Source organism: Juglans regia, chromosome 5, assembly GCF_001411555.2.
Source record: "Juglans regia cultivar Chandler chromosome 5, Walnut 2.0, whole genome shotgun sequence".
Classification (NCBI taxonomy): domain Eukaryota; kingdom Viridiplantae; phylum Streptophyta; class Magnoliopsida; order Fagales; family Juglandaceae; genus Juglans; species Juglans regia.
Genome location: NC_049905.1, coordinates 5,547,501 through 5,689,265, shown reverse-complemented (window position 1 = coordinate 5,689,265; position 141,765 = coordinate 5,547,501). Strand labels below are relative to the sequence as shown.

Here is a 141,765-nt window from a genome sequence, read left to right as displayed (position 1 = left end):
CTGCAAGCCCCCACTCAATAGACCATAGTGTTGTTTCAATAGCTGTTCCACAACAATAAAGAATTTTTCATTGTTAATAAAATTGTGTATCTGGTACAAGTAATCCATGCAAAATGAAAATCTGAAGAAATGAAATATTTAAAGGAAAAATCTTCAAGATAAACTACGTCAATCAATAGAAGTCTTATAACATACACTCTCATTTGATCAATATATAATTTATCATTTTTACTCGTCTATCTTAATGCTTAAATATTCTCGAGCTTCCTCTAGAATAACTTTTTTCTCAAAATTAGGGTGTGAAATTCATGATCAAGGATTCAAGCTCAAGATTTGTTCACCCAAATCACCTAACCTCCATGGTAAGGTGTCATGAGGTGCCACCAACCTCAAGCTGGTGAGTGATGATTGGTGGGGTTCAACCAATTACTTGGGTGTCTCAATCCATACCTACTCCCAAGACTACTAAAGTACCTAATTCACTTTAGCCCACAGATTGAGGACCTAATCCTCTATACATAATGTATTTTTGGACCTAAACTTATTTTATAATGGAAGAGTTAAGAGAAAGGTGGCAGCCTGGCAGGCGTATTTGGTGGGCTGAGGTGTCCATAAAGTCGGCCAGAACTTTGACATAGGATATTTTTTTTTTATCATAGGATATATTTTAAAGTATTTAATTATCTAAAAAGTAAAAAATCTATAGATTCAAGGGAAAACGACAATTCAATTAATTCAGCCCTCGTCATGTTCAGTTTGGAAAAGATCGTACAGAATAGATAATTATGTAAGTATCGCGTATTTTAAAAAAAAAAAAAAGTGAGAATTTATCATTAAAAAAATATTTTTTTTTTATCTATATCTCAAATTGAACTACTTTTTAAAATAAAATATGCTAAAGTAGGAGCTCATACTTTCTTGAATCCAAATCATAGACTTTTAAGTTAATTTATTTTTCCAGCTGGATTCAGCATTAATAGCATGAGACTTGCGAGAACATGCAATTATATAGAGAAAGAGATGGTAAATTGGTAAATTAGGCATTCTAATATGGGTTAAAAATGGACAGATAAAAGAACAGAACTTACCAGCAACGTTAATGTTCTCAACAATGTAAAGCACGTTGTCTTCATTAATTTCCCCTTTCTTCTCAGCATCCAGAATATGGTCCATAGCACATTTCAATCCTTCGTTGTCCGTTGCCTTTGTGCTCGACAGTTTCCTGCCACACAGTTCAATTACCATATTAATTTCTTTATATTAATCCTTCTATTTTAAAAATATCTATTTACAAATCCACTTGCTACATCAAAACATCAACGTATCCTGCCGTAGATTTAATAATTTTTTATCTACGGCTAGTCGTAATGAGAATAACTCTTAAAAATCTTATTAAACTAGCCAAATAAATATCTTGACTACAGGTTGACGTATTTTTTATTTTATTGATCACTTAACATATATATATATATATATAGATAGTATCGACATAGGCACGAATGAGAACATCATATGTGGTATAGATATTGACTTCGATGATTACAAAGAATCCAGGTCACCTGATAATACGACAAGTATATATAACTGATGATTAATGGTAATTATAAGTTTTAAATACACAAGTTCTATCTTTTAACGTGGAGCCCACTCTATTTTAGCTTCCATAAATCATGAACAAAGCTTGTTTATTTACTCATGATAAATACGATCGAACTAAACTTCGTTGATACAAGAGCTATGTTAATAGACAAGTAATCGTTAACTCATTAGTTTATTAAAAAGCTTCGAAATTTATGCAAATTAATCGATTTTTTTTTTTTTTTTTGAAATCCATATATTTTCCTGGAAAAAATAAGACTAACGAGACGTAAAAGATAAAAAAAAATGAAAAGAAAAGGAATATTAGAGTAATTAATGAGTGAACTTACTTCCTCTCGTCGATGAAATAATCCTTGAAAAGCTGCAACCTCCTCTCCTTGACTTCCTTGCAGATCTTGAGGTAGCCTCTCAAGAAAGGTCTCAAAATGGGAATGAAGTCGCCATAGTTGTATTCAAAGCTCTGGGCCAATCTACTCCTCTCTCCGTTCAAAGCCCTGAGTTTCACGAACAAAGGGTCGTCCACGCTCTCGAACCGTCTGTGGAACATGATCCTGTACATGTTGTTGTACATCATCAGCTGCAACCGCCTCCTTATGACGATCCCAGTCGTCGAAGCTTCTGGAGTCTTCTTCAACTCCTCCACCACGCCCGCCGCCTCGTCTTCCCACCCGAACCTGTGCTGCTGGACCACCTTGTTGGTGAAGAAAGGGACGGTCATGATCCTCCGCATCTTCCTCCAATGCTCGCCGTAAACCGTGAACACCATGTCCTGGCCCTTCCCGGTGAATATGTCGAACACCACGTTCCGGGTCCTGGACCCGAACTCCACCCCCTGTGTGTGCAGGACCTCTTTGGCCAGGTCCGGTGACGACACCACCACTAGGTTACGCTGGCCCATCCGGAGCAAGAATATGTCCCCGAATTTCTTGGCCATGTCGGTGAGGTTCCTATGGTTCAAGTCATCGCCGACTTGGAGCCAGTTTCCGAAAACCGGCACCGGTATGGGACCCGGAGGCAGCTTAAAACGCTTCCCACGGAGTTTAGAAATGGTTATAGCCACAACCGCGGCTACAAACAGGGCTAACAGGGTCTTCTCCAAGAGGAGGATATCCATTTTCGTGATGAAGAAAGAAGAGAAGGTAGAGGGCAGATAGCAGGAGTGTTGGGGTGGAGATGGTGCTGAGGCTGAGGTGTAGGTGGTTGAAGGGTGTGATTTATAAGAACGCGAGGCTAGCAGCTCTTCTATGGAACAGATTTTAAATTTCTGGTGAGCATGTGCGAGAAGGGGAGTGGACAAGGGATTATTGGAGTTAACGGCGTGAGTCAGATGTAACGTCGGCTCGAAACTGGTATAACTACAAACGCAGAAGGCACTTTGCGTAGTAGGTGAGTGTAGGTTGGTGAGCTGAGAAGATGTCGAATGCGACCTGGCTCTCCATACATACCATATTCAGATCAATAATTTTATTTGATTTCGTCATTCCATCACAAAAGATCTACGAGTATAATTTAAAAGGAAAATGATTAACCCATCATATTTTGTACAACATATTGTACAATAATATATTAAATGAGAAATATTTTTATAAAATTATATTATTTTTATAAGATATTTTATAAAAATACTCTTTATTTAACACATTGTTATACAATATGTTGTATAAAATATTGTGAGTATATCATTATTCATAATAGTGAGTTAATAGTAGAGAGAATTATGTGAAATCTATCTAAATGAGTTTAAAATGTGGTTAAATGTTAAGATGAGTTTAATACTTTTTATGAAAAGTTTAAAAAAATTATGGGTCCCACTTATAAAGATGTGTTAAGTTAAAAAAAAAGTTATGAGTCATACGTTTTGAGTTGAAATGAGTTTAGTAATTTGAAAGTTAGGTGTTTAGATGTTAGACTCAGCTTAAAATTAGACTGAGCTCAATTGAGTCTTGCAATCAAACACAGTTAAGTGTTTCATCTCATCTCATTTTATCATATCATTATAATATTTTCAAATTCTCATATAAAATATAATAAACAACTCAACTTTTTAAATTTTAAAATAATAATAATATTAAAAATAATATTTTATTCAACGTTTATCTTAACTCATCTCATATCAACTCATTATCTGACAAAATCCCATAAAAAATTAAAACTCAGTACGAATGAAAATGAAATTTTTTTCATATAAATTTTACTTTTAAAATGTTTTAAATGATTATCATTTAAAATGTGTGAAGTCATGAATAAATACAATTAAAACTATAAGAAGTAAATTAATTTTGGTCAGATATCATTTTTACTTCATTACTGAAAGGTAGCTAGATCGATATAGATACATCCAACTCCAAAAAAGCCGAGCCAATCGATCGTTTAATTTCAGTTCAGCTAGCCAAACCAATTCAATGCATGCAATTAAACACCCCCCCGATCATGAGGAAGAAAAGTTCAAAATCCCATTACTTTATTAATTACTGAAAATACATCCTCTTCTTTCCACGACAGTCGAACCAATCGTTAGTTGATCTGCTCAGCCAAACCAACCAAACTTCGTATGTATAGTAGCAAACTCTCGACGTCGAGAAAAATTCAGACCGATTGATGTTGACAATTCCTATAGTCGTGTCTGTACGTACTCAAACAATATTCATGATGGGTACTGATCAGTTTAGTTAATTAAACGTACAAATATATCATATGATTTGAATAAATTTAAAATAGCCAAGTTTCGTCTAAATTTTTATAAAAAAATAAATTTCACTTAAAAAAATATAAAAAAACATATTCTATTAGTGAGATTTCATCTTTTTATAAATAACTTATACGAGATTTATCTATTTAAGATTTGTATTTAATATTGAGCAATGCTACTCATCATCCCAACTTCTATCATCCTTCCATCATCTTATGATGTGTCATTAGATGATTGGAGATTATTTATTATATTTCACTTATAAACTTATCATTTAATACTACATTATGAGATGATGGGAGGATGATGAAAGTTAAGTTGATGAATAGATTTTTTCATAATATTAATAGGAAAATGATATCCCAAGTGATGAAGTTTCCATAGAGGGTGGAAAACCAGGCAAGCCCTTGCTATTTTCATCCCATCTCCTGCTAAAATAAACCCTAATTCTTCAGATTTTTGAACTTCCAAGTGATGGATCAAAGATTCTCTATCCAAGTTCTGATCGTACGTATAATATACCCAAGCTCAAATACCCACAAAGCCGTCTCTTTTGTTGTTTCTTTCTTTCTTGACGTGCAAGTTTCCTTTCCAAGATCAGTATACTAATTTCCAGTCAAACATGCTAACTTGTGGTACTGGTCAACTTGCTTGCTAGATCTACGTGCGAGCACTAGCTAGCCACTAATTAAATGCCCCTTATCGTATAGGTAACGTTCCTTGCTTAAATTTTACTTCTTTATTGGTTTTTCAGTTTGAGAAATGAAAACTACTCCTTGATAATGATAGATATATACGTAGTATCTAAATATTTTTGTTACAAAAATATTTTATAAAAATAAATTGATGTTGTTTAATATTATATGTTAGATTATAAAATTATTTTAATTATAAAATATTAAATCTAATATATTATATAAAGTTACGTCAATTTTTCAATTCTTTTTAATCAATTTTTTTTAAAGTCGTATCACTTTTGATTTTATCATTAGTTTGTATGTTATATGTAACAACGATAGAATCGTCCTTATATAATGATTGTTGCGTTTGATGCAATCTTGTTATTACTTGTCCACATATATAAAAAAGAATGATTTATACAAAACTCTAGATAGATAAAGTCTTGTACGAACTCTTGAATCCATATTTTTATAAAAGATTTACTTTAAATTTATTTATTTAAAACTTATAAATAGCATTAATCTATATATAATGACTCATTAATGTTACCTTTTTTATGCAACTTGGCCACGAGGGGCACACTGCCACCTAAGCATCCTGCAGGATTTTTATTATTATTATTTTTCCCGTCTCAAGTATTTCAAGATTTCTACTCTAATTTCTAAATTAAAGAGAGTAAGAGTAGGTTTGGAAGGTGAGATGAGAATTTTATGTTTTGTTTTAAAGTTTAAAATATTAAGTTTTAATATTATTATTATTTTGAGATTTGAAAAATGTGTATTGAGATTTGAAAAAATTGAATTGTTTATTATATTTTATATGGAGATTTGAAAAAAGTGTAATGATAAGATGAGATGAGATAAGAATTTTGTATTTTGTTTTATGCCCCAAACCTGCCCTAAGCGTTTATGATGATGAACAAAATGAAAGAATTAAAGAAAAAAGAAAATCATAGATGAAGGTACGCACTCCATTCGATCCGTACTATATATATATATATGTATGTATATATATATAAATCCTCCTAATATGACGAGCATGTGGAGGCGCAAAAGTCTTCGTCGAGATTGATAAAGATTCTTTTAAAGAGAAATAGATGTATAAAATTGTTATTTATGTAAATTTATATATATATATATATATATATATATTATAAAACTCAATTTATATATTTATCTCTCGTTGTTTAAATTCAAACAAAATTCCTTTCCACCTCTAAAGATCGAACAAATATATATTTTTTTTTTTCCTCGCAAGATCACGGCACTCCAACTAGCTAATTCATAGGATGCTTTGACTATTTTTCTTTAAGTTTTGTGTATTCTTTTTTAAAATAATAAGTATATATAAAATTTATATAAAAAAATTATTCTTTTAATAGTAAATCGTACCTTTTTTTAAAAAGAAGTGCATGAGATTTAGATTTTATTTGATTTTACAAACTATCTCATCTCAACATCCAAACGCCATTCAAATATAAATATTTTTTAATTTTAAATTCAAATTTTTTCATCTAATCATTACAACTTTTCGAAATTTCTAAACAAAAAAATAATAATTCAACTGTTTCAAATACCAAAATAAAAATAATATTAAAAATTTATATTCTAAAAATATTTTTTAATTTTATAATATATTTATTCAACTTTTTTTTTCTCATTTTCTAAAATCTCATAAAGCATCTTAAATCAAACAATTTCACTACTAGTTACAAACTATCTTACAACTATTAACATATATTTCTTATCTCATTTTTTTTTCCTATTTCTCATCTCATTTGCGTAACTAAACAAGGTCTTACATATTCTAAAATTATATCTAATTTATATAAATAATATTAAATAAATTTTTGAATAATGTTAAATGCAGTCATAGAGTATGCAAGTGTTCTACAATTTTTTTGAAAAAAAATATGATTCACTATTAAAAAAATAATTTTTATTATGTAGATCTCATATTTACTCACTTATTTCAAAACAATTACGCAGTATTTGTGCATTTCACGATTACAAATATCATTTTTTAAATTTGTTTTATCACTAGATATTGTAGTACCTATTTTCAAATAAGTAATAATATACACTACACTTTCATTTTATTTTTATTTTACTAAATAAGAAGTGGTATTTTATTATTATTAGATAATAAAAAAGTATTTAATAAAAAAATATTAAATAATAATAAATATGTCATAAGATAAATAAAAAAAAATAGTAAGGTGATGTATAGGGTTTTTATTTTCAAAGTACCTGACCAGGACAACATAAACATAAAAATAAAAGTCAACTTTCACGAATGTGCTGGAGTAATTAACGCGTCTAATGATTCTAAAATCCGCAGTCGTAATATTTTTTAATAGATAATATTTAAAAATAAAAAGATTGCATCATGAAAAAAAAAAAATTAGAGAAAAGTCAAATCTAGATATTCTCAAATTCTGCAGGAAGGCTTGAGCTTTATAAAGGAATGGGTAGCTTAGCTTCAGCTCGCCGGCTGAAATGCCGTTATGTCTGACGGCGTCGTTAGAGTCTTCTGGAGTTAGCTCTCTCACATGCTACCTACCCCCCAATAATCCTAACATCAGTCGTCCTACGTGTTGGTTCCACCTTACACACTTGGACCTTATATATTAATTTTCCTAATAATTTTAATGGGCCCCACACTAAATATTAAAAAAATTGAATTTTAAAATTAGGCACTATTTTTTTTTTTAAAAAAATAATATTTGTAATTATAGTATATAAATATGCCACATTTCTTTTAAAAACAAATGAGATTAATTATTAAAAAAATAATTTCAAATGAAGTGTGTAGGACAAAGTCTATAAATTATAAGATTGTATCTAATATTATTATTATTTTTTAGATGCATATATAATAAATATTGCATTTGGTGAATAAATAAATATTATTTTTCATCCTCAAATTTATTATTTCTTAAGTGTAATGGGATGTATTTTAAGTGATTATTTACTTAAATAATTGATATATGAAACCACTTAATGTGTGTTGCATCAACAAAAAATTATAAATATTGCATTCGGTAAATAAATAAATAATATTTTTCATCTTCAATTTTATTATTTCTTAAGCTTAATGTGATATATTTTAAGTGATTATTTACTCAAGTGATTATTTCTGATAATGTGTGTTGCATCAACAAATTTGATTGAAAATTATAAAATATAGAATGAACACTACCATTATTTTTCAATTTTATATTTTACGTCCTAATCATTAAAATCGACCCATTATACTATTCAATTATCATTTTCCTTATGCATGATGGCATTATTAGTTAGTCTTACTTTTAAGATATAAAAAAAAAATTAACGTGACACAAACTTATTGCCAAATCTTAATTGGAATATTATTATTTGATGATCAAAACTAGTTATAGAGTACAAAATCCAATAGACCCTCTAAAGTGAAATCTTAAATAAGGGGAACCATGTCGTCCAAAATCCATGTCGTCACTAAAATGTCTGAACTTTTTGCCATTGAAAATTTCGTTCTAATTTATTATTTTAATTATCTCACACCTCATATTTTATAAAAAATAATCACATATTTTATAAAAAAAAGGCTTTCATATCCTATAAAAAAAATTATAAATATAAAGTGTGAGAATAAATACTAATTGATACAGAGTAAATCTACTGAAATAAGATAATTTCTGAAAAAAATTTGAGAAGTACTATAAATACAAAGAGATTTTACAAAAATAAACTCTGACGCTAACATCACTTCATATGATCTATTAAATCCACTTTATAAGAAAAATGATTTTAAAATCTGACGAACCACGTCAAACCATGTTAATTTAGAAGATTATTTTTATGTAATCTTTTTGTGATTAAAATATTTCTAAAAATAATAACAATAATAATCATGAGACGTAAAAGATGGTTTCGTTTGGTTATACAGATGAAATAAAATAAAAATTAAAAGTTTAATAAAATATTGTTAGAATATTTTTTTTAATATTTTTTTATTTTATAATTTGAAAAAATTAAATTATTTATTATCTTTTATATAAAAATTTAATAAAATTATAAATATTATATAAGATAAGATGATTTGATTTTTGTAATTAAGGATATGGATAAAATGGAAAGGGGAAGACGGGTTCAAAAGGCTAACCTTACCTACTACCATGAAAAGGGACGTGGAACAAATGGCACCACCACTTACCTACCTTCCCTCAAACAAAACCACCACAAATAGCCTGATTTTTAACGTTAAAGCTACCTCCACCGCCCCCCAACTTTTTTCGTCCACATTTATCCACGTCACCTTTGTGCCAGTTGTTCCCTTCTATTTATGGATTTCCAATAGAGTAATGCTACGGGATCCGAAGATTTGTTCCGAAAAAATTGTCTCAAACGTTATATTTTATTATTATTATTTATATATTTTTTTAATCATTATAAATATTTTTTAAAAAAATAAAAAATTTATAATATCATTAAAAAACACTTTTTATTTCCAATATGTTTTGTTTTCATTCCAGATTTCTTTTTCTATATTGGACATTAAATAAACCTTAATTAAAACAATTATTTGGGATTATATCAATTTATTTGAAATAACACGTTATTTTTTAAATTGAGTAATGATAGGTACAAGTTTTAAATAAATAAGTACCACATAAACTATTTGTAAAAATGTAGATCCCATTAAAAAAATATTTTTTTTTATATTTTTTTATGATGATGTCTGCTTTTTTACAAAAAAATTGCTCTAAATTTATCTGTTTGAAATTTATACAAATCACTTTTCTTTTAAATTATCAATCATTTTGTACTCTTGATAATTAATTATTATTAACTATTAAAATATTAATAATCAATATTTCCCACTAAAATAGAATATCCTTTGTTTGGTTATTTTTTACGATAAGGAATAGGGGTGATTTAGGTCCGGTTCGTTTCGGTCTTGGGCAATTTTGTAGATCGGATCACACCTATTCGGTCCAGGAATTTTCCACCCTGGACCAAACCGAGTAAGGTATAGGACCGGTTCGGTCCATTTCGGTCCGGTCCGGTCTGGTCCGGTCCAGGGTTGGTCCATCCAGTCTAGACATGCTTAAAATTGGTCATTCAGCCCATGTAAATTTGATTTTTTTTTTCAAATTTGATTTTAGCTAAAACTACTAAAAAAAACTTGATCTTGAAAAAAAAACAAAAACTAATCTATCTAAAAAACTAAATAATAATAATAATACAAAAGTTATTACAAATTACAATCCAAAACTTAACAACTTAACAACTTAAGTAGTTAACATATAATGGGTAAAACTAGTTAGTAATATTCTAGCCAATTTTTAAAGAGGAGTGACGTTCATATCTGCTTAAGTACTAGAGCTCAAGTTCCCACTTCCCATGTAAGAAATTCCATTTATGCAATAAAGCAAAAGTTACCAAGAACCCAAAATGAAAAATACCAAAAACCAAAAATCTTATGACTTGTCAAATTGTCAGTACCCAAAACTTACAAATCATATATCTTATGGCAAATAAACAAGATTTTTCATATTAAAGTTGCATTATGAAAAACCAAATCCTCAACACCACACTTGGGAGTGAAAAAGGAATAGACAATAAATATCCAGCTAACATAAACACTTCACATGGAACACAATCCCCACATGCATCCCACTAAACAAATATAGACAGATTAATAAATCATAACCCACATAAAGAGATTATCAGAGCCTAGCTTACCAACAATCTTCTCACCCCTTTAGTCTTTAATCATTGGGTGTAAGGCCAGTAGGCATTGAATTTGACCCCTCCACAGAATCAACAAAGTTCGGGTCCCTAACAAGTTCTATCCATAAAAATTTAAAACAAAACAAGTTAAATAAAGTTACATAACATAGAAGATAAGACAAAATAAATTACAAAAGATATCAAAGATAATTTTATTACATACCCATATCCAGCTGCTTCTTAAATTCCTCCACATCATTCATTAAAGTCCTAAGGCTTATTGGAGTAGAAGAAGAACAAAGTCAATTTTGTGCACATATGAGACCCTCAACACTCATTGGATTTAAACTATTTCGAAAAGGGTCAAGTACACGACCTGCAGTGCTAAATGTAAATTCAGGGGCCATAGTAGATACCGGTATTGCAAGTATATCACGTGCAACCTTTGAAAGTACGCGATATCTAATTGAATTCACCTTCCGCCAAATTAGAAGGCCAAAACTATCATCTTCATCCTCACATCTTTCAGCTAAATAGTTATCAAGCTCTGATTTACTTTCCAAACTATCTTCTGACTGCAACTGTTGCTTAAATTCAGCCATCATTTTTGCCTTTCTACTAGCCACCTTGTTAGCTGAAGGAGCTACATCTTCATGTTGGGAACTTGTGCACTGAGGAGAATGTCATTCTTCATTTTCCTTGTATGCCTCATATATGCGGATAAATGCATTTTTCACCTTTCAACTGAAATCAATTTTTTTTGCATGATTATGTGCATACATTTTTTCCAACCCAAAATCAAGGTATCACATCTTGCAGCAAGGATCAAGAAGAACACCAACATAGAGCAACATATTCTCATTTTCCAAGTTCTCTCAATACTTGTCAAACTTTCTCATCATATTTATGGTCATTAAGCCCACCACGGGGTTTCGTTCTTTACACTCCATGTTAATGGCATCTTTAATAATAATAAACTCCGAGGAAAAAATATGACAAGTTATATATTCACCCCTTGAGAATTTTAAAGTTGCATCATAAAATAATGTAAGGAACCTCACAAACAACTATACCTTCGCTCAATCGGATGCATTGGAAGGCCTTAACTTCTTTGACTTTCTCATATTCACCACATGGTCTACATTTTCATCATCGATATTATCGTCATCATCATTATCATCTCTAATACTACTAAGGAAGCACAAATCTTCTTCCTTCAACCGATCAAAAACCCTTTTAAATTTTGAAACTCTCTCCAACATAAGATAGACATAGTCGGTACATCTAGGCAAACTTAGTTTTTAGATTGAATATCTTCCAACCCCACACATTTATGAAATGTACTCCACATTTGAAGGGAGGATTTAATATACTTCACAACACCACTCACATTCACAATAAACTCATCATATTCTTTTAACCCCTCACGAACGATTAATTTCAAAATGTGGGCACAACATCAAACATGCAAGAATTCATGTTCCAAGATCGTGTCTCTCCTATACTTTATTTTTTTTTTCAAATAAAAAACAGCTACATTATTAGAACTTGTATTATTAAGTGTGAGTACAAGTGTTTTTGGTCGCCCCTAATCATGCAAATACATCTCTATGCCCGTACCAAGGGTATCACCCTTATGATTTTCAACCAAACAAAAGGAAATAATCATCTTGTGTAACTTCCAGTCATCATCAATAAAATGTGCTGTAAAACACATATAAATTAGGTTTTACATGGATGTCCATGTATCCGTGGTGAGAGAAATTCGCTACTCTCGAAAAGCATTTCTTAATTTTTATTTTTCTTTTAAAAACAAATTAAAACAATCCTTAGCAACCATCATACGGGATGGAATCCCTATCCACTTAGGGCAAACCACAAGCATAAACTTCCTAAAACCCTCCCCTTCAACATGCCTAAAGGGCAACTCATTAAGAATAATCATCTCTACTAAGATTTGTCGGCAAGCCTCAATACTAAATGCAATAGGCACAAGTCCCCCACTACCATTACCACTTCCTCCCTCCACCTTCCAACCTAGAGTTATCTGAGATTTATCCGTCTTCTTAAATTGACATTTTTTACATTAGTGCTCAATGTGATACTTCATGTTATTCGTACATTGGTCTTCGTATCACATACATACGAAGCACCACAATAATTATATGCAGCCCTAGGTTTACTTGGATCACCTTTTGAAATTTTTGTAAAGGGATCCCAAACAAACGATCTAACTCTACTTCTTTGTAACCCACCAACTGATTGATCACTTACATTGGATATGGGTGGGGGTGGGGGTGGGGGTGGGGGTGGATGCATGTTTGGTGTTGACTCTTGCACATCATTTGTAAAAGACTCCATCTATAAAAAGAAGTCAAGACAAACAAGACAAAAGGAGAAAAGAATTAAAAAACAAACATTAAAATACAGTGTTAAAGCCTTGTAAAAGAAAATAAGTATATTACATTATTAGTATATATATGTGTGTGTATATATATGTACAAGACTTTTTCCACCAAGAAATGATGTTTTTTTTTTTTTCCAAATTAGTCCAACTCTCGAATTTTAAGTTTTTGGATTATTCGTGAGTATAGTACTACACCATAAACTATAGAATCATTTACAATATATAATTACTTATCTAATTTAAACATTTGGACACGAATCCTAGTTAGATTAATTTAAGGGATCCCATAGTTATAAAATTAATTAATAAATTCACAGATGGAAATGGAATGCATGACACATTGAAAATTACAAACTTCCATTGTGCTTCGAATAAAATACAACTACTTCAAGTCTTCAACCAACAAAAACAGTAACCATGCAACAAAGTCACAAACCCCACTCCAACAAAATCACAATATCAACCATAAAACAAGTCATAAAACCATAATTTGCTTCCATAATGCTGGACATTACTTTTAAAAGCATTGTTGGTTGAAAACAATATTAGCTTGGTGCATGTAAAAGCATGCGCACACACACACTCACAATCACAGTAACACGTGCACTATCATGTTCAAACAAAAAATGAAGAAATCTCCATGTTCAACGTCACATCGTCAACTATCATGTTCAAACAAAAAATTAAGAAATCTCCATCAAAATCAAGAAGTCTCTGTTTTTCTCTGTAACTATACAACCAAAATACACTGGGCCACATCCCAATTCCAAAATACATCAGAAACCAGTAAGTTAGTAGCCACTAACCACAAACTGAGTCACTGACAATCGGCAATAAAAACCAAAATCAACACTCAAGCAACACCATCAAAATTGAAAATAAAAACCAAAGAGAGAGAGAGAGTACCAAAATATGCGACGGAGGGAGGCGTCTGAGGGGCTGGAGGAGGGGGATGTGACGGAGAGGGGCTAGGGTTTCCCACTTCGCAAAATCTCCTTTCGGGGGAGAGGGGGCAAACTGGGGAAGTGAGGGGGGGACCAAAGGTCCAAAACTAATGTTGAAACGGCACCGTTTGGATTGAAATTAGACTCAAACGCCGTTTCACGCAACTCAGTTTCAAAATTCTTCCCCTCTTGGACTTAAACGGCACCGTTTAGGTCCTGTTTTATACTAAACTGCGCCGTTTTGGCTTCTTAGGCCTTGGTTTCTTAGTTCTTAGTGTTTATTATCGTATTATTATTTTATACTAAATTTGCTTTATACTAAATAACTAATAACTATAGATTATATCAATATTAATAGTAATACTAATACATTAATAATTTAATACAATAATATTAGTAATACTAATTTAATACTATAGACTTATACATTAATATTAATAATACATGAATAATACTCATGATTCATACTAATACATTAATATTAATAATACTAATTTAATACTATAGACTTATACATTAATATTAATAATACATTAATAATTTAATACTATAGACTTATAGTGATTAGTTATTATGAATCATGATTAATATAAGTTATAACTATATAATAGATTAATAGTATTAGTATTAGACTATTATTATATATATATTTTTAATACCATATTAGAGTCTAGAAGTAGAGTCTAGACTATTAATATAATACTTGTATTAGTATAAATATTAGTAATTTAGTATTACACTATTAATCTATTACTATAAAATTATAAATATTACTATTAGTAAAAAAATATAAATATTAGTATTAATTAATAATTACTTAATGGTGAGTCACTGAGTCACATACTAATCCTATATATTATATTATTATAGTATTACTGTTACGACTGCAGTTTGCATATAGACTTATAGTGTGTGTATAATATATATATTATAATGATATAGTGATACTATTACTAATACTATATACTATATAATAATACTATAGACTTATAGTGATTAGTTATTATGCATCATGATTAATATAACTTATAACTATATAATAGACTAATGGTATTAATGTCAGACTATTAGTAATATAGTATAGCTATATGTTAGTAATATACTAATATTAGTTATAGTGATTTAGTATAAATTATAACTATATTAGTATAACTATAACTATTAACTACAGTCTTAGTCTATATTAGACTATTAGTATTTTATTTTAATACCATATTAGAGTCTAGAAGTAGAGTCTAAACTATTAATATAATATTTGTATTAGTATATATATTAGTATTACTATAAAATTATAAATATTACTATTAGTATAAAATTATAAATATTAGTATTAGTTAATTACTTAATAGTGAGTTAGTGATAGGATTAGGTTAATTGGTCAAATGAAATTATATACTTAATATATATAAATTATATATGAAATATATATTTTTTAATTCGGTCCGGTCCGGTTCGGAAAAACCACTGGACCATGGACCGGACCGAAATCATTCGGTCGTACGAAATTCAGACCGGACCGGACTGAAACCACTCTCGGTTCGGTCAGGTCTGGATCGAATTGGCTGGTCCGGTCAAATTTTTCGGTCCGAACCGCCTGATTCTCACCCCTAATAAGGAATAACCATTTTATGGAAATAAATATTCTTCAACATGAGGAATAGCTATTACTTCCACATATAAAATGAATGATTATTCTAAAGGAAAAGTATTATAATTACAAAGAGAATATACAAAAATAAACTTAAAAATTAATATATCTTTATATAATACGTAACACGTTAGGTTTATTTTATAATAGAAGTAATTTTACAATCTAACATAACATATCAAACCACGTCAGTTTATAAATTTAATTTTATCGAATCTTATCTTTATAATTAAATCATTTTTTATTATAAAGAGTTTGTATAGAACTTTTAAAAACCGATTTTATTATTATTTTTAATAGAACTTTGCTATTCATCACACTACACTTTTTTTTTTTTTATATATATATTTTGGTTTTATTCCTCCTAAATTAATTGAGTTATTTTACTCGTTATTCATACACCATATATTTGCTAAAGAAAAAAACATAAATTAAAAAATCATGTGTGGCATATGATACAGAGATGATGAGTTTAATTTTTCTTGAATAATAATAGGATTACTATCATATTACTATCTATTTACTATTCTTTTGTATTTATTTTTTTTTAATTTTTTATTTTACGTAATGATTAAGGAAGTAAATATTAATAAAGTAATATATTTTTTAATTTTTTTTAGTAATTAAGGATGTACAAAAAATATTTAAAAAATAAAAAAAAACAATAAAAAAAACTTGAAAATGGGAAATAACCTTATCACTACCCATTTTTCTTTGGGTCGAAGTTACCGAGACACTGTGCTGACTGCCTGCACAGGGCCAGGGGCCAACCCAAACTGAGGTCTGGAAATAATATAATGATTTTGCTCCTCAATCTTGTAGCTGTGGATTATAAAAACATAAAACAAACAAATATTAGAGTTATAAAAGAATTATAAAAAAAAAAAATTACTTAGGTGCCCAAGTAAAGCAAAAATAAGAAAAAATCCCAAAAATATTTAGGCATGCTGTGTTCTTGACTTTGCAGTAACAGCCTAAAAAGATTTAGGAAAAAAAAAAAAACTATTGATTTTCCTTTTAATATCTTTGGACTTTTCTATTATTTCTTTACTTGCTTAATTCTTATATTTAATTTTAATTATTATTCCATAATTGGTACAACTCATTTTGTTGTAGTCTTGGTAATTAATATTTTGATTATCATATAATAACTAAAAAAGATTTCTTTAACATTATTTTTGAGTTATGAAGATTATGTTAAATTTTTAGATATTATGTAATTGGTCATCTAATCATAATTAAAATCGAGCAATGTTACGTATAGTCACCATTTGGGGATTATAATGCAAGACTAGCTAATTTTATTTTTAAAATTATAAAAATATCCCTCTTAAAATGATGTATTTTTTCATTTAATAAAAGACATGCACATATCGTCTCTAAATAGAGACTGCAAATAAAATTTCTCATTAAAATTCATACTCGGAGTTGTGATTGTGGATATGAGGTTGTCTGGATATATTTTAGATGCACCATATGAGTTAAATAAAAAAAATTTAAATTTTTTTATTATTACTTAAATAGTAACGATAAATTCAGTCTTTAGATATGCAACTCTCATACATTACCTTTGAAAAATGGTAGACATATCCTTTTTCAAAAGGAATGCAAGAAACTTCCACACACTATAAATACAAATACCATTTCTCTTACTTAAATATTAACAATATATTTGAATAATGACTACAATGTTCATCATCTGAACTTCATGTCCCTTTTCAATGGGACATCCTTTCCCTGTCCATGAAGGTGAAACCTATCTTTTGATTCCATGTAGCAACCAAGGCAGGGAGCTATCTTTCTCATTGCATATGCATTCACTGTCCATGATAGTTGCATATGCATTCATTTCCATCTCCTCTATTTTAAATTGACCGGTAGCGGTGCAGAATATCATTGACCATTTTTTCTAATTAATAAATGTTATTTGTATATGAATTTTATTATTCTAATCATACTAATTTAAATGAAATTCTAAGTGGCTTTTATTTAATTAATTAATATCGGAAACTACTTAAAATGTAACGCTTCAATTGCGCGACTTTGAGATGATAAATATATTATATAGTAATATTACCTTTTTAAAATCTTTTAACGGAATTCGTTTGCTGGATCAGAAAAAAGAAGTAGTTAGCCTGTTTTGGGCCACATAATTGGGCCTTTGCTTAAAGCCAGTTAAGACCAAAACGAATCTGAAGTCCGTCATGGCCCAAGTTCAGAGACAAAAGTTCAAATCGGTATATCTCTGTATTGTTGCTGAGACGTAACTCTCGTGGACATATCCTCACTACCGTAACCTGAAGTCTTCACTCTACCGTCCCCCTCTCCCTCTCTCTGAGAAACCTTCCGTACAGGCAGAGAAGAACGATGTCGTATGTGCCTCCGCACCTCAGGAACTCGGGCTCGACCCCCAGTACCACTGGAACTTCGTCTCTTACCCTAGACGCTGACCGGAGCAAGCTCTCCAAGTCCTCCACTGATTTTCGTCAAAGCTCACGTTCTCTCCGTCTCGCCGTGCCCGAACCCGTTTTCCCTCACTGGAATCCCTCCGAACGTGTTCTACGCATGCAGCCGGAACAGGTTCTCTGTTTTTCTTGCTTCATTTTCCCCGACCTTTTTGGAATTTGGTGCTTCTTCCGTAGGTTTTATAGTGAATTGCTGTTTCTGAGTCTATCTTTTAGCTGGAAACGCTTCGAATCGGCGTTAATTTGTTTAGTGTTTCCCTTTGTAATTCGTTTGGTTTTTTTTTTTTTCAGCAACACTTTTGGCACTTTTTTGGTTGAAGTATAGACAATGTGCATGTTATCAATGTACTTTATCATTCTAAAGCGTCGAACTTTAGGTTCATCATTATTAAATATCATATGTCTAATGGCTTCGGAATATAATTGATAAACTGTTCGAAATTTCTTATATTCAACTGATTCGTATTTATTTGTATGAATAAATGTATTTTTTCCATTTTTGTGCGGGACATTGCAAGTACTACAAGGATACTTCTTTCTAATCTTTCTTGGTTTTTGAAATGTTCACAAATGGCTCAAGTTGATTGCTGAAACTGTTTTTATTGCATATACAGGTCGAAAACGTCCGTTTGCGGCTCAACGTTGATGTTACTGTCACTTCGGACTCCTCTCCCGCTCCTGCACCCGTTGAGTCTTTTACGGATATGGTAATATTTGTGTTTTATATCTCATTTCAACCGGTCTAGTTTGTGCACGTGGAGTTTAAGAAATTATGTGTTTCTATTTTTTCAGTGTTTGGATCCTAGCATTATGAAGGATATAGCATTTCATGAATACACCACGCCTACTTCGATCCAGGCTCAGGCCATGCCAGTCGCTCTCAGTGGAAGGGATTTGTTGGGTTGTGCTGAAACAGGAAGTGGCAAAACAGCTGCATTTGCCATTCCGATGATACAGGTCTTAGGTCATGATATTTGATATGCTCATATGATAAATTCCTCATTTATTTTTTGGTCAGGGATTTGGACATTTAGCCTGCTAAGTAGTTGTCTTCTACTTCATGCCTTGTTTTGCAGTTCATTTTTTTAATGATTTTTCAATTTAATGCAGCATTGCCTGGCTCAATCTCCGGTTCGCCGTGGTGATGGACCTTTAGCATTGGTACTGGCTCCTACTAGAGAGCTTGCCCAGCAAATAGAAAAAGAGGTGAGATCGCTGTTCTACTACAGAAGATTGATGACAAGGATAAATCTCTGATTATTCCTCCTCTGAGTTTTGCCATTGCTTTTTTTTTTTTTTTTTTGTTCTTAGGTGCATGTCACTCTTCGTTTTTATCTCTGCTTAAGTAAACCCCTAAGGGTTGGCTCAAGTGGTAAGGGCCTTGGTCTTAGTGGTATGATCCTTATAGGTCTAAGGTTTGAATTCTCTTGGGTGCTACCAATTTCTAGGGGTATTCAGATTGGAGGAATGTTTTCTTGAATTACTCAAGGTGCATTTGCGGGAAACTCCTTGTCAAGAGTTTGTGCACTGCAGAATTAGTCGGGACTTTGTTCTATGACACCCGGTACCAATAAAAAAAAAAAATCTTTGCTCAAGTAGTCCATAGAAATTTGAGGATTATTGGAGAATTTCTGGGAATTTTAAATTATTTAATGACAAAGGAACTTTGGATGATAATGCACACTAGTTGGTTGAGTAAAACTTTCCAGATGATTCGTCATGTTTCTAATTATTTCCAAGCATATACGGCACAATTGCACCATATTTAATTTACTCTGTTTCTTTGTTTTGAGCCCACTTTATATTATAGAATAAGAACTGTTTGTACCAATTATTTATATTGTCCAGCATCAAACGTGGGATTATCTTTTTCTATATATCAGCGTCAGTGCTACTTTTGAGATTTCTTATTTGATGCTGGAATGCTTTGAGCACACTTTCTACTCCTGCCTTTGTTTGTAGTGTCAATGTGTAATCCTGTTGAGCTTCCTTTAATATGATTCTTTACAGGTTAAAGCTTTTAGTAGATCTCTTGACTCACTCAAAACTGCAATAGTTGTGGGAGGAACACACATTAAAGAGCAGGTGACTAACTTTTGCAAAATAATTGTGCTTTCTTCTCTTTACATTCCTAGCTTTTGTGAGTGACCGGAGATTGTTTTTTTGGTGTGTGTTATTGTTCTCAACTCATCTAGTTCCAATAAAAATAAATAAATCAGAACATTTAATGCTTTTGTGTTGGCTAACCATTTTTCTCCTTGTGACCTTGTTCAATGGTAGAATGTATCTCTTAACTTTATCCATTTGCTCATTAGATCTGTTTCTTTATGTTCTCCTATATGATCATTGGAAAGTATAGGCTGCATATAGCTTACTTTGAATTTTTGTTGGGTTGGCTGTGTTCCTGGAACAGAGGTCTGAGCTAAAGGCAGGAGTGGATATTGTGGTTGCTACTCCTGGAAGGTTTATTGATCATTTACAGCAAGGGAACACTTCCATCTCTAGAGTTTCATTTGTGGTTTTGGATGAAGCTGATAGAATGCTTGATATGGGGTTTGAGCCACAAATTAGAGAGGTATGTAGTGCCTTAGTTCATTGCAAATGCTCTTTTTTTTTTTTTAATCCCAAATATTCACAAAATATTGCCAAAGAAGACATTTTTACTCCATGTTGTTACTGTTTCAGGTGATGTGTAACCTTCCAGAAAAACATCAAACTCTGCTGTTTAGTGCAACCATGCCTACAGAGATTGAAGCATTAGCGCAGGTTAGGTCCCCTACTAGTTTTCTACTATTATTGCAGGCATTATGCCTATGATCAGACCCTACTCAGTCACCACTTCAAAACATAAATATGAATGGCATGTTGAAATGATGCTGGTTGAATTTGTATTTTTCCATATCATAGGTCCCAATTTCAATTCTTAAACTTACTCTGGGAACAATAGTTTCTTTTGTACCTAGTTGGCTTTGTTTTTTGTTTGCTTTTCTTGTTTCTACGAGGAACTTTCACACAATAAACCCTTATTTTACCCAATGACAGGAGTACTTAACTAACCCTGTTCAAGTGAAGGTTGGAAAAGTAAGTAGCCCAACAGCAAATGTATCTCAAAAATTGGAGAAGGTTCCTGATAGTGAGAAGGTATGATTATGTGGATGCATCAGCCAAAATGTCTTTTTTACCTTTGATGTTCCTTTTTCTTTTGCAATATTTTGGCTGAAAGGGCTCCTATTTTTTTTTTCTTTTTTCTTTTTTTGAAAAAGAAGGGGGAGGGGGGGGGGGGGTTTCGAAGCTCATGCTCCCTGATAGAAATTTGTCTGAATGGAGATTTCAAGAATAAGTTAAGAGTTGAGATATATAGATATATAGAAGAAAGTGTTGCTAACAATTTTGTTTCTGGGTTTTGTGTAGGGGTGGCAATATGTGACACGACCCGTTAACCCAACACGAACACGACACGATAAAAGCGGGTTAGGGTTTAGCCTTAACGGGTTCGGGTCAAAACGGGTTGACCCGTTATGACACGATTGCTTAACGGGTCACTAACGGGTCAACCCGTTATGACCCGTTAAGAAAATTAAATTTACCTTTATACCCTTAGACCTAAAGGGCAAGGAGGATGCTCTACTTTCTTCTTCAAATTCTAAATTTGTTTAGATCTGTATTTTAAATTTTTTATTATATTTGGGATTGTAATATTAATATTATATGTTTTGTTTATTATATTTGATAATGAATATTATTATAAATTGTGTAGATCATATTTGTTTGGATTGTAATTTTAGACTTGTAGTTAGTTTTTTATTTTTTATAGATATTATTTATATTTAAATATTTATATAAAATCAATTAAGTCAAACGGGTCGTGTCGTGTCGTATCGTATATATTCAACCCATTAACGTAAGCGGGTTGAAACGGAACTGATCGTGTCGTGTCATATCGTGTCAATTTATTTATTATTCATTAACGGGTCATGTCGTGTCAACCCGTTATCTTACCGTGTCGTGTTCGGGTTTGAAATTTTAACACGAAATCCTTAACGGGTCATGTTCGTGTTGACCCGTTAAGTGTAATGTACATGCCTTGACACGACACGAACACGACCCGTTAACACGATTTGACACCCCTAGTTTTGTTGTGGGCAGAGGTGGAATGTCTCTGTTCTGCTTGATTTTACTTTCAACAAGTATATTTTGCATTACTCGCATTACTCTCTTATGTTTGCATCCTTGTTTTCAAACGCATCTGATACTTTCTAGGTAGAGTTTCTTGCTTGACATAATGTGATGACAAAAGTATAATATGTTGTAGATTGATAGGCTTCTAGATTTGCTTGTAGAGGAGGCAACACAAGCTGAAAGATCCGGTCATCCGCTTCCTTTAACTATTGTATTTGTGGAAAGGAAGGTATGCTGAGTTTTTTTTTAACTTTATTTATGTCATTGTTAATGTCATCTTTTTTTTTTTTGATAAGTAAAAATATTGTATATATCAAAAGGAGAAACCAAGTACACTGAATGTATACAAGAAAACACATTGCCCAAAATGATCCAACAAGCCCCTAATGACCCAAAAAGCCCATAAAAAAACCAACCCAAAGTACGTCAGACCCGACCCCAATCCTAGTTTGCTGTAGAACTAAAACTCTACCCGAACACCAACCCCAACACCTTGATACCTATCTTCACAATACCCTCCCTTTAGACTTCCTTCTAATTGAACTACCACCCTTAGCATCGTAGTTGATTGTCAAAAAGAGACGCTGTAACTTCCTGCTTTTCTTGAAGCTTGATTTGGTTTCAAGTGTGCGGCTTGCCTCGATCGTAATAATTAGTTTGTTAAATTTGTCTTCACATCCTCCATGTGAAATTCTCACGAACTGCTGAATCTCGTTAACTTTAGGCAGAATCCAATCCGCTATTGGAGGAAGAGAGACCAGGGGAGCCACAATGTCCCCATCAACCTGCACTCCCGACTCTAGACAATCCTCTACACAAGGCACCAACGCCAAGCCCATTGGTTCTCCAGTAACTCCATTGGTTCTCTCCAATGGTATCGAGGTCCCCATTGGAGATTCTGGGGTGTGACAACAAGTCCCTTCACTTCTGGGATGATAGTGGATCCTACATCTCCTTCAGACCTCTGCAGTACACCTTTTTCCTTCAACTCTAACGAAGGAGCCATAGTTTCTTCTGGGACCAAGGGTGTAATACCGACTATCGATCTATCCTATGTAACACGAGGCAAATGACCTTCCATTACTGATGTCTCTATGCCAATACCCGATGTAGACCCCACTTCAAATAACCCAGATTTCCTTTTGACCTGCCATACTCTCCTGGATCTGGTTATAGGGACAGGGCCGAATCCGATCTTCCGTTTTCCTTTTTCTAAATTTAAAGGATTCGGGCCTATCATATTTCTTACCACCCTGTTGCCTCCAGCTGAAAGCCGATCTATTTTCGTAGACATGAAAGTTATCTCTGTCTTCAACTCGACAAGTTGGGTTTCTATCTCCTTTAGAGATTTGTGCATCTTGAGAAGCTGGTCTTGAGGTGTGATTGGCAGACCCCCCACACTCTGAACCCTCGAAGCATGTCCCGTTTTTAGAGTTGCCGCATAGGATTGCCTCGCCACCAAGGATGTACTCGGGTCTTTCTCCAAGTTCTCCCTCCCTACCACACCACCTTGTCCTTCCAAGCCGTCACTCCCTCTCTTACCGAAGGAAAAATGACGCAGCACCTCCCCCATCCTTCTCCAACCACTGCCCCCCTCTTCAGGAATGAAAATAAAATTCCTCCTCCCCCCACCACCATACTCCTCCACCACCATATAATGTCCACGAGCATTCGAGCAGCGATGTGATGTGAAACTACGTCGACCTTCCCGGACAGTGGAGAAAAAATCTTGTTTCTTATCCTTAGTACACGCTTTTATGGCCTTGGTCAGCCACTGCACTGTTGTCGAACCCAGAACCAACTTAGATATCACCCTTCGACTCCTTTCACTAATGACCAACATGCTTCCCTCCTTTACCAATGTAAAGGATTTAGATTCTATGGCCAACTCCATAAAAGAACCCATACTGACCCACTCCCCTTCTTCAACAACCATTTATCATCTCAGAGATGAATCTAAATCCTTTGGGAGCTACAAGCACTGCGAAGTTGTGGACTCCAGGTCGTGCTCACTGCAAGCACTGCAGAGTTGCTGCAAATCGTCCTCACAGAAGACGCCGGAGCACTCGCCGAAGCCTTCAGGAGGATCGCCAGAGTACTCTGAGAGGCAAAACAGTGATATCTAAGACGCCGGAGGTTGAACCGACGCCGGATGGCCCTCAGCGAAGTCGCCGAGGTCCATCGGCTTTATCTGTGCCGACGGTACAGTGGGTCTCACCAGCAAAGGGTGGGTGGCGGCAGATCTGGTTCCTTAGGGTTTTCGCGCTTTGTAGTGTTTTCTCTCTCCTCTGGACCAACGCCGGACGGCCCTCAGGTAAGTCGCCCAGGCCCGTCGGCTTTGTTTGTGACGACGGTGAGAGGTCACTCGCCGGCAAGGGTGGCGCCGGCGTCCTTAGGGTTTTTACGTCTGAGAGAGTTTTTATGTCAAACGGGCCTTTTTAATAGTGTTAATGTCATCTTTTAGCATAAGTTACAGTATTTTGCTTTGATGTAGTTGCTTGTAGTTTTCTAGAGCAGACAATACTGCTCTTTTGATGACACGCATTTGTGTGCATTTTGCCTGCACCACTGATTTGTAGACATATTGAGAAGATTCACACATTTATATCTTGACAAGACTATGCTCAAGCCATGCATGTGCCAACTTTTGATTGTCAATTTTGAAAATAACTAGTGTGAGTTCATATCTACTTTCTGGAGCTTGTACCTTGCATTCATGTACTGAATAACCCTTTTATGTGGGTATGTACTGAATAACTTGAAAGAGTTCAAACTGGTACTTATGAAATGTCTAATCCAAATGATCTCCAACGTAGAAAGACTTATTTGAAGTTTGAGTTTGCATATGGCTATTCACCTTTAAAATTTCTTTAAGAGATGAAATATTTCTCACTTATAAAAAAAAAGGAAAGATGAAATATTCGTCTCATTGTTTTGCAAATTGATTTTGTAAGGAAGAAGCTTTGTTATTTAAGTTTGGTTCTCCATGTAGACAAGGTGTGATGAAGTTGCTGAAGCTTTGGTAGTGCAAGGCTTACATGCAGTTGCGCTTCATGGTGGTCGCAGTCAGAGTGAAAGAGAGGCTGCTCTACGTGATTTTAGGAATGGCTCTACAAAAATATTGGTAATTTTTACTGCTGGCTTGGGATAATTTCAATGGAAAGTTCAAATAGTTTTTTTTTTTTTTTTAACACTTTACAATATCGGGAAACTTCTAGGCTGCATTTGATCTCCCATCAAATTTTTATGGTTCATTCTGCTTCAAGATATGTTGAAATGAGATGGTTTTAAATCATAGTTGTATGCTGTACATCATATGAATTGGAATCATTAGAGGATATGAAATCTAATAGATTAGGTATTTTTTCCACTTTAAGTGGGAGTTGGGGGCGGAGTTATAGTTTGAACATGGGACCTATATTTGTAATTTTTTTTTTTTATAAGTAACTTGATACCCTTGTAAATTACCGCTTATCTCAAAAGTTTAAGAAATTGTGAGTAAAACTTAAATATTAGTTTAACAACATCCTTCACTGGACCACTACAACTATGCTTCCTCATGATAATGTACTTGTATCTTTGTATGCTATGCAGAGTATGATTCTACCATTTAGTTTTTTTTGGATGAGTTAATATATATACCTATGATGTTTATGAATCTTGAAAAACTGGTATTTATAATTAGTAAATTCAAACAGCTAGAATTACTTGATGTTGTTGGTTCTTTGCACGTACTCTCGATGATTTCTTTACTTACCAAATAAAAAGTATAATAATCTTCCGTTATCAGTTTTTCTGGGAAGAGAATGACCATTGTTGTTAGCATCTTTGATATATGTCATAAGGTGTGAACTGCTCCAAGAATTGTGTAAAGTAGATGAGTGAACCAACCATCTATGTCGCGCGATCTTCTTGTCCCCTTCCTTTATATGTCCCACTTTTTACTTGAATACATTTAAGGCCTTCCACATCTTAAATCATTCTTTTATCTGTTGAACTCCTTGAGTTGTCTGTAGGTTGCTACCGATGTTGCATCTCGTGGTTTGGATGTCACAGGAGTTTCTCATGTTATAAATTTGGATCTTCCCAAGGTAATTTTAGGTGCAATTGAAAGTTCTTGATCATTGAGTTTTATCTGAATTCCACAAAAATGCATTGGAAATGGGGTGGGAATGTTTTACACAATTGCTGATCCCAATATGGACCCGACACAAAATCAAAGGGTTAGGGTTTATTGTAATCGAGTTTGGATCAAAACAAGTTGACCTTATTAGACATGATTAAGAAATGGGTTAACTTGCAAAACCCGCATTGATCCACGTAATAAGTTTTTGGTTGGATATATCTTAAGAATTATGTTATGCTTACTAATTAGAGTTATGGATATTGATTATCCAATTTGTTTTTCTGTATATGTATAATTCATATAATTTATGCTTGTAAAACATGAAAATTTGTTAATTAGGTTAGATCCAAGATTTGGTCAACTCAACCCGTATAAACAGGTTATGTTTGAGGGAACCTAACGTGATTTGTCCATTAAATGTGTCACGTGGGTCAGGCCACTTCTGTCATTTGATATTTGGTCCTTTTGGTAGGGTTGAGGAGTTTGACCCATTTAATTAAATGACTTGTTTTTGGGTTGACCCATATAGTTGTACACTCACGGCTTGCACGACACAAACACAAATTGTCACCCGTACTTGGGTTGAAAATTTGGAACCATCCTGAGTTTGTAGATTGTCATTCTAGCAACCCACGTAGCCATCAGTAGTGATCTTCTTGAACATACAAGAAGCATCTGATGTGAATCTTAACTTGTGGTCATGGAGCCTTTCTGCTACTGATATGTTAGCATCTCATTAGCCTGGTCTTTTCAGTCATTAATTTCCTTTTGGAATAGCAAACCTGAAGCTTCAGTTATGGCTGCCTCAATTATAGACAATGGAAGACTATGTGCACCGGATTGGAAGGACAGGGCGTGCAGGATCAATGGGCCAAGCTACTTCATTCTTCACTGATCGTGACATGGTATTTCCTAATCCGCCTTTTACATCCATTTCTGACTACTACTAGGAATGTATGTGTGACGCATATTTTTAACTAATATGATTACATATTGTAGTTCCTTGTGGCAAATATAAAGAAAGCAATTGCAGATGTGGGATCTGGCAACCCTGTGGCTTATGCAACCGGAAAGGTGGATATTCTTATTACAACTGTCATTGTTTTTAATCTGATGCTCAAAAGTGGCAAGTATTTTTTTTTTATCAGTGCCCAAAAGTGGCCCCCATAAAGAAAGCAATACAAAAATGGTGTTATTTCATGTTTTGATGAAGCTTGGAGGTTCGGCTCTTAACTTATAGGTTGCAAGAAGGAAGGAGAGAGAAGAAGCAGCTGCACAGAAAGAAGCAAGAACTGCCCTGTCCAAACTCTCACTGATGGGACCCACTGAAATTAGCATCGAGGATAAGTATAGGTTCATGATCGCAGCCTCTAACAATAAAGGAGAGGGAGCTGCAGATAGTGCCTGGGATGATTGATGCAGCCCTTTAGTGCCCGTTTTTCTAAAAATGATTGATAATCCAATGCTTGAGAGGTCCAAAGATTCTTACATTGGTAAGAATTTGAATGTGCATCTTTATGTGTCAAAGACTCAAAGTTGTTTTTTCTGTCTTTTGGTTTAAAACAATTTTTTAAATGTGTTTCGTGTTTGTGTGATGATGGGGACCCATAGGAAACGCCTCTTTTTAGATTTGTTTTTGGGTGTTTGTAGAATGTTAAGTCCCACTGAAAGTATGTTTAGGGAAAAATTTATATGAAAGCGATTTTCTTTTTTGGTCATAGAAAAACGAGGCTAATTAGTAAATGATTTTCTTTCCTTTTGATGTTTAGAATATGTTGGGATTGGCAATGAAAATTATTATTTTCTATTATCAAAAATAGATATTATTTTCTGTTTAAATCCCAACTCGTACTAACGAAATGCAAATGCATCTGCAGGTTTGTTGCTTCTGAGTTGGGGGATTGAAGTGCAAAATGAGCTAAAGATTAGTTGCTTGTAAAGTGTCTGGGACTCTTGAGGGTTTTGTTGTTTCTTACATCATGAATGTCATCTTGCATTGGTAGGAATGACGGATGACTTGAAATTTGTCTAATTGAAGTATATTCTGTGGGATACTTGGCATCATGAAGGGTATATCTGCCTTTTTACCTTCCCAATATTTTGTGTCCACGTGGGATTCGCATTTGAATTGATCAGATGAAACTTTTGTAGAAGATCATGTGAAATATGAAGTGTATCTTTTTAATGCAAAAAATAAAATAAAATTCTTGAAGTTCAGTTTCTAGAACTGCAAGATGTCAATGCAGCTATCTCTGCGTGGAAAATGATATGTGCAGGTGCAAAATCTCATCCGATCTCCTCTTCTATGTGTAGAGAACCAATTTGCAATATTGTCTCGACTGATTATTTTATGGGCTTTTTAGGGGAAAAAAGAAGTATATATTATGGGCAATCCAATAATAATAATGTTATTTTATAATGCAATAATTACTAAGTAAACTATAAATTCTTATAAAATTTTATAAGATTCTAAGAGAATAATTATAAATCATAACAATGACCTTCATTTTATTTAGAAAAATATCACATATCATTAGGGTAGGGTTGTGCGGCGGGACATTGCCACTCAGCTCACCCAATTCGGCCCCCGCATAGTTGGGATGAGACCGCATCCACAGACGGGGGGATAGGACTTGGGCTGGGCCTAAGTCAACCTGGGAATTACCCCGTTTGCCCGGCCCAGTTTACTATATAATTTTAAAACACAAATTTTCTTTAATAAAACGTCGTAACTTCCCAAAACGTCATTTTTTATTAGGTTTTGTTTTAAAATATCCCCACCCTTGCGCCGATCTCGGTCTCTTTCTCTTAGTGGCATGGTAACGAGCCTAGCGGCTGCCATGGGTGAATAACCTTGGGGCCAAATCTCTCCCCTGTTAGTTGAATGGGGGCACCTACCCCATGTGGGATGAGGTTGGTGCCCGAGAATAGCGAGCGAGACGAGAGTGCAGGCACCACTCTTACATATCATAACGAGTAATTCTACATACAATTGTGAAGTGCGTAATTGCCGCGTAATCGTTTTGAAAAAGAGTGAAATTTACTATTAAAAAATTAATTTTTTTCATGTGAATCTCATATTTTATTCATTTTTTTCAAAACGATTACGCGACGGTTACGCAATTCACGGTTGTAAGTATTTTTTCTCCAAAACTGCTAGGTACAACCGGCACGTACAAACATGGGGTAACCGGCTAGCTTACGTGGAAGTGAAAAAACTAAAAAAGTAAAATTGAACTTAAAAAGCAAAGAAAGAAAAAAATGAGAAGCCAAAAAGCTGAGTTTTTCTTCTTCAAGCGCTAGCAAACCAGAGCAAGAGGGTATTCCCCCACATAGCAGCTTTTTCTTAAGGCCTACGTGAGAGTGGATCAAAATGGGCCTTTCTTTTCTTCTTTGATAGCTGGTCATTGGACGATTCATCATATTTCTCTCATCTCTTAACAACAGCATAAAGTGAGGCATTTGGGCGGATTTGGCTCAAGATGGAACAGGAGAATGGTTGAGGGAGCTGCCTATCAAAACAAATGAACTTGGTACGTTGAAGCATTTCTCCACCAAGAAAAAAAAAAATCATCCTTTAGATTTCATCATTAACATATTTTTTTTCAAACCCATTTCTTAATTTTTTTTTTTCCAAACCCATATCTAGATTTTTGCCAAACCCATTTCCTAGGTTTTTCTTGAACTCATTTTTAACGTATTTCTATTGTTTTTTTTTTTATCTTTCCAGATAAATCACTGTTCGTTGATGATGGCCGGCTGTGAGTGCTCCCAAACCCAAAATGGTTGCTGCAAAACAGAGTTGTATCATATATTTTTGGAAAAATCCACTCCAGTCAGTCATATAATGCAAGCAAAAAATTTGTAAAAAATACCCATTAGAATCAAAATGCACTGACTGTGTAGAAGACGAAAACTGGGTTGTGGCTTCGTGGGGCGGTAACTTCGTGGAGAAGACGATGGAGCTTTGTGGGGATGTAGAAGATGAAGACGAAGACAATGAAAATAGTAATTTTCGTGAGGATGGGGGCAAAATGGCAAAGGTGGCCACCAGAGCCCCTTCTGTCTTCGAGGGAATAGAAACGGTGTCGTTGTACTTGCCACGTCAGATGCGATGCCGCAGGGTTCCCAGGGCGGTTGCAACTAGCATTTTTCTTTTTTCTCTTATTCAAATATTTATCTTTTATTTTTGTTTCCGGTAAAAGCGCAGTTCTTTGTCGTATATATATATATAGAGAGAGAGAGAGAGAGAGAGAGAGAGAGAGAGAGAGAGAGGTGTTAAAAATAAGGGTTTGAGTTCGATTGAGAAAATTCTGAAACAATGGCTGGTGGAATCGCATCGAGATCGGGAGGCATCTTGAAGTTTCTTAACCCTAAACCTCGGCTCCAGCCTACCGATATCCAGTCTGCCGCCTTGTGGGGTGTTGCCGGCGTCACCTCTGCTCTTTGGCTTGTCCAGGTTCCGTATATTACCCCCTCTTCCTCCCTTTCTTTTACTTTTCTAATTTTGGCCTTCTGTATATCTTCTCTCCCACGATTATTGTTTCCAGGCCATGAAACAAAAATATTCATCGAGGTCTGGTGATCTTGTTTAGTTCAAGATTGCGCCGATTTTACACCTTCCTTAGATTTCTATGTTATTGGATGCGATTGGTAATTTGAATCGAACCAACAAAAGAATATCGGTACTTTTTTTTTATAGACTTCTATTCGTATTCTCGATTTCATTTCTTGTTTCTGGGTTTTTAGACGTTCAGTCTTTCAGGTATGATATTCTTCATTAATGCCATTCTTTGAATAATTTTAATGCTTCTATTTCAATTGGACGAACTACTTTATGAAAAATCAGCGCCAAATTTAAAATCTTAATTATTACATATAGGTTTATAAGAGATATTAGTTTAATTAATGAGCTTGTTAAAGTCGTTTTCTTTCTTTAGATGGTGATGTTATAAGTGTGTTGGGATGCTATGGTGCTGCTTGTGATTGTGTAGAAATGGAAGTGTGATTTAGGGTTGGAATGTAAAATGAATGAATATGTAAGAAGAATGGAGAAAATGGAATGGATAACTGCGGACACTAGTGTCACGCAGGGTCTTGTTCGAGGCAGACCCTTCCTCCAGAAAATTAGTTCACACAAAGATTCGCGATAGTACTGCCCTTGCTCCCCGTTCCCCTATTACACCCACTAACTTGGAATATTCTTACATGTGTAAAACAATTACTGGAAGGAGCATAACAGAATTCAGAGTATTCTAGAACTAAAATGCAATACAAAACGACAACGTAAAAGACTTAAGGAATTAGACTAAACGACAGCGTTGCGAGCTGCATCCCAAATGGCTGCGTTGCTTGCACCTCTTCTGGAATGGAAACGGCATCGTTGCAAGATGCCTTATTACCTTGTAACCCAAACACTTCTGCACTTCGATCCTTGTCTTCGAAAGAGTTTGTGAACCTAGCTTCCATGCCCTTCAGCTCGTAACCCTAGCATGGGACTGATATTTGAATTAGAGCTTGAGAGTTATGGATCTTATACTTAACTGCTTTTGAATAAATATTATACGATGGGGTAACTGGTCTTTTTACAATTTTTCTCCTCAAATCAGTGCTTAGAAAAGTGTCTTTGTATTTTTGCATGATTAAGGTCTCGTTTGTTTTTAGAGATGAGATGAGATGAGATGAGATTAAAATTAAAAAATTGAATAAAATATTGTTAGAGTATATTTTTTAATATTATTTTTATTTTGAGATTTGAAAAAGTTGAATTGTTTATTTTATTTTATATTGAAAGTTGAGAAAGTTGTAATGATTAGATGAGATGAAATGAGATGAGATGAGATGAGATGTTTTCCCAAAACAAATGAGGCCTAAATGATTCTCACAGGCATCGTTTAGATCGGGGTACAGCTTCTTTTTTTTTTGCAGATAAGATGAAAGTTGAATAAAATACTGTTATAATATTATTTTTTTAATATTATTTTTGTTTTGAGATTTGAAAATTTTGAATTGTTTATTTTATTTTATGTGAGAATTTGAAAAAGTTGTAATGATTGGATTAGTTGAGAAGTGTTGTGAAAACAAATGAGGCCGTCAATATTAGCACTGTGTCACCATGGTTTACTTCTACATTTTTTTAATGTTAGACCTTAGTGACATGCATTTGGCAATTCTAGCCTAATGATTTTCATACATACATATATACATAAAAATGTATGTAAGAGAAACTTGGAAGCGCTGGGGTAACTACAAGTCAGTTAAGAGAGAAATTAGCTGGATCTTGTTCCTCTTATTTCTTAATCCATGTGCGAGGACACTAATGGTAATCTTATCCTATTCTTGTGAGATCATACCTAATCTTTATTTTCCTCTTATCAACTCATATCTGCATTGTATCCTCTACAGTTCATATATGCATTGGATAATTTTTACCTTAGTTCTCTTGTTAGTTTATAATCGCATTTTCTTTTCAGTGGGCTTAATTTGATCGTACTTTGTTTTAATTTCATCCCAAATATGTAACAGCCGTTCAACTGGTTGAAGAAGACATTTCTGGAGAAACCTGAGGCTGAAGGGCAGTGATTTTGGTGCAGAATCTTACTGGAACTTTGTATGGTAATTCTTCTGAGTTAGGCGAGTGAACGGGGTAGATTCCGTATGAATAATGTTTTAGTTTCTGTTGCTTGTTTGTAGCTTTCTCTGGGGGGCTGCAGCACGGTAACTTGTTTATGACGATTTTCTTTCACATAATTTGATGAAGTTCTGTTGACAGACATGTATGAGCTGGGCCATTATCTTTCACATCTCAATGCTTTGGTGGTCTTTATTATTTGTTGACTTCTTTTTGTTGTGAAACCCAAGTCTGAATTGGATAGTTGAGTTCAGGCAATCCCTTGTTTACCATTCAACATTTTTTTTCTTTATTTTCTTTGGTCGAGACCATAGCACATTTTTCCAACTCAACATCAATTCATTCAGAACAAACTTAAGGCTGAAGATTTTTGACTCGGGCCCTCACTCCCAACCGTTCCTTTGTAGAACTGCATAATTGTTGACCGAGAAATCATGAGAGTCTGGCTCCGAATTTATCAATATGTACTACCCATCTACTTTCTGGTAAAACATCACAGCTGTTTCCACCAGAGCCATGGAAGAAATCAAAATCAGCTGGCTTGCTACGATGACCCCAACCTAATCAGGAGTAGAGGGCAGTTCCAACTCAATCAAGACCACCTGTTCCTTATTTTTTTTTTAAGTAGTTCTGATTCTCACAAGGACAATAGGGGTGAATTGGATAAGGTTTGAATGAAACAGGGATTTTTCACGTAGAGAAAATTATAAAAGCAAAGCGTGGGGAAGGGGGGACGGTGTTCATCGGAATTTCACTTCTTGCCAAAAGAACTAGTCATTTGCTAAGTTGGTAGAAATTGGGGGAGATGATCTGAATAAACCTGGATTCCAATATTCAAAGAAATCAGTGTACCAATGCCACATGTTACTCGGCTATAAATAATTTAGAGTCATGAATACTATTGTATAAAAAGAGCAAGGAGGACAAATTCACACGACTTCATATCATACTCTAAGATTTATTTTACAATAAAAGTAATTTTACGATTTTACGTATCATATTAAATCACGTTAGTTTGTAAATTTATTATTATAGAATTTTTTTGTAACTAAAACATTTCTTACCATGCAATTCTATTTTCATAATGAGTCAAACCACAATTGGTGTGACACACTACCAACCTTGTTGGGTCCATACAGATCTTATCAGTACATAGAGAGAGAGAGAACTATAAGAAGAAAGACGACAAGATGAAAACGTGAATCCAATTCAGTCTCCAATTGGATGGTGTAAAGCCTTGTTTGACACCACGGACGAGCTCTTGCAATTAATAATTTAATACCTTACATTCACTTATCGTAGGAGAAAGAAAAAGAAATCCGAAAAAGATGAGCGAAAAAGCACCCAATCGGGGGCTGCACTTCGTTCTAGTGCACGGCCTAGGCCATGGAGCCTGGTGCTGGTACAAGGTCCGGTCTCTCATGGAGACATCGGGCAACCGGGTTACTTGCCTCGATCTTAAAGGTGCCGGTATTCATCCTTCTCATGCCAATACTGTTCTCACTCTGCACGACTATGATCAGCCGCTTGCTGATTTTTTATCCAAATTGCCCCAAGATGAAAAGGTACGTACATAGATAGATACACTCCTGATTTTGCAAATGAACAGTCTCTTCTTTATATCTATATATATATTCATTTAATTGGGGGGGATGTTTGTTTATTGCCTGCAGGTGATTTTGGTGGGACATAGTTCAGGAGGTTTGAGCCTGACGGACGCAATTCACAGGTTCGCTCCCAAAATTCATATGGCCATCTACGTCGCAGCCTGCATGTTACAGCATGGTCTCTCTACGGATCAAGATATCAAAGATGTGACTTTTCTTTCTTCTTCTTCTTCTTCTTTATCTTTTATGTTGTTATTCCCTATGTAGAAGTTCCTCGTGCTTCCCCCGGTAGACATGCATATATTTGAGACATGGCGACAGGTATATATGAAGCAGGCTAGGGAGCATATGGCTAGATTTCCAACTCTTTGCCCTCTAGTCTTGGTTGTTCTTGCAAGCTAGAAAGACTTGACGACAATTAGCATGCCACAAACAGAGGGTTTTATTGAAAAAAAAAAAAAGAACTAAAAATTCAATGAGAGAGATGATAAAATTCATAACTCGAGGACCCAAAAAATGTGTAAAAACCTTTTAGTACTTAACCCTAATTTCTAGATATTGAAGAATTGGATACAATATTAAGATGGGTTAATATAGATACGCAAGCTTCATATTCATAGTTATCTTTTAATTAGTGGTAATGATGTTCATATTCCATGCATGCATGCACATAAATTTGCAGGGTCGTCCAGATTTACCAAATTATGTTTATGAGAAAGAATACAAGTTAGGCACCAATCAGCCTCCGACTGGTATCATAATGAAGGAGCAATTTCAACGCCAATTTATGTATAATCTGAGCCCTAAAGAGGTGAGCAGTAATTAATTTTCCTGTTTGGCTATTTCTAAGGTCTCTCGGTACATTCTCCCCCAACACTCTTACCTCATAAGTAACAATATGACCTCCATGATCAGGACGCCATCTTAGCATCAATGCTGCTGCGGCCGGGACCAATGCGAGCAGTAGGAGAAGCTCGTTTTGCAGGTGGACCAGATGTTGATAGAGTGCCGCGCGTATACATCAAGACAATGCAGGATCGACTTCTGAAGCCAGAGCAACAAGATGCCATGATCAAAAGATGGCCTCCATCCAAAGTCTTCGCTTTGGAGAGTGATCACAGCCCCTTTTTCTCCACTCCCTCGGAGCTCGTTGCCTGTCTAGTTGAAGCAACAGCTTCCATCAAATGCACTTTGGATTGTGTTTAGCATAATTTCGTAATCAAAAGATAATCAAGCATCATTCAAAACGACTTGTTCCTTGTCATTCCCCAAAAGTATTTCCAAAATACCCCGCCAATCTGCATGGAATGGAAAACCAACCCATTTTCTCCCAAGTTCTCAAACCAAAGGAATTCTTTTTTCTTTCTTTTTCTTTTTGGCAGAAGATGATCCCTTCAGGCCACAAATACATATCTTATTTGAACTTCGCCACATCCCGTTTGGAGAGGTTTGGATTCAAAGATGAGTTGAGATGATTTGTAAATAGTAGAATAAAAGTTAAATTATTTATTATATATTATGTGAAAATTTAAAAAAGTTATTTTAAAATTTGAAAAAATTAAATTGTTTATTATATTTTGTGTGAAAATTTGAAAAAGTTGTAATGATGAGATGTGTTGAGGTGAGTTTTGAATCCAAACCTCTTTACAATGAAAAAGTTGTGCTCAACCATCAACCATGAACTATTCTTTACAATGAAATGAAGTACGAATGTGAGAGAGAGAGAGTTACCATGTGAAAGGGTTGAAGTCCTCATGAGGTAACTTATATCACCAAACAGTAAAATAACTCATCTTCCCGTCCCAATTCCCATACAAAAAGATACAATTATTGACTACAACTTAAAATAAAGATTAGTGAACACAAAACTCAACACCCTGGCTCACTAGCCACTCAACAAAGTCACCAACTAGAAAAAGGGCAACCGATCAGATCATGCCCCTGCTGTCCTACGGCCAACACGAGCAACAAAACCAGCTTTAATGGGAGCAACAGATCGTCCAGAACCACACTGCAAAGAAAGAAATAAAAATATCAATAACATCACGGCAACGGATATGGACCCTTTAAAGGATTTCTCCAGTGGCCAATAAGACAGGATAATTGAATAAGGATAGTCCATGTTCAATCATGTATAAGACAATCTGAGAATGTAGGCATATATTCAGATAATCACAGGCCGCCTCACGAGTACTTTGCAGTATAATAATTAATAATTAAAAATAAGATTCTCATTCACTCCTAGAGAATATCAGTATAATAATTTTTATTTTATTTTTATTTTTTTTTTGGGGGGGAGGGGAGAGAGAGAGAGAGAGACAATTGTATAAGTAGTTACCTTCTCGCATCGAAGAAAGAAGAGACGATTTTCCTTTGAAAGTATAGTGTCTGGACTTTTGCACCCAAGGCATATAACATACTCATCTGAAAAGAGATTGGCATCAACAAGAATTCAAAACGCTATAAAATATAAAAACAACAGATATTGGTTAGGTAGCATAAACTAAAAGGATGGCATCTACTGACACAGACAGCTCCTTCCCCTTGGCAAGACAAGATGAGTGTGTGTGTTCTGTTTTAATTTGTGTGTATTGAGTGATGGTGTGGATATATGAAGGACAGACTGTTAAATCATATTTTTTAGACTCATTGCAGTCCATTAACATACCAACTTAGCAAGGCAGCAAGAGTAACAGTTTCCAGTTTCTACCAACAGTTACACCAACTGTTTATAACGGAGAAAAAAACTACAAGAGATGCTTACTGATATATCGACGCAGGATTCCTTCGAAATTCTTGGGAGCAAATCTTCCCTTCACAACTAGTCTTTGCTGCCCATCTAGTGATCCACTTGTCCCCAGTTCAGCCAGCAAAAAAGCCATCACGTGGTCTGGCTGCCGATGCATTCTTTTTTATTTTTTGAAGGAAGACAAAAAGCCAAAGAGTTAAAAGTCAAAGATTTTAAACAAAACGCATTGGGAGTTCTAAAGAAAATCTTTGTATAGATACAAATCAAAATCTAGTAAGGCAATTATTCGCACTGGAAAAATGAAAAATATTATAGAAGAGTCAAAGCCAACAATCTCCCCATGCAGCATATTATTAGAGCAAGGTTAAGATGTGTCTGAGGACAGCATATACTGTGTTCTTGGCACAGTAAATAATAAAAAAATATTTCTAAAAAAAATATTTTTCCAGAATGTGGCCTTTATACACACCACATACACAAACATAAATATTAATGGGAAAAAAAGAAGAAGAAGATTGTCAGGAAAATACACAAGGTAAAAATGTAAATGCCATTAACAATAAACATATCCTTTTTTTATGAGTAACAAGAAGCATATCTGTAAATTCAACAAAATGCAGAAAATATGTAACCACAAATTATTGAGTTCCTAAAATAGGGAGGAATAATTAATACTTAGAGAAAAAGGAAATCACATACGTCTTGCAGAGATCCATGAAATTCACAAAAACAGTTTTCTTTGTGCCCTCACGAAGAACTTGGGGAGGCCTCATAACAGTCCTACGCCTGTCTCCTGCCAGCTCAGGATTATTCTCCCGAAGAATGTTAAACACCCTACCAAGAAGCTGAACACATTCAGAGAAAAAATCGTTCAGTAATGACACGTGATAATATATGAACATGGACTCAACATCGTCTGAAAAATACTGAAGAGAAAAATTATCCCATTATAAATAAGCAGAGATGAATTATAGATTTGCGAACAGCCTGCTAAATAGACCCCCTCATCTTCCGATAGACTAATATGACAAAGGTTATGATAATTTAGATCATACTAGGGGGAGGTTTGGATAGTTAGTTGAGATGAAAGTTGAAAGTTGAATAAAATATTGTTAAAATATTATTTTTTAATATTATTATTGTTTTGGAATTTGAAAAAGTTGAATTGTTTATTATATTTTGTGGGGGAATGGGAAAGTTGTAATGATTAGATGAGATGAGTTGGGGGGACTTTTGTATCCAAACCAGGCCTAAGTATGCAGCCATGACAAAACTAGTTGTCATAAAAAATGTAAGCACCTGCATTCAGGGAAATTATTGTAAGATCCAAAACTGGTGAGGCCTTGCCATTATGGGAGAGCAGAAAATTCCGCGTGGAAGAATGAAAAGAATAGCAGTAAGAGAGTTTTGGCCCCAAGAAGATAAGTTTCAAGCAACAGCAGACAGAATCCAAGTGACGGCAACCAAAAGACACAAGCAAGCTACTTTGGCAAAATGCAAGAACATGCCACAACAGAACTTAGGCACTAACAAGTTACACCAGTACCAATGACATGAGTGGGATCTAAATTATTCATAAACAAATGTCAAGTTCATTCTGATGTGCCACCAAAAAAACCTATAAAGATACTGAGCTCCCTTATACTTTCTTTCTAGGTAACACAAGCTAAACACTTTGACATAAAACCCAGCAATAAACCTAAAAAAAAAAAAACAGGAATGATTCATAGTCGTCTCGCGAGAACACATGCTCCTATAAGAGGCATCTATAAACTTAATAAATAAAAAATACACTGATGAATAAATGTAAAACTCAGAAACTTATAAGGACATGCACTTCAAACGAAAGCTCGTGTAACATCAAAATAAAAAATATACCTCCTCATATTCATAATCACGATCACTTCCTTCCCAAGGATAACGTGGCTGTAGCACAGTTCCTTCTCCTTCTTCATCCTCACCAGCATGATCTAGAAGGGAAAGGAAATAAAATATATATAGTTCTAATACATTTTTTGATAAGAAATATATATATTAGAACTATATATATAGTTCTAATAAAATATATATAGTTTTAATACATTAGCATAATATTATTCAAAGATTGCAAATGCAAAAAATTACCGTCCACATCTTCTCCTGCATCTCCACTCTCATCATTGAACGAACTGGTTTCAACCTACAATCAGACCAAGACTCGAGATTTACTTTGTGACAACATGTAAAACACACCCACACGTATATATTCACCCAAACGGATACATAGGTTCAATGTAGATATCATGAACACTTACAGCCTTCTTCTTTTTCTTTTTCAAACCAGAGAAAGTACTTTCGAGCCCATCAGAAACTGCAAGCGAGGAAAAGATTAAGCCTCTAGATAGGTTATGCACATAACGGCATACTTTACCTATATTAAACTAAGGAACAGCACAGAAAAAACAGGATTCATTCAATTTAGATACCTGACAAGTTTTCTGTCTGCTCAGCCAAATTCTCAACAGAATCATCAGCAGGATCCTGAATTATGACCTTCTTCTTCTTCTTCTTTTTAGAAGGATCAAACGGGGTAATCTGCAATACATGGATTCATTCAAGGAAAAAAATAAAACTCCAAACTGTAGTCATGGAGAAACAACTTAGCAGTGAAGTAATTCGCGTCAGTAAACTACCAATCAAACCCGGGACTATTTTCTTAGGTGGGTTGTAACAGGCAGACAATCTTGGGGGTTTCTCCAACATGTCAATAAATGCCACAAGAGGGTTGCCTAAATAAAGTTTATAAAATATGCCTAGGTACATCTAAATCAGTTAAACAGGTTTGTTTCACCAATAGTATTGTTCAGCGTGTTAGCAGATTAGTTCGAAAGAAATTCAATAACTTACATCCGCCACTTCCTCCTTCACATCATTGGGAAAATCGTCTGCCATGATTGCTACAAAGCAAGTAAAACTAAATTAGCGGATTAGACACCAAGTTCAAAAAAAAAAAACAAAAACACAAGAGGGCACAATCCCGGGATTCCACATACTACGAAAGAGAACCCAAAATCGTTCCTATGTTGAAAATATCACCAATATCACACACAGAAAAACACCTAATAATTAGAAGAAAAAAAAAAAAGGTTGTCGTGAGAGGAAACCTTAAGAGAGAAAAGGCAGCGTGGGAGAGAGTTTCCTGCACTCGAACGGAAAACGAACACACTTTTGGCTGAAACTGTTGTAAGTGCTGTTCAGAGCAAATCGCGCTGCTCGTCTGCGTTACTATCTGCAAGAAATCACGATGCCCTTAAAAGACCTCGCGATCCTTCGCTATTTATTCCTCAAAACCTGTTTCCGGCTTGTTCTCGGAAAACATCTACTCCGTTCAGCCTAGGCCCACATTTTCGGAATCTGAATTTAGACATTGGGCTCAAACCCATTTTTTGAAACCCAAATTTTCCCGGGCTTCCCATATGGGTTTTGGATCTGATAATTGGGCTTTCTTACTTGATACTGTGTTGGGCAGCCCAGACTAGTCTTATTTTATACTACACCTCGTTGTATTCATATCTTATTATGTGATGTCACGTCTATCAGCCCCATTACCCTTGAATTAGCTAAATGCAGTACTGCAACTGGTTGGCTATGTAATGGAATAAGGGCATGCACTATAAGAAAACTGCTTATTTGTGGTCAGTTAATTCTAGCGAAATGATTATTTACAGTTAAAATAAATCTATTTTGATCACAAATAATCTTTTCGTCGCAATTAAACAATCACAAAAACTCATTTTTCTTATAGTCGCAGCAGCCGAAGGGGCACCAATTTGCATCTGAAAAGCGGTACGGTCTGACCCTCCGAAGATAAGTAAGCGAAAGCTAATGTAATGCTATTTTTATATATATGTACGCAGGCTAGGCCTTTTCTTTCATATCAAGAAAGCCGCAGAGGTTGCTATGGTCGTCTTTGATTGGATGGAGACAGATGTACATAGAAAGTGTGCAGTGAGGGGTCTTTATAGGTAGCCAGTCTTTACTTGACTCCGCCAAACAATGCCCAAAGACTCCATGCCTTTCTTGGTTGGACCAACCCAATCGGAGATTTCCTTCTTCCTGAATTAGGAGAGCAAGAACAAGTCCCTCTATAGGAGGGCTTGTAAGGGAAAAGCCCTTTACTAAGAAAATATATAGGACTTTTATCGCTTGTTCGTCAAGCTTTCGATCCAGTAGCGCATTCAATTGCCGCCTAATCTCCCAACATGCAGAAGAACCGAGAATGGATGATAGATAATCGGATGTGAATGAAATGAAGGCATAGCTAGGTTTCAGCATTTCCATTTAGTACAGCATGAGTGAACTCTCTTTGTTTTGGTTTCTGTATTTTTTTTCATTAACTGAAGAGGAACTAATGATATGTAAATAGCATTGATGTTAGGTTAACCAATTAAGGTTGTACAGCTCAGCTCATGCATGTCCAGGATTTACGCAACTGCATGTGTTTCTGCTTGTATCTTCAAGATCATCATAGACAGTTTTTGAGTCTCAAAGTTGAAGTGGGAACTCCTTTTAGCTGTATTCATGATTATCGCCATTAATTTCCTGGAATGAAAGGGTCAAGGACTGCGGCCTCCTCCTAGGTAGACTCTTCCTTGAAATGAGCACTTGTTGTTTTGTGACATAAAAGTCAAGAGATAGTTTCGGCCGTCCTTCCAACCCGTAGTGGTGATCAGAAAAATAAAATGTACAAAAATTGATGAATAAAATGTCGTACAGACTCGTTTTTTGCACAGAACAAACTTGGAATATTGAGATCGAATTTTAAAGTAGTTCCTTCAGGTTTAAGCGGGATTGACGCACTGAGATTATCAAAACAAGTGGAACTTTGCTCCCATGCATGCACCTTTTGATTATTTCCATGACGTACAACAAATATATATATATATATATATATTTATATATATGGGATGGTTCTAGGAAACTTCGTTAGGGATCGATCTCTTCATTTCTTCACTTGTTTCCATGCCAGTTTTATGATCGACAGCTTTCACCCACCCAGTTTTGGCTGCATTCTCGTACCGTGGTCATTATTAATTTGGGAATTAATGTCTCCTTTTTCTCACGTTACAATACAGTGAGCGAGATAGCTCCATCGTCGTAAGTCATGAGACATATAGAATCCACTGAGAAAGATATTTCCAGGAAAGGACAAGAGATTTTCTACACAGAAGTTCCTTTTAATTTGTGCGAAGAATTTTTCATGAGCAGCTAGGACGACGATGCACAGTATATTTAATTTAAAACTTGAAAAAAAAAAATCTTTGAGTTGAATTAAAATGATTTTAATAATTTAAGAATAAGATATTTAAATATTAAAAAAATCTAAATCTAAACCGAGTTTAGTTAAAAGAACCAAACTCACCCAGCTTATATATGAAAATGAAAGCTCGTATATATTGTACGGTAAAAAATATTTACTCTTTTCAGTTGTGAAAGTTTGAAGAGAAAAAATACCAAATTTTATCAAATAAAGTGCAGTTGAATAGTAAGATGAAATGAGATGAGATAGTTTTAAATAAGAATTAAAAATTAAATAAAATATTATTAGAATATTATTATTATTTTAATATTAAAAAAATTAAATTATTTATTATATTTTATGTAAAAATTTAAAAAAATTATAATGATGAGATGAGATAAAATATTTTTATTATTTAAATAAGTTGAGATGAATTAAATTTTTTATATGAATAATAATAAATTAAAATGATAAAATAAGTTTTATAAAACTTACCTAATGAGCTTTACCTAAAACACTGAATCTGGAAAAATATATAATAAAAACCTTTTTAGTGCAAAAATCCAACATGACGTCTCTCAAAATAGTTGCTTGGATTCGAAGTTTTTGGGCCAAATAATTATCTTAAAAGTATACATGAAAATAAAAATAAAAAAAGCCAAAATAATAATATCCATACATATTCTGGTTCAGCTGTTGTCATCAGCTAGCTCAGCTGCATATACATCACTAAAGTCGATGCATCGCAGAAAACACGGCCGTGGGGCTCACCCACCAATATCCAAGCATTTACTCAACTTGCAATATTCGAGTAATTCGAGTTCATCAATTCGACTGTAAAATCAATCGATTTCATGTTTGGCTTCGTAAAAAAAAATTAACCAACTTGGTCTTTCGTTTCCTTTTTTATGTTTTATATAATATGTTTGAAAAGTCCTCCAACTATAAAGAAATTATAAAATGATATGATTTTATATGATATTTTAAATTAATTTATTATAGAAATTATAAATTTATAATTTAATATACAATATAAAAATACGTTAATTTGTATATTTATTTTTATAAAAGTTATTTGTAATTAAAGTTTTTTTTTTTATATATTTACATTGCATTTATCGTGATGGCTCCACGCTATGCCCGCTTCTTGTATTCTTACTTTTAATTTTAATTTTAATTTCTTCATTGCATGGATGCCCACCATATATGCATGCAGCTAGGGCCACCACCCTCTCCTGCCATGGCCGACGCCGTCAAGTCTTGCCACTCTTTTCAGGAACACAGTAGGGTTGCAAGATCTGCTGTTGGGATCCATGGTTTCATATATATAATGTGTGTTTGTAATATATATGTATAGCTTTTGAAGATTATGATCATCAGCCTGCCAGTGCGCGCTCTTTCATGTAGGGTTTTGAATTATACATTCCGTACAACAAATTAGTTTAAAGTTTGTTCTTGTTTATATAATATTTTATTTTCTCGTTTTGTATGAGAGGATTCTAATTAGGTATATAGATAGATATATAAGAGAACCCCACTTGGTTACGCTAGACATACAATCAACTCATGCCCTAGCTCATGCAAGCATATAGTGCAATTTAACAAAGAATTTTGAAAATTTCTAATAAGTTATTATACGAACTCACGCGAGGACCATCAATAGAAAAAAGATAAACACATAAAATTTATCGTATAAAATTTATTATTATCTGTGTGAAGTTTTAGAACACCATTACATATTGTAAAATTTACTTTATAAGGTCTCGTTTGTATTCGTAACTTATTTCAACCCACCTCAACTCATTTCATCTCATCATTACAACTTTCTCAAATTCACATACAAAATATAATAAATAATTCAATTTTTTTATATTTCAAAATAATTTTTCTAAATTTTCACACAAAATATAATAAATAATTTAACTTTTATTTTACTATTCACAAACTATTTCAACTTATCTCTTAATCCAAACTACTCCTAAATATGTGTGTAATAGTGTTTTTTGCATCAACTAGCATGTTTTTTTTTTTTAAATGAAAAATAGGGCATGTGCAGAATAAATGAAAAAAAAAAACAAAAAACAAAAACAAAGAAAACAAAAAGTAGTGCGTTCCACCTCTTATAATGGTTAATTTTGGTTTGGCTTTGGATTCTTGGATTAGTGGGAAGACTTTTTTTCTTGTGCCTTGAACACAAAATATTTAGTCAATCTGTCACAACACATGTGCTGCAATGATTGGCTTTCCTTCTCGATCTGATCCTCTGAAAATACAAACAAATTGCTAATAGTTACAGGGAAGTCATTAATATGGCATATATTTGAGTCCAGAGTTTGGTGGTATAAATAGAAAATTTGAGTTTGAAATCCTCTATTTTTTTAAAATAAAAAATAAAATAAAAATGCACATATTTGCTTACGATCTTTCTCTTATGCTTCCATAGTACGTGCAAATTAGAATCTCTTCTCTAATTTTAAAAGACTTTGAGAGTCTTAACTCTAACGTATAATATGATTATTTATATTGTAATTATATAAGTTATTTATAAAAATTCGAAATATTATGAATGTGTAGTGTTGGTCTGCATTTTCTAAGCCTTACGCTTTGTTTGGTTATTAGATCTAGCTTAATTCATCTCAACTCATCATGATTATAACTTTTTTAAATTTTAATACAAAATATAATAAACAACTCAACTTTTTTAAATTTTAAAATAATAATAAAATTAAAAAATAATATTTTAATAATATTTTATAATCTAAACTCAACTCAACTCAACTCAACATTCAAACGCAACGTAGTTTGGATGCATAAAAACATAACGTCCTCTACCTTTACCTCTACATTTACACTCTTTTACAACTTGTTTTTAAATTAAACTAATATAATTATCCACTCTATTAAAAACAAATTTCAAAACTATTGTCATTTCATGTAAAATTATATCACAATTATAAGTTGATATTTTTCTAAATTGTTGTGAATAATTTCCCGTTAAATGCTAGTCTATAAAAAAATTATATTTTAAAGTCAGTATGTAGACCACACTTAATAAAATATTTATATTACATAATTTGATTTAATAAATAAATTTTAAATTTTAAATATTATAAATCAAATCTTATCATTTAAATGATTTATACGATGTGATTTAGAAAAGAATAACTCAGATAAAAACTTACAAGATCAGGATTCTAAGCTGCATAATTCTAGGTAAGAACTAGAGTTGATGAATAATTTGGCTAATTTTGGGTAATGCTTGCTTTCAAATCTATTTGTTCACCAACTGGGACCCACGAAATCCCAATCAACCTCTAAAATTCTGCCATTCCAAATTTATTTGACGCCCCCAAATTTTCCATCCCTTTTGAATTTCTTCTAGTACTTTCGCAGCCGCCGGTAGTCTATTTCTTTCGTTTTATTATTATTTTTATTATTTAATTTTCTAAGCTCAGCTTACATATAAAAATAATTTTATTTTATTTCATTTCATTTCATAATTATAATTTTTTAAATTTTTATATAAAATATAATAAATAATTTAATTTTTTAAAATTTTAAAATAAAAATAATATTAAAAAATAAAATTTTATTTAATTTTTAATTTTTATATAAAATTATCTTATTTTAACCAACTATCTAAATAGATTAAATTTTCTTTCAAACCTCTACTTTTCAATTTTTATGGAAAAAAATTAGAGAGGTTGTGGATGACATTAAGCATGCAGAAGCATGAAGCAGCAAGTGGGGGGTATCAATTATTACAAGCCAGCGGCGCCACGTCCTTGTTGCAGGCGCCAAGATGGAAAACTTCCCAAGTGGGCCCAACCAAGTCCTTCCTACTCATGACTCGTGACTCGTGACCACTGTTTTCAATTCAACAATGTCATGGATCTTCAAATTAACAAGGCAAAGCTGTGTGTGTAAAACATGCCCAATAGTCACTCCAATTTTGTTCAGGCTGAGACATCTTATCTTATCACCGAAAAAAAAGGTTGAAAATAATTTTTGACAAATTTAAATGTTTATTATAAATAATTAAATAATCATGAATTAAACTTTGTAGATTTAAGAAAATTCGAAATGTCATGCCAATAAATATTAATAATTTTGGATTTTAAGATTTTGAAACGAGTTGATATTATTTTCTATATTTAACTTGTAAACAGATAATTAATAAATTCTCTATCGTCCATGCTCACAATTAATTATATTTAATATTAAGATTAGAATAATATTATATACAATGTTAAGAGTACGTAAGATTCGTGCATTTTATTTTTAAAAAATAAGTTATATCTTTTTTTTTTTCTTTATGAGTTTTATCTATCCATTTTTTTAAAATGAAGTGAACTCTAAGGTTCCATTTGGATTGATAAATAATCTCAACTTATCTCATCTGATCATTATAATTTTTTATATAAAATATAATAAATAATTTAACATTTTCAAATTTTAAAATAATAATAATAAAAAAATATAATATTATAATAATATTTTATTTAATTTTTAATTTAAATATAAATTATCTTAGTATTCGAATGGGACCTAAACATCAATTTTTTAATGATTAGTTTTGTTTTCCAACTATATTTAATATTATCAAACTCATAAATTGTGTCGATTTTCTTAAAACAAATTATAAATAATAGTAAATACTTAGAAAAGAGTGCATCCCAATCCCACACGAGACGATCCATTTATGAGAAGGAAGGTCACACGAAGGTACCGAAGCAATATTTGTCAGTAAGTAAAACAAAACCAAAGCATCATTCATCATATTATCATCTTATATGATGATAATATTATCGTCTAAAAACATTGACGGAGTCTTAAGACAGAGATTTATATCCGACAGAAGTCCATCCTCAGCAACTGACGTCTCGATATATTCAAGGGGGCTGTATTTTCAACACGTGTCTAACACTGGCACCTCCCTACTTACATGCCATCCAGTCGAGCACAGCCACCGAAATGTCACTATAACAGCGACCCGGTAAAGTTGGTGCAAATGTACAGAACAACGGCATGCCAACAATTTTCTTATTATTCTATTCTCCTTTTATATTATTAAATTATCCAAATCTCGTTACAACAAAAATCCCATGTAGCTTTTCAACGCTCTCTCTCTCCCACCATAGTACTTCTTCACTCCCTTCTTCGTACTTATCCCCTTACAAATTCTCTCTTTAAAAAATAAAATATACCCAATTACAACTCGAATACCATTCACAACAAAAACTTATTAACACGAGACAAAATCGCCGTATCAAGTACCCGAATAAACTCTACGTGCCAACACCCCGCACTTAAGAACTTATCATAAATCCACGAGGGTACTTTCGTCATTCCGATTAGCTTTGTTGACTTGTCTGGATATTGACCAATCTAGCCCACATCAGTACTGTTCCGGCCAAAGCTGCTGGCCTTAGAATACTTAAGTATCCATCAGTTTTTAGCAAATTCCGTCCACCAAGAACTCGTTGACGTCAAAATCACTGAAGTCTTCTTCCTCCGGCTGCCCAAAGTGCTTTCCGGATAGCACTAAGTCGGGAAAGCTTAACGGTACGTCGATATCGAACCCGAAGACATCGACGTTGTCGTAACAGAAACGCTCCAACGGCGTGGGTTCGTCGTAACGGAGGACCGAAGTCGGTGAGGCAGCCGCGTCAGAGAAGCTTGAACTCTCCTTGGGGCTGTCAACGTCAACAGAAGCTTCCGTACTTACGTCTGGGTTAGGGAAGTTCGTGACGGCATTAGGACCCTTGAGCTCCATAGCGGCTTTGTCGTAGACTGAGGCAGCCTCTTCGGCCGTGTCGAAGGTCCCGAGCCACACCCGTTTGCGGCGGACCGGGTCTCTGATCTCCGCAGCCCAGCGACCCCAAGGTCTCTGCCGAACACCTCTGAACTTTTTCCGGTGAGTGATGTCGGATTTCGTTGATCTCAACGTTCTCTTTCTGGCAGGCTCTTGTTTCTGCGGCTTGAAGGTCGTTATTGATGGTTGCTCGAAGCGAACCTCTTGGACGTGTCTTTTAACTCTTCGTACCATCCTCTGTTCTTCCTCGTCGCTGGAGGAGTCCGTGGCGTCGGCGTCGGTATGTATGATCCTCAGAAGCTTAAGCGTTGGTTGAGAAGTCATGGAGTGATAGAATTTATTGTTATTATCAGCACGAAGTCGTTTGAGAAGATCACGATAATAGATCCGACAAGCAGGCGTAGAACTAAAACGCATGCGACCCAGTAAATTAATTAGGTGGGTGGTCTTTTTCTTTTCCTTTTCCTTTTCCGATCACACACAGTGATCGAAGTAAAGAAAAGCGCTTTATGGGGGTGATCGTATCTTCAAACAAAATCCGTAGTGGTGGTGGGGAGGATAAGTTTAGGCAGGACAAAGAGGCAATAGAGTGGAAAAAAGGCGATGGCTTTAATTCGCAAATTAGGGAAAAGAGGGAGGAGATTCTATGCCTCCAGCACAAATGGAAGTGAGAAAAATGGGGAAAAAAAAGACAGTGGAATTATGGTGCAGCAGAGAAAGGTCTTTATAACCACTCTTATGGAGTGGGAGAAACTCTACCTTTTCGAGATATTCAGCACGGAGAGCGTATGGCGTATGAGTACGCTTGTAATAAGAGAGAGTGAGAGAGAGACAGAGACAGATGGACAAGCAGATCTTTTAGAGCGAGAAGAATTTGATCCGAAACTCTGACCTTCCCACCACCAAAAGGTAAAAAGAAGGAGACCTCCTACAAAGGAGTGTCGGACTTGTGGCGGGAAAAATAAAGAAAAACTCCGAGGAGGTTGAGAAAGATCCTTGCAGAGTGTGCAAGTATTGATGGGTGGGGGATTCGTGTGGTGGCAGAGAGAGGGAGACAATGAAGGGACGACTCGGCAGAGAATCAGAGAAAGAAGAAAAAGAAGACGCGAGGAAACGAAGTGAAATTCGTGGGTGAAGTGGGTATATATAGATTATAGATGCACGGACTCTGTCTTTTTTCCTGTTTTCTAAGCAAACATGAAATTCTAATAATAAAGATACACTTCACAGTACAGACAACCAAAATACGAACAATCTAGTACTAAAATTAACTATTTTATAATAAAATTAACTATTTTAATTAAATCTATTTTATAATAAATTAACTTTACTTTAATTTTTTTGATTTTAAATCCCAAAATGAAATTCCTGATTCCGCCTGGAAAAGGTAGAGTTGGACGTGATGCACCTGTTTGGAAGAATGGAAAATCAACGAAGGAGGCGAGAAAGTAGGCAAACAATGAACAGAAAATGCATATTTCAGGGAATAAACTACGAAGAAATAATAGTATATGAACTTTCAGATAAAAAAAACGGAGTAGCCATGCTGTAAAAACTTAAGAACATCATAAATTTAAAATATATAATAAATCATTTTCTTATTATATTTATCTTGAAAATAATTATGTCAAAGGAGGAGCAATTATTATAGTAGGTTCCAATTTTAAAGGACTCGTTTCATGAGAGTAAATGAATAAATAAATATATAATATTTTTATTGCTTTTCGTGGGGGTGCGTGTGAGAGTCATGAGTCATGTCGGGAGTGGAAAATTGGCAAGTTGTTTTTCAAGCCGCCTTCGTTGACGTGTCAGAAACCTTCTTTCTTACTGGTCAATTACCTATTTCTAGGAGCAATCCCCACTACCCCACTCTACACTCTTACTTCTAATCGTTTACGTTTAGTGCAAAATGACTAATAAATATTGTTTTTTTTTTTTTTTCAAATAAGTATGCTTTGTTTATAGACTATAGAGTTTTGCTATAAATTTTTTCACGTGATGTAAGGGTAATTTTTTAAAGATATAGAGATAATTTTCATAAAATATAGAATGTAAAATAATAAATAATAATTGATAAGAATAATTTTTCTTATTTATAAATATTATTTTCTTATTTTTATCATTTAATAGTAAAATTTATCTCAAATTTATCTAATTTTTAAAAAATAAATATGCAAGGCTTGCACAAAAATTACAAATATTATTTTTTGAAAAATTCTATCTACAGTCTCCATTTTGGGACTGTATGCACAGACCCTTTATTAAATGAGAAAGATCATCATTTTAAGAGGGATAATTTTATAATTTTAAAAAATTTTAAAGATAAAATTGTCTAGACTTGCGTTGCAAACCCCAAATGAAGATTGTATCTAGCATTGTTCTTTTTTTTTTTTTTATATATAATATTTGAATATTTGTGATTTGTTTAAACACAATATTAAAGGATAAGTTTGTCACATTAGTTAGTATAAATATATTTATATCTCAATCTTTTAAATATTTATAATAAGTTTTATAATAAGTGATGTGTGTATGAGTAGTAAAATTTAGCAAAACAATTTAAGGGCAAATTATTATAATTTTATATTATGAATCTTAAAAATATTAAAATCGACATGTTACACTCTAACTATAAACATTAGCATTTTGCAGCATTCTTTAAGATTATACCCTATTATTTATTTTTTATTTGTTTTAACAGTTATAACTAAAAGATTATGCAAAAAGTTAATTTTGTTAAGTTGAGAATGTAATTGTTTTAATTTTAAGAGTTAAAAATATAAAGTAAAATATTCCTAATAAGTTAATGGAATAGAGGTTTATTTTGTTTTTTTTTTTTTTTTTCCAAGAATGAAATAAATTCGAGTTTTGTCAGCTGTAAAGATAGTTGAGGAGACATGATCCTAATGTCGGCTGGAGACGTCGATTTTTTTCAGTTTGAAACTTTGAATGGTTGTGTTGTGTCCTGTACGAGGACTTTTATCTAAAATTAATGCTAATATGTTCCTACATTTACGCTCAGAATTGAGCACCTTTGACTAAATTCAAGTTAATAAACCCATAAAGTTGGCATTATGTTTGCTGCCCTATTATTTTTTATTTTAATTTATAAGACAGAATCAAGATATATAAATAATATGAATAAATATAAATAGAAGTTATTATTGAGAGTATCTATTTTATATATATGATGTGGCATCATGTAGATTACACATCTTTCCAAATGAGTATTGGGAACAATCAATTAGAAGCAGCCACGCAGTGAATGCAAAGTGTGCACTGCTATAATGACTTATCTCTAACATTACTCAAATAATATACAGCTTGCTTACTCTATAAATCTATGAACTAAATGTATAAGATGAAATCACTCTCCTGACTGAAATATAGTTTTAGAACGTATAAGTCCTGCATATATATTTTGAAAAAAAAAAGGATTCATCGTGAAAAAAGTTAATTTTTCATATGAATCTTATATTTTTCTTATTTTTTAAAGATAATAATACATGAGGCTCGTATCTTATACAACTGTATAAATTATTTTCCATGACAAGATGATATCATAAGTTAAATTTAATTGGGATGTGGAGTTATACCCTCTTGGCCTCTTGTGAAAAAGCTAACAGATTTCTTAATGAAAATAAAACACAACTAATCATTTCCTAATTTTCACTTATAGTAAAAACTAAGAAAAATTATTCTCATCATTCCTATATTATATACATGTTTTTAATTTTGACCTTTTTAAAATTTTTCTCTTTAACAAGATAAAAACTAGATTTAGAAAGGGTGTAAAAACACATGATATTCATGGAGTTTAGTGGGAGTGAAGAGAAAATTTCAAGCCCTTCTTTTGCACAAAAATATTCACATATTTTGTTGCTTCGCATTCATTCTTAATGAATACGAGCTATTTGGATAGTAAGATGAGATTAAATAATTTTAAATAAAATTTAAATAAAATACTATTGAAATATTATTTTTTAATATTATTATTATTTTGAAATTTAAAAAAATTGAATTGTTTATTATATTTTATATAAAAATTTAAAAAAATTATAATAAATCTATGATGAGATGAGATGTATTGAGAATATTTTTCAATCCAAACGACTATCTACAAAAACCTTACACAAATAAAAAACTTATACTAACGTGATTTAATACAATTTGACAATTTTTTTATTTTTTCGTTAACACACATCAATATCATTAGATATGATATTACTTCCTTCGTCCTGATCCTACTTTTTCAGCATTATTTTATCCTAAAGTTGGCTGCTTTTTCTTCTTTCTTTTCCTAGCATTCCCCGGACTTCCTCAGATACGTTAAGAGCTACTTGTCTGAGTCCTGACGTTTCTTACGAGTTTGGACTGGTCAATCGGAGGGGAAAAAATATCATTAGATATATATATATATATATATATATATATATTTCCAATATTTTGACAGTATCAGGAATATATAAAAACAGGATTATGATCCCTTAAAAATCTTATTAAAATTTAAGATCATACAGAAAAACATATAAATTATATTTTACAATATTTAATTTTGGATTATAAATTAATTATATATTTATTTCTTCTTGAAAAGGTATATCTTTTAGTTTGGGTCATAAAATCTAGAAAATATAAACCCATAAGAGAAAAAAGAAAGCTTAGAAAATGAGAAAGGGCCTACGCACATGCTAATGGGTATGAATAATCAAAACCCACGAAAACGTTGAAAAAAGTGAGGGAGTCGGTTGGTTTTGGCTTGGAGGAGACGCAAAGGTAAAACAGATGACACACCCTCAGGAATAATCAGCATGTGAGCAATTATGTCATCCATGCCATTAGAGTTAAGAGAGAGTGATTCCCTTCCTTCCCTTGTCAATATTGCTTGTGATCTAAGACTGATAAAAAGTTCATGGAATAAAAACATCTAATTTAATTCCAATTATTTAAATTATTTCCATTTTTATCATACATACCTGTCCATAATAATAATAGTTATAGTCGTAAGTAGATCTTACTCTTTTTTAAAACGACTGTACGACGCTTCTATACTCCACGACTGCATGTAGCATTACTAATTTATTCCTTCTTTCAGCTAAATTTTTTTATATAAATGATTTTTTAACCCGTCATTTGAATAAAGATTATAAATTTAAATCCTGACCTCGTATATCATGTGAAATGTCAGGACAACACCTGGGCAATTTCTTTGCTCCTTTGTTGACAAGGGACTCCTAGTTTTATAGTTGCAGATATAAAATATGCATACAGATTACAGTGACCAATCAAATACTTGGGACCCCCTTTTAAATATGCTTTAGTTGGACAATCTCACTCATACACTGTTTTCTGGGATGTTGATCACATGTGCAGATCAGTCTCCAGGTCCCAGGTCAAAGCACATAATAACGTTCACATGGGGAGTTCATCAATCCATGTTTTGAGTAATTCTTTGACATCAATTCCTTGTGTCATTGCTTTTCACATGAAAAACCCCATTGCAGATTGGTCGGAATAGTAGCCAAATTCAAACTACTTCCTACTAAAAAGCAGCAACTGAAAGCATGGAATGTTATTGCAGCTGTTGGCCTCTTCAACACAACTTATAAAAAGAGTACAAAAGATGAACACATATAGAGCATTTAACATCATCAATATCATCTTTACATTACTATCTATCTTCTATTGTAAATTCATTGATTGTAATAAGAACTCTAAAAGAGGTCCAAACCAGGAACTACAGTGGCGCAGGCCACACCACCCCAAGGTACCTCTACAAAATTTCTTGATAGTTTTAATGGGCTAACATATTTTTCAGTCCGACTTCAGCAAAAGAAATAACAATCAATCTGGGTGCACTGTCTGGACAACAATTTTAGGTGGACAGAGAGAAGTTCCAACATGTTTTGGTCTTTAAATAAAATCCCATGCGACTGAGCATTGGATGTTTCCATAAGTTCTCCATAATGTCCTACCCACTCGAGTCCCTACTACAAAGCAAAAATTTCAACTTTTTGTCATAGGAATCGTGTACCCACAAAACATTATTTCTTAATCAATCATAGGAGTTGTAGATCAACAAGCAGAACATTCACTTGACAACATGATAACATTACATTACAGTTTTCCAATCTCCAATGTCTTCAAATAATATTCACAAGACGATAATGTTCCTTGCCAACATTGAGTCCTCGAACAAAAGAAATAGGAGATTCATTCTTAATGAAACCCATGGATTCACAGCTGCTTCTAGATGCTAAGGGTTTTTAGCTCTCCCCATCATCCCATGGCATACTTCTGTGTCCAGCTGCGTGCAGTGGCTTCATACTTAGCCCGGTCAGTCTTGTACATGTGAGCTATTTCTGGTACAAGTGGATCATCAGGGTTGGGGTCCGTCAACAAAGAGCATATGGACAACAGCACCTAAAACAAAGGATGTTAGGTTGCAGCCCCATAGAGAATTTAGGCAGATGTAAGTTTGGGTCTAATGGGCACAAGCTCCATATCCGAACCCAACCTAGGTAATCGTAAAGACGAGAAACAATCTAGGACATGGGATAAACAACGATGTTTCATTATCATAACTTCCCTGAGAGGTATGAATGGTATTTTTTTTCTGACGTATAAATCCCACACAATTGATGCGTTAATCTGGCAGGCATGGTGAGATATCATAGCCAGTGAATTTGATCATGCAAATTGATGTCAAGTGATTTGTTATTGCAGAAAAGACCTTATGCAACGCTGGTAGACCAACCATAGCTGTAGACCAAAAAATTAAAAAGGTGGGAATATTTCAATGAAACCTTAGAAATTGTTAGCGCTGGGCTCCACTGTTCTTTAAGTATATCCAGACATATGCTTCCATTGCTGTTGATATTTGGGTGGAACACCTTAGTCCTAAATGCAACCTGAAAATATAGAAAAAGGTTACTAAGATTCTTGATTTCTAAAATAACAAATACAAGATAAACAAAATATTCAGAAACATCAATAAAAACTACCACAACCTTCACACTATAAAAAATAAACAAAAATAAGTAAAGAGATCAAAGTGCCAAACCTATGATTCCCCGTAGAAAGCATAATAGGATGTGCACTTCACATTCAAAATTCATAGAGTTAAAAACACATTCCCTATGGGAAACACTACACTACTCACCATTTACATCAACATTCCTATTAACCCCTCAGCATCAATCTCAGAAGTGACAACATTGGAATATCATTTTCTTTCTAAGTGTGGGGACTTGAGTATCTTATGTTTATTTTGTACCATAAAAAAGAGCAACGAATAATTAAATACAAGCACCCAACATTTCTTATACATATGATTCTGCAATTTTTCAAATTCATTTCACAAACAGATAGCACACATGTACCATTGCATGGAAAATATCACATTCAAAATTTGTGCAGAAGATTCAACAGCTTTGCACAAGACAGATTATGTATTTGATAAGGCAAAACTAATAACACTCTGATCAAAATTAGCAAAATTTTAGTGGTCTCCCAACACGATTGTGCTCACTGAAACTTCTTGGAATTAATGATACACATTTCAGTTTTGACATATTGATACATTTTTCATAGGCTAAATTGCAATTTTCAAAACCACAGGATCTCTAAAAGTATTAACGGACCTTTGGCTATATATAACACTTGCAAATTAGAAAACAAAAGATTTACAAAACACCAAGGAACAAGGCTACGAAGTATATAGGCATAAAAATGAAGTCTTTGAATGATTTGGCTATGTTCCAAGAACGACAAAAGCACTAACAAGGAGCAATCCCACAATACATTTGCTGAAAAAGACACTGAAAACATTGATGACATTTGCTAAAACAAATCATACATGTGAAAATGACAAATTTATAATCTGTATTTCCACTAAAAATGGTGCTAATAGGCATTCTCGTAATGGTTTCACTATCTTCCATTCAGGAAACTATGTCATCTCCACTCTCTCCCTCTCTAACCTTTCCATTTCAAGGTTTGGGTATCTGATTCAACAAATTGGTCCCTGTTTTCTGGACTCTACATCCAGGATTCCAGCATTCAAGCCTACCACCACTGAGCAAGAGAATTAAAGGTAGCTGGTGTCCAGGAACAACGTCCCAACTAATCCCTAGGGTGCACAAACCTCGGCAAAGAATTGACCGCAAGTGCACATTGGGTAATTCAAAGGAAAAATCTCCCAGTCCGATGGCTCCTACAGATTGTTTGCACCTAAGGGAATTTGAACCTTAGACGGGGGAGTATACCCCCAAGCCCAAGGCCTTTACCATTTTAGCCAGCCCCTAGGGGTTTAAGGTAGCTTTCTTTGATTTGCACTCTTTGATTTATGTTCTACAACATAGGAATAATGATGCACATATAGTATATAAAACTAAACAAAAACCACCTAGCAAATTTCCAAGCAGTAATGTCAAGGTTAGATTCTAAACCTTGCATCTTCATCAACCTAATTTTCCTGCTCCACCCGGAGATATATGAAGTTCGAGTACTCCCACTCAAGTGGATCCCGATTTCTAAAAAACCCACGAATAATACAATAACCAGGACTACACCTAATAAAGAATTTGATCATTTATTTTTCCCACTTTTATAATTTATTAAACTTCAATAGTATCTGTCTTGAAACCAATAAGAAGTAATATCCAGCTGTAAGAAATGGCTTCCACAGACACTTAGGGAAGAAAAAAAACACTTCCCAAAAGAAGTTAACTATAAACTTCTGTTTTGCTAGAGGAAGACAATTCATTAATCATCAAATCAGCTAAACAAAAACTCAAGGAGAAAAGAACTTTTCCGCAAAGACCGCGCGATAAACTCGAATAAGCTTAACAAAAAGCACAGGATCCTGTCCTCCTTAATATCCATAATTCAATTTTGAAGCCACGATGCCATATGCTGAAATGGACATAGAATAAGGGCAAACAAATGCAATGAACCATCGGGAAAACTTTAAATGTAGAAAAAGATTACCTTTGGGGGCTTAAATGGATAATCAGGAGGGAAATGAATAGAAACTAGAAATACACCTCCTGCATAAGGGCTATCAGCAGGTCCCATGATGGTAGCTTGCCAATGGAACATGTCCTCAGCCACAGGACCTACACATAAAATTAAAATCTAAAAACCATGCTCCAAGTTAATCACACAAGCTGCAATTTCTCGGCAACAAATCTACCATTTTTAAGAGGTGAGGAACTCCTAAACCAAGAAATGAATCAAAGGGAAATTTAGCCAAAGCATAAATACAGTATTGTATCTACACCCACGATTAATACCCAAAACATCAGAGAACTTGAGCAGCCAACCCAGCCGAAAAAATACAGAGCAACCAGACAAGCTAAAGATAAAGCTTATGGCTTTCGTTTCGGAGTCAAAGAGTTTAACAAAGAAAATCGATTCAGAACGGAAGAGAGGCAAAGGTGTATATATACCAGCGCTGCAAGAGGTAGGAGGATCTTTCTGCAAATCCTTGAGCTCCTTCAAGATCCGTTTCGATGCCATACTCTAAAAAACACCCACAAACAAAGCAAGGAAACCAAATCAGCAACAGATCGGAAGCACCCAGAACACAAAGTTTTGATTTTGATTCACAGATCAATCGAACAAAATCCCATACATCTCTTACCTGAAAAGGGAAAGCACCAAAGGTTTGAACTTTCTCAAGGAAATTGACAAAATAAATCAATTATTTGCAGATGGTATAAGGGAGCAACAAGATTCGTAACGGGAGATGGTGATTAGTCTTATAGAGCCAAGGACACAGAGCGAAAAGAGCTGGTTCTAGAATTTTCTGTCTTTTAAAAAGAAAATTGAAAAAAAAAATTAATTGGCGTAGGATTAACGCCGTTATTACTTATTAGTTATTACCCCATTTTATTTATTTATTTTAATTGCAAAATCACTAGTGGACAGCAATTTTTCCGGTCCAAAGACACTTGCTCTCCGCCGCCCTTTTTCCAATCCCATCCCCATGGTTTTTAACTTTTCCCAGATGCCTCCCCCTTATTTCTTTCCTATTCCATTTCCGCCCACCTATTGTGCATATATATGCTTTTTGCATCAATATTTTTGGCAAGCTGTGAATCTTTTCATCAAAATTGAACTGACCTTTGTTAAGATAATAAAATATTATTAAATTATTATTATTATTTAAAATTTTAAAAAAATTAAATTATTTATTATATTTTATATTAAAATTTAAAAAAATTATAATGATGAATTAAGATGAGTTAAAAAATCAAACGAAGCCTTAACAAGCCTAGCATCAGGCAAATTGGGATATTTTGAAGATAATGATTTCTTTTTTTGAAATATTATTCTCATTAGTCACTATTCATCACCTCACATCATGCATTCTATGAAAAACACCTCACATTTTATGAAAAAATAACAATGCTATACAATCTCAGCACACCACATTTTTTAAAATTTTAAAATTTTAAAATTTTTTTTATTTTATTTTTTTAAAACTAATTCAATTCTTCAATTTATTATTCATATATTAAATATTTGATAAAAGAAAAAAAAATTAAAAAAAGTGTGGTGTGTAAAGATTGTATGAATAATAAGAAGTTGTGTAGATTTTTTTTATGAAAAAATTATAGGTGTGAAGTATAAGGTGTGAAAATGAATAGTAACTGATGCAATATTCATTTTTTTTAAAATAAAAATGTTGGTTAAATGTGTAGATACTTTTTAGAGAGACGAATTTTTGGGTTTCATGAAAGTGGTAATTCTATAGAAAATGTTTTTTGGTTAAAAATGTTTGTAGATATATTTTTATTAGAATTCTAAACAAAATGATGTAATATACTAACAATATGTTTAAATGTTTGCCATTTTTTTTTTATAAAGTTTATTGCAATTTTTTCTTATAGAAATCGAGATAAAATGTCTTGATGATATTATTTTTAAAACAAAATTTGACAATATTTTCAAAGATTTCTCTTCACCTAACCATTGGAAAAGAAGAAATAGTGCGGAATCTGCAGATTGCCATGGTCTGTGTGGCAAAGGTGCCTTGCACTGCCGCACTACTTGCGATCTAGCAGGGACCAAGTCGTCTGAGATGTTTGAAGAAATCTAGGCATCCAGCAATCAGACAGTCGTTGTCTTTTGAACAGACCAAATCCAAGGATTCCAATGTGCAGACTTCCTGGTTGTATTTGGAGAGAGCTTTCATAACTATATTTCAGATAATTTAGAAGAAAAATCTTTCAATTTAATAGTCTTTATAAATTTTTTGGTCTGTTCAATCTTTAATAGTAAAAGTAAAACATACTCCAAATCTAAACATATTGGTTGATACGAGGTAATAATATCCTATTAGCCAATTAAAAGTTGACACGTGATATACCACTCCCACGTGTCAATCTTCTTGTTAATTTTCTAAACAGCAAATTAACAAATGTACTGAATTACAAATTCTCTAAAACTTAAAATATAAATTTTATAAAAATTTAAAATTAAAATGTCGAATTAAGTAATAATTCAGTACTGATTTACGTACCCCGAAAAAAAAAAAAAAATGGCAACAAATGGAAACATTCACGCACTACCGACTACCGAGAGTCAGACATGGAGGCCGAGGAGGTTTTTATTTTACTTGGGAAAACCTCACTGCGTTCAAATAAAATGTCTCAACGTTGCTGCTTCCTGCAAGCAAACTGGAGCCAAGGTTTAGGCAATCATGGAGTCGGCACATTTGAGCCCTTGGATTTGTTTTCTTCAGAAGATGGCCGGTTCTCCGAGTCCGATAGCCGGATTTCTTCAATCATTCTAACAACTTCATCCATGCTGGGTCGCAAGTCAGGCACCTTTGCCACACAGGCCATGGCAATCTGCAACATCTGCACCATTTCTTCTTCGATGTTTTGAAACCTCATCAACTCAACGTCAAAGACCTCCGCTGTCCATTCCTCCCTAACAACAGACTGGACCCACCTCGGAAGATCAACCAGGTCGTCACGCCCTGGCGATTGGAGTGGAGCTTTTCCGGTCAGCATCTCAAGGAGGAGAACACCGAAGCCGTACACGTCTGATTTATGGGTGTGCTTTCGGGATTCGATCACCTCTGGAGCACGATAGCCGGTTCCCCGGGAAGGAGTGGCGGGAACATTCATAAGAGGGGTTAAACCGTAATCGGAAATGCGTCCTTCGAAGTCTTGGTTGAGGAGGACATTTGTGGACTTGATATTTCCATGAGAGAACTTCGGACCACCTGCAGAATGGAGGTGGGCAATTCCCCTTGCAATTCCAAGGGAGATCTTCACTCTGGCATCCCAGTCCAATGGAGTTCGTCCAGCGTCCCTGTTTCCTGTCATCAAATTTATATGTCCCAAGGAAACCTGGCTATCAGTCTAATAGACAACAACCTCACCATATATTCATGATTTTCTACTCTCACAATGCTATTGTTTCCTGTAAGTGAACTTTATCGACCATAATGTTCTTTATTTTAGTTACATGTTTCCAATGGGAGTTGTAACTTGTGATCAAAGAGAAGTAACACTATAGAGGAAGAACTAGCCCAACTGCACAGGAAAGAAAATTCTTTTGGAAATGCAGCAGTTATAATTCCATGATTTCACAAGTGGCATATTAAAAATCATTAATCATAATATTTGGAACAAGATAAAGTCTTAAAAACACCCCAAAGCTGAAAGAAATAAAGAGGGGGATATCCATACCGTGCACTAGTGTATATAAGCTGCCACCAGGGACATGGTCATAGACAAGGAGCTTCTCATCTTTCGAGTAGTAATAAGCTCGGAGTGGCAGAATATTTGGGTGCTGTCCAACCCTACCCACAATTTCCAGTTGCTGTTCAAACTCCCTCTTCCCTACCACCACTTCCTTCAACCTTTTCACTACTACCGTTGTTGCCTCCTCCAAAACAGCCTTATATGCCGTGCCGTAACTACCTTTTCCCAGCACTTCAGCTGAAGCCCTCAATAGATCTTCAAGATCAAAATTATAAGAACAACCTTCAAAGAAAACAAGCTTGTTTTTTTCAGGTTCCTGTATCCCACTGCCAAACTCTTCTTTGGGTTTCTCACTCCTCCCACCACTTGCAACTTTTCCTTTTGATACACCAGTACCTTCACTACCTTTTTTCTTCAGACAGCAGAGAACAATAACTAGAGCTGACAGAAACAGCAACACAAATCCTCCGACTGCAATTGCAATTATGGCTCCCATTGACAGTTTCCTTTTGGAACTTTGATTTGAATGAATCAATGGTATTGAAGACAAAGTAGGAGCAGGAGAAGGTGCTGGGAAGATGGAGCAAGCTATTAGAGGTAGTCCGCATAAGTGAGAGTTTCCTAAGAAGGATGAATTTGGAAATTTTTGAAGGGAAGATGGAACAGAGCCATTAAGATGGTTGAAGCTTATGTTCAAATGCTTGAGTTTAGGGAGATCAAGTTCTGGTATGGATCCAGAAAGGCTATTGTTTTGGAGGATCAAACCAGTAAGTTGCGTTAAATTTTGTATTGTTTGTGGAATGCTTCCAGAAAAGGAATTAAATGACAGATCCAGTACATTGAGTTGAAGGGAAAAGGAGGTAGGAATGTCATCTGAGAAATTATTATGTTGCAGGTAGAGGTACTGCAGTGAAGGGAGGGAGGTAATCTCAGAGGAAAGATTACCGGTGAGAAGGTTAGATCGAAGACTCAGAATCTTGAGAGCATCAAGCTTACCAAGGGTATTTGGTGGGATATGGCCCACAAGTCCAACCCCAGGAAGCCGGAGGGCACGAATACGGGTGCCATCTGGCGTGCAAGTGACACCAAACCAAGATTTGCAGACAGAGGTGGTAGCGTTCCAGTTGAGGTTGCGTCGATGGGGAACAGCAGCAGCAAAGTCAATAAGTGCTTGCTTATCTGAGTTCAGGTCAGCAATGGCCGGGGGTAGAAGAGTGATAAGGATGAAAAGATAAGTAAGTGCTGAAGTAAAGCACATCCTCATAGGCAGTTTTTTGGCAAAGGATTGCTGAAAGGGATGATTAATACAAATACGTAACTTGGGCAGACTTTGATGATTCCCTGGTTCTGCAAAGAGCAACAAAACAAGATTAGGCAACCAGCCAAAAAACAAAAAGGGAGAAACCTTGTTCCCACCCAAGGATGAAACTTTTGCAGATAGTACTGCAAAGTTCACAATTGAAAGGGTAAACTGAGCATATATCATGCATTCATGGAATTGCAGAAAACAAAAGGAAAGGGGGAGGGGGAGGAAATAACTACTACAACCTCTAAGAAAGATGATCTTCTCACTCTCTATTTGCAAAATGCAAATCTGCCGAGAAGGATAAAGAAGAATCCCACTTCAATCTTATTATATTCCTGAAAACGTTTTGGCTCTGCTTGTGTCTTTTTCATAACACCCAGATATGCTTAGAGATCAGAGAAAATCTATTTTACATAAAGACCTTGATATGGTTCTGTGTCATTTAAGAGCCAGGAGAACTGAGCCTAGAGGTTAACAGTAGCTCTAATCCACAACAGAAAGGCAGACTCGATTTTTTTATTCAATGTTAAAATAATGACAACCATAACTTGCCTTTGAACAATGGGCACTTAAGCGAGGTACATACGACCATTGAAGAGCTCATGGAGCTTGGAACAATCCTACTAGAAAAATTATCAATTCGGAATCTTCTCAAATTTTTAATACCATAGCAATCCGTTTCTTCTTTTCTCTACATCCAACACCCAAAACAAAAGTTTAAAAGCAATTGCAAAAAGTAACCAACACCAAAAAGCAGCAGGAAAAGACATTTTAGTGATTAAAGCAAAGGAACCTTTTCCCATAGGATTCCAATATCAGTCTAAAATAAGGGGGAAAAAAAGAGTTAATCTAAATTACCATCTCACCGCAGACTAGGATGAGAAACAAAGAGATGACAAGGCACATAAAACAAGTGTTTGTCCAGTGTATAGTACAAACAGCAAATTCATATTCTACATTTTCAAACTTGACCAAACAAATTTATCAGAAAGTTGGGGAAAAAGTTTTGAAGCAATTCTAGATTATGGATAGTTGGATTCGTTCAACAACCAAGGTTTCGTCAAAGAAAACTAGTTTGTCAAACTTACAGACAAAAACCAACCTACTTGAAACATAATGCAATAAGAAACACAGGTGTTCTCAAACAACATTCGACTAAAATCAACAATGAGAACCAAGAAGAGGCTTCAGAGAAGACGATCGCACGAGATAATAAAAGCGCTCGCCGAATGAGAGCATCGACATGTACAGATGAAGGAATATCCAGATAACGTGAGGGATTCACAACCATTATCCAGATCTAGAAAAAGCTAATCGTGGCGGAAATGCATGCAGCAATTATCATTGACTAGCCAACAAAACTGGCCAAAGCCAAAAAGAAGCGAACCTGAAAACTGGCGTAGAAGCAGAGAAGTTGACTAGCTTTTCATCCCATGAAGGTTTCGAGAGTTGCAGAGCTCAGAAGCTGCTGTTCGAGGTCCAAAGAGACCCAACACTGATGGCGGCATTTGGGCAAGAGTCGATCGGTGTTTCAGTTTCAGCTTCAGCGTCAGTCTCAGCTATCAGATCCAATTAGCCGGAACACTCATTTGGGTTGCCTCGGCTACACACAAAAGTAACTCAAACAGCTCATGGAAGTTCAGGATTTGGTCCGATACCCGCGTAAGCATTCTGAATTTCTGCAGCAACCGTTTCGAAACGAAGAAAAAATTCTTTTTTAAAGTAAATATTCCGAGTACTTTTTTGTCGGAGAGAAAAGAGATAAATGCATAAAAGGAGGAAAAGGTAAAGAAATGACGAAGAGTAAAGACGAATAAAGCAGGATAGAGAGAGAAAAAGAGGAGGAGGCTGGAGGGATCCTGGCAGGCTGCAGTGTAGAGAGCAACAACAAAGGCACTTAATTGTATGAAATTTGAGCTTGAGCTTAACGCAGATGGACAAAACAGTAGCTGTTGCGGTTTCGACATTCTCATTCCGTCCTCGGACACTATATCATTACGATTATCGATTACTTTACATTCGAGTGTATTAAGTATCGAGTACTACGCAATACTAATATTTTAAAATGAGAAATACTATACATTAATTACTATTCACTATACACTTATAATTTTTTTATAAGATATGAGGATGTTTTTTATAGGGTACGAGAATATTTTTTATAGGTTGTGTGAATGTTTTTCATAGAATGTGGAGTGTGGGATAATAAATAATAGTTGATAGAAGAATTTTTCTTTTATAAATTATTTTTCATAAAATTAGATATAATATTAAATATTTATCATTTTATTCTTAATTATACTCAAGAAATTAAGTTTAGCTTAATACATCCCGAATTGTAAATCAACATTTCATATCAAATTTTTATTTTGTAAAACGACAATATAAATGAAAGTGAAAGCATATATAAAGATAAAATGCCGATTATATATATAATTTTAATTTAATTGAAAACAATTTATGAAAATGTCATACGGATTAAGATACAAAATATAGTACATGAAATTGACATGATATGGAGGGACGTAGCTTGAACTACATATAATTGATCCTTCAAGAGAAAACTAAATTCAAACATTTACATCAGTAAACTTTACAACACTCTACCTCACCAAGATAATGATTTGATTGATTTCTTCCTCTCTTTTTTTGGTTGGTGAGTGGTGAGAGGGTCCAATAAACAGGAGGCCAACCAACAGCAAAATGCAATCATTTTTTCAAGAGCTTTCGAAGACCAAAAGGAAGAATTTTGAAAGGGAGTAGGCAAATAATCCACACAGAAATGAGTGTTTTTGATCAATCATAATCGAGAGAACGAGATGCAATCATTTTTTCAAGAGCTTTCGAAGACCAAAAGGAAGAATTTTGAAAGGGAGTAGGCAAATAATCCACACAGAAATGAGTGTTTTTGATCAATCATAATCGAGAGAACGAGAGAAAAAAAGAGATAATCAAGATAAATCAAATCAAATTATATTACATGAATGGTATGTGGTGTAAAAATATTCAAATAGAACTACTCTTTCTGTATATCATATCAAAATAAATATTTTTGAAAGTAATTATATTTGATATTATTAAAAAAAATTATAAGCACAACTATAATTATTACAAGCTCACTTTGCATTTATCTCTTTTAAAACTTGGATCTTGAATTTTTCTTAAAAAAGGTTGAGAAGATCTTTCTCCTATCTCATCTAAAATGTCATCGACATTTCATCATTCTTTGATGGTAACCCAAGAGATGGTTTGTTGATAAATTCATAATACTAGCACAAAAGTTTAAATCTCAAATTGTATTTTGATCTTCAACAGTTTGATCTGATATTTTGATCTTCTACTTTTCTTATCATGTTTATAATTTATATGTTAGTGATCATGACTCATGATTGTTGATGCAATTTTCTAACATGGTCGGAGCTCAATAATACTGTCAAATGGCCCATGATGATGGTTTGGACGTTGATACGGTGCTCATTATATATCAAACAGACAGAAATGTAACATAAATTTTCAGCAGAAAAGGAGCTCACTAAGTCACAAATTCTTCCAAAACTACATATATAACCCTGAGTTTGCAACAAACCTTAATTCAACTACTCATCTTTTTTAATTACCCAACTACCACATGCATGGTCTGAATGCTAGCTCTTGTACCCAAGCCAACTGAAAAACTTCATAGACAACTGCCTCCAATTGCAAATCATCGATCGAGAAGAGATCGGATCGACCATTGTCTTAATTTCATTTAATTGTGTATCTTTTAAAATAGCTAGGCATAAGGGCCATAGAGTCGTGCATTCTCCTCTATGGCGTTCTTGAGATTATTACAATATATTTGTAATTTTTCTATTATGATTTGTTTATTTCCTAAATGATAATGAAATATTTGTTCATTAACATTTCTGAAAATATTTTTTCATAGATAGATTAGTAGTTAAACCAATTCTCATTCAAGATTTAGGATTCATTCATTCATTTCATGACCTATGCTAAAGTCATTTTTACAATAAAGATAGAATCAGACTAGCTATATCGTAATCATGTTGTTATTGATATTTCTCATTATCTTGACTATTTTTAAAACATTAGAAGCAGATGAATAAGGAAGTAAGAGAAATGATATTTATAGTCCTATGATGTATAAGTCTCGTGCACTCCCTTTAAAAAAAATATGTAAATCTGAAATTCATATAAAAAAATCATATTTTTAATGATGGACCTCACTTTTTTTTAACGGAAGTGCGCAATGCTTACACACTCTAGGACTATATCTAGTAGCATTACTCATCATTGATAACAAAAAACGAAAAGAAAAGAAAAAAGGAAAAGAAAAGAAAATGAATACCCTTGAAACACACTCTTATATAAAGTAATTAATCACATGTGCAAGTTCATCAAAATAAGGGTTTTTGGATTTCATCCTTGAGGAGTAAACCTCGAATACACGATCTCACCCATCAGAATCATAAATCAATTAAAATCGAACTCAAAGTATCTTAATCTAAGAACTATTAATCTCGAACCCATATTTTGATTATAATTAATTAATTAGGCTCATGAGCTACAACCTTATTATTAATATTCATGTTAAAAGTTAAAACCCTGCAATCAAGCTAGCTTAAGATAGAACTACCATATCCCAACCATGATCGGGAAGTTCTATCCATCATCATGATGTCCCAACTTTCGTGAAGAAATTTCATGATGACCATTGATCATCATGTAGGACGTCTAAAGTTAGCTATGGCTTAAGCCACCGCCAGATCTCCTTAAATATTAATGCTTCATGCACGTACAATAATTAAAGAGAAATGTTATTACGTCGTTTCAGTTATACCACTTACTTTAATCCATTGATGTCATGTGGTATCACATGGTTTATTAAAAAAAAAATATAAATACAAACATAAAAAGAGTAAAAGGAAACTTAGAATTTCAATCTTTATCTTTTTTATGTTTTTGAACATCGTTTTATTTTAAATATATATTTTTATTTTTTAATAAAATACGTGCCATCAGTACCATGTGGTACCATGTCAATAAGGCAAAGTAAGCAATATAACTTAGATGACATAGTAACAATACTCATAATTAAATTGCAAAAACCAGACAAAATGGCACAACACTTGCATGCAAAGATTGCACTTAATTATTAGTTTCATATATTGACATGATTTTTACACCCATGCAGTGTTGTGTTTGGATGTAGAATTTAGGGAACAGAATTTGGATTTGGGTTTTTATAATCCAAATCTACTGTTTGGATCATATATTAAAATTTAGATTTCTATTTGCATCAAAATTAAACAAGCTAGATTTTACTCTTTTTAGAATCTAAAATTTAAAAGCACGATTGATTTGAAATCTAAATTCAAATCTAAGTTTTTCTATCCAAACATGATAATTTTGGTTATCCACTTAAAAGTTACGAAGAAATCTATTAATAATATTAATGCAACACAAGGAAGAAATCACTGTTTGTTACTCAGATTTGCAAGTAAAAGAGTATTATATAAACTTATAATTTTACGTACAAAACTCATTTATCAGTTTTCTTTTTAAAATTTAAATTATGAATTTCACATTTCAATAGCTGACATGTCAGCACGTATTATTTTGTAAGTACAAATAAAATTTTCATTGCAAGTAAAGACAATATGTTGGCCATATACAAATATATTTGTACTTATGTTATCTATACTTATAATTTTATTTACATAATCACACGTACTTATGTGTCAGTTATTGAAAATGGTAAAAATTTTAAATTTTAAAATTTGAAATTGAAAATCTAAATTAAAAAAGAAAACACTAATAAAATAAAGCTGGTAATCATTATGTATAATATTGTGTATAAAATTGTGCATATAGCACTACTTTTTATATATATTTTGACATTTATAACGAGGCTTGCTAAAATATGACATGTATTGTAAAAAACTTGTTCTACCCATTGTATAAAAACTTGATCAAATTATTAATTTTTAAAGAGAGTGATGATGAAAACTGTGCCAATAATTAAAAGAAAGAATAAAGGAAGCTACGATAATGTTCCTTTGTTCTATCTCATCCATCATGAGATCAGACAAATGTTCCTTTCTGTTTTCTTGTTTTTTTTTTTTTAATATTAATTGGTCCTACAGAGAATCTTATTTTCTTCTACCTTTGCATGCAGCGAAGCAGATCAATGTATAGAAGAGATCAATGAGATCATCAAAGACAATCGAGTATCGATAAACATCTCATAGAGTGTAGGTTAGAGTTCGAAGTCTCACTTGTACAATAATTTCATATTTAAAAAAGAAAAAATCTTTTTATAAGTAATTTCGTGTACTAAATTGTATATCAATATTAAGTGTAAGATATTTTTTTTATTTATTTTTAAAATAAAAAAATTATATAAATATTAATACACAGTTTAGTACGCGAAACTGGTTGTACCTAATAAATCCCACAAAATATTTCTCCACTCCATGCCCATAAAGAAGTAAAAAGGTCGTAACGAATAACGATGCCCCATGAGTGCTGTGGATTCATGCCCTTCACTTATCATTGATGCTACATAATGCAGCAAATGGACCCCAGGGTTCAAAGTCATAGGACCCTACCACGTGGTCTTCTGTGATTTTGCCTTTATGCACAAGGATTTTACCAGCCATAACCAAGTAATAATCCAAAATGCATGCATGAGAATCATTGCCAAGTTCAAAATTTAACCTAAAGTTAGAGTTTGGGCTAAAATCAAAATTATTGAAGAGATTAACTTATATTGAATTATCTATTTAAAATTTAAAATAATAATATAATATTAAATATTTTAATAATAATTTTTTTTATATATATTTTACAAATACATTATATATATTAATTCATAGTTTAATATCTACTTAAAATTATTGTTTTCCAATTATTTTTTTTCTTAACATAATTATTCAATAGCTGTCATTGAAAATATTTTAGAGTAAAATATTATTTTAATGATGAATAGTAGTTGGCCAATTTTTTTTTTCTTGATAAGTAATAGTAGTTGGCCAAATTTAAAGAAAGGGTGGATTTACTATAGCTCAAAATTAGAGTTTTAAAGTTTTGACTATTCTAATACAAATTATTTTTGAGCTACTTATCCAAAATTTAACTAGACACGGGCATTGAAAACAAAAAATCAAATTTCACCGTTTTAGGAGGCAAACTGGTAGGTAAATATTGTTTGATACAAAACTAAGGTATAAAAATCTTGCGTAATTTTTTTTTTTAATTTTAAAAAAATTATAATCATCATAAACAAACTCTTTTATTGCGGATTTTATTTTTTTCTAATGAATTGAATGAAATTTACATATTTTAAATGGGCACGGATTATTTTTTAAAAAAGTTATATTTCAAAGTCGATGTGTAAAATATATCCTTTATGTTGATGACATGACAAGACTTGATTTAAAAAAAAAAATTAATATCTACAAATTAAGTCTTGCATGTCTTACAAATCGGCTTATAAGTAGAATTGTAGAAATAAATAAATAAAAGCTTTAAAAAAATTTTATACGCAGTATTGGCACTCTCTTTAAAAAAATAATAATAATAAATTTGATATTTAAAAAAAAATTAGTTTTTTAAATAATAAACTCGTTTTTTTTTAAATAAATGCATTGAATTTACAAACTCAACTATATCTAACCCTAACTAGTTTTCTTTCATCCTATTCGAATACCGAGCTAGACCGCTTCACGCGGTCTTGGGTATTGACATCCATTCGCTAATTAAAAACTCTTTACGTGATTTGATTTAACATCATAAAGAATTGCATTGACTTCAAAATCGAAATAAATTGTTCTCTCTTTCCTTTTTGAAAGGATTGCAAATATTCCATTGAGAGTACCCGAGGAGGCTACTTGATTAGTCTTCCATCTTATACGCATGTAATGCTAATAATAATGGAACTACCTCGAATTTGAGATTACTTTAATAAAATTAGAAAAATACTTTAATCATAAATTTTTTTTATAAAAATAAACTCAAACTGATATGATTTAATATAATACATAAGATTATTATAATATTTTTATTATAAAATAGATCTAATATATTATATGAAAGCATGTTAATTTATAAATTTATTTTTAAAAAATTTTAGATGATTAAAAAATACTGTAAAAATGCACAATTCAGACGATAGACCTTTCGGTTTTCGTAGAAGAGTCCTTTATTTTTATGAGATCTTTTTGTGAAGGAAAAGTTTTATTGCAAGCAATTTCGCGTACCAATATTAAATATAAGATATTCATTTAATGAAACAATGTGAATTGAAGACAAAAATAATTTTCATAAAACAGAAGACTTTATTCGTCTCTCAAAAAAAATTTTCTTTTAATTTTTTTTATAATAAAAAAAATTATGTGAGTATTGGTACGCGGTTTGGTGCGCCAAACTGTTTGTACCTAGCAAGTCTCAGTCACTACTATTTACAAATTATTAATTATTTTTATTCTACTATTAATTATTTTTTTCACTATTATTTACAGCTTATTTGAGATCATCTCAATATCCAAACGTAACTTAATTTCATAATCGAGATAAGGAATACCATATCAATATAGTGGCATGGAAATGAAAGAAGAGTAGGAATATATAACTTAACTCGAACAAATGAAACAAAAGTAATGAAATAAAGAAAGGTAAGAGGTAAAAGGAAGGAGATGGGTAATATTACAGGAAACAAGAAAGATGAAAGCAACTACCCCCAAGTTTCAATCATTGATTGTGTGGAATTCAATGCCCATCTTAATGAATCTCTCTTGTTTTTGGTTGGTCCTGAGAATCTTCCAATTCCTAACTTCCATTCTCGCCTTTTCTGATAGCAACAGCTTTCCTACATGTATTTACTTTTCTGGGAGACTCAAGGGCAGAAGAAGACCAGGAGAATACCAAATTTATTCACAATCTTGCCGAGATGGTCCTCGGAGTTGGTGCACCGCTTTTCTTGGTGGTTAGAAACCGACACTTTATAAATCATTTAACATATGACATATCGGCTGGTATGATTGAAAATCACAAAATTTCAATTCCGGCTTCAAGTAATTGAGGATGGGAGCGAGAGGGTTTCATGTGTTCTTCAGCACCACTTTGCCCCCATATCACTCGGTTGTGATTTATGAATGTGATACAAGATGAGATTGCTTTTTGGATCAATGATTTTAAGAGAAACAACATACCTGAAGATTAGATTCACATTATTAGCATCTGTCTATTTCTGCTGCATGATAACATAAAGCAAATATTTTTAATAAAAGATCAATTCATACAGTCGTGGAATGCGTAAGCACTGTACAATCTTTTTTTAAAAAAATTAATAAATATGAAACTCAAATAAAAATATAAATTTTTAATAGTGAATGTCACTATTATCCAAAAGGTTTACGCGATGCTTGCGCACTTCACGATTATATGTAGCATTACTCTTCATTGAATAATACATATAGATATGGGTTTTACTTCACTATTATCTTACTTTTATCCCACTTTTTATAGAAATTAAAAAGTTGAAAAACAATGACACCTCGATCCCGTGGGAAAAGAGTGGGATGGTCATGTAGTTTAGGGAATTTTCCTACAAGTACTTTCCAAACAAAAATTAGCAAATCATTCTTGCACCATGCTACGAGTGTATAAAATATTCTTGGCAATTATATTTAAGACATAAATACACAACACAATCAAAGCATATATTCATTGCGCTTGCTGAGCCTTTGATATCATTTTTTTTTTCAGTTACAAGAATTTATATGGTGCAAAGAGAAGAAAAATGCAAGCCAATGTCATCGTATAGAGATCTGCAAGACTGCAACAATCAGGAGGCTTCTCGTTGGTTACCATTTTTTATAAACGTTATTTTGAGGCAGCAGACGAGTTCTCAAATCAAATCACTTGAAATCATGCATCAACCAGAATAATTTGTGGGAAATTCTACAAGAACGCATCCAATGAAAAGTAATTTAGACCAGTATCCACGTAGGTTGAATCAAGTGAACCTAAAAGATCCTCATCGTAGACTGCTCATCGATGCCTGACAGGACATTCCAAAAGTATAAATTACTTCAGCAACACATGGCTCTAAAATTGTTCAAATAAGGTTATAAAAACATGTAACTAGTTTGGCGCAGCATATGATACTTGGAATTCCTTTGAGAAATGACACATCATCTTGAAAAAGGAACAACTGAACTTTTGAATGAGTTTTCAATCTCTCATTCATCATCATTTGTAAAACTCAAAGTCAGTATCAGGCTTCTTCACATTGGTTCGGTACCCCTTCTCGAAGTCCTTAGGAAGTATGACATATCTGTTTTTGCGAACTGCATGCATTCCAGCCTCTTGACAAATAGCTGCAATCTGTGGACAGCCAGCAATCATTTAGTGTAAAGAGAAGAAAATTAAGTTTATTATTACAGCAACCACAATCCATTTCCTAAATTGGAATATAATCGCTTCATGTCCTGAAAGAATCTGTTTGGTTTTCATAAAAATAATTAATAACACAGGATAATGCAAATCACACCATGTCCAGAAAGACCCCCAATATAATTAAATATCATGTGAGACGAGATCAGAAAAAGGGAAACTAACAAACCTCAGCAGCACTAATTTTGTCTGGACGAGAGACATAGTCCTCCAGGTCTACTTCATCACCGAGGTTCATTTTAGCAGTGCAAACCTACAAAAACACGAAACAGCTTATAATGAATTTAAATAGCCAAGAATAATAAATATGAGTGAATAAGAAGAATTAGTGAGGATAAATGATAATCTTTTCACTAACAAGCCATTTTAAACAAGGGTTATTTTTATTTTTTTACTTTTATTTTGGTGTCGGGTGGAGTTTGTTTTTCTACATGCATCAGAGAAGACACAGAATTACTATACATCAAAATAGACATTAGTAACATTCTAACTGCAATGTGTACAAGAAACATTACAACTACAAATGCGCACAAGACTTACCTGAAATACAAGCCTCTTTTGTCGTCTATCAGGCAAAGGGAATTCAATTTTTCGGTCAAGCCTTCCAGGACGTAGAAGTGCAGGGTCCAAGGTATCTGCTCTATTAGTTGCCATGATAACCTTAACATTGACAGTCTGATCAAACCCATCCATCTACAACCAAAAGTCATAAAACCAAAACATATGAAGCCAAGGTGGGGGGGGGAGGAAACAAAATTTCAGCAAGCCAATGGCTACCATCTAGAGACACTTCCTCACTAAACCCAAAACAATGGTATGAATATTTTTTATGACGGGGGAACTACCCCACAGCAGAGCCCTTAGGACTCACCCATGGAACCTAAACCCCTGGGGAGACTAGCACAACAACCTACCGCCATGGCCTCCTACTTAAATCGCAGTTTGATCCCCAACAGGAATTGAACTTGTGACATGGGGCTCATGCACACAAGTTCGCCTTACCACTTGGGTTACCCACTGGTGGGTATGGCATGAATATTTAACCCCCACTAACATTTATAAGGGCTTCAATTCATCAAATTCTATGGGTTTGAGATTCATTTTTTTCCCCTTTCAATTCATACCTGATTCAGGAGTTCCATGAGAATCCGCTGAACTTCTCTGTCAGCACCAGTTTGGGCATCAAATCTAGCTGTAGCGATAGCATCAACCTCATCAATGAAAATAATTGCTGGGGCATTCTCTTTGGCAAGGCGAAAAACATCCCGTACCATCCGTGGGCCCTACAACAAGGGAAACAAAAAGAACACATGCGCTTGATTGTCAATCCAAACAAGTGAAACAAGAAAACACAGAAAAGATATGAAACTTTTTCTATCACTAAAACCACTTGTCCCTCCTAAAGTCGTTGGGAAGTTGAAAAAAGATTATCATACAGGCCCAAACAAGATATCAACACATTCCAGAAAGACCAAACATTCTGAAGTGAGACGTCCTATTGCCAGGATAATTATAAAAGATGTATGTTTGTGCATACACTTGAATGATACATCATCACTCAATGCAGTGAAATGAACCAACAAAAACTGAGGAACAAGAGCTGATTGTTATAGCAGCCAACATCGAAGCATACCTCACCCAGATACTTCTGAACAAATTCAGAGCCAACAACTCTAATAAAGGCTGCAGTTGTATGATTAGCAACAGCCTTGGCAAGCATAGTTTTGCCAGTTCCAGGGGGACCATAAAGCAAAACACCACGAGGAGGATCTATACCAATTTGTTTGTATAGCTCATGGTGCGTCAGAGGTAGCTCCACTGCCTCACGAATTTCCTGCTTTTGAATGTCACATCCTCCAATATCCTGAAAAAACATTATATTAGGGGCAACACCCAACGATCTTAACCACCAATGAAAAGGAAAAAACAAATTGTTTAAGGGGTACACTAGTGTATGAATAAGATGCAAATCACACAAATTGAAAACATAGATATCCAACACTAATACATTGGGAATAAGCAATGTCATAATAGCCCGTGGTGTATAATTTTATTTGTTAAGAATTACTTATTTCTTTGTTTTCCCCTTCTTTTGATAGGTTACTAAATCTAATTTTAGTTACTACATCCAGATATTGTCACTTCACAGCAACACAGTCGCATGAAAGCTTAATTCTGGCAGTCACAAATACCCAGAGCAGTTAACAGCTCTCTCTATCTGCATTATATGGTTTCTTAATCGCCTGCCCCCTTGGGGATTTACCGCACTCTATCTTTCTGTGAGTAATGCTTCAAAGATCATGTGAGGATCATTAAAATTTAAAATGTGCGAACCCACTCTTTTTTTTTCTCCTTTTTTTCTATTTTCAATTTTCTTCTGCTTCAAAATCTACGGAATGTGCTACAAAATCAACCCCGTCTAAAAAAAAATCTTCTATATGTCTCAACATGGCTGAATTTCCAAATTACTTATCATCGGCATGGAATCCCAGGCAGTTGGAGAACTCTTCACAAACAAAAACCTTAGAACTTGAAAACTTGTTTCCTAAACAAAGCCCTATCCTGGCAGCATCCACTATAATGAATTCAACTTCTCTGCTAGAAATGTTAACATTCCACAATCGCCTAACCGAAATCAATTTTAAAAACCCTAATAAAACGCTAGGAAAGGAAAAGCAGAAAATTTTCAATCGAAGTGCATTTAGGTGGAATTAAAAGTTTGAACCATACATTATAGGTGACATCAGGCTTCTCGGACTGGCTGAGCAGCGAGATGCTGGAGTCCGCTTCGGGGGGCAAGACATCGACGAGGGCGTTGGAGTGGCGGTGAAGCGCGACTGAAGCGGAGGGCTTCAGAAGCTCACGGTTGATGGTGCTAAGAATCCGCACGTAGTAATTAGAGCCGGTGGTGGAGCCAACGATGCCGTTGTTCTGATCGACCATCTCCATGAACTGGCCTATCACTAGGGGCACCGATTGGATCCGCTTGACCTCCTCCTGGGCGCGAAGGAGCTCGCGCTTCAGATTCTTCTGCTCATCCTTCACGTACTCCTCCTGGATGTCAATGAACTCCATCTGCCGCTGCAGCGACTTCAGGCGGCTGTAGAGGTCGTCCTCGTCAGAGGACTGGTCGGTCCAGCCTCCGTGGAGGTCTGATCTGGTGGAGGGGAACGACGGCGGCGGTTCTGTCGAAGGTTTTGGGTCCATTACCAAGGCCGAGGCTGCCATTACCGAACGCGATTGGGGGTTTCGATTGCTGAAGTCTGTGCGTAGGGTGGAGTGAAGGGCAAGAAATCGCGAGCTCCCTACATTAGCTACCAGGTTGAATATACGGTGTCGTATGAGAATTGAATATTATTTTTTAATCTCTCCTCTCACATGTTTGTTTTATGCAGGTCCGGTCCGGTCAGGTCCATCATTTTTTCAGACCGGATCGGACCGAACACTCAAAGGGACCAGTTCGGTTCGGTTTAGTCTGCCTAGTTTTTTTTTTTAATTTTTTAAATAATTAATAAAAAATTTTATTTAAATATTAAATTAAATTAAGTAACTTATTAATGTGAATTATGTAACAAACTCAATAAAAAAATATTTTATATGGTCAATAACAATAAATTAAATGAAAATTATATTATTAATTTATGTAATTACTATATAATTAACTAATTGATATTATATATTTATTAATTGATAGAATATTAACAAGTATTAATAGCATATTTAAAATTTTATATTGTTAATAGTGATAGGTTAGATGAAGATATATAAAAAATATTGTTAATTTATAGAATATTAACAAGTATTAATAATATATTTAAAAATTTATATGTTAATTATACAATTATTATATAAAAAATATTTTTTATTTATTTTTCATTCGGTCCGGTCCGGTCCGGACCGAAACTGTCGGTCCGACCGGACCGTTTATCATCCCTAGTTTTATGTGTTAAAATAAGATGAGATGAGTTAACAATTTAAATTTAAATAAAATATTATTAAAATATATTTTTTTAATATTATTTTTATTTTGAGATTTAAAAATTTTGAATTTTGAATTTTATTTTGTGTAAAATTTTAAAATAATTGTAATGATTAGATGAAATAAATTAAGAAGAATTGTGAAAAAAAAAACGAAACACACAAATCATCTTATATAACCTTATTTAATTATTGCAACTTTTTAAAATTTTTTACACAAAATATAAAATACAATAAATAATTTAATTTTTTAAAATCTCAAAATAAAAATAATATTTTAAAAATATTTATTCAATTTTCGATTTTCAACTTTCATCTTATCTAACCAAACAAAACCTAACAATCGTGGATATTTATTAATGAGAAGTGCTACCTCCGTAACATAAAGTAAAAATAAATTTATAAATTGAAGTATTTTTATAAGATATGTTAAATCTATTTTATAATAAAATTAATTTTACAATATAATTTATTACATCAAATTACGAGAGTGCTTAAATTTACTTTTATAAAAAAAATTGTGACTAAATTATTATTTTTTAATTACAGTTTTAGAATGTGTTTAGATGTTAAGTTGAGTTGATTTGAATTGAGTTGAGATAATAAAATATTGTTAGAATATTATTTTAGAATTTCAAAAGGTTGAATTGTCTATTATTTTTTATATTAAAATTTAAAAAATTTATAATGATGAGTTAAGATAAATTAAGATGATTTTAAAAACTAAAAGTCATTGTAGTGCTCTTGACGATGACTTTAATGGAGCTCGCTAATTTTTCTTTCGCAATACATTACGAAAAAAATATAAGAATCTAGAGGGAATGGAGGATCTTAACAAAATATGGTGCATAAAAATAAAATAAATAATAATAATAATTTAAATAAACTTCTATTCTCGAAGGGAAATCTATATCTATTAAAGTAAAGAAAAATGCTGAATACAAACGCCCAGCATAACCGCTGGGGAGTCGGCTGCCAACGTGGAAAAATGGAAACGTTGTGTTTCATTATGCATCAAAACGACAAACGAACACAAAGTCCTCCCTCCGAAAGTGCCCTCCCTTCCTTCGTCTTCCCACAGACGAACACAGTCCTTCGAAGCCTCCCTCCCAAACAGAGTCCTGCGTTTCGCAGCTTAGGGTTCGCAGCTTCTTATTCTCAGCTTCTTCTTCGCATCTTTCAAACAGAGTCCTTCATCTTTGCAGCGTCGTCTTCGCATCGTCTTCGTAGCTTCGTTTTCTTATGTTCTTCTTTGCATCTTCTTCTTGCATTTACAAATGTCCTTTTTTTTTTGTTGTTTCAGGTTGAAAGTATTGTTTTGAGTATAATATCAATGCTTTCCAGTCCTAATGACGAATCCCCTACAAATGTTGAAGCAGCAGTGAGTGATCATTGGCTATTGAATTTTTTCTTTTGACTGCATCTCCTGCACCCATTATTGGCAGAACATCATTTTGAATGACATACAGACAGCAAAAAGGATTTGTTATAAGTGTTGTCATAAATGATTCGGTACTAAAAGTTAATTTGTCGACCTGTGCTCTAAGATCCATGTTTGCATTTTGTATTTGCAGAAGGAATGGAGAGATAGGAGAGATGATTTCAAGAAGAAGGTCAGCAGGTGTGTAAGAAAATCACAAGAAATGTTATAATCCATCTTAGGACCTCTCTGGCACCCATAAACAGCATAGAACCAGGAATCGAGTGTGTCGTTGGTAGCAAAGGACAAGCACAGATCTGAAGCCACTTCAACGACCCGCGAAGAATGCCAAAAGCCTTTGCTTTTTCTCCTCCCACGAAGACCCACGCGATTTGCTCCCTCCTCCCACGAAGACGACCACTCGAAATCCATGAAGACCCACTCGGTTTGCTCTCTCCTCCCACAAAGAGGACAATAGAAACCAAAGCTCTGCTTTTCTCTTCCCGCTAAGACGACAAAAACAAACGTTCTCCCTCTACTTTTCTCTCCCACAAAGATGTGCTCATCCATTTACCTCTTTTTTTTTTTTTTTATATCGACTGACGTGGCTTTAGCCACGTCATCCGATTACCCGGCGGTTCTCCACTGCCGGTTGTACGTAGAAGAACTGTAAAGTAAAATCCAACTCGCATAATAAAGAATTTTGGATAAGGGCATTGTAGTCAATTACTTCATAGTTAGTGAAGGAGTTTCCAAATCCTTTATGCGCGGTGGCGTTGGCACGTGGGGGATCATGTGCTAGTAAGGGTGGAGTGACGTGAGATTTGAAAAAGTTGGCAATTAGGGATCTCAAACATGCACGATTCCATCATTGCCATGCACGTTCGTGGTCCAAATATGCAATAGCACATGAAGCTCATGCGAGTTGAGTGGACGTGGGATCCACGCGCCAGCCTTTTGATAGTACTTCCATAGATTCTGAAGATCGACAGCCCGTTGGATACGATCATAAGTTACGTGTGACATTCTAGTGATGGTAGTACGATGATAAATCAAATATTTTCTAACTTGATGGAGAAAAAATAAAGAAAAACAAAAGATACCATGTTTGTTGGAAAAGGAATAATATTGGTTACGTTTGCATCGTCAATTTATTTGAATTTATTATTATAATTTTTTTAAATTTTAACACAAAATATAATAAAAATTCAAAATTTTCAAATTTTCAAATAATAATAATATTAAAAAATAATATTCTAACAATATTTTATCATCTCAACTCAATTCAATTCAACATCGAAACGTAATCTTAGTGAGCAAACATCTCTAATTTTTTTTAAAAATAATGAATTTAAAATTTATATAAAAAATTAAATTTTTAATTATAGTATTACTTAAGGTGTAGTTTGGGTTCAAAAATAAGTTGATATGAGTTGAGATGATTTGTGAATAATATAATAAAAATTAAATTATTTATTATATTTTATGTAAAAATTTAAAAAATTATTTTGAGACTTGAAAAAGTTGAATTGTTTATTAAAATTAGGAAAGGGAGAGGAGGAGAGGATATGAATGGAGTGGTTGAGAAATTTCTCTTGACAAACATACTTCGATTGATAAAAACGTCCCAACTTTTGTCCTTCCCGTTTCACTACTGGATATTGATATTCTTTATCAGAACGTGCTATATACAGATTTATTTACAAGTTACAGCTCGCTTACCCAGACGAATGAAAGTATAACCGAACTTAGTTTAATATATTTTTCTGGGCATGCATATTTTTTCTCCCATCATAATTAGTTATTCCATTTATTTTGTGCTCTCTTATTTGTTATTACAACTCGGTCTTGGGTGGAGCGAGAGTTCGATTCTTAGCTCACATTTCTGACAAAATATCTCAATGCTATCTTGCTGAAGGAAAACAAGGAGCATGAAAAGAAAGATGAAAGTAAAGAAGAAAATGCAAAAGAGTAAAAGGAAGAAGAAAAAAAAAGATTCTTCTTCTCTCTTTCATTACTCGGTCCTATTGTTTACAATCAAATTCTAAAATATTCAAAAATACAATAGAAGGCAGAAGGGATTTAGAAAAAAAGAAGAGACGCTTGCGTCAAAGAGAATAGAGTTTGAGTTTGAAATTTAGCGACAGGACAGTTTTTTCTATTTTTAAATATCTCGATTACGGATAACCGAGTCATAAAATCGGATACGTAATTAGATCCGGATTCTCTTCACCCGTCTAGATGTAATCCGGGTTGATAACTGTCCGCATCTAAATTTCCGAATTTCAAAATGGATCCGAAAAAAATTCGATTCGATTGCACACCCTTAAATGAAACGACCAAGGACGACCCCAGTGATCTTTCTGGAAAAAAATAAAAATTCAAAAATAAAAATCCCAGAATGATAACGACACAACACCGAAACCAGAAATTTCTGACCTTTTATACGTAGGAACGCGAAGCAGAAGAGTCATCTGAATCCCTGGCCTCCGTCATCTTCGATTATATTCAACTCTGATCTGTTCAAAGTACGCCCGCCTCGTCTACGCCATCTAGTTATAGCTTGCAATCTGTGAAGACACTTCAACTAGGCGTCATATTGTTGTTCCCAAAGTTTTATCTCTTGGACTTTCCTTTGTTTTGGCACAGAAGATAATGTAGTTCTTGTTTTTTATTCTGTGGTTTTACAGCGAACTGGGCATAAGACAATATTATTTTGTCCGAACATGCTCTTCATTTGGTTGCCATCAACTTCCCAGAAAAGTCAACGTCCCCAAGCTCACTATCAGAGATGAAAGAGACGGCCATTCGGTCGGCATCAGCCCCAATTTCTTCGGCATGCTTAATGACTTCCTGTTCAGAAACTTAACCCCCGTTCACATGGTACATAAAAAGTTCAAGCTCTTCTTTCTTGTACTCCTTAATTTCTTTACTTTTTGCTCGTGGTCCTCATTCTATTTTCTACAGTTGGTGGGCGTTTTTTCTTCTTCAAGCAGTACGGGAGAATAATTTTGGGTGATTGTCTTTGTTTTGTTGCCTGGAAGCTTGGAGCTTTTTACATTGCTGCACTTGAATTTAAATTGCTTGATATTCCTTAGTGTCGAAAGCCAGTATGGAACTGCTTTGGATTCAATTGCGTAAGTTCCGATAATTATTTATTTTTAGCAGGTGCAGCTTTCGGATACTACGAAAATTCCCAGTTTTTGGTGCTCGGAGAAATTTGAAGGTTCTGGTGTTCTTTGAGTTATTAGGATGTACAAGTCAAGAGCTTGGACGTATGGAGTATCTTTTGTTGCATGGTTGTGTTGGTCTTCACTACTCATCGGAGCAAAGAATCCCAATACCCACCCCCAAGAAGGTGATTTTCCTGAAGTTTGCTCTTTAGAAATAAATATATTTTTGATGATTAGCAAGCTTTTTTTGGGATACACTCTTGAGGGGATGCTCGCTAGAGGTCTCACACTGAGCATGGACACGTGCTTTATTTATTCGTGAATCATATACAACTAGTTTGTAGTAGCTTCACATATCCAATATTCACCACCCTCAACAGAAATTTCATACTGATAGTGTTGCAATAGTGTTGATTTTTGTTTTGGTTGGGCTGTTTACTCTAGTTATCATTTTTTTTCAAAGAGTGCGGTACCTGTAGTTTTATTAATGAAATGATGATTAACATATCTGTTAGTGTGCAGTGAAGGCATTGCAGGCCATCAAGAGAAGTTTGATAGATCCTCATAAGAATCTAAATAATTGGAATCGAGGGGATCCATGCACATCAAATTGGACAGGGATTGCGTGCTTCAATGAGAAACTCGATGATGGATATCTACATGTTCAACAATTGTATGATTAATCTTTCCTTTTTTATTGTATTTTTTTAAAAAATCTATCAGGGAGCATTATCAATGTGAATAATGTCAATATTTCCTTTCACTTCAAATTTTATTTATTTATTTCTATTGTGCCCCCTCCCTTGGATATTATTCCACTTCTGTATAATCTCTCTAGTTGATGCCAGGAAACAAGCTTCCTTTGTTCTGTTGTTTATCAAAGATTAAAGAAAGTGGCAGCTGTATTGATTTGATTAGGATTGGATCGGATAAACATGTGTTTTTGGATTTTGCTTGGAAAGATCACCAACATGTCTTGGTGAATTTGAAAATCTATCTTCATGATTTGCTCACGTGTCTGGAAAATCAATAACTAGCCATTAAATATGTGATTTTTTGTCTACAGACAGATCCAATCATTATCTCATGCGTAGCATTACATACTTTGATTGTTAATTGCGTGTAGGCATTTCTATTGGAGATATCTTCCATTGGAGCATTACATAATTTTCCTTTGGGCCTATTCTCTACAGGATTCTCCTAAATATGAATCTATCAGGAAGTCTATCACCAGAGCTTGGCTACTTATCGCATATGACAATATTGTAAGGAAAAGCATATTAAAAACTATATTTTGTGCTACAAGCATCCTCATCCTCATCTGAATCAAATTTTTTGGATGCTTCTTTCACTAGATATTCTGGACATTGTTAATCTCCACCCCGCATTGGCATTTATTTTGCTTATCCTACTGATGTGTTTTTGTTTATCTACTCTTTCAAAGGGACTTCATGTGGAACAACATAAGCGGGAGTATACCAAAGGAGATAGGCAATATTAAGTCTTTGAAACTCTTGTAAGTGGATGAGTTGGTTGTGTAGTTAGTATTGTTATCACATGATCGCATGCTTTATTAAGAAATGCATATATGCTACTATTCCATGCATTTTAAGGCATTCAATTCCTCGACATTACTGGAGATAGTACTCAGATTGAATACTTGTACTTTGATATTGCAGAGATGCAGTACATTTACTTTTCTCTAGATCCATTTCTAATACATCCATGTTTCCAGGCTTCTGAATGGAAACCAATTAACAGGTTCCTTACCTGAAGAGCTTGGTTATCTTCAAAACTTGGACAGAATACAAATTGACCAGAATCACATATCGGGACCAATACCTGTATCATTTTCAAAGTTGAAAAAAGCAAAGCACTTGTAAGTATGTTTTTTATGCTATATTGTTTGAAATCAATTCTACAATAACCAGCCCTTACACTTATATTTTTCTTTTTCGCTTTTCCCAATTGTGAGCAGTCACATGAACAACAATTCAATTAGTGGGCAAATCCCAGCTGAACTATCCAGATTATCAAGGCTCGTTCACTTGTAAGTCGGTAATTGGTCGTATTCCTTTCTTTCATTGTCATATGTCAGTACACTCTACGATATCAATGACCATCTTCAGCTCTGCAACTGCAGCCTTCTTGATAATAACAACTTATCAGGGTATCTGCCACCAGAGTTCTCCCAAATGCCCAGATTACAGATAATGTATGGTTTCTACCATCTTGGAACTTAAATCTATTTATGTTTATCACATAAGTGTTATCACATCTAAAACAGACAAATCTGCTGACTTTTTTTTTTTGCTTCTCAAGTCGAACAAGGCTATGATTACTAAATTTATCTTCTCCTGCATTAGTATTTTATTAAGTGCTCTCTTGTCAAGTTTCTTAATGCTTTCAAATTTTTTTTTTTTTCGCAGTCAGCTCGATAACAATCGGTTTGATGGCACTACAATTCCAGTTTCTTACAGCAACATGTCTCAATTGCTGAAGCTGTAAGTGTGTATTAGATGCTTTGTCTATGACTAGGTTTCAAAGGTGAAGGTAGAGCTAGGTGCTAGCCTTGAGGCATGGGTTGAAAATTCTTATTAACTTTAATTTGTTTTTTTGGCCAAACGATTGAAGATTTTTTTTTCTTGTTTTGGTTGGCTTTGCCAGGAGCCTTAGGAACTGCAACTTGCAAGGAACAATCCCTGATTTGAGCCAAATACGAAACCTTTATTATCTGTAAGTGGCTTTCCATTGCTTTCCTTTTTATCATTTTAAGATGATCAAGTTTGAGCTTCTAAATTTGAAAAATAATTGCATCAGGCCGAATAAATTTCTTTCCACTCTGTCAAGGACAATTGTTCTTTCTACTTGTACTTTGTTTACATTTTATTTCATATAAATTTCAGAGACCTCAGTTCAAACAAGCTAAATGGATTGATACCTCCGGGTAGACTTTCCGAGAATATCACGACCATGTATGATTCTCCATCTTTTGAAATGGCATGTCATCTACATCTTTCTTATTTTGTACTGTCGGATATTATAAAATATTTATAGGCGTGCCTTTCAGTTTTCAATAAAATACCTATATATTCTGAGGGCTGTTGTTTGAACAATATGATTAGCTATTTATCCAACAACAATCTTACTGGACCAGTTCCTGAAAACTTTTCGGGTCTTCCTCATCTTCAAATACTGTGAGTCGTGGTTCTGTAGCTCAAAGCTATTGTAAATTACTATGTATTTATTTCAATGGTTATAAATGGATTTATTTGATAAATTATTCCCCATGACAGGTCAATTGCAAACAATTCATTGAGTGGCTCAATTCCATCCACCATTTGGGAAAATAGGACTTTGAATGAAACAGAAAGCCTCATTGTGTAAGATCCGAATGACAATGTCACTATTCCCTTGGTTACATGTTTTCTTTTTTGAATGGTAGTGTGGGTGTGTCTCAGCATTCCCTTGGTTAAAGTTGATTCCCTTTTCTGATGGAACTACATCCTTGTAAAGTTCAAAGGTGTAAACCTCCTTGGTTGACTTTTATAAGATTTCAAGATCTCATGCTAGATTTTCTGAGTATTGCTTGTGGCTATTTGACATTTCAGGGAGTTGCAGAATAATAAGCTATCAAATATTACAGGCAGTACCAGTTTACCTCCGAATGTCACCGTCTGGTTTGCTTCTATACTTGCTTTCCGATTTGTTTCATATAGAACTTAACATATAATGTAATATATTCAAAGTAATGTGACTGCTTGGTAAAAGGGTGTGGATGGGCTCTTTTTAATTTTAGAGTCATGATGTCTAACACTCATAGCACTTGATATTATGATCATATCACTATTTTTTGGTGAACTTTCAGGCTTCAAGGCAATCCCTTATGCTCAAAAACTAACCTAGTCCAGTTCTGTGGATTTGAAAGTGGGAATAAAATTAACAGTGAGAGTTCAACAAATACCACTTCTGTTTGTCAACCTCAAAGATGCCCACCCCCTTATGAAAATTCTCCTACATCTCCTGAACCTTGTTTCTGCGCTGCTCCTCTGCTTGTTGGATATCGGTTGAAAAGTCCTGGATTCAGCAATTTTCTCCCGTACAGATATAGATTTGAGGAGTTCCTGACATCTGCTCTTAAGTTATTCAATTTTCAGCTGTACATTGATTCGTTTGCATGGGAAGAAGGACCTCGACTGGGAATGCACTTTAAGCTTTTCCCTGTATATAATACTAATGTCAACAATCCTAATATCTTCAATACAAGTGAGGTTCGGCGAATCCTCCATATGTTCGTATCATGGGACATTCATGATCCGGATATATTTGGACCTTATGAAGTTCTGAACTTCACTCTACTAGACGTTTATAAAGATGGTTTGTCTCTGATCTCTTATATGTTATATTTTGTGAAAGAACTTTGTTGAAGTTGGAACTAATGCTTATTTACCAGTTGAAGAATGTACAAAAATCTCTAATTCATTTCACCTCTACATGCAAATCCTTTTTTCTGTAATTTATTTGATCTCTACCTCCAAATCCTTCATCATGTGGAATTACTCTCTGTCATGCATACTTGTTTCTGTGTTCGTAAGTTTGCCTAATTTTGTCACTCTGAATAACATGTGATATGTCTCTGTGAGTGGCACATTTAAGTGGAGGTAACCTTTTCTTTTCCTGCCAAATCTCGTTGAAGATAGGCAATCCAATGCTTTCACTATAGTGATGCTCTGTTAAGTGGTATAGCAGATACAGTTACACTACCGTGATCCAGCACATAAGCAAATAACTGCAATGCTCAATCAAGATGATCTTTTTATTTGTCTGGAAATTAAGTAGTGTTCTATAGTTACCCAGAAGGAAGCTTCAAATTCAATCCATATGCCAATCAGGACTTGACCCCATAAATAGATGAACTATGCATCGATCATATCTTACATTCTTTTATGTCTTCAAATAGGAAGTGCATATTGTATAGTCTTTATTTCTTTTCTTCTTTTTTTAATTCTCACAGTTTTCACTAATATCACAGTGATTGCCACCTCTCAAAGGTCTGCTTTAAGCAAAGGTGCTTTGGTTGGCATAGTATTGGGGACCATTGCAGGTGCAGTTATATTGTCTGTAGTTGTTTCTCTTCTGACACTCAGGGCGCGTATGAGAAACCACCCTGCAGTTTTGAGAAGACGTCATCGTGAGTATCTTTATGCTAATGATCTTAGATGTTTAGGTAGATATGATTTTACAATGTGCCATACTAGTTTCTTTCTTTGGCTAAAATTGGTGAGCAATATTGTTCAACCTGTCCTGATTGAAATGGGCTGTGAATTTGTTTAGTTCTCTAGCCATTGTTTTGTTTATTGAATCATCAAAACTGATGTAGTATACATGTTTCCCTCTATTTTAGTGAGAGCAGTTATAAATTAGTATATGGAAATTCAATTTAGCAGAGTTAAATGTTGTTGTTGGGTTTAGGGACCTCATATATCAGAGCATTTAATCAGATCCAGTCACCACATGAAGGACAATGTGCTATAAGAAAGACCTTTCTGGAAGTATCCCTTCTACATTTCGTTTTATTTATAGGGGAAACTACATTTTGCAATTTGTAACCTTGGTTTAAATCTAAACGTTAAGAACTAAGAAATACAGGACGTGTATTTCAGGTTGTTGATTGCTATTTTTGGCAGTTTAGAGTATAAATTGAAAAAATGGTGGCTGTTCAGGGGTGCAAAATATAATTTCCCCATAAGATTACTTTGTTCTTATTCAGTTTTTTTTTTTTTTTTTTTGGAAATGTCTAAGTGGGATTATAGCAATCAGGGACAGAATAATTAGTCACTGATAAAATGAGTAAAAAATAAGAAGGAAAAAAGAATTTCTAAATTTGCATTCTTCTAAGAAAATTGATAATTTTACATTTAATATTTTTATATGTTGCAATTAAAAGAAGAAGCTAACTATGGAAATGAGCTATATAGGAATTAAGTTACATGTCAATGATAAATTAAGTTTTATATTTTTCTTAATAATATACTTCACCTAGATAATTATAAATTTCAAAAGAGAAATAATATAATGTGCATATCATTGTATTCTAATTTTCTTGAAATAAGATAAAGTTGAAATTGTTTTTTTTTTATTGGCACCGGGTGTCCAAGAACAGCATCCCAACTAATCCCGAGGGTGCGCAGACCCTCAGCAAGGAGTTTCCTGCAAGTATAATTCAATGGGAAAATCCCCCAGTCCGATGGTCCCTAGAGATTGTTTGCACCCAAGGGGATTTGAACCTTAGACTTAGGGAGCATATCCCCAAGCCTAAGGCCTTTACCACTTGAGCCAACCCATTGGGGTTAAAATTGAAAAAATGTTAACAATATGCAAGGATCCCGTTGCTCTTGAAGAAAACATAAAAACTAGAGAAAAACACCAACTGTAATGCTTTTCGTCAGAGCCTTGGCCCCCCCTCGCCCCCCCTTGGCTTCGTCCCTGATAGCAATGATTATGCATCCCGTGAATGGGTTTATTTTTTACAAGTATGGTCTTGTATCTTCTCAGAATATATATATTATATATAAGTAAAGATTTTAAATAATCCACGTTAATCAGCTTCGAACTCAGAATCCTTATTCTGCTTCCTAGCTCGAAATATCTTAGGATATATGTGGTCATATCAATGGTGCTTTTAATTTGTTTAAGAATTATCACTTGATTTAGTTTCCCCTGATTTAGGACCTGTAACATGTGCATGAATTTTCTTCCGTTTATAGGCATTTGTCATTAGATTCCTACTCAAAATATCTGGAACTTGAAAGCATGACAGATAGATTGAAGCTTGAAAGCATGACGCATAGATTGATGCATGATGACATCAATTATTATTCTACGACAAATGGGCATGCCATCTTTATATGCTGTGTCTTTTGCTAAGCTTTTCCATGTTTAACATTGGACCTGCAATTTAATGTGCAGCATCTAAGGCCTCCATGAAAATTGATGGCGTGAAGCCTTTCACTTATGGGGAAATGGCTATGGCTACAAACAACTTCAACAGCTCCACTCAGGTTGGCCAAGGAGGGTATGGAAAGGTCTATAAAGGCACTCTGACAGATGGTACAGTTGTGGCCATAAAGCGTGCACAAGAGGGTTCATTACAGGGTGAGAAGGAGTTCTTAACAGAGATAGAGTTGTTGTCAAGGTTGCACCATCGGAACCTTGTGTCTTTGATTGGATACTGTGATGAAGAGTGTGAACAGGTGCTTTTCCTACTTGATTATTTGTAAAAAGAAAAATGGAAAGATTACCCATCAACCTTACTGCTTAATCCATGAGAGAGAGATGATAACTATCAACTTAGGAAGTTATGCAATAGAAGATTATGATGCTTACAAAAAGATGTGAAACCTTGTAAAAAGCTGCTTTGAATGATAGCTAACAATAGAGGAAATCAAACTCAATCGATAGACACATATGAGGTGCAGGTTTTTTTTGCCGATAATGCAGATCTATGCAGAGTTCTTCATAAATTAATGTTGAAGTATCCATTCACCCGTTCACAATGAAGTTTTCTCCCTCAAATTGGTTTCATTTCATGACTAGGACTAGTTTTTCTTGCTTTATGTTGCTGAATCTGTGTTGATATTTTTTACTGGAAAAGCTTCAAGTGAGTGATGTTGTGCATGCAGATGTTGGTCTATGAGTTTATGCCAAATGGTACTCTAAGGGATCACCTTTCTGGTACACCTTGTAACCTTTATGTTTTACTTTATGGATCTCTCTATAGTTTTTTCTGTGTTTTTCATTGCATATCACTCCAAGAGACTTTGCCCCTGCCCCTGCCCCGCGCCTCTTTCTGTCTTTTCTGAATTTAAATGGAGCAATTATAATTTTCAAACTCTACATAACGTTCTAATGAGCTTAATGGTGGTTCATGTATGTAATAATAAAGCCAAGTCTAAAGAACCTCTGAGTTTTGCTATGAGATTGAGAATTGCCCTGGGATCAGCTAAGGGCATCCTCTACCTACATACGGAAGCTGATCCTCCTATATTTCACCGGGATATCAAGGCCAGCAACATATTATTGGACTTAAAGTATACTGCAAAAGTTGCTGATTTTGGACTTTCGCGACTGGCCCCAGTTCCAGATATTGAAGGGACTGTGCCTGCTCATATATCTACAGTTGTGAAGGGGACACCAGTAAGACTCTTACAGTTGATATTTACATCATGGGATTATAACTTCACATGAGTTTAAACATCAAGTTTATATGACATTTTTCTATGTTCATTATCAAAGTGGAACTCAAACTAGATGATGTAGACTTCACTATATGTTGTTGGAGATGTAACTGAAGTCTCTCTCTGTTCTTTTATTCATTGTATTAATTTGGCAGGGTTACCTAGATCCGGAGTACTTCTTAACTCACAAATTGACCGACAAAAGTGATGTTTATAGTCTCGGTATTGTATTTCTAGAACTCCTGACTGGGATGCAGCCAATTTCACGCGGAAAAAATATTGTTAGAGAGGTATGACCTTACATACCTTTTTTCCTTCAATTCATTCAGGGCCCAATGGTTATTTAAGATGATGGATAGGGCGGGAAAACTGTTGTTCTATAATTCATTTGGCTGAGAACAGTCCATTGGTGAATCTCGTGGGTATCAGATTCAAACATGAGCATGGTCTGAGCCGAAATCAGATATCATTGCATTCAGTCAGTTTAAATGTTATGTAATGCCTAAGATTACTCTATGATAACATCCATATTATTTTGTTCCTCTAGATACACTAGCTGAAATTTTATGACAGAAATGTTGTATTCTATAATCAAACTAACTTGCATGTTGTTACTTTAATAGCTTTTCATTCAAGTGGTTGACCTATAAAGTTACTTAAAATGTGCACATTAAATGGTGTGACTGGGGTTGACGATAAAGAGTAGCATTGTTCTACATCTAATATAATAGCCTTTTGTAATTTTCAATTGTTCTTGTCCATTTCAGGTTAATGTTGCATATAAATCTGGTGTAATCTTTTCGGTTGTCGATGAGCGAATGGGTTCTTTTCCTTCTGATTGTGTGGTGAAGTTTTTGAGTTTGGCCCTCAAGTGTTGCCAAGATGAGACAGATGCACGGCCTTCGATGGCGGAGGTAGTCCGAGTGCTTGAAAGTTTATGGCATTTGATTCCGGATTCTGACACCAAAATGGCATATCCCATGGACACTGACACTGTAAAGGTTGTGAGTTTACAGTCATCGTCCTCTGCAGTGGAGAATCCTTATGTGTCATCAGATGTTTCTGGGAGCAACCTTGTTAGTGGAGTTGTTCCAAGCATCACGCCTAGATAGAAAATGCTGACAATAATTTTGGGAAAAACTGGTTTTGTGGTTTCTACCGTCTTCAAAATTCGAACTGGGAAATTTTTCTTTACGATCTTGGTTCTGATTTTGTGTATAGTCTATTTCTATATCTATTTTTCTTGTTCAAACTCTTCAACAACGTGATAATGATGTCTAATTTGATGATGTTGCTACAAAAACTAATGCTGTTTATTTTGTATAATACGATCAATAAGAAACATAAATCTATCTTCCATACGTTTGATTATGTTAAATATTTGTTTAGGGGTGCCTACATTATCACTAGTCAGAACCAATTGATTCTACATCAAAGGTCACATATCCTCCCCACTGTTGACATGTTAGGCTAAGGACTTTGGATGATGAGATGAGATAAAATGATTTTAGATGAAAGTTGAATAAAATATAGTTAGAATATTATTTTTTTAATATTATTATTGTTTTGGAGTTTGAAAAAATTGAATTGTTTATTATATTTTGTGTGAGAATTTGAGAAAGTTATAATGATGAGATGAGATAATATGAAATCATTTATGTATCCAAATGGACCCTAAACCAAATTTAAATTTTAAAATTTTGATTTCTTTTATAATTCAGTTCCTGGCATCCTAATCCACACTAATTTCAAGGTAGAGGGATACTTTGAATTTTTAAATCCAAAGTAGAATAGATATTGAGTATTTAATATGAGTTTTGTTATACATAAGCTCGCGTGTTAACACACCACTTGTAGTGGGGCTCGTTACAGTTTTTAAAAAAAATCAAAACACTAATAATTTTTTAACATAATTAATATAAAAGACTTACACCAGCGATGTGTTGGGTGTGTTAAAAATTTTCATTTAATATTATCTTAAAAGATTCACTCAATAGTTATAAATATTACATGATTCACTTAAATGTACGTATTTTTCTTCCATTTTTAAATCGTATGAACAAAACTTTTAGACAATGTAAAGATGTTATTATGGTCGTGTATAATCCTCTTGTCTCTATCTATTTTTTCAATTAAAAAAACCATGATCCCACGTAATGCCTAAAAGAAAACATTTTACTATAGAAATTTAGAAAGAACCAGGTCCACGGAGGTAACCGGATGATCATGATTTTATGGTCCGGGTTGAGGTACTTTCCATACAGGTAATTGGACCATACGGTCTCGATGGGCCCATCAGCATGACACATGCTCACACGTATTTAGGGTTTCCTGAAACTGGTCCAATTTGGTAGAGCCGAATGTAAATATATACCCCCATTCCCTACCACCTCCGCTCTCATTTTCTAAGGTTCTTCCTTAGGGGGCTAGGAACACAAGCGGAGCGGGTTCGCCATGGGGAGGAGTAAGTATCATCCCCGTTTGGATTTAGAGGTGAGTTGAGATTATCTCAACTCATCTCACTACTATTCACAAATTTTAACTCATAAATCTTACTACTATTCACAAATCATCTCAACTTATCTAAGCTCATATCTGAATCCAAACTGGTGTTTTGGTTCTTCGATGTTGGCCTTTGAAATTCATGATATATGTCATTATTTTTTACCTAAGATCTTAAGGTTTTGTGTCACACGTTTGTAACAGTGACAGTAGGGGCCAAAGTCATAGTGAACTTAGGTTGGGTATTAAGAGTTTAGTAATTGGGCTCAGCCTATGGGTTAAGTGTTGGCCTGTGATCATTTCTTTCATTTGCATGTTATTATTGATTGGGTCATGGCCCACTTCTTACTTTGATAGATATGTTAGGCTTATGCTAATTTACGTTTGTTTTAGTGTGTTGGCCCTTGGCCCATGAGTTAGTTAAAGGATCTGTTATTACATGTAGTGAACGTCCCTCTTGTGAGAATAAGCAAAATCTAAATAGAATTTTATTTCCTTTATGATCATCTTCTTCTTCCCTGTTGGAGGTTGCTCCCTTAGAAATGAGCCATTCTTAGTGCCTTTTTTATTAAGCATTTTCTTGTATCTGCAAACTTGCAAAGTTATCATGCAAAAATTAAAGGAAGGCCGGAACAACTTGCATGAGAATTTAAGCAATCTGGAGCACAAGTGGTGCAAAACTTCTCTCTACCTCTCTTGCAGGGCAAAGAATTTAGCTCCTCAACTCAATCACTCAACATCCATCCATATTTGCGCCACCTTCATCTCTATATCCCTCTGACTTTCTATAATCACCGATTCCCCAAGCGTATAGAAACATGTTTTAATATTCTCATAACCTCTGCCTTCACTGATATGGAGCACTTGATTAGTGATGGGGCCAAGAACTAGATCACCGTGAAACCCATCAACATTGTCTTCGATGCTAGGAGGCTAATTAGTTGTAGATGTAGTGATGCTTCTATTCAAGGTGACATTAAATGGTGGCCGCACAAACTCATAGTTGTGGTCATTTACAAAGGAGAAATCCATCCTTCTGTACGCCTTGTATGGCATCCTCCATGGAAGGTCTACAAGGTCATAAGTGACTACATGGGATGGGTGAGATTGTCCTTGACATACATATTTTCTACTGGTGGTGACAAACTAGATAAGAAAGGGAGTCGCAAGTCCTTGGTGACAGAACTTTTCGAAACATCATTGCCAATGCCAACTTCTTCTTCTCCTCCTCCAAATGTGTCTCCGAATTTAGCTTTCTTCGTGGTATTTTCAAAATTCTTCAAGAGGGTTACTTCTTACTTCTATGAAAGGAAGATGGATTTCAATTTAGTCACTAGGTTTCTACGGAGAATTGTGGAAGGAGAGCAAATCAATGTCTTTTTAATGGTTTCTTCACCTACTCTGCCCATGGATGCTTTCACCATTGTTCGAAAATCTCTTAAGGCCAAGAAATCCCAGCATGCTATGAAATTTTTTGAGGTGATTTTCATGTCCGATGAAAATGCTGCAGTCCACCAAGTGGTATTTGTGGATGGTTTAACCGACCTTGATCAGAATCTTGAGATTAGCATTATATCTGAAAACACTCCCTATCTATTGCACTTTTATCATAGGGAGACAAGCAAATATGATTAACCCATTGTGGAAAATGTTGGAGATTCTAAGAAGAACAAAGAAATTGTGTTGGAATAGGGAAAGCCTGTTGCTGAAAACACTGGCGAATTTGTGCTAACAGGAGGAACGACACCTCAGTTGTTTGATGAATTGCCGCTTAAGGGTGTTATTAGCCCTTTGATAGAGGAAGAGAAAGAAATCTTATGGGAATGAATTATAATGGCTAGGACGCCATTGAGCTTCTGAAGAACCCTTCATATGAAGTGTATGCAGCTGTCAGAATGTTCGGGCTTACAAATTTGCGCAACCCATGCTTTATCAATGACATGCTTCATTGCTTTACACATATCATGCCCCTTGTCCAGGCTATTCTTTATTACCATCATATTAGGCCCTATGTTTGTGGTAGTGAAGGGTTCGGTGCTCTTTGTTCTCTACATACCCATGTTGAACCTTCATTAGCTTCTGGAGGGATTCTTTCTCCTTTGAAACTTGTTGAAAATTTGGACTATTTTTCATCTTGTTTCCAGAGGTACTAGCAGGAAGATGCCCACGAATTTCTACAGTGCTTCTTAGATAAATTTAAGAGAGGTGGATTGGATTTGAAGGCAAGGGATCTATCATCCCACGACTTGAGTTTGGAGATTGAAGATGTGCATGAATAACATGTTCAGATGAAGCTAGTTGATGCAAAGGTGGCCCTTGAAGAAAAGTACTCTCAGATGAGCAAGCTTATGGCTAATGTAGAGAAATTTATGCGGCCAAGAAGTTCAAGTTTAGATGTGAAGGAGACGAGAGAAGTGGATTTACTTCGAGAGGTTGTTGCCGCCATGAATATTCAACTTATAAAGGAATTCTCTTATGAACCTCCCGATTTAGATGAAGTATTTAATAGCTTTAGGGCAAACAATAAGTAGAAAGCTGTTTATCCAACTGTTAAGGGCAATAAATCGACAGATGACATGATTCTTATTAAGACGAATCGGGTAAGAAGCATCCGAAAGGCTTGTGAATCTTTTTTTTTATATAATTAATAAGAGAATTTTATTCCAAGTAAATAGGTATAGCCCAAGTACACAGAAAATATACAAATTAGTACACCTAAATACAAGCTAAAAAAACCCAATTAAAGCAAAACGATACAATTATTCTCATTCCTTACAAGATTCTTGACCCAAAAATTTAAAGTACTAAAGAAAAACTGCCTAAATTCCCCCATAGAACGTTCATTATCTTCAAAGTACCTTCCGTTCCTCTCCAACCATAAGCACCAAATCAAGCACAAGGGGATCATCCTCCATGCTGCTGCACTGCTTCTTCTTCTCCCAAGATCTTGCTGCAAGCAAAGAAGTCCATCACATGCATAGGCATCGCTCAAGTAATGCCCACCCTAGCAAAAATCTCATTCCACAACATCATCGCCACCTCGCAATGAAGAAAAAGATGGTCAACATATTCACCATCCTTCTTACACATATAACACCAATCAACCACCAATAAACCTTTCTTCCTCAAATTATCAGTGGTTAATCCTTTCTCAAGAGACACCAACCAATTGAATAATGCAACCTTACTAGGCACCTTAGCTCTCTAAATACATTTCCTGGGATAGTCTTTAATGACATGACTATTAACATCTAGTAAAAAAAAACTCACTGAAAATCTAGAATTTATTGCACGCACCCACATCAGACTATCCTCCTTGTTCTGATCAAACTTCATATCATATAATCTTCCAAAAAAATTAGATATTTCACTTACTCCCCAATCTTGCACATCTCTGGTGAATTCCACAATCCAATGAAACATATATTAGAAAAATTATAAGAATCAGCCATTGCAGTCCCTTTATCTCTAGTAATCCTAAAAAGATTAGGATAAACATACTTAAGAGCTGAATCCCCACATCAAGTATCATGCCAAAAATAAATCTTTGTCTCATCCCCCACTTTGAATTTAATGTTTTTGACAAAACCTCTCACCCCAACCGAATAGACTTCCACAAACCCACCCCCATACACCCATCTTAACACCAACTTCCCCACATCCTTCCATATTTAACATCCACAATAAGTCTCCATAATGCATTCCTCTCATTAATATACCTCCAAAGCCATTTCCCAAGTAGAGCTTTGTCGAAAAGTTTTAAATTTCGCACTCTCAATCCTTCACTAAAAACTTAAAGACAAACCTTATTCTAACTTACCAAGTGAATTTTTTTTTCCTCCCCATTACCATCCCACAAGAAATTCCAAAAAATCCTCTCTATTCTTTTAGCCACCCCAGAAGGCAAAAGAAAAAAAGAGAGAAAATATGTAGGAAGATTAGACAACGTACTCTTAATCAAGGTAACTCTTCCCCCTTTTGACAAATATAGCTTTTTTCCAACCAACTAACCTCCTCCTGATCTTCTCAGTCACCCCATCCCAAATAGAAACAAATCTGTACAAAGCACCCAAAGGTAGTCCAAGATATCTCACAGGTAGCGAAGCTACCTTACATCCCAAAATATTGGCCAGATCTAAAATATTCTTGACCGTACTTACTGGAACAATTTCAGACTTAGATTAAATTAATACTAAGCCGAGAAACAGTTTCAAAGCATAACTATAAGGCTTCTTAAAGCACGGAGATTATCTTGTCTAGTATCGCTAAGAATTAAGGTGTCATCTGCAAAAAGTAAATGTGAAACCATAATACTTTCTCGAGGCTTATCAGTTATCTCCCACCATAAATCTCCTTTCCATAGCCGTTTCAATCATATGACTCAAGGCATCCATAGCCAATATGAAAAGGAAATGAGATAAAGGATCCCTTCCTCAATCCACAGGAGGTATTAAAAAAACCAACCGGAGTACCATTCACTAATATAGAAAATTTGACTATCGAAATACAATGTTTTATCCACGAACACTATTTCTCACCAAAACCAAATCTCCCAAGTAAAGGAGAAATTCTCAATTAACATGATCAAAAACCTTTTTCATGTCCAATTTAACTAAAATTCCAGATTTACTCATTCTTATTCTACTATCCAAGCATTCATTTGTTATTAAAACCAAGTCAAGAATTTGTCTTCCCCTCACAAATGAATTTTGAGAATTCGTTATGATCTGGCTCATGATCACACTTATGTGATTAGTTAAAACCTTGGAAATGATTTTATACAACCCATTTACCAAACTAATAGGACAAAAACCCTTATTTCTACAGCACCTGCCTTTTTAGGAGTGAGAGCAACGAATGTAATATTAATGTTCTTCTCAAATTTCAAGAACGAATTGAATTCACAAAAAACTTTCATATGATATCATCATTCACAATATCCCAACACGCTTGAGAAAACGCCATGGAAAAACCATCTGGACCCAATGCCTTTGCCTTTGACATACCTCTAACCACATCTAGTACTTCCTTTTCCTCAAAAGTTTTCTCCAACCAATCTGTACTCAATTAATCAATGGACTAAAAAACCAGCCCATCTAACTTTGGTCTCCATGAATATTCTTCCCCAAAAAACTTCTCATAATAATTCACAATATGATCTTCAATCTCCCCATTATCGGAAAGAACATTATCACCTTAATAAAGAACCTCAATAGCATTCTATCTATGGTGGGAATTTTTCATTTTAGGAAAGAATTTCGTACATATGTCATCTTCCTTCAGCCAAAGAATTTGGGATTTTTGCCTCCATGAAATTTCTTCCATAAGAGTAAGCTTTTCTATTTCTGTCATCACCCATTTTTTCATCTCCTTTTCCTTATTGGAAATTTCTCCCACCAGTTCATTTTTCTCCAGAATTTGCAACCGTTCCATAAGCAGTTTCCTTTTATTATCTACATAGCCAAAAACCTCCACATTCCATTTCTTCAAGTCTTATTTTAGTGCCTTAAGTTTACCTGCCAAAACAAAACTTGGAGTACCAGTAAAATGATATGAAACCCACCACCTCCTTATCCTTTCAACAAAACCCTCATCCTCCAACAATATATTTTCAAATTTAAAGTATCTCCTCCCACTAACAATGCCCCCACAATCCAACATGATATGATAGTGGTCAGAAACAATTATCTGCAACATTTTCTAACTCAACTCTGAAAATGAGGCTTCCAAAGAAGTTGAAACCAAAAATCTATTCAACTGGGACCATGCTCTCCCATTTGACCACGTAAAACCCCCCCCCGCCATGGGTAAATCAACCAATGTAGCTCAGAAATGAGATCTAAAAACACAGACATAGCATTAGTAATATGAGAATCCCCTTCTCGTTCACATGGAAACCGAGTAATATTAAAATCCCCTCCAAAACACCCAGGAATATCTCACCAACAGCAAAGTCCTGCAATTTCATCCCATAAAATGCTCTTACTAGAATCCGAGTTTGGCCTGTAAACACCGGTAAAAGCTCATTCAACTCCATCGTCCACATTCTTAAAATGACATGCCACCAAAACTTCTCCCACATAATGATCTACTATTTTCACAACCCTCATATTCCACATAACAATGACACCTACCGAAGCTCCATTAGAAACTAACTTAACCCAACCCACACAGTGACAACTCCATAGACTATTAATCACTGATTGATTGACTATCTTCAATTTATTTTCTTAAAAATAAATAACCTTAGCCTTCCACTAACGAACCATATTTTTCACCCGGAGAAGTTTCCTGTAGTCATTTAGCCCCTGAACATTCCAAGAAATGATCATGGGCTTCATGGGAAACCCTTGGCAGCTCTCTCCTTGCCTTTGTTTCTAAAGGCACTCCATTCCTTAATTTTGTAATTAATAGTACACTCCAATCTTTTCAACTCCCTCTCATTTGTAGAAGTAGATCTAGTTAGGGCAGGTTGACCAGTCTCAATGGCAATAACAAGAGCTATAAACTGTTCCTCAAAACTGTCACAAGAAATCCCCACACAATTTCTAATTTCTTTCACCTTCCTTTATACCTAGTTAGAAGATTTGTTTGGTCATTCTATACCTGGATTAATGGAGCTCAAAGGAACATGATCGAGGTCTTCATCTGTTTCAAACAACTCTCCAGAATCACTAGATTCAGAACCTTCACCTCCACCCCACCAATCTCCATCTGCAAATCAGATATATTAAACTAAGTACATGAAACCTCAGAGATAAACTTCTCAACCCCCCCGCAACCCCTCACAATAGTCATCTTCTTCCTTTTCTACATCCCTTAGCACAGGACCTATTGAAGACACCTCATACCCAACAACCAGGTTAAAACTCGACCCCGGAACATCACTAGGAGAGCCTCCAACCTCTGTTGCACCCTTCTGTGATATAGGCTCATCCAACAGAGACGTCATATGCTTGAAAATTACAACGTCGCAAATCTGTCCCCTAGGAGAATGTGAATCTATTTGAAAAGTCACTTGAGGCAAGCAAACTGTCGAATTATTGCCGAGCGGGTCTCTTTCTGCCATCGACCTCTTCTGTGAAGATAGAAGCTGAATCAGAGCCACCACTTGATTAGGTTGATCCCTCAAACTTGTCACGATTTTAGGTAACCCATTCGTCGTATTCATTGTAGTGGAACTCGGCGCCAGAATACCCCCAAAAAGTTCACCCACCACCAATGACCCATGCTGTGAAGACAGACCAACCCTCGGAACCTACACAGGCTTGGGTTGAAACAACTCTCTTCTCGGGCTTATTGAACGCTAAAATCCACTACTCGATTGGTAATTTCGTCGAACAAGCCTCTTGAATGGGCCTCTATCCAACCCAACTCCCTTGTTGACTTTAAAAGCCTTAGGCCCAAACCCCCCCCCCCCCCTTCATCTCTTCTGTAGCCTCTTTATTTCCATTTGAGACATGACCCAGGCCCATAATTAGGCCTAATCCCTCATTTACTATCTTCAACATTGAGTCCAGCCTATCATTCCATCCAAGGAGCTCTACCCAAATGTGCCAAAACGACCGTTCGACTTCTCCATATTTCTGCAACGTTGCAGGATGCCAACCGTCATCCCCATCATCAGGAAGATTCCGCTAGATCACCTCCTTCGATCCAACCTTCATGTTCCTTACAGTCGACACTACCACATCCTTCCTGAAATGATCTTTTCCATGTAATTTGCTAGGGCCAGGATTATCTTTTACAATTTCCATCAAAGCTGACAAGTAAGAGGTTTCATGGGAAAAGGACACCCCTCTATGAGAAGTTACCAAACTCACATCTTTTCTTTTAGATACCCTATTAGCAACACTTTTGTTAAAGACACCTATGTTTTCATAAACAAAAACAGAGGAACTTGAACTGACTAGCTCTCTCATCTTCCTGACAAAACCATCACATCCACTTTCATTCATTCCTTCAGGAATTGCAATGATTCACTTTCCCTTACCCGTGCCCAACTCAACCAGTTTCACAAACCTACCATACGAATTTTGACATACTTGGACCAGGAAAACTTTGTTTCCCTCCCCTCTAGTCTGATAAGGTACCTTGTTACTCGAGAACTTTGAGCATTCCTCAACCATCTTAGCCATCCAAACCACCACATCTCCGTTGAGGTATAAGGCATTCGTAAACTTTATACACTTCTCAATAATACAAAAGAGGTTCCCCCCTTTTCTTCTTATCACAAATAGCTTAGCTTCTATCCAAAAACTACACTCCATCATCACCTACCACCAAGAAAGCTAGAAGAAGGAAAAAAGAAAACAAGAAAAGAATCCAAGACAAAGTCGTAAGGAATTAGGAATTATTTCTCGTCGGGAATAGAAGATGAAAAGTCATGAGAGAGAGAGAGAGAGAGAGAGAGTCGTAAGGGATCATCTTGTGAATTTCTTGCAGCTCACATGGTTGGAAAGGTCGGCAATTACAGAGGAAGGGGTATCCATTTGAATCTTCAATTGGAAGCAGCCTAGCTAGGCATTGATTTTGATGGTGAAATACCTGATGAGGTTAGAACTATTATTGCAAGTTGTTTGAAGAGTCCGCCTCAATTGCTTCCGGCAATCACTGCATACACCTTACGGCTGAAAGTTCTGATTTCTAGAGAAATTGAGAAAATTAATGTTAGAACTATTGCAAAAACCTTAAGGTACAAGTATGAGAACAATATTGTTATGGATGTGCATTCACCTGATGTGAACTTAGCATTATTCTATCAGCTTTATGGTAATGGAAAGATTGGGGGGCTTATAGCTTCTAGAGGAACTCAAAGTCAACTTATTAAAAGACGTAAAGCTCATGTCCATTTCAATTAGTGCATAAAATCTTATCAATAAAGAAGTTTATGCTTTCCATCAAAGTCCAAATAATAGTATCTACATGTTTCCAAAAAGATATATGGTGACTTGGAATGCAATGGAAGTACGGTGAATGTTGGTTATGAGGTAAATGGACATAATATTTTGCTATTAAGGAACGTGCGGGCAAGGACCTTGAAGGCAAGAAGCGTGTCTCAACTACAAAGGAAGGGACTGAAGCATAACCACACCTTGAGGGCAAGGTGCTTGAAGGGGGAGGGTTTGTCACACGTCTGTGATAGTGACAATAGGGGCCAAAGTCATAGTGTTGGGTATTAAGAGTTTAGCAGTTAGGCTCAGCCCGTGGATTAAGTGTTGGCTTGTGGTAATCTCTTTCATTTTGCATGTTATAGTTGTTTGGACCATTGCCCACTTCTTATTTTGATAGATATGTTAGGCTTATATTATTTTACTTTTGTTTTAGCGTGTTGGCCCTTGGCCCATGAGTTATTTAAGGGGTCTGTTATTTTATGTAGTGAACATCCTGCCTCTTGTTGGGGGTAAGCAGAATCTAAATAGAATTTTATTTCCCTTTTGATCATCTTCTTCTTCTCTGTTAGAGGTTGCTCCCCTCGAAGTGAGTTATTCTCAGTGCATTTTTTATTAAGCATTTTTTAGTGTGCTACATTTTGATATGGCAAATTGTCGTTTGAGAAATGATATTTAAAGTCCTGAGCAGTCTCTACATATTCACTTTGAAAAAAAAAAAGATAAATTTGAGAGCCACATGTAAAAATTATTTTTTTAATGATAGCTCTTAAATTTTTTCAAAAAGAATACGCGGAGACAACACACTCTAAGACTGTATATAACATTAACTGTTTAGCTTTAAATTTTATTTCCCTTACTTAACTGTTTTTGCTGTTTTATTGCAATGGAGCTTTTTTTTTTTTTGGTTAGTAGGCTTCGTGGATTTTTATTTATTTATTGTTAATAGTTCATAGTTGAATAAATGGTTGTATTTTACATGCCCATTTTATGTATAAAATGAAATCATGGACGCTCATGTTTCTGTCCGTTTGTCAAGGGTGGTAATTGGGATATTGCGTCAAAGTTAGGGTTTTCATGAACCCATTTGATTCAATGGATTAATGGTTTTTTAATTCATTAGGCATCACGGGCTGATTGGTTGTGAACCCAAAAGGTAAGCTGAGTGATAGATATGACATTGAGGATTTTAACTTTTATTTCAATTCATCTCTAAAAACAAACGAGATAAAATATTTGAAAAATGCTCTAAGGGAGCCCCAAGCCACAATTGGGCTTATACCATCAGTATGGGATATTACAATCTCCCACTCTAAATCTAGTTCGTCATAGGAGACATAACTCAAGTTCTATATTTTTGGTTGGGATGGTTTTTGATACTATTTCTAACGCCTTATGGGAGGTCCAAGCTACATCTAGGCCTATATTCCAAAACGATTAGTCAACGGTACAATTGAAACCTTATTAAAATTATTATAAAGAGTAAGAACTTCTCATTCCCAAACAATGTGAAAATCTTTACACCACCTACCCTTCTCAATCAATATGGAGTATCACATATACAATTTATGACCGAAACCTAATAAGATAGCTTATTCGATAGTGAATGCGAATTAAACATGTGGTTATTGTAAATGATTATCTAATAAGATAATGGTTGTTGTACCAACATTGTTCTATTTTCTAACCTTCAGTTGCTGAGTGAATTCTAATATATGCCTCTAAGGAAAAGACGACTGTACACCATAAGCCATAAAAGCAGACGCATCCATTAATATTATCAATGTCTGTGAACAGTTAATTACGAAATAACCACATTTTCTAGCAACATTCACTAGAAAATGTGCCATTAGTATTAACATTACTTGTCAACTTTCAGAAGTCTGGGAGGTCAAAAGGTTTACAAGAGTCAAAGAGCTCAGAGATCATGAAGGCATGACAAAGCAAAAAAGAAATAGAGAAATTTTCCTTTCGTTGGCATTATAATCTCCTGACCCATTAAACTTTCTGAGATTGCATAGCAGAAGAAGACAATGAAGCCTTGTTTCTCTCCTAATTAATATACTTTCTTTCTTAAAAGCTTTGGGGCAGGTTTCTTTCTAGTTCTTCCAGAAGCACATCTATCAGTGTTCTCAACTATTTCATGCTTCTTGATTTCACTACTCCCTGCTGATTTACCTTTCTTTTGAATTCTTTGAGAACCAAATCCATTCTTACGTAGATTCTCATCTCGTGACTTGTCTTCGCTATTTGTTTCACTCTCTGGTTGAAGCTTTTGAAGATGTGCCAATTCATTATTTGCATTTACCACAGCTTTCCTTGACGTTTGTGTCCGATTTGGTTGCAAGTCACGCTTCGTGCCTGTCTTGGATGTTGTTTGAGCAGCTGAAATACCTTCTTTGTTCATTGTGTCTTCACTTTGCTCTTGAACTGAAACCGGAAATGCTTTAACTATGTATATCTGCAGTGGTTTTACAATATATTTTTAGATCAAGAAACCAAAAGAGGAAAAAAAAAAAAAAAAACTGGTACAATTTCATAATAAATGCGCAAACTGATGTTGCCTTCGCCTTTACATGTCATAATTTTGTGTACTTGAAACTATAAAATGAAGAAAATACAGAAATGGGAATGCTGACTTTACATTCAGTAATTCAGAAAAGCTTTTAGTTGAGTCAAGATAGCAACCGAGAAGCTGAAACAAACATAGTTCACATATTATAACGCAAAGATTGTGTACAGCAAGACAATAGTGTGCAGCTAAAAAAATTGGGATCAAACAAGTTATTGGATCAGCCTAATTACATGACATGGCAAGAAAAAGAGAAATATTAAACCGGATACTGTAAAACCACAAACTCAGGCTGAAATTCTGGCCTACCCAAAACAAGTCTATATGGAAATTTGAAGCCTCTAGGGATTCAAGAATAATTCTGCAGTGGTCTTGGCTATCACAACCAGAGGATAGAATGGGAGTGCACACCGATAACGGTATTTTTGTATAATATATGTGCACATACACGAGTACATGCGTTTGTATTGCAAGCCAACATAGAAGATTTATGTAGAGAGTAGACTTTGTCCTGGCAGGTAAGAGCCTAAAATATATATGCTATGACTCAATTTGCGTGACATGCTACTACCAGATTAATGCTTTGTACAGCTACCTAGACACTCAAATCTGATAATGATTGTAAAATACAAGCACGCCACTCTTACAAGATTAACCTCACTGATTTTTACGCCTACCTTAAATCTCGTTGGCTCAAACAATTCAAATACCAGTGCATCACCATCATCCAGCTTATGGTCCAGTGCAAATGCTCTCCAGCCACCACTAAGCCCAGTTCTTTTGCCAATGTATGTAGCCTCGAATTCCACATCATGTTCATCCACTAGTACCATATCCAACAATGTTTTTGGAAGATGATCCTCACAGAATTTTGAAGGAAGGCCCTAGTAATAAAAGCAAAATATACAGTTCAACTACTTATCCACTGAACTATCAAGAAGCTAGCTTCAGAAGCTACATCGAACCCTTCCTTTCATATGTTGCATAGAAATTAGATAAAGCATAATTAAGATAAGAAGACCATAAACTGCCTTAATTGCCACATACCAACCAAAAACAGCTATAAACATGAGACCGGACCATTGATTTGACGAAAGATGGACTTCCAGATTCTAGCTTGCTTTGGAGCTCCAGTGCAACCTCAAAGGCACGATCTCTTTCTTCTTGAGAAGCTTCCCTGACTTCATCCAATGGCCTTGCAAGATAGCTGAAATAGCACAACATTATTTCCAGCATTTTTAAAGGAATGTATGAAAGTAAGACCAGTTCTCCAAAAATAACGAAATCCACCTTCCCCATGAATTTGACACCCTCGACCTCTTGCGCAAAGGTGGAAGGTCTATGCCAACCTGTAATGGCAGCCAAAGAACCTTAACTTATTCACATGTCAGACTAGACTAATATAAGAGAAAGGACTATTATAGAAGTGGTGCACGTGAAGCAGCACTTGAAGCTTTTAGATGGTGTTTCCCCCTCATAAAGCCCATTACCATGTCTAATGTTTCATCACAGAATACAATTCTTTAGCAATGGTTGTATCGAAGCATGTCTTTAACAATCCCAACGCATTAAGAATTTATTTACCCAAAAATAAGCATGTCTTTAACATTGTAAAACCAAATTTCACCCACTATTTCGTCCATCCATCTACTGCCCCGATATGATTACTTACATCATCACGATACGAAGGAACTGGGTTACGTGCACGGGTGGAGCGTCTTGGTTCAGATACACAAGTAGTCTTTGATTTGGGTTTTGGAGAATGTTGCTGCGCCATAAGAAAGTGACACATCAATGTCAGCCAAAAGGTGATTCGATCTTGTGATTCTTGCAAAATATGCATATGACTGAACAGATGAGGAAAAATCAGCTTTACCTTGGACTTTTTCTCTGAATTTGATAGGGCAGCCAAACTTTTTGACGTCTTTAAAATTCCCAAATCCTTAAGAAAAACACAAATTAAATGTAAATTTTATTGACAACAATGTGATAGTTTTTTTTTAAATAAACGATCGGTACTGTATTAAGAGTGTGGGCATCAAGAGTTAATGTAGCTAAAAAGACCTGAAATTTCTTTTTGTTGAGTTCAACTTGTTGGTTGCGAGCTGCTTCGTACTTGTTAGAGATGCGACCCTTTGCCATGTTTGGTAGCTAGCGAGGGGTTCAGAAAAGCCAGACCTTTTGAAATCACTACTTTAACAAAAAAAGAACAGAACAATAGTGTAAGAGAACATTTCTGAATACATTCAAGTATGCAGTAATCCACTCAAACCAACTTCAAAGAAAACTCACCTGGAATATTTGATCGACCCTAAAAACGAAGCGAGGGAGAGAGAGTGTGTGTGCGTGTGTGTTGAACAAGAGCGGTTTGAGTTCTTTGCTTCTCTAGAGAGAGGCGCGCGTTTGAATTTTCGAATGTTTGTCTCGCTCTTGACTGCTGCCTTCTCTTACTAAAAAGAAAAAAGTCCATAAATATTTACGGTGTCCCGTAAGAACCAAAATCTAAAATCCTTTTTTTTTTTTTCCTTTGTTCTTTCTAAAAATAGATTTCCGAAAGTTGTTTTTTTTTATACAAAAAGGACAGGAAGGAAAAGATTTGAAGTTAAAAGTAATACTAGACATTAATAAAACAACAGAATGATAATACAATAAGCTCCTTTTTTTTTTATGAAATGTTGTGACCACAAGGAGTTTTCACAAAAATAAATATATAAATTGATGTGGCTTAATGTACTACGTTAGATTATAAAATTACTTTTATAAAAAAATAGATCTAACATATTATATGAAATCATGTTTGAATTTATTTTGTGTGATTTCTTTATAGCTGTAATATTTTTTTTTTTATAACAATAAGTAGTCATCAAATTTAATTTGTATTGTAATAAAAAGTACTCTAGTTGTCAAAGCATTTTTCAAAAGTAGTAGTCAACAATAGGTCATATGTGTTGTGAAAAATGATGACAATAAAGTAAAAGTAAATACAAAAGAGACAAACAATCACATACGATACAAAAATTTACGTAGTTAACAAATTACCTACGTCCATGGGAGTTGCAGAGGATTTTTATTATTTGAGGAATCACAATACACCTTTGGGCAACCACTGTTCACACACACTCTGTGTCACAAGTCAAAATAATAACTATTTATACTTCAAGCGGCAGAAGCCCTAAAATTTCAATAATAGCGATATTCGCTCGAATAGCGTGTTGAGCCCGCATCGAGCGAACATGTTTTCCACAATTGCTTGAACCATGTGTCGAGCGGCTCTTCAAGCTAACTCTCTGACTTACCTCCGCTCGAGCGGTATGTCAAGCGGTGTCAAACGAACTCTCAGACTTACATTTGCTTGAGCTCACTGTCAAGTGTCTTGAACTCTTGAATAAACTCTCTGACTTAACTCCACTCGAACGGTGTGGACCAGACTCCACAATACTCAATAATATGGCCCATAAATTAGAGGGCATGGATACATTATAAACGATAAATTGCGTAGTTCTTGATCTCTCTTTTGGGAAGAAGAATAGGAAGAAGGCGAGGAGAAGATAAAACACTCAAAACGTATTGTGCTTGCTTGCTTTATTGAGTGGAGTGGGGTGCCTTGCATATCTCCTCTATCCTTTTCACATAATGTAGATAGATTGGTTTTTAGGATGAATTGCTTTGCTGCTTTGTCCAAGTTTATTATCAGGTGAGGGCCTAAGGTCAAATTGTGTTCCCTACACTAGTCTTGCTTAATCGTTCGTAGTTTCTCTCCTGTCACTAGATGTTATGTCGATGATGAGTTGCAAGCTATTGTAGGTTTTGTGCCGAGTTTTAATGCTCACATAAAGTAACGTATCATTGTCAATATCATGCAAAGATGGCATTCATGCATGCAATCTGAGTCCTTCAGATTGCAAAATCGGGTTTTTGGATCACAATTTAGTTCCAAGCCAAAATGTCTGTCTTTGCTTAGTTGCTTTCCTAAGATGTTCAAGTAGTCCACCTTGCTAAAAAAAACTATTATATAGTCCACCATAAGCACATTCTCTCATCCCAAATCCGGTGAAGTTCACCAAGTAGTATATATGTCACTGGACTCACTAAATTGAATACTTCTCTATTTTTTGCCATAGTCAATCAGCTAAACCTCAACTCCCCAAAAGATCACATATTGCACCAGTGATATGGGTGATACAGTCCGGACTTGTTAGATATAAACAGGTCAACCTTCAAGTTTCCTGTTACAAGTGCAAGCAACAACAATGACAAAGTAAAAAGAATTTCCCCCTCATCTCCCCTGTTAAAGATTGTATAACTGGAAACTACCCGTCTTCACGCTTCAGAAATATCAGCAAGGCCCTCCCTTTGTGGCTATACAGAACTGAGATGCAACCAGGGCCCTGAATTGGCAAGAGTTCTTCAAACTGTGTACTAGAGAAACATAGTAGAAGGTTGAGCTCGTTATATCAATATTGACCAGTTTTGGCCCTTTTCATTCCACTGGAAGTGAACGGAGAGATGCTCCCGCTTGGTTGAGAGCTCTCTTCTCTAAAATTGGAATTTAGCACAGCCAGTTCCCTCAACTGTTGCGTCTTATAAAAATCCTGCGACTCGTCCTGCACACCAAAAATGGAGTAAGTCCAAGTATCTCATAAGGGAATAGTAATTATGCAGTGCAAGGAATCTTTAGAAAAGACGCATTAAGGCATATGATGCACGAGTAAGAATTATTCTTTCTTCATCCAGAACATGCAAATTTAAAGGACACTTCATACAACAAAATTGTGGACTGGCTAAATGTTACTATGTTGGGAGGAAGATAAGACTTGATTGAGTAATTGTGTGACATATTTAATAGAATGAGTAAACACGCAACTGAACGGTGAAAGCAAGTGCACTGTAAGTGGAAACTAACATTGCACAAGATCTTCAAAGGAGAAATTACAACATTGTGATAATCCAAAAGTCAGTAGTGATGCCCTAAGTTCAGATATCCTCAATTCCATATGATGGTAGAAGAGTAAGAACATTTCCGCATAATGCTGAAAGTCTCACAATCAATGTGTTTTTGTCTTTCTGATTAGTAATATTGCTCCTCTATCACCCAACACTATCAGATGGACCATGTGCAAACAACAAAAAATTTTTTTGCTATGATAGAAGGAGCATGATTTCGTTGTATTTGAAGACTCTAAAAGAAGAAATGAGAATTAAAAATGATACCACAGGTTTGAGAAGTTCCTCTAAGATTTCTTGTGCTTGTCTCAACCGTAAATCAATCACACTAGCGGGTAATTCAGCCTCGATTAAAATGTGCAGCGGCTCATTCAGATGCTCATAGCCTGGTCTTCCCCTTAATGACTCCTCCTTGAGAATAGAAAAGCAAAGGCAACGATTAATGAAAGAACCACGAATAGATATATGGTGGGATAAACATGGAAATCATCTAAAAGGATATCTCCACTAAATGAGCCGAAGTAGAAGTAGTACCTTCTCAGGATCTTTTATTGAACCTTTTCCACGAATAAACACACGGCAACCTGTAGATGTTTCCACCCGCTTTAGTGAATTGCCTCTAGGGCCCAACAGCCGGCCAACAAAGTTGTACTGAAATGAAGAGTAATGTTAGTACCCTTAAGCTTATAACATGTCAGAAGCATCCAGGGAACATGGATACAGATATTTTCCTAACTTTCAAAGCATTCAATAGAAATGTAGGAATTGAGGCATCAATGTTACATAATGCATCCACAGATTGTCCATGTTGCTTACATTTGGATAGCTATCCATTGGAATCTCTAAGCGCAAAACCCTCTTGACAATATAGGAGCTTGGGCTAGCTGGTGCTGCTTTCCAGTCCATATTCAGTCCTTGTGGTCCTCCTAATCTCTGTTTCATCAAGAACTAACTTATTAGTACTGTAAACAAAAAATGACAATGAGTTCAGAAAATGGAGAAAGCATGGAAAAACTAAGTACAGGAACAATAGCATTTGAACGAAGCAGAGAAACCACATTCTAGTTACTCTGAGTGATGAATATTAACTAAATTAAGGAACAGGGGGCAGGTAATTTTAAAATACAATATCCAACTTATGTGCTGTTGGGAGTTAATGGGGAGTAGGTACAGCCAATAGAAAGGAAAACTTGAGCATCTTACAAAGCTACAAATTGATAATCACTTTTTGCCATCCAATAAGGAATTTGATGATAGATCGGTATAACGTACCCCATACACTTTCATTTAAGCCCCATCATAAACCAAACCTTCAAAATCGTTAGGATGTCTTTCGACGTTTCATGGGATTTGTTGAGATTTTTTCCCTTCCTGTTAAATTATCAAATGCTGTGTTCGAGTACTAACCAGATACTGTGTTCTAGTTAAATTTTCTAAAGCTTCTCACATAAGCAATTCCCAATGCATTGGATTCAATGAAATTCACCTTCACAACCCCCAAAGATGAAGCTTGGAAAAAAGTCCCGGTCTGGAAGGTAATTTTTTGAAAGGAAGTTAATGAAAGAATGACAAAAACCCCATGTATCTTTTTTCCTTCATCACAACCTCAGCACACCTAGCCCCTGGTCCCCATCCCTGACAACCCCTTATTACATGCACACCCTAAGAACAGAGAATACAGCATCTTGTAAACTTAGGGGTTGTTTGGGAATAGAGTGGTTTCATTTCATCTCATCTCAAAATTTCTCATAATTTCCTTCCCAAACATCACTCAAATATAAAAACTTTTTAATTTCAAATCTTCAACTTTTTCATTTAATCATTACCTAATCATTACAACTTTCCCAAACTTCCAAACAAAACATAAAAAATAATTAAATTTTTTCAAATCTCAAAATAAAAACAATATTAAAAAATAATATCTTAACAATATTTTAAATTTTATAATATTTTTATTCAATTTTTTTCTCCATCCTTTCCCAAAACCCAATAAAATATCGTAATTCAAATCATTTCACTATTATTCACAGTCGCTAATATTCACAAAATTCTCATCTCATCTCATTCCTCAAGCATCCCCTTATTGTTTCAATATTGACCGGAAGAGGGGGTGAATGCAGGAGAGTGTGGGGGCTGGGGGAGTGGTTGGGAGCATCATGGGATTATGAAAGAAGTCTCTTACCTTGTGATAAACAAAGCTGCTAGGAGCAGGAAACATAATGAAAACTGCAGACCTTGAAAGAAAGGACACTACTTAAGTAAAAGAACTATTGGCAATAACTTGTTGTGACCTTCAAGCTTGATGCGCTCAATAAATGGGGGATTACCAGATATTCTTGAATTGCCAAGCAACAAAATAACTGATACTTTTGAGCTAAAAGATGATTGACCAGAAAAAGTTAGCTCTTGTATGAGCCAATAGTCAAATTTGGTTGATGAAAGGAAGCAGAAACATCAAGCCAAGTGATCTTGTGATCCATGCACTATCTAGTTTTATCCCAACACGACTGGTCAGAATCAAGAAGTGCAAAACATTGACATTTTTGTTATACTTGTACGGACAGCTAGTATTCAGCCCTTTATACATGTTTCCTTTCATATTCCAAGCATGGCATGGTTCTATGCATGGCACAAAAAAATACCCAGGCCGTAACAGAATTGATCGTATTTAGGGAAAGCAATCAGAAAGAGGACGTATTGATAAATAACAGAATTGCAAATTCTTACTTCGTGTGGCAGGCCATTCCAAGCACTGAAACCCATTAGTCTATTATTTGGCATTATATCAGATGAAGCCATATGGCTAGGGTGTCACAATCCTGTACCTCTACAGGAGTGGAATGGAGTCACTGTGGACATTGTTCTGCGATAATAAAGGGCAAGAGGTTTGGGCTCAGCCCCAGTGGTTAATTGTAGACCCATGGTCCATTTACTTACTTCTATCTGGCCTTTAGGCCTTTTGTTTGTGGACTTGGCCGTGTGTTTGGCCTTTTGTTATAAGGGATGTTTCAGTGTACTGGGCTTTGGCCCGTTAGTTATTAGAGGTCTGACTAGTATATGTAGTGGGGGTCTCTCTTTGTAATGACATGAAAAATCTTAATTAGAAATATACTTTTATTTTCTCTCTCTCTTCTTCATCTTCTATGGAGGTTGCTCCCCTCGAAGGAGTCTATTAACAGAAGAATTACAGCAAGTACTTGGGGTTTGTTACAAGTGGTATCGAGAGCCAGTCTTTTCTTGGCATCGGCTTCATAATCCGTAAGAATGGAAAACATCACTTCATCATTGCTAAATATCAAAGAGTTAATGGAAGATAATCTTCGACGCTTTGATGTTGTTGAACAACATCTGAAGGAATTGCGAGAGAGTCACAATAAAATGCACCAAGTATTTCAACAGTCCATTGAGGATTTTACTACCAACATTCAGGAAAGTTTCAACGAATTTGACGCTCAAATCTGTGAAATACAAGAGGAAGATGTAGTTGCTGGGGAAGAAAAAGATGAAATCAAGCCTGCTCAGCTTTTTCTTTCTTATGTTCCCAAAAATCTCGAACCATTTCTACCATTCTCTAACCCTTCCCTCCGAATCTCGTGTCCCTCTCTTCCTCCAAGAAATTATTTTCCCTTTTCTTCTTTTCATTCGGTCGTCCCTAGCACTAACTATACAGTGACCATAAAAGAGGAAGACCTAGCCATCCGATGGGAATTTGACCCAGGTGGAATCGATTTTCTGTTTCTTGACTCATCACCCTCACCACAAAACAACAACCATACCATAGATCTCTCTTACTCCCATTTCTCGGCATCTCTTCGAAGAGCAAACCCTCGAAAAAAGCAAGCTCCTACCCACACCTCACTAGTGATCGAATGGAAGCAAATTTATGAGGAATGCTTTCAACGGAGGCGGGAACAGAACACGGAACGAATGGAGGAGCTAAATCTAGGCAAGCTCGCTCAAGCTCTCAAGGGCCCGAGTTCTCTATACTCTTCTGTCTTCATCAATGGCACTGAGTTCTGCTCCAACCTCCTTCAAGATTGTCGCACTTGCTCCTCAGCAATTCATCTGGGCTCGCTCAAGCTCCTCAACAATTCATTTGATGAATTGCCTATAATAAGATACTACAGCATCTCAGCAATTCGTCGCCTAACGCATAGGCTAAGGCCCCAGAAAACCATGGTCATGGTATCCTTGACTCAGCGTCTTCTCCTTCTTAGCAATTCATCACATACCGAGTCGTTGAGCTCAAGCCTTACCCTCGCCTACTTCGTCATCTCCGGTCTTGACCTTCCCTCCACGCTCAATCATGTCGACAGGGATGCAGTTGCCAGTTGGGTTTTATCCCTTCAAGCTCTCCCAAAAAATCTTAGAGGTAAAAAGTCTGTCGCTCCTCTTGTGCTTGATGTATTGTTGCTGAGAGGTGTGTTTGAGCCGTTTGATAGAGGAAAGATAAAAGAGATGGGGGGGAATCACTTTCTGAACAAAACCTTAAATAATGTTTTTCACCTTTTTTATTTGGATTTTGACGTTAATGAGGACGGTGAAATACATGTTAATTTTGCTGATAGTGATGATGAAGATGAAGAACCTTGGTATGGTATGGATTTTTCTGGTATGGGCTTAGATTTACCCTTGGATCCAAACGAACCTACAGACTGTTTATGTAACCAAGTTAGCTACGGTGAGATGGTTGCTTGTGATAATCCCAATTGCAAAATTGAGTGGTTCCATTTTGGTTGTGTTGGTCTGAAAGAACAACTGAAAGGAAAATGGAGAACGTGGCTAGGGTTGCAAGTTTCAGTAAATACAAATCTTGCTCCTCAACTACTTGATGTTTTGCTAACTAAAGGTGCTTTTAAGCCCTTTGATAGAGGAAGAGAGCATATCTCTGTTTTTACCCTTTTCAATGTCAGATGCTATGTTGTATCTCCTCATCGGTGTATACCACTAAGTTTGACTGTCAAATATACTGATACTATCAATACCCACCCCTTTGCTAAGAATTTTAGGGTTGTACAGTTGCCTTGGGTCAACATGATCACAAGAAAAGCCCCAGTGCATAGGAGTGTGAGCTTCATCACTAAGGTCATATTGAGAAATATTACTGGTCTTACATATATGGAGCAGGTTGCATATATATCTGAGAATCATTTACTTGAGATTTTTGGATTTTTTATGTCTGCACCTGAGAACTTAAGATGGCTTGCTCTGGTAATAGCCATACTTGTTGCAGTGGTAAGAGACCAAGCCCGCATCACTGGAACATTGGGCTCCAAATTTGTCACTGTCCCTATTTTTTCAATTGTTGTGGAATGGCTTATTGCTTGGAAAAATATGAATATAAATAGGTACATGCTGAATAATAGCACAACTGGTGAGATTTTTACTAAGTACTTGGGCAAGGAACAAGAGGCATATCAAGGCAATACTCGAGATTATGTCAACTCGGCTGAACTAGAGGCTCAGGAGAAGTTTTCTTTGCTCAAGTGGGTTGCAAATGAACGTGGGTTTGTGACCAACAAATCTCAAGAAGATTTTCAGTTCAGCATGCCACAGTCAACACTAGAGATGACAATGTTGAAGATTATGTGACCAAGATGAAGCAGGCCATGGCGACAGTTATTACAGTACATGAAAAAGTAAGAAGACCGCAGAGGAAATGAAGAAGGGGTACAAGTTTCTCCATATGGTACAGGCCAACAACGAATATACGGTTGTGCAACTCAAAGAATTTGAAGGCAAGAAGCTTACCTCATCTACAAAGGGAAGGTTGACGCATAACCGCACCTTGTGGGCAAGGTGCTTTGAAGGGGTAGGATTTGTCACAATCCTGTACCTCTACAGGAGTGGAATGGAGTCACTGTGGACATTGTTCTGCGATAATAAAGGGCAAGAGGTTTGGGCTCAGCCCCAGTGGTTAATTGTAGACCCATGGTCCATTTACTTACTTCTATCTGGCCTTTAGGCCTTTTGTTTGTGGACTTGGCCGTGTGTTTGGCCTTTTGTTATAAGGGATGTTTCAGTGTACTGGGCTTTGGCCCGTTAGTTATTAGAGGTCTGACTAGTATATGTAGTGGGGGTCTGACTAGCAATAACTTGTTGTGACCTTCAAGCTTGATGCGCTCAATAAATGGGGGATTACCAGATATTCTTGAATTGCCAAGCAACAAAATAACTGATACTTTTGAGCTAAAAGATGATTGACCAGAAAAAGTTAGCTCTTGTATGAGCCAATAGTCAAATTTGGTTGATGAAAGGAAGCAGAAACATCAAGCCAAGTGATCTTGTGATCCATGCACTATCTAGTTTTATCCCAACACGACTGGTCAGAATCAAGAAGTGCAAAACATTGACATTTTTGTTATACTTGTACGGACAGCTAGTATTCAGCCCTTTATACATGTTTCCTTTCATATTCCAAGCATGGCATGGTTCTATGCATGGCACAAAAAAACACCCAGGCCGTAACAGAATTGATCGTATTTAGGGAAAGCAATCAGAAAGAGGACGTATTGATAAATAACAGAATTGCAAATTCTTACTTCGTGTGGCAGGCCATTCCAAGCACTGAAACCCATTAGTCTATTATTTGGCATTATATCAGATGAAGCCATATGGCTAGGGCTTCCACGCTGCAGTCTGTCAAGGTCAGTATACCCATGATTGGGAATCATTCCAGAAACCCGTATGATCTCTGTCACATAATAGAGTACAGAAATGATAGGTTTTACTTTTTCATATGTAAAACACAAATCCCCACAGCGGAAAGTGGAAATATTTGTCACAAATTTCATACAATTATAACAGAAGAGGAAATAATAGAATCATAACAATTGACTACAGACTGCCAAATATAAAAATCAAACTGATGTGGACCATTAACAAAAATGATCTTTCATCAATTTGAGGAGAGACACCACATTTGTTTGTCATTCCGATTTTAAAGATGTGGTAGACAACATTGCCAAAGGTGGGCAGAGCAACAGACCTGCACTTTGGTTTCCATCTCTAAGAAAATAAGATACCATTTTACTTTTCTTTTCCTTCTATTTCTAATACTACAAGAATTTTATCAGTTATTAATCTGCAGAAACCATGTTCTCCGCATCAAACAAGTAGAATAATATCTTTTTTATATATAAGAAAAACAAGTAGAATAATATGTAAACCTCCTGTATCTGTTTCGAGCATTCTATACATTACATGGTTCAAGGGTGTTCCTAACAAATATGTTAAATACGATGGATATTTACAAAACTGACTAAGACGGATCGTGGAATTCAATTGGAACTACGGGAAAAGGAAGATATAAATACAGATCCAGAAAGCCAACCTTGATTCAAGAGCCGACTACAGATAGGAAGGACTTGCATGAAGGGTCCAAGTTTCTGGTGCTCCGATAACAACTCAGTCAAGTACTGACTAGAAAAGACGACGACATATAACCAAAATATCCAGAGATAATCGAAAAGCTTTTAGAGGGTGGACATGAAAGTCAAAATTCTTATCAAGTTTTGGAATTGATTGCTTACCTGTCGACATCCGGGTTGCTTCTTACATGCGAAGATAGAGTTCTTGCGGGGGAGAAATTCTGTGTGTATAAACCTGACATGAATCTTCCACAATATATGCACCCCAAACGAAAGAAATAAATAAATCTTTGGCTATAGAGAGGAGGAGAAAGCAAAAGTTGGGGAACCAAACCACTCTGAGATAGTAAATGGTGGGGAAGAAGAGACGAGGTAGGAAAAGACTACAGATTGTTCCTTTTATCTTTTAGGCTTCTAAAATTTCTCGACTCTAAGGTCGGTGGTCCTAAATAGAGGAGGGTTTTGAGAGGGTGGTGTGTTGGGCTCAATTTGTTGAGAGCTTTCCATGGATGTTAAATGGGAAGCTGAAGAAAGAAGGTTATTTGCATTGCGAACGCAGAAGGCAGAGAGGGCTTTCTGGGTGTAACATCTTGGATTGACACCCTGACACTGACAGCAACAGCGCTTGATACCTAATAATGATTGTCTGCACTCTCTCCTCTATAGAGCGCGTGGAAAAAAGGCCTTCAATCATGGTAAAATACGAACGACGCCATGCAACGTGGGGCCGCCTCTTATTCTACCGACTGACCCCTGGCTTTAGAAAAACCTTCGAATATAAAATTGAAAATGGAAGAAGAGGATTAAGGAATTAAATATCCTCTCATTTCAGCCATACCAAGGCGTGTATTGAGCATATGGCTCTGCATTGGGTGCAGAAGTTCGACTCTTTGATGTGAGATATATGTCTCATACGTGTTGATATTGGACACGCGTTTCACATTCAAGGGGCCTAGATTATAGACTTTTAGACTAGCGCCGTTTAGATAGTGAGATGAGATGAAATAATTTTATATTAAAATTTAAATTTAAATAAAATATTATTTTTTAATATTATTATTATTTTAAAATTTTAAAAAAATTAAATTATTTATTATATTTTATGTGAGAATTTAAAAAATTTATAATGATGAAATTAAATTATTTCTATATCCAAAAGGGACCTATGTTAAATTTCAACAGGAACGACACTCATTAGATGTGAGACACGTGTTTCATACTTTGATGTGGTAGACGTGTTTCATATCCAATATATTCAAATTGGAGAAATGATTTTTATAATCGTAGAGTCTGTAAACGTTATATAATTTTTTTGAACAAAATGAGTAAATATGGGACCTAGGTGAAAAGAAAAAATTAATTCTTAAATAATGGACCTCTTTTTTTTCAAAACGATTGTGTAATATTAATATATTTTATAATTATATGTAACATTACTCTCAAATTACATAAATGAATCATATTCTAATAAGAATTAAATGTGAGATACGTATCTCATATGTATTGATGTGAGACGTGTCCCACATGGAATAGATCTATCTAAGATTGGTCATGAACGATTATAAATTAAAAATCAAAAAGTGAAAAAAAAAAAAAAAAAGACATAATACGGTGAGTCTTGTATTGTTTGTATCAATTTTTCTTGCAACTGCTGAAACCTCTTTATCTAAATCTAAGATTAAAAAAAAAAAAAACTGTCACAGAATCTCATCCCATTTGGAACTTACAACTTTGGATAATCATGTTTCATTCCATTCCCAAATCAAGCAAGTGATTGGAGTTGGTGGGTGCACGTGCCTTAATTTTGAAGCTCCAGACGGACCACGTAGTCGGCCAGCACCATCACCAAAGGACGGAACTTGTGGGCTAGACGACCCATCTCCACCAAGTATTTTGGTTTCGTATTTTGGTGACATTCATTAAAGGCATCCTTATAATCCTGTTTTTTTGCTTTCCTTTTTCTTCTTCATATTTCACTCTTTGGTGCCAACATTCCGTGCTATTATTACAAGGAGTTATTTTCTAAATTCTTTCGTGTTATTTGTTTTCTTTCTTAATTTATCATTCAAACTCTCTAACCTCTAAGGGTAGGAAAATGGGAGGATAGAAAATGCAGGAAAGATCGAAACATAGGAGGATATAAAATATCACTATATAAATATATATAGATATATATATATTACATCTTATTAAAAAAGTGTATTGACAATGTAAGAAAAGAAATCCCCAAGGGCCGAGCTCAAGATGAGGCCCAGGCTTGGACCCCCGTATGAAGTCTGGGATGGGCCAAGTCAGCCCGAGAGGCCTAGGAGGAGAGACACAAGGTAAAGTGTCCCCGACAAGAGGACGAGAGGCAAGCAGTGCAGCCTGACACCATAACTGGCCGACTGTCAGAAACATCCATGTCCCTGCCATGGCAGACCGGGAAGCGTAAGAGGACGAGCAAGCATGTCTTGGATCACGCTGCATTTAATGGAATAGGAATGGACACACCATGGCAGGGGGCACCCCGCATTCAATGCACCCCTCGGATTGGCATGCTGCGATGTGTCTCCTAGGTGACAGCGATGACCCTGGTCAGGTCTGGCAAGTTTGAAAGGAAGTAGGAGGCTGACAAGGATATTCAATCCCAGTACAGAGCCGCATACAAGTCACCGTCGCCTCGAGGCCCACCCCGACTAGGTATAAATGCCTCACTCTCTGTCGAGAATGGAATTACTGACTTACACTATTGAATATTCTTTTTATCTCCTACATTGAACTAACTTGAGCATCGAAGGTACCACGGCCCCTCGAACTCCCCCATTCTCCGTCTTATAGGAAGGAAACTAAGCTCCAACAGCGTAGAGTTGGTCAAGTCGCGAAACATGACATCAACAAATAAGATTGGAAGAATGATGGAAAAATCAATTTATTTTTTTACTCAATTATCAATTCATTTTTTAAACAGGACTAATAAATTTTTAACAAGATAGAAGTAAAATTCCATTCTTTCCTTAATCAAACAAGTGCGTGAGAAGGTAAGAGCAACTTAAATTATACATTGCAACTTATATTTTTCTCAATAATTACTCAGTGGATCAGATCTGCTGTAACCCAATGAAACCACTACCATGCTATGACTATGCATCGGTCTTCCCACCTAAAAATCCTACCTCGAGAAGTTGATTGATTTCCTGGATCATACTATCCTTACACTTTCTTTATTATTATTTTATCATCTAATTTTTTTTTTCTTTTAACTCTTTAAATTTGGATTAAAAATATTCAAGAATATGACCTTTTTGTATAATCTAAAAATAAATAAATGCAATCAACTAACTTAATCATATAATTTAATTAAAAATAAATTCAATTTTAAAAATAAAGACAGTGTGTAATCAATTTTATAAAGTCAATTTAATTTATATGATTACGTTGATTAGTTGAATTATTTTCTTCTAAATTATGCAAGAAGATTATATTTTGAAATTTTTAATCCAAATTTAAAGAGAAAGAAAAAAACAAACTAAATAGTAAAACAATAATAAAAAAAAAAATATAAGGATACCCTAATTGGAGGGACAGATAATTATTCAAAACGAACCATGTTGAATGAAAAGAAAGAAGCTCAAATCCAAATGTAAAGTTCTTAGATTTATGGGAAAGTTGGGGGAAGTAGAAAATGTGTGGAAATGTAATTTTCCCTACAAAACTCTCATTAGACATGGGTGAACATCACGGAGCATAGGATTCCTGTAAGATACTGTGCTTGAAAAAGTGCACAGCCTTGCACGTTATGGGACAGGGACAACAATATATGAATAAAAACAAACCGTGGGAAAAAGGCCAATTATTAATTTGAGGCACAACATGTTGCAAAACATGTTGTGTACTGTATTAAGAGTGTACTGTAATGTGGTAACAAAAGTCTATTTGTCTATCAATAGGGAAGGCCGACACAAAATAATACGAACAACAATAACAAGCAATAAAGTTATATTTGTAATTTCAAATCGTTGGCTAACAACATAGAATACAGGAGGACATCACTAATCAATGAGAAGGATTTGTAATGTCTTTTAAGGATTTTCTGCCGTGGGGATAGGCTACAAGAGCTACTTTAGGCGGCAATGGATGACACTCATTTGGCTATGGTATGCAAGGGGTAATGTCCTGTCCTCCATCACTTGCGGACAGACCCAGAAGGAAATGAAGAGGGTGGTTGTGGAGATGATGCTGAGGAAGCGTAGTTTAGATTTGACCCCGAGGGAACCGTGATGGGATACACTTCTGTGACCTCTTCAGTGCCCTCATTCAAGTATACAACATCCTGCATTGTGAGCTGGTGGTATTCAACAACTTCCCTCAGAAACCGATTCTCGCGTGCATAAACTGAGTTTTCGTGAGCCAATCTGGCCTTCTCTGCCAAAAGCGTTTCAAGTTGAAGCCGAATCTGGCATAGGAAGGAACATTGGCGTCAGAATCTAGAGTTGTTAGATGCAAGTACTGAATTTGCTTCAACACAATGTTTCCTATCATTAGAAACAGAAACTAAAACTGGAAAATTCAAATTTGAACATGAGCCATTTCTAAAACTGCAATCGATTCCTTCCTTCCTCTGTTTCGAGAATTAAGTTTCAACTTTTCCATAAATGATCATAGGCAGACACATGTTAATACATGTAGCACTACAGCATATAAACTATTAAGGAAAGAAGAGTACTGCTAATTTCATAGAGTGGAAGTGTTGTTCATTGTTACTTTGAAAATGAAAAGGGGGCAATCACATGCATCCACCTCAGCTAGTGACTTCACAGGTGATGGTAATTGTCAGCAATGGAGAGTCAACTTTTAATTACAAAATATGTAAGTGGTTCTTTGAAAAAAAATGAAAAGAAAAGAAAAAACCTAAAGAGAGAAAGTACATACCAAATCATCATCTTCTGGATTCCTTCCCCTTTCACGATTCTCCCGAAGAATTTTATTTTCTTCTTCCAGCTGAGCACATCGCTCCTTCGCAAAAGCCAGATCTGCTTTGACAGTCTTCAACTCCCGAAGAAGAAGCTTTGCTTTCGCAGCCATTGCCATTGCAACCTGTTGTGTAAACCAAGAGTGATATGAAAAATCTCATCATAAAGATCAAGTACTAATGTCAAACCATTTAGGACGACCCCAGCATTCTGGTAATAACCCTGAAGTTCCAAAACCCTACTCCCATTTTTTCCTTCTTCCTTTCTCCTTTGCTATTATTACAGTCACAGACAGCTTAAGCACAATCCAGGGGGGAGAAGCAAGCCAATACGAGTAAATTCAGTAGAATCGTTCATTTGGTTTTAGAATCATTCTGTACTTTTCTACTCACAAATACAGAGAATGTAATACAGATAGAGAGGGATTGCTGCATGTCAGCTGAACAAATCAAGGTCAGTCATTTTCCGTAGAAGAGCCAATCTGTGGAATTGCTTCTAGGCTAGAAAAGAATGCAAAACAGTAACAGAAACTCATGCACACAAATATTCCTATTACATGAACCAGTGATACAAAGTTGCCACCTTACGTCGCGAGATGCCTTCAACTGAAGTTCTTGGTCGGTTTGCATCTGGGGTTGCATTTGGGGTCGTTGTGATGTAGTAGAAATCTTTGATGCCTCATTCTGTACCTCAGAACCACTGGGCTTTTTTCCGATATGCTTACGAGTTCCTTGAATGATATCTGCAGTCCGGCTCTCCACAATGGTAATGCCCTCCTGAAAATTTGAAGAGCATTGGTACAGATAATAGAATGGTAGAATTATAAATAACTGTTGTAAATCATGTTTTTTATTTTTACAAGTATAGAATTTTTTTTTTTTTTTTATCGGTAAACAAAATTTTATTGATCAAAAGTGATACAAAGGATGCCCCAGTATACGGGACATATACATGAGCAAATTTAAGTCTAGCTTAGGGATACAAGGAAATCGTGAAAAGACCTGCCCTGAAAATCAATTACAATTGACCAATGGAGTAAAGTATTGAAAAACAAAGTTCTAAACTCTTCCATTGATCTCTCTTGATCTTCAAAGCATCTTGCGTTCCGCTCCCTCCAAATGCACCACCATAGACAAATAGGTAGCATCTTCCATATGGATGCAATTTGAGAGTTGCCCCTAATACCTCTCCAAGAGGCTAAAAACTCACGTACCTTTTCTGGCATCACCCATGCTAACCCCACCCGTGCTAAGAATAGGCAAAGCCATATACATTGTTCTAAACAGTAAAAACAAAAGCATGCCTTAAGCTACGTGGGCACATTATAGACAAGAAAATCATGTAGGTCCATGCCATTAAAGTCAACAGCAATGGCCCAAGTACAAAGTGTTCTAAAGAAAAAAAACTTTTAGCTTCTCCTGCGATCTCTCCTTGTCTTCAAATGTCTTGTCATTACGTTCCTGCCATAAACACTACATAATGCATATAAGGATCATCTTCCAGACAGCTTTAATCTATTGCATGCCTCTTAGATTTGTCCAGCTAACCAGCATTACCACCACTGTCTCCGGCATAGCTCAAGACAAGTCTAATCTACTGAACACCTCATTCCATAATACCCGAGCGGTCTTACAATGTAGTAGGAGATGGCTTACAGACTCTCCCCCTTCTCTACACATGCAACACCAATCTACAATGATTACCCTTCGTTTCCTCAAGTTGTCGATTGTGAGAATCTTCCCCAACGAGACTGTCCACACAAAAAAAGCTGTTTTGGGAGGCGCCTTATGTCTCCAAAGCCTTCTCCATGGAAACTAAGTTTGAGGTTCTTGTGTGAGAGCCTTGTAAAAAGAGCGAACCGAGAATACCCATTTACCATCGCGTATCCACCACATTAAGTCTTTCTGCTGAGTGCTTGGTAATATAGAGTACAAAAGGCTGTAAAAATATGCAAAGCTGCTCATTTCCCAGTCTTGTGCCACCTTACTAAAGGTGATGTTCCAACGGATCCGCCCCCCGGATATCTCCATAACCTTCTCCATTGATACATCTTTAGCACTAGCAATATTGAACAGTGAAGGGAATATCTCTTGTAAAGTACTATTACTGCACCAAATATCTCTCTAGAATTTAATCCTTGAGCCCTCACCCAGAAGAAGTCTAGTGTGTCTACTCAAGACCTCTCATCCTCTTCGAATGTGTTTCCAAAAACCCACTCCATACGCCCCCTTACTTCTTTAAAGAACTATCCCCAAAAAAAAATCTCCATTATCCATATTTGCTCTCAATCACCAATTTCCACAGGGCTTCTAGTTCCTTATGATATCTCCACAACCACTTGTCAAGTAACGCCCGATTAAAGATCCTCATACTTTTGATGCCCAAACCACCATTAGAAATAAGGTAGCATATCGTCTCCCACTTGACTAGGTGAAACTTGAACTCCTCCCTCACTCCACTCCACAAGAAATCACATTGGAGTTTCTCAATTCGAATCACCACACTTGCAGGTATAGAAAACAAGGATAAAAAATAAGTTGGTAGGTTAGATAAAATACTTTTAATCAACGTAATCCTACCACCTTTTGACAAATACATCATTTTCCATCCCGCCAATCTCCACTCTACTTTCTCAACCACCGTGTCCCATATAGAAGACGCTCTCGAAGTAGCCCCCAACGGAAGGCCGAGGTAAGTCATAGGAAGTGAGGCTATTGTACATCCCAACGTGTTAGCCAGCTGTCGTAGATTGAGAACACTGGCTAACACGATTTAAATCATGTTAAGAATCATTGGTTACATGATTTTAATGGTTGGTTAAAACCAAAAAAGGTACTAAGAGTCCAGGATTCTTGCTCTTTGCTGACTTTCCAATTACAACAATTACAAGTAAAAAAAAAGCCCGTGTTAGTGCATTGGAGGCTTCCCCCGGTTAAAAAAATGAAGTTTAATATTGATGGCTCATCTCTTGGGAATCCAGGATTTGCTGGTTGTGGAGGAGTTTTGAGAGATGATGGTGGAAGTTTTGTTTTTGGTTTCTCTCTTCACTTAGGAAAGGAATCAAATATATTTGCTGAAGTAATGGCATTGAAGCATGGTTTGTTATATTGTTTGCAGCTTGGGTTTACTGATGTTAATTTTGAATCTGATTCTGCAGAGTTGGTACGTTGGTTTAATTATGTCACTTCTCCATCTTGGAAGTTCTTAGAAATTTGGGATGATATAATTGCATTTGGTCTATCTTTATCTTTGTCCTTGCACATCTATAGAGAAGGTAATTCGGTTGCTGATCAATTAGCTAAAGCAGGTTCAAAAGGTTTGTCTGAAGTTTTTTTCTTGTCTTCTTTCTTACCTAGATTAGCATGGGGATATTTAAAATTGGATTTGACAGGTTGCCAAAATTTAGACATAGATTTTAGTTTTTAATATTTTGTATGCGCCTTGTTTTTAAACTGCTGCTACTAATAGTTTACATTTGTGTGTTTTGGACTATAGTTGTAAATGTAGCTTTTCTCATAAGTTTTGTTTAGCACAGGAGTGTACTGTGTATATAGCTTTCATTTTAAAGTTTTGTATAGATTGATAGTATGGTATCAATTTTTTAGAACTTGGTTTGGGATTTTGTAACCCCCAAGTTATTTCTTTGTACATGGTATTCATCCATCGAAAGTGAAGGCTATTAATAAAATTGGGAGTTCCATCCCTCTTCCTAAAAAAAAACTGTAGAGTATCTCGGGGTAAACATATATATAAAAATGCAAAACATATTAGAAAAATTATAACAGTTAATTTCACCATTGTGAGCAAAAGATAAAGCCACTGAAAACTCAATAGCATTTGGAGAGTTCCTTCGGAAGCTAACCTCTAAAGCACTACCAATGGTGCCACCAATGTGATTAAGAGAAGATGCAATGGCACCCAACCCCTTTTGTAGTTTAGGGCTTTCCATGTTTTGACGCCTCTCATCTGAGTGAATGGGATTTTGGTACTGCAAATAGAACACAAATAAAAAATCGCATATTACAGGTCATCAGACAAACAGAGATCTATATACATATATATATATATATAGAAATATATATTTCTATTAATTTTATTGTTAACAATATTTTGACGTACAGTCTTGAATTCTCACCTTGTCCATTGTTGCTCTACCAGGCATGTGTGGCCTCGTACTTTCAGGTGTGTGAATTTGTTGGGGTACGCTATCATCATCAAGAATTGCTTTAGCTTTTCTAGCCAGAACACCCCAAAATCCATGTTTGGGTTCGTTCAAACTTTTGATTGATGTATATTCATATGATTGTGAATCCTGTATTGGCAAAAGAAAAAAAAAACACGCACTCATCAATTTGACATGGAGGGAAACTTCGATGGAGCTCAAAATGACTAAAAGGGCAACTTTACTGCATATTAGAAAGCGTAATTGAAAGAGGACGGGAGTGATCGTAAGGTATTCGAAATATCTATATGGCAAATGGGTACTTGAATCTGCGGACTCATAGCAAAGAGCTAAGACGTGTACAAATGAAGTGGCAGAACTAGATCTTCATTGTTTGCTAAACAAATCAAAGCATCTAAAAATATGACACAAAGAAACCAACTCCAGTTCCGTTCCAACACTTCAGTATGACGAGCAATATAGAAAAGAGGAGAGGAAAGAAAAGAACCTGGAGAGCGACGGGGGCAGAACGAGAAGGAGATGCGGGTGTTGGGTTGGGAGAGCGGGAAGAGTGCCCATAAGCAGAGGAGAGAGAAGTGTCGCGGTAGGCGGAAGATGCTCTAATTGCCTTGGCGACGAGTGATGAGGAGTCGCGATGAGGCTGAGGCTTGTGAATTCCTCGTTTTGCTTCCTCTTCTCCATCTTCTTCTTCTGCTTCATCTTCATCATCATCCGCATCTAATGCAACGGTCGAATGCCTAGATACCATTCCCTGCTGCCTCCTTCTATACGCCATTCGTATGATCTGATTCAAACTTCAAACCCCCTCCGGCTCCCCGCTCTTGGCTCTTCGCTTCTTCTATACACAAAATAACAACTTCCAGTTCCTTTTGCTCAAACTTCTTCTTCTTCTTCTTCTTCTTCTTCTTCTGCCTATTCCCGTGGGCGCTCTCCTTCTCCGTGTCTCAGAGGAGCGAGACGTCAACGCCGACGAATAGCGTACCCACTACCCATCTGGCTCTGATCTCTCAACTTCCGCCAGCCAGCCCAATGATGGCGTACCCATCTTACCAAACTCTCGCCTCGTCGGTGTCTTTGTCATTGGGCCTGATGGCCCACACCTCTTCAACAATCTACATGGTGATTGTGTAGATATAGGCAGGACATTTGGGCTTCTTTAGCCCATATAAGAAAATATTGTTTTTCATAAATATTTTATTATCTTGAATTATATAAATTTATTTAACATATTTAAATATTTCTTTGTATCCCCTAAGCTCTATACTAGAAAAAGGTATTCTATGGCACAAGCAAGAGTTAATTAATAAAATTAGAATTACGTTCTCTTCTAAAAATATACATATATATATTTTTATTTAAGTAATTGGCATAAAAAAACTTCGTAAAATATATTTTTAAAAATCAGAGAATAGATCAAATAAGGTAAATAAAGAAAAAAGATAAAGGAAGTATACATTTTACAATATTCATGAAGTCCCAAAAATCCGTGCTTAATGATGTAAAAAAAATTTAAATAAAAAATTTAAAAAAAAAAACTGATGTATATAACCTTTTCTTTTTTAAAAAATGAATAACTAAGGCAGTGTTTAGATGTTAAATTGAGTTCAACTGAGTTGGATTCTTTATGAATAGTAGGAAGTTGAATAGTAAATAGAATTATCTGAGATCCATCTAAATTGAGTTGAAAGTATGTTTGAATGTTAAGATGAGTTTAGTACTTTTTATGAGAAATTGAAAAAGGTTATAGATCTTACGTATAAAGATGTTTTAAGTTGAAAAGGTTGTGAATTTCATGTGTAAGAATGTTTTGAGTTGAGATAAATTTAGTAATTTGAGAGTTGAGTGTTTTGATATTAGACTTAGTTTAAAATTAGATTGAGTTCAACTGAACTTAGTTGAGATCAATAACCAACCGAAGCCTAAGAAGGGGAAAATAATGAATATATTTACATTTTACACTTTACAGTCTTCAAGACACGATCAGTCTGAGAGTGACTTCCATCTCTAGCTAATCAAACCAAGGCATTTCGGTACTCATAATGCTTTAAAACGAAGGCTCCAGGGCAAATTGCTTTCCCTCCCATCATCCTAAACCGGATTTTATTTCTTTAATGTTGACTGAGTAATCCAGATTATAATATAAATTAAAAAGAAATATAATGTAGCTGAGGTCAAAGATGTTACACACTTATTTTACCTTCACCTTTATCAGCTACCATGGCTAAAAATGTCAGATTTAGGAAACTGTGAGACTAGAGATTCCTGCATGACTCTTGCAGGAACTGTTTTGTTTGCTGTCATCATTTCCTTTGACCTACTTTGAGTATTGAACTCCCGCCAGAATTTGATGACATGGAGAGACTCTTCTTCTGTTGATCTCTGGATGACAATTCTAGCAGCGTATCCCTTCTCTCTCATTTGAAGGCATATCTCTGAGGGATTGTTAGCCGTAAGCATGACCATGTACAACCAGCCCTTATCTGACAATAGATTGTCAGCTATTGGCAATATCTTATCAATAACTCTCCGGCCATTCTCCCCACCTGCCCAAGCAGAGGCAATTCCTTCACGACCCACTTCATCTTGGGGTGTTGGCACATATGGTGGGTTCACAACCATTACATCAACCAATCCTGCTAAACGCATCTCCAATCCTGATGCAATGTCAGTGGCTAGCAACTCTGCATGAACACCATGTGCTTCTAGGGTCTCATTGGTAACTCTCACTGCATGAGGATTGACATCAGTAGCAATATAGTGAACTCCAGCAGCCTTCTGTCCCAACATGAGAGCTAAAGAGGTGATGATATACCCACTACCACAACCCACTTCCATGCACAATGTTGGATGATGCTCTAACAGGTTATTTCTATCGGCGAGAAGTGCATCAACCAGTGCAAATGAATCGTCACATGGTTCATAAACCTCCCTATGTCTACTCACAAGGCTGATTTGGGCCATCTTGAAGGACATCTTGTAAAGGACCTGAAATGACGGAAAAGTTTGCAAGAGCGCTCAATAGACCGATAAAACAGGAAAAAAGAAAAATAAATGAAGTACCGAGAACTGGTTTTCCAAGGTTTACACTGAAAATTTTATGTTTATGCCAGAGATTTGGTTGCCTCTTATTGTTCCGTTGTTTATCTTCCTTTGGAAAGAGGTTTATGTTGACTCCAGCTCTAGGTTGTCACGTTCAATATCATGAGGAAACCCAAATATTAGCTTTATCATAAGCCAAAAGCTACAGATACTTGAGTGTGACAATTCCCAATAGAATGCAAATTCAAATCATATAGGGTGCTGACATCATTTGCAATCTATTGAAAACAAACTTTAACGAAGCCAATATAGCAATCAACACAGACTAACGGAGACATATTGAACAAGAATTAGAAAAGAAAGTTTCCAGGCATTGTTACTTGCAAACCATACTTTTTACTTGAGTCATAAATTGCCGTTTACCCGTAGAGTTCTCAAACGATGTTTACATAAGCACAAGGATCATGACAAATTTATCTGACTTTTCTGTGAAGTACATATATCTTGTCACTTGTCAGTTTATAGGCTTTTATGTATGACACAAATTAACATATCAATATGTATTTAGTCAAATGAGGAGAACAAAGGAAACACATGCGCGCGCACGCACGCACGCACACAGACCAGATTTTCCAAAAAGTGGCGATCTCTTCAAAACGTTTGCATTTCAAATTGCTCCACTCCAAATATTTTTCCTTGTTCAGACTTCAGACCCTTCAGTTTTTATGGATCTAATGTCAACCAGAGAAGTCAACATTTGAGTTCATTACTTAAAATGACAATTCAGGTCCATTCCTTACAAGGAAATATTATACATCACCAATCAAAAGATTTAAAACGTAGCTGGTTTAGTGGAGGAGTTTGAGAGGAAAAAGAATTGAAGAGCAATAAATCATGGCAAGGGATTTCTCTCATTAGTAAAGGGTCGGAGGGAAAAATCAGCCTGCACTCATATACAGACGAAAGCTAAGCAAAGACCATTGTGATTTAATAGATTACTAATGAAATTCCATATGAGAAATTACATTTCTTATTCGAACAATAACCAGGCAAAGAGTGTTTTTTGGCTTGGATGGAGGCAGTCTAGTGGCCAACAAGATAGTGGAACTGGAATTGTTTGTTAGAATACTTCAATCTAACAAGTTTTGAAAACCACATTATTCAATGTGAATCGATCACATTAACTGAAGTAACAAGACAACAAGAATCGTAATATAAAAGATTTAAAGACTATCAATGATAGGAGAAATCATGGCAATCTATCATGATCAGACGTAGAACCAAGAAGCAAAACTTCCATCAAGAAACTCAATGAGTAATTAAATCGAACGCTTGGCGAGGTGCATCTATATGAGCGCAAAGACGACTAAAATTATAACAAAAACAGTTCCGATTCAAATTCAGTGGAGTGAACAACATGACCAAATTTTCTACTTGCAAAGGCATGAAAATCAAGGAAGATGTGAATGGTGGGGTACCTCGAACAAGCTGGGAAGACGAGAGAGAAGAAAGAGTGGCATAGCCTGCCGATACCAGTTTGCCTCTCACACTGAGATGGGAAGCCTTCCCAGTTCCATCTACTCTTCGCAAGGGCGCAAGCGCGCGAGAGGGAGAGAGAGAGCCCGCGACTCTGCTACGCCCGTATGTTTTGCGTGGTCGCTGAGTTGTTTGTGCCTTGCGGCGCAAGTCGCTTTTATGTTAGAAATGCGGAATTCGGGAAGCACGGCAGGGAAATGGATGGGAACGGTCGGTGCTAGATCAGTTCGTAGCCGAGTAGATATAAAAGCTATGTACCCGTTTATACGTGTTATGTTGGTGTTTATAATAGCACGTATGTAGTTAGGGCGCAATCGGTCCGGTTCAATTTTGAATAAAATTTAAGATCGAATCAATATGTATTGGTTTTGTATTTTTCAAAACTAATTACATTCCGATTACCTTCCTAAACCGGTACTTCTGGTTTTACCAGTTTCCGGTCCGGTCTAGTCCGATTTTCTAATTTTTTTTAAATGTAAAAAATATATAATAAAGTGTTACTTCTTATGATAAACTGTTATTAATAATTTAATATATATATTATGTTTAAAGCATATGATCAATTAAATTTTCATCTTTAAGATTAAACTTTTATTTGATAAGTTATAACAACATTATCTTATATATAATTATATTAATAACATATGAAATAACAAATTACAAATGTTCATATTTAAAATTAACATTTTATGTTATAATTTATAAATTATAATATGAAATTATATATAATTATATATATTATATATAAAAATTTAATATATAATTATATATTATATATATAAATATTTTGTATAATATATAAATTTAATTTATATATATTTTTTCCAACCGGTCTGGTCCGATCCCTGAATCGAAACCGGATCGGATCCGGCCAGTTTTCATAAAATAGGAACTAGTTCCAGACCGAACCGGTTCAAAATCGAACTAACCGGTCCAATTTGGTCCGGTCAATTTTCCAGTTTCCCGATTTAAATTTACACCCCTATATGTAGCGATAGTGCTATGTTCTAAGAGAAATACATTAACCACATGTAGGTTTTATAAAATTAAATTTATAAATTGATATGATTTTATATCATCCGTTAAATCTTTACAATAAATTTAACTATGTAATCTTATATACCAAATCAAGTCGCTTTATTTTCTAAGTTTTTTTTTTTACATATTTTGTTACAATAGTTTCAGAGTTGACAATAAATTTTTCCTAGCAAATTGTTTATATTTGCGACACTACTAGTTAGTCACAAATATATTTCTTGACCGCATAGTTGGTCTTTTTACATCACAAGAATAGCACATTTGTAAATATCTTTCTCGCCACAAATATTAAATACTTGCAGTGATATCTATTCGCGACACTAAAAATAGCTTGGGAATAATCTCTTTTTATGGCGATATTTTTCAATTGCGGCACAAACATATTGCCGCAATTGAATTTTCCTTTTACCATTTTACAATCGACTCACTCTTTTGTGTTTAAATTGAAACATGCTTGTGGCGATAGAATTCGCTGCAAATATTAGAGTTATTTGTGTCCCACACTAGTTTTGCCACCATAAACATTTTGAGACACTCAGTTGCGTCCACTTTTGCGGGAATTAGATTTAGACATAATTAATTATTTGTAATTTTTTTGGTATTTTCCCGGCGATTTCATTCGACACAAAAAGTCGTTTCTGTTGTATTCCCCCCTCCTCACCCTTACATCACGCTGGGATTTCTACGTGCAGGCAAGGTTGCCCGTGTCGCCTTGCAGTACTCAATCTCTCTCCCGCTTCACCATGCAAGTGCCTATCCTTTGTTACTGTTCTAATTTTATGTGTAAATTGTAATGTTTGAGTGCTACTTTTTAAATATTTATACACCATACATTACGTGACATAATTTAATTTAGAAGATAATTTTTAAAATTTAAATTTTATAAATCAAATCTTACAATTTTAACGATATAGATGGTGTACTTTACATACTGACTTGAAAATAAAATAACTCATAATATTTACACAAAATGATTAACTCGTTCACAAGATTATGGAACAAAATCTACAAGTTTTTGTGTGTTTTTTTTTTTTTATCATCTTCAAAGAATATAATATACGTTATTAAATCAATCGCATTCCCCACGTTTCACTATGATGTTGATGTTGTTTAGAGGAACTAATTAACTGTTTGCAAAAATGCATGCAGATCAAATGATATTATGTCACGGCCTTACCATTTTTCATTGTCGTGTTAATATTACAATTACTTGGTTCGCACCACATGAACTACTTCTTATCATCATTCCCGAAAGATCTTTACAAATGCTGTCATCTTGATGATACAAATTGTTGGGACAAACGTCACACCTTTCTAGAAAGTCGCTTAGATTCTTTAAAGAGTTATGCTATATAGAAGTCTCACATTCTTACACACCACTTAAAAACATATGATTTTATTTTTTTATTCTTATATTTCATTCTTCAATTCAATATGAAATATGAGGATAAAAATGTAAAATTATATGTTTTTAAATGATGTGTAGGGTGTGGAGCTTATGTCTAGAATTTTTCTCTTTAAAATTCTCGGATAGATGCATAAGTGGTATTTATTTAAGGGAAAAGTATGATGCAATATATGAGGAATTTTATACGTTACAGCAAAAACTATAGAACTGATCATACATTATATAATCAAATTGTAAAATCCTCAGATAATCAAATCGTTTGTTTTCACAACTCTTTTCAATTCATCTCATCTAATCATTACAAGTTTTTTAATTTCCACACAAAATAAAATAAATAATTCAACTTTTTCAAATCTCAAAATAAAAATAATATTAAAAATATATATTATAACAATATTTTATTCAATTTTTAACCTTTAATTAATCTCAACACATCTAATCTCATTTGTGAAAACAATCGAGGTACATGCGTACAACTCTTTATATAATTATGTTTTAAAATTATGATAATTATGAAAAATGATATTGTTACTTTTGTAAGTTCGTGTAAGTTATTTTTACAAAAAAACAAGTATCCCTGATTTAAAATATAGTTATAAAAATCATTGTGCAGGCATAATTTTCTGTTGTAAAAAAGCAACAAATATCAGTACTTGATCTGCATGAGATAGATAAAATTATGAAACGCGACACAATTTTAACACTGTATATAAATAGAAGTTACAATTTGTAATGTCTTAATTATAATTTGATGGTATAATATGTCAATTTCAGTATTTTTCAACACAAGATGTAAAACCTTATAATTTGGGGTGAAAATATCATTGATCGCTTAGTCTCCAATGTTCCTTTATTATATATTAATTTTACACTTTCAAGTGCTGAATTTACACTCTTTTGTTAAAATGAGCTGTTATAATTGAAAGTACTCAGAGACGAAACCAAGATTATAATTTTGGAGGGGTCAAGTATTTTAAATTCGAATAAATAGTTCGATAAAAGAGTTTTAGGAACACCACTAACAAAATGACAATAAACAAAAAAAAAAGTGATTAAAGAGTAAAAAAATAAAAAAAACTAATTCAAAACCTAAAGAAAATAGGCATTTCACGAAAATCATAACAACAAAAAAGAACTTTATCTAATATTTTAATTAAAAAGTGTATATATAAAAGCAAGGGTTAATTACACTTTCTTTCCTTGAATTTTTACTCAATTCACAATATGCCTCTATAACTAATAATTGCATTAACGTGGACTATCGAACTTTCAAAACTTCTCAATCCTTCATTCCGTCTATCAGCAACGTTAAATCTAACAGAAATTTACTACACGTGCTACTCATGTGCATAACATTCACTATAAAGAAATTTTTATCTAATTTATTATCATTGATCATATAAAATATAAAATAATATATGCTATCAATTAATATTAATTTTTGTTATTAATTTATATATGGTTAATGAATATCAAATAATTTCATTGTGTATATAGATTATTCATACTTGCTTGCAACTTAGGTATAAAATAATTTTATATATGGTTAATGATTAATGATTTATTATTAATGATATCATATATTATTTTATATTTTATATGGTCAATGATAATAAATTAGATGAAAACTACATCTTTACAGTGAATTTTCGTTAGATTGACGCTGTTGGTAGATAGAATGAGGGGACTGAGAAGTTTTAAAAGTTAGAGGGTCCACTTTGATGCAAGTATTAATTTTGAAGGTACATTATAAATTGAGTGAAAATTCGAAGAGACAAAGTATAATTAACCCTAAAAGCAAACATAAAAAATAAAATTATGATTTAATTAAATTTGCACAAAATTTTTAGAGAATATTAATGATGACAACTAAAAATACTTTATTTATCTTCTCCTAAGTTTTAATTAATGTGTTTAAAATTAAATATTATTTTTCTAATAAATATTTTAGTTAAAATATTAAATTTCAGTAGAAATAGTCAAAAGTTTGCTTTGAAATATTAAACTAATTATTAATATTTTAATAGAAATAGTCAAAAGTTTGCTTTGAAATATTAAACTAATTATTTTTAAATGAGTAATGCTAGGTACAAGTCTCAAATAGACAAATCACTCATAAACCCTTTATAAAAAAGTGGATATATGATTATCCCACTAAAAATGAATAATTTTTTTATATTTTTTTAAAGTAGGTCTACATTTTTTATAAATTAAGGTCCGTTCGAAACTTATCTATTAGAGACTTCTATATATCATTTCTCTTTGTGTTGTTTGGGAGCGAGACTAATGTTTTGAATACCATACCGAAAGCCATATCGGTTAAGACACTGGAATGAAATATTTCGATACTGGTATCGTTTCGTATACCGTTTTGAGATAGTCGATATATGAATAAATTATATTTCAAAATAATAGTTTATATATGAATAAATTATAAATAGCCTAATCTGAATTAGAGATCAAAAAATAAGCTTGTAGTTTGAAAAAATGAAAAAAAAAATTGAAGGCCAAAATATAAGCCGGTATAAGTTGAAATTGAAGTCGGTACGGCCATTATTTGGATAAGTATAAAACGTATATAGTACCTGTACCGACCTAACGGCCGGTACGGTACGAGATTAAAAATAGTGAGCGAGACTCCGCCCGGGCTCGGTAACTCTTAGAATTAAACTTTTCCTTTTGTGAATTTTTATTTTGACCCCATAATTTAATGAAAATGACAATAATATTCTTAACTAAGATTTGCTAGCTTTTGCGTTTCTTCCCCCCTAGCTTCTATTGGTAATATGGCCACGGCGGCTCATGTTACACACGATCCTATATAATTCTGAAGAGAAAAATGCTATACAATTCTTCTATTTTTGGGGGCCGGGGAGCAAAAAGCTGGGGATTCTAGAAGTGAACTTTTCAGATCACTGAAGCATTAAACAGCTCATACACGATCGATGGAGTTTTGTACGTGCATGAGATAATCAATTAACGTTTATTTTCCAAATTAATTGCATCCAGAAAAATCCAATTCAAATCAAGCTGGGAAATATACGTTGTCGTTTGTTGAATTTTCTATTGAGTGAGTGTGATTAATGATCCCAAAGTCACAACACAACAGCTAGCTAGCACGATAACATAGACTTCTGAATGCTGAATACGACGAGTATCAAAAGCTAGCTAGCAGACAGTAAGACTAGTACTCATACAACAAGCGAATCGATCGAAAGAATTATCATGTGTATGGTGAGAATGATCATCATCATGTGAAAGAGCTGAAACCCAGAAAATTAAACAAATCGTGCATGCTATTTTGTACGTATCGGCTTAGAATAAAAAGGGTTTTAAGATTGTGTTTACACAGCTTTAGGAGAAAATCCTGCAGCAAGAAAAAAATAGAAAATGGTTAGGTAGGAGCGCATGGTGGTGGCCACTTCTTTCCCAGACAAAGAAACATCGGCTCTGACGGCGGTGGCAACTCCATCATTTTGATGTAAATAATAAGCCAAAAGAAAAGTTTGGCATCAACGATCGATGGTATGAAACATGTTTTTTCATGTATTCGCACAAAGACACGCATACACATGCATGATTCCCTCAGTTTAGAATTGATTTCTTTTGCAGGGACACGGTTTATGGGACAAATAGATTCTTATGAAACCCTGGAGGTGGTCTACCAATCAAACGGGCAGACGCATATGCTTTTCATTGATTGTGCAGAAAAGAGAATAGGGTGTGTGCGGGGGGCGGAAAGCATAGCAAAATGATAAAGTTTGAGGTCAACAATCGATCATTGTGACCATTGATGATCTACTGCATGATATAATTTATAAAACAATCTTGTAGTTGAAATCCATTGATCAAAACCCTATATATAGTGCAAATTGATACACCATGCTTTTGTACCAATTTTGTGCATGTAAAATAAAGTACTTTAACCTACCATGTTGAAAAAAAAAAAACAATCTTGTATTTGCTCAATGAATCATGTTTTTCGAGAAGTGAATCAAAAGACAAATATTCTAGCCAAGCTTGGTGTGAGCGACAACACTCAACAATACGAGAATTGGATCGATAACTCTTTTTTTCACGGAAAGGGAGAGCTAGGTCTTAATTTGAAGATAGATAGAGTATACACGCTCTCTTAGTTGCAAAAGAGTAAAATGCCGTTTGAACAGTAAATTGTGATGAGAGTTGAAAGTTGAATAAAATATTGTTATAATATTATTTTTTAATATTATTATTGTTTTGAGAATTGAAAAATTTGAATTGTTTATTATATTTTGTGTAGAAATTTAAAAATTTTATAATGATAAGATGAGATAAAGATGAAACACTTTTTCTATCTAAACGGAGTCTAAATGTTGTTTATCCAAGATTTAAGTTGCAATATATTTGCTAAAATAGAAAATTTTTTCACCTTGGTTTCGAAAATTTTCTTGTAAGCACCAAAGTGAGAAAGCTTGTTATTATGATGTTTTCCCCATAAGTACGGCCACTTAGAATATGAAGTATCGACCACTTAAAAAAAAAAGTTTAAAAGGCAAGCTAAGATACGTTTTTGTGACACCCACTCTTGTGTCAAATATAATTAAACGAAATGCTTTAAAATTACAAAAAAAAAAACAAAACAAAACAAAAGGGAAAATTGTGTGTCATTGATAAGAAATGGGTCACACATATACATTTGGCTACGTGGCAATAAAATATTTATGTATATTATAGTAGCATCGATGCAATTGTCACTACAAGAAAACTTGTATTACTATAAGAAACTGCTTATTTGTGATCAGTTATTTCCTACAAAAATAATTATTTCTTATTAAAATAAGTCTGTTTTCGTCGTAAATAATTATTCTCGTCATTTTTCTTGTAGTAACTAATTAAGGAATTTGTGTTTAGTGTTAGAAACGATAAGAAAAAAAGAATAAAGTAAACAACACAAGATTTACATAGTTTAACAACGTGCTTAAGTCTATAAAAATGCGAAGAATTTTATTAAGACGAAAGTCGAATACACAATGCTGCACTATGGCATTCATTCGAAATAATACAATATATATATATATATACATATATATATATATATATATATATATATATATAGTAAAATCCTAATTAGCGGATCGAGTCGGTTCATGAGTTAAGTAATTGGTCTAAAAAATCGTAACAAATTCTTTTCGAGTTGGGTAATGAAATTGGACAGCCACAAAATAGAACCAAGTTCTAATAAAAAAAAACAAAACAAACCTACATTTAGCCTTTAGGTGCCATATATAGTCCTAAAAAAATATCACGCTTTTTAGTTAATTAGTTTAATATTCCTAGTGAACGAATTAAAGGGAAAAAAGGACAACAAATTAAAAGGCATTAGTCCATTCACGGAGTTTCTTGTGTGCATCTACAGAAGAGATGATAAGAGAGCTTGGAGTCTGATTAGTAGTGCAGCTTGCAAAGCTCCTAATTAATAAACGAAGTGTAAAATAAGCTTGTTAGAAAAAAGACAGTATATTCGTAGCACATGCAGATTAATATCGTCTTAGAAAAAGTTTATTACAAAGATATGATAGGTCAGTCCAATTTTCAGACGATTATTTCATGTACCATTAATTTAAATTTTATTATGTATAATTTATTACAAAAATATAAACCGAATATGGAATTTAATAATTCAATTTATATTATATGTCTATATAGTGGCCGACCTACGTTATGTCTAAGGGGGGCCATGGCCGCCCCCAAAGTTTTAAAAAAATTCAAAATATATCCTATATTTTATTTATAATTTTATAAATATAGCAAATGGCACTCCAAAAAAATTTATAATCCCCACATGTTCTTTAAAATTTTCAAAAATTTCAATATACCTAAAAATGTCTTTCTTCAATTTTTTTTACTACAATTCAAAAATTTTATATAATTTCTATATATTATTTATTTTCAAGGATGTGACCTCATCAAAATTAAATTAAAACTAAGTTTAGAAAAAATAATAAACTTATTAATATGGATCTCCAATTTTTTTTTGTTATACAATATTAGACTTCTTAATATGGAATCCAAAATGAAAATACAAGAAATATTATTTAAGATTGGTGATTTACATGAAAAATAGTTGAGAGGTTTTATTCTCTAGACTTCATTGAGTAAAAAAAATATATATTTAAGATCTTAATTATAGCATTATATGCTTAATGTGACACAAAAATATATAGATTTTGCACAAAATTTTATAAACTAGTTTACATACTAGAATGAAAGATGACCTTTTAAAAGATCACTTGATAGTTTCTATGAAAAAAAAAATTCTAAATATTTCATTATAAAATTAATAATAGATAAATATTATTCCATGAAATACTATCGTTAGAAATTTGAAATGTATATTAAATTGTGTTTTATAAAATTCTATTTCTATATATAAGTAACAAATTATTGAAATCTAATTTTATATATAATTATATTTTTATAATTTTTCTATTTTTTTTATTTTATATAAATATGTCACGCAATATAAAAGTTGACCCCTTGTATAAGTTCTTGATTCCACCAGTGTGTCTATATATATAAATTAAAAAAAATACATCCATAAAAAAATGTTTTAGTAATTTCAAGGGATCAGGAAAAAATAATAAGCTAGCATATGACACGTGTGTAACTTTCCATCCATTGCCGACGGAAGTATTAAGTAGAATTAATGAAATTAAATGAAAATACCGAAAATTGAAATATTTTAGAAGAGTCATTCCAAAAGGCTTATTTATTCGGAGCTACTGAATGGAATTATCCTAAAGATCCGATCGAAGCAGTGACCCCTGGTTTTTAATATGATGAAAATACTAAAGATAAAGAAAAAAAATAAAATTATTCTTATTTATATATGCATTACTTTTTTTATTAGTCGATAGCCTAATCTCGGGAGTGGACATATTCTTGATAAGGATTTTTTTGTAAATACACGTCATATAATTCAAGCCGAAATTTTCATAATGCGATAGACTTTTAAAAACTATTTACATTCAAGAAATTTCAAATTTTAAACTTAGAAATAAGTTGTTAATACCTTAATTTATGCAACAGACCGGAATGGTGGAAGGAATTATTTTCGACCCACGAGATGATTCGAACTTCGATACGATATTCTTCACGTTCATCCATAAAATACTTAATAAATAAGATAAATAAAAATAAATATAGAGAGATATAAAGATTTACGTGGTTCGACATAATGCCTACATTCATGGGTTGTTTAGGGTCGAAATCCATTATAATGAGTGATTTTACAATATCTTATGGCCTCACATATCACTCAATACAATAGAGAAATTTATGGGAGATCATTTGGAGTCGCTATGTATGGTGAAGTTTGCCGTATGGAGCTTCTATGGAAATATTTTGTGTAGAGAGCTTGTGGAAAGTTTGTTTGATTTGTGGGGGATCTCCTCATTATATAGATGTATATTCTCTTGGAGTGATTGAATCAAACTTGTCTTGTGAAGCCTTTTTTCCTTTTAAGAGTCTAAATCTTTTTCCTTTTAAGAGTCTGGTCAACTTGTCATATATTTTCTTGACTTTAGCTCTTGATTTTCGACTTTATCTCGAGGCTAAATTATAAGCTGCTAATTTGACCCACATTGAAGTATACCACCAAAATCAAAGAGATTACTGCTTGAGACTACCCGAAAGTTATTTATATAATATTGGTTATTCATCATCACACACATAACACTTATTTTTATTTTTTATTTTTTAAATTTATTTTTGTTAAACTAATTGAGTTGTGTTTTGCTACGCGGGAATGGCCTTGGTTGTTGACAGGCTTTGGTTGCATGTACATGGCGTGGCCGAACTGTGCCTCGGTTAGCTTCCATTGGTTGAGCTTGTTGGCGACTTCTAGGTCTAGGAGCACCACGGTGGGTGGGGCTACGGAGGATGCTTTACGGCCGAACTTTGCATAGGCCTGATCTTTGGGTGCAATGTGTTCAAGCTCTCCGTGCGGTCGGGGAAGCAATGGTGTCCATGGAAAAAGTTGGTGGATCGACGCCGTGCATGCTGATCACCTTGCAATGTCTTGGGGATGTGTACAACTGGGCTGGTTCTTGGCAGGAGGCATTCTTGCTACGGTGGAGAGGCGTGAGCTACTCCCATGTCGAACGTCGCTGGTGGTGGTGAGGAATAGCAACAAATAAAGCCTTCGTGGTCAGGGAGCATATTGTCAGTGATAGAAAGCGCCAGTAGCCATGTGGTGGCCGCTGATAGCTTCACTTAGCTCACAGATTGCTGGCGGGGACTTTCCAAGTTGTTTTTGAGCTTGCAGAGGCAAGAAGCAAGTGAGGAAGCTCTCGACAACTCCGTTCGGTTCTTTGACTAGGCTGCCGTCCTTTCCCTTCACTGGGCAAAGGAGGTGTTGAGCCGTCGCGCCCGCCAACTAAGGCTACTAGGTGCAAGGTGGCGTGTGCTCGTCATGCCCACTGTGCATGCCATGCATAGTAGTTGCCTTACATGCACAATTTGTGTCACGTGCGCAGCTCGTACCTTACAGGTACAGTACGAATCATGCATCTTGAACATGCCCAGAGTATTTTTCTTATATTTTGCAAGTGTTAATAAAATTAAAATAAAAGATAAAAATTGGGAAAACTTATTTGAACTTTTGTAAATGATCCCGTGAGTCGGAGAATATCCTTCTCCCAAATTCGGTGCAAAAGATTGGTCGATTCCATAGACGACGCTAACTGTTAATGTCTTAATTTGCATAACAGACAAGAAGGGAGGAAAGAATCATCCTTGACTCACGAGATGATTCGGGCTTCGATACGATGTTCTTTGTGTTTATTTATAAAATACGTAATAAATAAGCTAAATAAAAATAAATATAGAGAGACACATGGATTTACGTATGTTTATGTTCACGGGTTGTTTGGAGGCGAAATCTACTATAATGAATTATTTTACAATCTCTCATAGTCTTATATATCTCTCAATACAATAGAGAAATTTATGAGATATCATTTAGAGTCGCTATGTGTGCTAGAGTTTGGCGTATAAAGCTTCTATGGAGATATTTTGTGTAGAGAACTTGTGGAGAATCGATCTGATTTGCGGGGGATTTCTTCATTATACCGAGGTCTATTCCTTTTAAGTGATTAGATCCAATTTGCCTTGTGAAATATTTTCATTTTAAGAGTCTGAATATCTTTCTTTTTAGGAGTTTGAGTCAACTTGTTCCATCTCTTCTTGACTTTATTTCTTAACTTAATTTTTGACCTTATTTCAAAGCTGAATTATAGACTGTTGATTTGATCCATACAAAAGTATACCACCAAAATCAAAGTGATTACCACTTGAGATTACCCAGAAGTTATTTATTATATAATATTTGATATTCATCATCTCACACATCATATTTATTTTTATTTTTTTAATTTTAATTTTGTTAAATTAATTAAAATTTTCTATTTATTATCTTTACATTACATACTTATTAAAAAAAAATTCATATATAATGTATAG

The 141,765-nt window shown here is 34.7% G+C and overlaps 14 protein-coding genes and 2 long non-coding RNA genes across 30 annotated transcripts in view; 6 read left to right on the top strand and 10 right to left on the bottom strand.

The window, feature by feature from the left end:
- Nucleotides 1–2,869, bottom strand: part of LOC109002391 (trans-cinnamate 4-monooxygenase) — a 3,630-nt gene extending 761 nt beyond the window's left edge. The window contains exons 1-3 of the mRNA XM_035690444.1: nt 1,929–2,869; nt 1,089–1,222; nt 1–42 (exon numbers count right to left, since the gene is read on the bottom strand). The exon at nt 1–42 is cut by the window's left edge and continues 761 nt beyond it. Coding sequence (XP_035546337.1) covers nt 1–42; nt 1,089–1,222; nt 1,929–2,713 — 961 coding nt within the window. The 5' untranslated portion in view covers nt 2,714–2,869. The remainder of the gene's footprint in view (nt 43–1,088; nt 1,223–1,928) is intronic.
- A 15,076-nt stretch (nt 2,870–17,945) lies between these two features.
- LOC109002414 (DEAD-box ATP-dependent RNA helicase 52A-like) lies at nt 17,946–28,679 on the top strand. 3 transcript variants are annotated; one of them, XM_018980151.2, is made up of 15 exons: nt 17,946–18,262; nt 18,762–18,854; nt 18,940–19,104; nt 19,258–19,353; nt 20,158–20,232; nt 20,561–20,722; nt 20,833–20,913; nt 21,190–21,288; nt 22,460–22,555; nt 25,319–25,450; nt 26,343–26,417; nt 27,268–27,357; nt 27,452–27,526; nt 27,693–27,945; nt 28,330–28,679. In XM_018980151.2, exons 1-14 carry the CDS (start codon nt 18,050–18,052, stop codon nt 27,867–27,869), a joined length of 1,629 nt encoding a protein of 542 aa, XP_018835696.1. In that variant the 5' UTR covers nt 17,946–18,049; the 3' UTR covers nt 27,870–27,945; nt 28,330–28,679. The 3 variants fall into 3 exon arrangements, with proteins under 3 accessions (XP_018835696.1, XP_018835697.1, XP_018835698.1); XM_018980152.2 differs by lacking the exon at nt 22,460–22,555; XM_018980153.2 differs by lacking the exon at nt 28,330–28,679 and having other exon boundaries at nt 27,666–27,774.
- A 1,979-nt stretch (nt 28,680–30,658) lies between these two features.
- Nucleotides 30,659–33,283, top strand: LOC109002413. The gene is made up of 2 exons (XR_001998004.2): nt 30,659–30,911; nt 32,978–33,283. It is a non-coding gene; the product is annotated as an uncharacterized LOC109002413 (long non-coding RNA).
- A 1,019-nt stretch (nt 33,284–34,302) lies between these two features.
- LOC109002410 (methylesterase 17-like) lies at nt 34,303–36,156 on the top strand. Its single transcript, XM_018980146.2, has 4 exons — nt 34,303–34,648; nt 34,757–34,897; nt 35,373–35,501; nt 35,606–36,156. The coding sequence occupies exons 1-4, from the start codon at nt 34,412–34,414 to the stop codon at nt 35,894–35,896; spliced, it is 798 nt and encodes a 265-aa protein (XP_018835691.2). The 5' UTR covers nt 34,303–34,411; the 3' UTR covers nt 35,897–36,156.
- A 207-nt stretch (nt 36,157–36,363) lies between these two features.
- Nucleotides 36,364–40,744, bottom strand: LOC109002409 (eukaryotic translation initiation factor 2 subunit beta-like). Its single transcript, XM_018980145.2, has 10 exons — nt 40,583–40,744; nt 40,326–40,375; nt 39,905–40,013; nt 39,734–39,789; nt 39,564–39,618; nt 39,318–39,409; nt 38,139–38,284; nt 37,455–37,597; nt 37,029–37,114; nt 36,364–36,701 (listed from the first exon to the last, which is right to left on the bottom strand). The coding sequence occupies exons 2-10, from the start codon at nt 40,368–40,370 to the stop codon at nt 36,624–36,626; spliced, it is 810 nt and encodes a 269-aa protein (XP_018835690.1). The 5' UTR covers nt 40,371–40,375; nt 40,583–40,744; the 3' UTR covers nt 36,364–36,623.
- Nucleotides 40,745–47,731: 6,987 nt separating this feature from the next.
- Nucleotides 47,732–49,758, bottom strand: LOC109002411 (pathogenesis-related genes transcriptional activator PTI6-like). The gene has a single exon (XM_018980148.2). It carries the CDS (start codon nt 48,947–48,949, stop codon nt 48,173–48,175), a length of 777 nt encoding a protein of 258 aa, XP_018835693.1. The 5' UTR covers nt 48,950–49,758; the 3' UTR covers nt 47,732–48,172.
- A 4,765-nt stretch (nt 49,759–54,523) lies between these two features.
- LOC109002412 (ubiquitin-conjugating enzyme E2-17 kDa) lies at nt 54,524–58,374 on the bottom strand. The gene is made up of 5 exons (XM_018980150.2): nt 58,179–58,374; nt 57,985–58,057; nt 57,524–57,651; nt 55,339–55,443; nt 54,524–54,955 (listed from the first exon to the last, which is right to left on the bottom strand). Exons 2-5 carry the CDS (start codon nt 58,052–58,054, stop codon nt 54,812–54,814), a joined length of 447 nt encoding a protein of 148 aa, XP_018835695.1. The 5' UTR covers nt 58,055–58,057; nt 58,179–58,374; the 3' UTR covers nt 54,524–54,811.
- A 1,658-nt stretch (nt 58,375–60,032) lies between these two features.
- On the bottom strand, nt 60,033–64,475 carry LOC109002407 (probable inactive receptor kinase At5g58300). 3 transcript variants are annotated; one of them, XM_018980142.2, is made up of 3 exons: nt 63,951–64,475; nt 61,243–62,604; nt 60,033–60,869 (listed from the first exon to the last, which is right to left on the bottom strand). In XM_018980142.2, the coding sequence occupies exons 2-3, from the start codon at nt 62,519–62,521 to the stop codon at nt 60,241–60,243; spliced, it is 1,908 nt and encodes a 635-aa protein (XP_018835687.2). In that variant the 5' UTR covers nt 62,522–62,604; nt 63,951–64,475; the 3' UTR covers nt 60,033–60,240. The 3 variants fall into 3 exon arrangements, with proteins under 3 accessions (XP_018835687.2, XP_018835686.2, XP_018835688.2); XM_018980141.2 differs by lacking the exon at nt 63,951–64,475 and adding an exon at nt 63,116–63,242; XM_018980143.2 differs by lacking the exon at nt 63,951–64,475 and adding an exon at nt 62,806–63,019.
- An 8,021-nt stretch (nt 64,476–72,496) lies between these two features.
- Nucleotides 72,497–76,372, bottom strand: LOC109002408 (26S proteasome regulatory subunit 6B homolog). Its single transcript, XM_018980144.2, has 6 exons — nt 75,752–76,372; nt 74,655–74,885; nt 74,146–74,304; nt 73,562–73,714; nt 73,191–73,274; nt 72,497–72,952 (listed from the first exon to the last, which is right to left on the bottom strand). The coding sequence occupies exons 1-6, from the start codon at nt 76,247–76,249 to the stop codon at nt 72,818–72,820; spliced, it is 1,260 nt and encodes a 419-aa protein (XP_018835689.1). The 5' UTR covers nt 76,250–76,372; the 3' UTR covers nt 72,497–72,817.
- A 1,712-nt stretch (nt 76,373–78,084) lies between these two features.
- Nucleotides 78,085–78,657, top strand: LOC118348479. The gene is made up of 3 exons (XR_004801550.1): nt 78,085–78,139; nt 78,303–78,380; nt 78,574–78,657. It is a non-coding gene; the product is annotated as an uncharacterized LOC118348479 (long non-coding RNA).
- Nucleotides 78,658–80,837: 2,180 nt separating this feature from the next.
- Nucleotides 80,838–91,190, top strand: LOC109002406 (probable LRR receptor-like serine/threonine-protein kinase At1g06840). Of its 9 annotated transcripts, none has more exons than XM_018980135.2 (22): nt 80,838–80,947; nt 81,110–81,302; nt 81,588–81,777; nt 82,115–82,265; nt 82,786–82,857; nt 83,037–83,108; nt 83,328–83,471; nt 83,571–83,642; nt 83,736–83,807; nt 84,022–84,096; nt 84,260–84,328; nt 84,499–84,567; nt 84,718–84,789; nt 84,889–84,975; nt 85,204–85,272; nt 85,461–85,969; nt 86,625–86,783; nt 88,562–88,845; nt 89,275–89,326; nt 89,538–89,788; nt 89,985–90,119; nt 90,597–91,190. In XM_018980135.2, exons 3-22 carry the CDS (start codon nt 81,672–81,674, stop codon nt 90,939–90,941), a joined length of 2,865 nt encoding a protein of 954 aa, XP_018835680.1. In that variant the 5' UTR covers nt 80,838–80,947; nt 81,110–81,302; nt 81,588–81,671; the 3' UTR covers nt 90,942–91,190. The 9 variants fall into 9 exon arrangements, with proteins under 9 accessions (XP_018835680.1, XP_018835681.1, XP_035546212.1 ...); XM_018980136.2 differs by having other exon boundaries at nt 81,585–81,777; XM_035690319.1 differs by having other exon boundaries at nt 81,585–81,777; nt 82,108–82,265; nt 90,597–91,182.
- An 11,797-nt stretch (nt 91,191–102,987) lies between these two features.
- LOC109002398 (putative B3 domain-containing protein At5g58280) lies at nt 102,988–106,212 on the bottom strand. The gene is made up of 8 exons (XM_018980120.2): nt 106,087–106,212; nt 105,859–105,984; nt 105,671–105,736; nt 105,467–105,562; nt 105,085–105,143; nt 104,842–105,001; nt 104,472–104,678; nt 102,988–103,683 (listed from the first exon to the last, which is right to left on the bottom strand). The coding sequence occupies exons 2-8, from the start codon at nt 105,934–105,936 to the stop codon at nt 103,279–103,281; spliced, it is 1,071 nt and encodes a 356-aa protein (XP_018835665.1). The 5' UTR covers nt 105,937–105,984; nt 106,087–106,212; the 3' UTR covers nt 102,988–103,278.
- A 1,508-nt stretch (nt 106,213–107,720) lies between these two features.
- LOC109002405 (KH domain-containing protein SPIN1-like) lies at nt 107,721–116,956 on the bottom strand. Of its 2 annotated transcripts, XM_035690222.1 has the most exons (8): nt 116,271–116,740; nt 116,072–116,160; nt 115,313–115,432; nt 111,466–111,497; nt 109,555–109,671; nt 109,273–109,389; nt 109,006–109,149; nt 107,721–108,398 (listed from the first exon to the last, which is right to left on the bottom strand). In XM_035690222.1, the coding sequence occupies exons 1-8, from the start codon at nt 116,348–116,350 to the stop codon at nt 108,249–108,251; spliced, it is 849 nt and encodes a 282-aa protein (XP_035546115.1). In that variant the 5' UTR covers nt 116,351–116,740; the 3' UTR covers nt 107,721–108,248. The 2 variants fall into 2 exon arrangements, with proteins under 2 accessions (XP_035546115.1, XP_018835675.1); XM_018980130.2 differs by lacking the exon at nt 111,466–111,497 and having other exon boundaries at nt 115,281–115,432; nt 116,271–116,956.
- LOC118348476 lies at nt 111,551–115,274 on the top strand. Its single transcript, XM_035690221.1, has one exon. The coding sequence runs from the start codon at nt 112,003–112,005 to the stop codon at nt 114,328–114,330; it is 2,328 nt and encodes a 775-aa protein (XP_035546114.1). The 5' UTR covers nt 111,551–112,002; the 3' UTR covers nt 114,331–115,274.
- A 2,971-nt stretch (nt 116,957–119,927) lies between the features above and the next one.
- LOC109002403 lies at nt 119,928–126,271 on the bottom strand. Its single transcript, XM_018980126.2, has 6 exons — nt 125,731–126,271; nt 125,196–125,372; nt 124,923–125,048; nt 121,648–121,836; nt 121,020–121,184; nt 119,928–120,543 (listed from the first exon to the last, which is right to left on the bottom strand). The coding sequence occupies exons 1-6, from the start codon at nt 126,016–126,018 to the stop codon at nt 120,274–120,276; spliced, it is 1,215 nt and encodes a 404-aa protein (XP_018835671.1). The 5' UTR covers nt 126,019–126,271; the 3' UTR covers nt 119,928–120,273.
- A 934-nt stretch (nt 126,272–127,205) lies between these two features.
- Nucleotides 127,206–130,045, bottom strand: LOC109002404 (methyltransferase N6AMT1-like). 2 transcript variants are annotated; one of them, XM_018980129.2, is made up of 3 exons: nt 129,761–130,045; nt 128,329–128,422; nt 127,207–128,228 (listed from the first exon to the last, which is right to left on the bottom strand). In XM_018980129.2, exon 3 carries the CDS (start codon nt 128,214–128,216, stop codon nt 127,452–127,454), a length of 765 nt encoding a protein of 254 aa, XP_018835674.1. In that variant the 5' UTR covers nt 128,217–128,228; nt 128,329–128,422; nt 129,761–130,045; the 3' UTR covers nt 127,207–127,451. The 2 variants fall into 2 exon arrangements, with proteins under 2 accessions (XP_035546069.1, XP_018835674.1); XM_035690176.1 differs by lacking the exon at nt 128,329–128,422 and having other exon boundaries at nt 127,206–128,228.
- Between the last annotated feature and the right edge of the window lie 11,720 nt (nt 130,046–141,765).

What these genes read in the sequence shown, in the direction of transcription:
- LOC109002414 (XM_018980151.2), top strand. Translation starts at nt 18,050, where the DNA reads ATGTCGTATGTGCCTCCGCACCTCAGGAACTCGGGCTCGACCCCCAGT. An exon ending in TTGAGCCACAAATTAGAGAG is followed by an intron (nt 20,723 to 20,832) that starts GTATGTAGTGCC and finishes TTACTGTTTCAG; the next exon opens with GTGATGTGTAACCTTCCAGA. An exon ending in AGATTGAAGCATTAGCGCAG is followed by an intron (nt 20,914 to 21,189) that starts GTTAGGTCCCCT and finishes ACCCAATGACAG; the next exon opens with GAGTACTTAACTAACCCTGT.
- LOC109002410 (XM_018980146.2), top strand. Translation starts at nt 34,412, where the DNA reads ATGAGCGAAAAAGCACCCAATCGGGGGCTGCACTTCGTTCTAGTGCAC. An exon ending in CGGATCAAGATATCAAAGAT is followed by an intron (nt 34,898 to 35,372) that starts GTGACTTTTCTT and finishes ATAAATTTGCAG; the next exon opens with GGTCGTCCAGATTTACCAAA. An exon ending in ATAATCTGAGCCCTAAAGAG is followed by an intron (nt 35,502 to 35,605) that starts GTGAGCAGTAAT and finishes CTCCATGATCAG; the next exon opens with GACGCCATCTTAGCATCAAT.
- LOC109002405 (XM_018980130.2), bottom strand. Translation starts at nt 116,350, where the DNA reads ATGTCAGGTTTATACACACAGAATTTCTCCCCCGCAAGAACTCTATCT. An exon ending in GGAATGGCCTGCCACACGAA is followed by an intron (nt 109,672 to 115,280) that starts GTAAGAATTTGC and finishes TTGATGAAACAG; the next exon opens with AGATTAGGAGGACCACAAGG. An exon ending in AGGAACTTCTCAAACCTGTG is followed by an intron (nt 108,399 to 109,005) that starts GTATCATTTTTA and finishes TTTGGTGTGCAG; the next exon opens with GACGAGTCGCAGGATTTTTA.
- LOC109002412 (XM_018980150.2), bottom strand. Translation starts at nt 58,054, where the DNA reads ATGGCATCGAAACGGATCTTGAAGGAGCTCAAGGATTTGCAGAAAGAT. An exon ending in TCCTACCTCTTGCAGCGCTG is followed by an intron (nt 57,652 to 57,984) that starts GTATATATACAC and finishes TTTTATGTGTAG; the next exon opens with GTCCTGTGGCTGAGGACATG. An exon ending in CAGCGCTAACAATTTCTAAG is followed by an intron (nt 54,956 to 55,338) that starts GTTTCATTGAAA and finishes CCTTTGTTTTAG; the next exon opens with GTGCTGTTGTCCATATGCTC.
- LOC109002411 (XM_018980148.2), bottom strand. Translation starts at nt 48,949, where the DNA reads ATGCGTTTTAGTTCTACGCCTGCTTGTCGGATCTATTATCGTGATCTT.
- LOC109002408 (XM_018980144.2), bottom strand. Translation starts at nt 76,249, where the DNA reads ATGGCAGCCTCGGCCTTGGTAATGGACCCAAAACCTTCGACAGAACCG. An exon ending in AGCCTGATGTCACCTATAAT is followed by an intron (nt 74,886 to 75,751) that starts GTATGGTTCAAA and finishes ATGTTTTTTCAG; the next exon opens with GATATTGGAGGATGTGACAT. An exon ending in ACAAAATTAGTGCTGCTGAG is followed by an intron (nt 72,953 to 73,190) that starts GTTTGTTAGTTT and finishes GGCTGTCCACAG; the next exon opens with ATTGCAGCTATTTGTCAAGA.
- LOC109002409 (XM_018980145.2), bottom strand. Translation starts at nt 40,370, where the DNA reads ATGGCAGACGATTTTCCCAATGATGTGAAGGAGGAAGTGGCGGAT. An exon ending in AATCCTGCGTCGATATATCA is followed by an intron (nt 37,115 to 37,454) that starts GTAAGCATCTCT and finishes ATCTCTTTTCAG; the next exon opens with ATGAGTATGTTATATGCCTT. An exon ending in TCTTTCTTCGATGCGAGAAG is followed by an intron (nt 36,702 to 37,028) that starts GTAACTACTTAT and finishes CTTTCTTTGCAG; the next exon opens with TGTGGTTCTGGACGATCTGT.
- LOC109002403 (XM_018980126.2), bottom strand. Translation starts at nt 126,018, where the DNA reads ATGGCGTATAGAAGGAGGCAGCAGGGAATGGTATCTAGGCATTCGACC. An exon ending in GTAGAGCAACAATGGACAAG is followed by an intron (nt 125,049 to 125,195) that starts GTGAGAATTCAA and finishes TTCTATTTGCAG; the next exon opens with TACCAAAATCCCATTCACTC. An exon ending in ATCCAGAAGATGATGATTTG is followed by an intron (nt 120,544 to 121,019) that starts GTATGTACTTTC and finishes TTCCTATGCCAG; the next exon opens with ATTCGGCTTCAACTTGAAAC.
- LOC109002406 (XM_035690316.1), top strand. Translation starts at nt 81,532, where the DNA reads ATGGAACTGCTTTGGATTCAATTGC. An exon ending in ACTGCTTTGGATTCAATTGC is followed by an intron (nt 81,557 to 81,670) that starts GTAAGTTCCGAT and finishes TTGAGTTATTAG; the next exon opens with GATGTACAAGTCAAGAGCTT. An exon ending in GAAAAAATATTGTTAGAGAG is followed by an intron (nt 90,120 to 90,596) that starts GTATGACCTTAC and finishes TGTCCATTTCAG; the next exon opens with GTTAATGTTGCATATAAATC.
- LOC118348476 (XM_035690221.1), top strand. Translation starts at nt 112,003, where the DNA reads ATGGAAAACATCACTTCATCATTGCTAAATATCAAAGAGTTAATGGAA.
- LOC109002404 (XM_035690176.1), bottom strand. Translation starts at nt 129,802, where the DNA reads ATGCCACTCTTTCTTCTCTCTCGTCTTCCCAGCTTGTTCGAG. An exon ending in GTCTTCCCAGCTTGTTCGAG is followed by an intron (nt 128,229 to 129,760) that starts GTACCCCACCAT and finishes CCGTCATTTCAG; the next exon opens with GTCCTTTACAAGATGTCCTT.
- LOC109002407 (XM_018980141.2), bottom strand. Translation starts at nt 63,167, where the DNA reads ATGAGCTCTTCAATGGTCGTATGTACCTCGCTTAAGTGCCCATTGTTC. An exon ending in TAAGTGCCCATTGTTCAAAG is followed by an intron (nt 62,605 to 63,115) that starts GCAAGTTATGGT and finishes TGCTCTTTGCAG; the next exon opens with AACCAGGGAATCATCAAAGT. An exon ending in CTTATATACACTAGTGCACG is followed by an intron (nt 60,870 to 61,242) that starts GTATGGATATCC and finishes ATTTGATGACAG; the next exon opens with GAAACAGGGACGCTGGACGA.
- LOC109002398 (XM_018980120.2), bottom strand. Translation starts at nt 105,936, where the DNA reads ATGGCAAAGGGTCGCATCTCTAACAAGTACGAAGCAGCTCGCAACCAA. An exon ending in ATTCAGAGAAAAAGTCCAAG is followed by an intron (nt 105,563 to 105,670) that starts GTAAAGCTGATT and finishes CTTATGGCGCAG; the next exon opens with CAACATTCTCCAAAACCCAA. An exon ending in GTGTCAAATTCATGGGGAAG is followed by an intron (nt 105,002 to 105,084) that starts GTGGATTTCGTT and finishes GTGCTATTTCAG; the next exon opens with CTATCTTGCAAGGCCATTGG.